Source organism: Sinohyriopsis cumingii, chromosome 19, assembly GCF_028554795.1.
Source record: "Sinohyriopsis cumingii isolate HCF-2022 chromosome 19, ASM2855479v2, whole genome shotgun sequence".
Classification (NCBI taxonomy): Eukaryota; Metazoa; Mollusca; class Bivalvia; order Unionida; family Unionidae; genus Sinohyriopsis; species Sinohyriopsis cumingii.
Genome location: NC_142979.1, coordinates 67,954,352 through 68,098,530, shown reverse-complemented (window position 1 = coordinate 68,098,530; position 144,179 = coordinate 67,954,352). Strand labels below are relative to the sequence as shown.

Genomic DNA, 144,179 nt, shown 5'->3' with positions numbered 1-144,179 from the left:
TATTCGCAGGGGGTAACGGATTATAATAAGTATCAAAAAGAACGACAAGAAGAAGAAAGAAAACAAAAGATAAAAGAAATGAAAAAGAAACAAGAACTTCGACGAAAATCGCTGGAGGAAAAAAGGAACAGCAACGAAAAATACGAGAACAAACGAAAAAAGAAAGGGAAGAGAGAAAAAAAGGTTGGGTTAATGTTTCGCATATATCTTCTTCCACACCTGAAGAAGATGATCCTTCTTTATATCTATCTTCTTCGTCTTCGCAGCAAACAGAGCAAGAACAATTCTGGGCTGGATTACCAAATCCCGAAGAGATGTTTTACGATTTCTCCATGGAAAGATTTCGAGGGGATTCAAAAAACTTAGATTTTATTGCTGCTGAATATAAGCATGAGATTTATTTAAAACCTGAGTATGTTGGAAAAATATCACGTGAGCAGTGGCCTGCTGAAGTATATTTTGCCGCTAAAGGATTACCTGTTAACCTAACCGATCCCAAATACTTGGAATTTGTGGAAAAAGTCGAAGAAGAACGACAACGACGATCTACAAAACCAACCGGTGCTACTATTGGCAAAGGTTTGGAAAGTATTCCCTGCCCTGATAGTATCTTCAATGACGTCTCGTGGTTAGAAATTATCATAGGAGGAAAACGAGCTGGAAATAACTCACCAGATATAATTAATGAAGCAGCTGATATTTGTCGGCGATTGTTTCAAGGTGGTGTTATGGATGCTGGTATTTACCGAGAACTCGTTGATGAACTCGTTGATGAATACAGCGATTAAACAATAGTAAACAGCATAACATGGTCATATATAACAGACATACACCTGTGCAGATCAGAGCAGTAAACTCACGATTACCAATCTACAGAGCAACTTACGGAGACGGACTTGGTGATGTAACTCAACGATTATTTGCAGGGTTAGCACCAAAATTGGGTCCTCTTGCAAAACAATTATCGATGAAAGCCATTAACGTGGTTACCGAAAAAGCTCCTGGTGCAATTGTTAGTGCTGCTGGTAAGGCACTCTCGGCAATCAAAGAAAGACTAGCGCGATTAATAAGACGAAAATCAGCACCGGTGAAATTACCGAGTACCGAAATTATGCCCGCGGATGTCAGTAAGGTGATAAATGAAGCTGCAAATCAGAGACTAGCAGCGTTAGAATCTGACGCACAAATAAATATAACACCAAATTTGAAAGCAGGAAGTGGACTTCGTGTTCGACGAAGATAATCACCATCTGAAAACACACTCAATAGTATAAAATGTTCAAACACATATCCGACACAGCATTTAACATAGATGAGCCAGTCCCTAAATATAAATCAGTGCGTGATTATCAATTTTATTCCTATGATGCAAAAACCCCAAATCAACGAGGGCGTATCGAACTTCAAGTTCATGATACAAGTAGATATTTCTTGCCATCTGAGGCGTTTATTGAAGTAGAAGGTGAGCTTGTAAAGTCGGATGATAATGCATACTATGCTAATCTTCGAGTTGGTTTTGTCAAAAACGGGATTATGGCGTTATTTAGCAGCGCCACTTACATGATTGATGGAAAAAATATCGAATCGATTCAGAATGATGTCGATGTTGCTACAAAAATAATTAGTCTAGCAAGATACTCTGACGACTACACAAAATCGGCTGGTCCATCAATGATGTTTGCCAAGGATGTTACCAATAACGCTGATCATATTCAGTATAATATAGGAACACCAAAAAAGACCACTGACGCTAACGCTAACGCGGATATGGGGCCGGTAGTTATGAGTATTTCCGGGACTTACAACTTAGGATTTGCAACACGCCAAGCAATGTTGTCAGGAAATAGAAGAAGTTTTTCATGTGCGATTCCACTTTCTCATATCTTCGGATTTTGCAGGGATGTTAGAAAGGTCATCTTTCGAGCTAAACACACAGTTGTGCTCGTAAGAAAAACTGATGACAATGATGCGATCTGGCGAGGAGCTGGTGCTGCCGATGCTGGTATGGTAAAAATAACAAAACTATCACTGTGGATGCCGGTATTAACTCCATCAGTCACGGAAGAGCCACGATTACTTTCTTTTAAGAATCAAGGTGGTAAATTATTGCTATCGTGGTTTACAGTAACCACATACACCATCCAAAGTTCCGTCAGAGATATATTTACTTGGCATATAGCATCACAGCAGGGTGTTTCTGCGCCACGACATATTTTTATTGCCCTGCAATGTATTCATCGGGTCGGTAATCAGCTACAGTCTCATATGATATTTGACAAACTTGACGTTACCGAGGTTTCGTTGAAAATAAACGGGCAACAAGAACCATCCGAAGACATATTATTAGATTTCAACAATAATCATGTAGCGCGCATATCATTGCTGGCTGACATTCTTGGCGCGCAACATAAATATAGATACTGGAACGCAAATATCACAGTTTGATTTTATAAATTTGTATCCGATTTATTACTTTTCGCTGGAGCATCTTGATTTATCCAAGCAGTCTGTTGTTGATATCCACTTTCGAGCTTTTGCGCGTTCCCAATTCCCGATCCTGCGCATGTAGGTGTTACTGGTCCTTACAGAGCAATTGCTGTTATACTTAGTGATAAGGCAATGTTAGTTGAAGGTATTAGTGGCCGAATGAGAATCATTGATGCACCAGTGGAAAACATGTAGTTTTCAAAGACAATTAAATCAATCGCGTTTATTATAAAATGTCATATAGTCACGTTAATCTTACTTTGACTTCTGGTCAGATAAAGAAATTACAATCGAAAAACGCAAAAGTATGTGGGGCGGCGATAACACTAAAAAATTATCAAATCTCTGATGGTGGTCCAAACAGGTCATCGCTGACTAAAACCCAACTAAAACATTTCAATAAAGCAAAGCAAACAAAAACCGGAGTTCAACTTGATTTCGCTCCAAAAGCTATCAAGGATATGATTAAATCAGGTGGTATATTTCCACTTCTCGCAGCAATACCAGCACTGATAGCTGCTGCTGCCCCAGCTGTCGCTAAAGCAGCCGCGTTGGGAGCTGTTGGAACAGCTGCTGGAATGGCATTAAAGAAAGCAACTAGAAAAGGATACAAAAAAAAGGATGAGGTTTCAGACTTCCAGGAACTGCGCCTTCATGGTACCCAAAACGGTTTTGAAAATACGAAGTATTTCATCGATGTCAAATTTTGATTTACTCGATGCTGCTAAACAATTAAATATAAAAAATTTCAAAGGCGTCTTTATGCGAGACCAACTACCACAACAACCCAATAATCCAGAAACCGGAATTATTAATCTCGATAATAATGATGGTCCAGGAACTCACTGGGTTGCTTACGCGATCGATCCACGTGGAGTTATCTATTTCGATTCGTATGGGTTAGCACCGCCAGTTGAATTCCTTAAGTATGTGCACAGAGTGCAAAGCACTCCAATCTGGTATTCAACGCTACCAACACAAACACTAACTGATCCACCGATATGTGGCCGTGAAGTATTAAATGTCCTCGATGCGATATCAAAATCAACCAAACCACCTCACAAGGTCGTGCACGAGTATACCTCGGGTCGATTTAAACAATCCTTAAGAGAATAATGGTAGATATTTACGGAAGATCTCTCACTGAAGCAGAGATAAAAAAACGCGGTGATGTAGATTTGTGAAAATACGCGACCAAAGATGAAATTGATAATCTTTTAACGTTATCCGGGATAGACCCAGATGAGGTTGTTATTTTTCAGGACCGATGCGGAAAACTAAAAACCAGCAATATCAAATGGAATGACATAATTCGTAGGTTTCTTGGAGCAGTCCCGGATAACATTCCTGTGTTCACTGACAGCGGAAAAATCAGAGACTCAAGTGTTTCGTTTACAACCATCAGAGATGAAATTGCAAAAAGTGTGACTAATCGCTTAAAAAATACCGGTGACACAATGACAGGTGAACTCAACATGAGCGGGAACAAAATAGTTGTTTTAAGAGATCCAACATCTGATGAAGATGCTGCAACGAAAAAATATGTTGACAACATAGACAGTAAATTATCCACACTGCGGGCTGAGTATGACGTTCACGTGGGTGCTTTTGCAAGATTTCTCAGAAACCATCAAAAAACCGCAGAATTCTTCGGCGCTCCGCACACTGTTGACATAAAACTTGCTGATATCAAAACCAATATTAACACGATCAAACAAACACAGCAAGATATCGTAAGTGGGATTCCTGATATCGTTAACAAAACCAGTTTGATTAAATTCCCACCTGGAGTTACTCCTGGGCATTTTAACAACATAGTATACACGGTATCATCTGGATTTGCAACATGGTCTAAACAAAATAATACTATCAAATATACCGCAACAGTTACTGGCGTGTACAGGTTTTCTGTGTTCAGTGCTGCAAAATTTGAGATATTTACAAAGTATCCCTGGCGACATTCCACTAATAAGTTTTCCGGGGTTGTGACTGTAATATTAAACAAGGGAACCGAAGAGGAATTCATACTAGAAGCAGCTGATAAGAAATTAACCGCAACATCTTACTGGTGGTGTTTGAAATTCGTAGCTGAAACACCTGAATTGATTACTGCGTAAGATAATAAATGACCCTCTTGACGAAGTCAACAACAGCATCAACAACAACATTAGATGCGCAACAATACAGATACGATCAAGTGCGCGAATGGCAATCAGAGTTAAAAACCCTTTTCGACAAATACAACCTAAAAGTAAAAAAATACAAACGACGAGCAGTCATCCCGGATGCGTTAGTGTACTCAGTATCCGCGTTAGTTGCATCCACCGGAGTAGTATTATCAGCGCTAACACCAGTAACAATCGTAGTAACAATCGTCTCTTCATCAACTGCCATCGCAGGTTTTTTTTAATAGAATCGCAAAAAAAAAATATCCTCGTGCACGAGCACAAAATACCACGATTATGTCATGCAACTAAACACAGCCACGTCCGCATGCTCAAAATTATCGTCGTTGATATCATCAAGCATCGATGATACAGCAATATCAGATTCCGAATTCGCATTAATTGTTAAGATATACGAAGACTGCACTCGCCATTTAAAAACAACCAAGAACAATAATGACGGAATTACTTCATCGAGCTCTGCTCGACATAGTCGAAAATACAAACCCCAGAAGAATTTCGATGATAACGGTAACTTCGACTAACCCTGAATTTAGTATTAATTTTCCAACTGCAATTCCCGTGAAAGAAATCGCACTAGCACAATTACGAGTATATCACAAACTGGCCTAATATCAGATCAAAATCGTTTGGTGGATTGCCAGCAAATAATTCGTTCGTGTTTGCACATAAAAACCAACCCAATGGTACACCCGACTGGAATGTCATTGGGTTACCAACTGGGTCTTAGCAAATCGAAGAAATCAATGAGTAATTACAACGTCGAATAAAAAATATCACAATAAAATAATCCAAAATAAAAATAACTGTTTCCGAACCAACCCTGTCTTCTGCTATCGAAATAAGCACTCCAGACTACGCTGTGGATATATATCAGAGTTCGATCAGAACAGTGTTAGGATGGCCTGAAATCCCACCACCAGCACCACCAATACCACCAGAACCGAAAAAGACTGATTATGTCACGGACACAGTCATACCACGAATCTGAACCATTGTACAGAAATAAATTACTCAAAATAAGAAGTGAAGTATTGGGTAATGATTTTTCATTTAATAAGGGTGATATGCAATAGTTTGTTTATGAACAAACCGATAATGTGAAATCTGGTTTAATTATTAAACCAGATTATATCACTGAATATATTAAAATCATTAATCAAGAGCATAAAACACAACTACAACGACTACGGCAGAGTTTTCAAGAACATATTTTTGATTTATCATTAAAAGTCTCAGTTATCAAGCAAATAGAAATATTAAATCAAATTGCATATGACATGGAATTTTTTAACCTGCGACTTATTCAAGGGGTGTTAGCTGCCCCCAGATGGTTCTACCAGAGTAGATTTTGCAAATAGGTATAAAATACGCGTAGACGATATTCCAACATTTAAATTTCCCGGGTATATTCCACCAAGCGAGTTAAGAAAATCGGTCAATGATGTCATTGATGAATATTTTCCCGACATACTCGCTGCATGGAGAAAAACACTACCGCCAGCAACTATTCTCCGGCACAATAATGACTCGGAAGGGACATGCCGGCATGTGTCCCCGGGCATCGTAAATATAACCGAAGTGGTCGCGGTCAATTTTGCGTGTGATGTCATCGATGGCAGCTACAGCACAGACACAACAGTATCAAATCAAACCCAGCAAGGATTTGTTCTTTATTCATTCACCCCGAAAGACCCACCTGGATTTCTAATCGTGCAAGAGCCGATCAATCAGGTTTATCTGCGGTGTTATAATCCACTGTTATCAAGAATAAATTTCAAACTAACAGACCAGCCTGGCCACCTTCTGGATTTAAGAAATGAAACTCTACATATTAATTTACTTGTGAAATCCTAAAGATTTCGTCTTAAGTATTTTCAATCTTAAAGATTTTCAATCTTAAAAAAAGTCCTGACAGTCAGTGTTCAGAATTATAAGAAATTTATTTTTTACTGAAAAATTGTCAAATTTCTCAATTTCGCAGGGTAATATGCCTATCAAAATCACAAAAATCGTCCAATTTCTCAATTCCGCAGGGTAATTACCCTGACAGAATCATGAAAATCGTCCAATTTCTCAATTCCGTAGGGTAATTACCCTGACAGAATCACGAAAAATCAGTATTTTCTACAAAGAATAAAATTTCTTATAATAAAAAAACTTTGATGATGTTGATTATCTGACAGGGATTTTTTACTGAAAAATCGTCCGATTTGTTAATTCCGCAGGGTAATATGCCTATCAAAATCATGAAAATTGTCCGATTTTGCTACACTGAAGGGTAATATGCCTGACAGAATCACGAAAATCGTCCAATTTGCTAATTCCTTAGGGTTAATATACTTTCAGAATCATGAAAATCAACCGCTGCACAAATTCAGTAAAAAAAAAATATACCTGTGAAGAATCTTATTCCTGACAGACTTTCTAATTAATCAAACGAGTATCATATATGTACTAGCATGTGAAGGTTTTTATTCACGACAAGCAAGCACTTGAAAAATACATCAAGGAGGTGTTTATGCAATGCCCGGTCAGCACAGTTGATTTGGTTATTGATATGTTCGGTAAGGAAGACTTTTTATTAACGCAGGGACAGTTAGATAAACTTCTGCAAAAACGTATTTGTATAATCACATGTGACAGAGATCAGATTTTAAATTACGCGCATTCGTGCATTACACTTAGTCAGCTTAAGGAAATACTATTTAACCCTGTGGATCAAATTGACCCAGATCCGAATCCAGATGCAGATGATACAAGTGAAAATAACCTATTGGATTGATGCAGGTCAGATTAATGTGGGTTAAAAAAAATGCGGGTAAAAAAATTTTTTCTGTCAGACTTCTACTTTCGATTTCATTTCCACGTACCTGACCTCATTTCCCAGAAATTTCAATTTCATCCTTGATTTCATCAAGGGGATTTAACTCACGGTCTGACATAATTTTTTTTAGCTGTCTCACACGCGTACCGATTACTTTTCTGTGTTCGTACTCTTGGGATAACACTAACCTGATTTTTTCTATTGCACGAGACAAAGATACAAATTCATCTAGTTGCTGTTTTTGTATTGTAGCCAGTTATTTATACAAAGCTGTCTGGATTTTTTTTTATAAATTTATACTGACCTTCCAATGCAGCTTTATATAACGCTTCAAAATCAGACATGATTTTTTCAACATTTAAGTCATCTGATATATTAATTTTATTTTCTTGTAATTTTTTTTTTTTGATGAGCGGTTATCAATCATGGGTCTTGCACTGGCCTGTGTGTCTCCATGAAGGTCCTTTCAGACTTTTATCCCAAGATTTTATCCCGAAGATTTTTGTCTTACAGATCGTTCCTTGTCGATTCTCGGCATCCTTCGTGACTCGTTTCTTTTTGGCCGCATTCTTTCTGAATGCTTTATTTTAGTGAGACCCATGTGACGTAGAGCTTTCTGCATCCAAGGCAACTGTTTATTTTTGGGGGGCGTTATTCACAGACATACCTCCAGCGAATTCCCTAAACGAAATCGAGGCGAAATGTTAGAGTATTCAGAAGGCTGTCTGTGTTTTCATGTACATACCCACCCCCGTGAATTCAATCCAGGGGTGAAAAACGTCACCCCACGATTTAACGTGGAGGAGGATATGTACATGAGGGCCCTTTTTGGGTCCCCCAACCTTATAAAAACCATTAATAATCGGTACCGTCGACTTAATTTGTCCGTGGCGAGATTCGATCCGAGAACAGTGATAACTGAGGGATGAAAGTCGGCTAAGTTAACCACTGCGCCACGGTCGCAATCTGAAGATATAAGATTTAAAAAACATCATATAGGTAACTTGACAGAGCTTGGCAGCTGTTCTGATTTAATTTTAAATTCTAAACTAAATTTTAAGTTCTGAACTAGATGTTAAGTTCTGAACTAGATTTTAAGTTCTGATTTTGTGAAAATAACATTTATTTGTACCGACAATCAAACGCGGAAGTGTTAATACGAAAATAGACTGCTACTAGTGTATACAATAAGACGGTTACAATTGGCTGTGAAAAACTGTATACAGTTCTGCCCGCCGTTGGATAATGCATTTGTACAGGTAATGATATGTGTTGTGCAATCTCCCGAAATATTTACCTGGATTGACAATCGCAAGATGAAAATAGACAGCTGCTACAATTGGCTGTGTAAACAAAAAACTATCTATAGTTCTGCTCGCTGATTTACAGGTAATGACCTTGACTCGGGATAACTGCGTCATTGACTTTTACACAGCCGCTGCAGAGTTATCTCCGTTATCTGTATCTACATAACGAAATGAAATCCAGCTATTAAATTTGTATGAAAACGTTGATTTCATTATCTCATCTGCAACACGTTTGACTGATATCTGGTGAATACCGAAATACTTGCTGGCTGCATGCATCGAATGAAATATTTTTTCTTCGTTTGTTTTTAGATTTATAGATACAACTGCTTTGGCGCTATTATCGTGACGTCCAGCGTTTGCAAGTTTACAATTTTCGCTCGGTGAGATGGCTTGTAAATTTTGAAGAGAGTTATTAAGTCTATTTTTATCTATATGATCGATCACAAGACCATCTTCGATCACTCCATTAAATACCTCAAACACGAAGCGATGACAGAAATAACTTTTATTCCCAGCACTAAACATTAGATAGCGAGAATTAATAACAGTACCAACTGGGCTTTTCAGCCTGAAATGTCTAACTATTCCATTACGATTTGCTTCGTAATTCTTGATGATAGGGTGTCGGACAAATTCTTGGTCCATTATAATAATGTCATTTTTCTAATTTATATTTGTCTGAAAACTTAGTTATATAATCGCGCTCGCATTTCAATATATCATTTTTTTTTTTTTTTTTAAATAATATCGCTTAAGCTCGCGGTATCGCTTTCCCCCACAATTTGCGCATAATTGTATTTTACCTCTGACCCCAACACACTGCAGACATGGTATTGGTCCTGACTTTCCTTTCCGGATACTTTGGGAATGTTCTCCGCAGAATTCCATTTTGCATGATTTGTTACAGACAGTCACAGATCCCACTCTGAGCCACATGTAATGGTTCATTATATATAATATTTCTTATTTAAATGTTTGCCTTAAATATAATATGGAGGAGTTTGAGATTATCTGCAATCAAACCCAGAAAGGCTTCTAGATTTGATCTTGACAGACTAACCCCTGATTCGCGAAGACGAGCCTTAAGTGATCTGTTTGATATTATCAGAGATGCCAAAAAAGAATTTCGTAATGATGGAGCATCTCACGCGTGGTCCACATTCAAAATTATACCCGTCGACGAAGTCAAGAACGCTACAATGAACGATACACGAGCGAAAACAATCATCGATTACCTTGATATTCATCAAGGCAATCAGAAATATTTTTTCAGAGTAAAGTTTATTGTGCGCTCGGATGATGATACTTGGATTATCCGTGACAAACATAACCCTGTCCTTGCTGATGGAAAAACCGCTCTGTTAAGTAAAGATTCCAAACCAGGAATGCTGACCGGGATTGACAGACCATATTACGAGCGTATCCTGTAACAGCGGTCATTTATGGAATTTATCCGATAAAAAAACCCAACATTAATAAACTTACCCCAATGAGATTTTCATCCTTGACTTTGTCAAGGCTAAATTGTGTAGCCGAGCGAGTAATAGAACATTTTAAAAATGCGAAGCGTGGAAACGGTTTAACTGATCTGCGACGTGAAAAAATAAACAAATGGGCTGAATCGGTTAAGGAAACAGGAGCGTCAATAAACGATGTTGCTGAGTTATCGAGTAAATTAAAATTTCCAATGATAGTAAAAACGTTAACAGGGGAGGTTTTATATGAATCAGTGAATAAAGGAAAAGGAGCGCCAATTGAAATTATTGACCATAACTCTCACGCTTGGACCACCGCAGTCACAATATTTCCACGAAATCGTGTTGTGAGATATTACTCGTCAGAGAGTTTTTGGAATGGAATATTTGATGCTATCAGTCAAATAAGCAGAAACGATCCTGTGTCAGTGTGGTTGTTTAAAAGTTCCGAAGAAGGCGAGTATGATCAATTTGTAAGACCTAACGGTGAATTATATCGTAAAGAATCTCTCCACGAAGAAATGAGAAAACTCGCACAGAAATATTCAGAAAATACTGAGCAGTTATTAACTAATTGTTTTACAGTTCCGTCAATTGCTGCTCATGCCGCGAGAGAAAAAAATTCATGGGGACCAACACACGCTGAGTTCCTTGAAGATGTCCAGAATAGTTGTATCGAATACGGACACGGCGGTTTGTGGAACACCAAGTATAATATCAGCGAAATGATTTCCGTAGACATGACCGCGTGTTATCCTGGAAGTTTTCTTGGGATGGGCGAATGTGCTGGATATTTTGCGAGATTTGGTCATCCTTGTCATGAGATGGTAAGAGTATCAATTAATGGTCCATTACCTGATTTTGATCTGACAGGATTTGCTCGTGTTATTATGATATATGCTTGACAGTAAAATATTAATATCGTTGACGGTCAGTGAAGCAATTATATCGTACCGAAAACAAACTTCGGTTTGGTTACCAACACCGGAGCGTATCAGTCTCGAAGAATGCAGACAGGAACATCCAGATTTATCCGCGGATGCCACTATTAATATTCTTAAGATTAAACTCAACAATAGTGAAAAAACAGCAAAAGATCTCCGACGAAGAATAATCGGTAAATTTACTCAAGGTGGTGCATATGATCATAAACGGCATCACTCACGACTGATTATGGATGATGCTGAATTGGATTTTATAATTAATGATGCCACTGCGAGAGATATACTTTGTAATCGGGAAGATGCTTACTTGTCTGACTGAACAAAATTGGGCACAATTGTTAGTTATATCGAAGGAGAATCGCCTCAGTACACTCATTTAAGATCTTCGATGCTCGCTTATGTTTCTATAAATTTACTATCGATGATAAATAGATTTCCTGACGCTACAGTTAGAGTCGCTACGGATTCATTTTATATCGATAAAAGATATTAAGAATTACTGACTCGCTTCACAAGCAATGATGAAACACGGAGTTCGTGGAGAATAAAAAAAGAAATGTTACATTGCTATTGTGAATCCGCAGATGTTGAGATTAAAGATAGTTATTGTAAATCAGAATTATCATAAATGTCGAGTGCACCATCTGTGTATGATCCAGTATCCAGACACAAAACCGTTTACTTGAACGGGGCGGAGGATCTGGTAAAACAACTCGAGTAATTGAATTATTTCGTGGAAAATCGGATATAATCGTACTAACACCAACACACAGACTTGCCAGGGAGATGAAACAACGAGGAGTTAATTCTAGTACTTATCAGTTTTTTTTTCAAATACAGCGGCGGTGTGTGGACTCCAGATCGAATGGGAGAGAAATATATTCCAAAGGTTATTATTTGGGATGAAGTGTGCACAGTGCCGTTAGAAACATTAAAAACATTTCTCGATTGGTTGTTATTGAAAAATACAGCAGTCGTTATGTGCGGCGATCACGGTCAGCCACCTCCGTTTGTTGGACCATCTCCACACGATTGGTTGAAGAATTTTGTTGATTATTACGAAGTAGTGACTGATGATTATAGATCTCTCGATGCAACGTTAAAGGAATTTAAAACATTAATCAGACTACAACCGAATAAAATTCAGTGTGAAATTATGCGCGAGGTGATTTCAGAAACTTCTTTGAGCGACTTTTGGAAAACATGGAAACCAAACGATTTGATAGTGGCAAGTAGAAAGATAGTCAGAGACACACTTCAACGGCAGTTATTTCAATTACACAAAGAGAAATTTCCAACACTGCCAGTGCCATTGTGTTATAGACCAGCTGATACGCGGTTACAGAATGCTGACATTGATATACCAGGCCAGACTGAGAAACAGAATTTAGTATTAAATGATGTTGTTGCAGTTGATGTCAATGTTGTTGAAGATGCACTAAAAATGAACAAATCCCCGTGGACGCTAGGATACGCAATGACGATACATTCATCTCAAGGACTGACTATTACTGATACAGTTGTTTGGATTATTGATGATCGAATCGAGTGGTCAAATTTGGTTTACTTAGCTGTGTCCAGAGTCAGACGAATATCTCCACTGCGGAGAATTGTCTTGGATGAGTCAATGGCTGATGAAATTAATAATGAGAACAACAGTGATATAATCAGAAAAAATTAGCCGGTTACAAACAGAGTGACAAAAAAAATAATCGAGAATTTGACCTTGATGTTGAATTTATCACGACAGTGAAGCAACAGCAGAATAATCATTGTACAAGCTGTAATTGTATAATGTTGTGGCAGTATTCGAGTAAACATCCAAAACAATTCACCGTAGATAGAAAAGATAATCGTCTTGGTCATACACGTGAAAATACCATGCTGACCTGTCTTGAGTGTAATCGAAGTAGAGGCGCTAGTTAAGTAATTTGGGTGGTAATTGTGTATCCTCGGGAATTACTTGTAATTGCTCACGTGTAAAACCACGTTGAGGAGCAGTTGAATCCAGTCTGTAGATTGCTGGTCTACCAGTAGATCTAGTTATGTTAGATATCTTGTGTGTGGTAAGACTCCAGATGGGATCAGTCGCTCTTTTTATTACCACCTTCAAGTTCACCTGGTTCATATAAATACCTGACAGTAACATCACCCAGTATTGGCTGTGCTGAAGAATCACGTCGTACGGGTATATGTTTTTTAGTAATTGCGTTAATAGGTTTCATGTTGGTTGTTCGAGTAATTTCATTATTTAATGCAGCTATTACGCTTGGTAATCTTGCGACCCATACGCGAGATCTTTTATCTTGAACGAATTCCTTCGCGTATCGATATCCAAATAACCGCTCAGCAAGTGTTCGATTAAGTCGCTCAACAATTGCCTGATCACGGTGAATTTCAGTATGTCCTCATCTGATGGTGACGTTATGTTGTTTCATCAACGATGATACTGCACTCTGAAATTCTTTGCCAGGATCAACCTGTAGCAGCTGTGGCCATCGTAAAAGCCCTCGTTGATAAATTCGTTCAAAAGCATTGGCTACTTCAGATGCTGTTTTAGTCGTTAACGGTTCCGCATCTTTGTATCTACTTGCAACATCAACTACAGTTAACGCGTACTTGTATGTGTTTTGACGTCTTCGGATTTTAATGGTATCATGTGGCAGAAATAATATGTCAGCCTGGTGAACTTCATTTGGTACACTGACATTAAAATGTGCAAAGTGAATTTGTTTAGGACGTGGTTGGTAAATTTGCCATATTGCCTGTTTGGATAACCAATTTTTAGCAGCATCGCGCGTATCTTTTGCTGCTTCAGCGAGTTTACTAATTGCTGCGCTAGCTCTCCAATATCCTTTTGGGGAATAATAAATCGATTCCATTATAATTAATTACCAGCACCTAGCGCTAATTTACCTTTCATCGCCGATTTTATTAACCAACTAACTAATTTTTCCTTAAAAGATTTATCGGTGATGGAATTTAACGCGTGAATTAATTTGCGCATGGCACGCTTTATCAATAGCGTTTATCGGATACTCACCTGGTTTTGGTTGATCTTGATCATCAAGTCTGATATCAAGTCGGGTTCCAGAGCCGCAGTAACTATATCCTGGAAGATGTTTTTCTCCTGGGCATTTAGCCCACGGAGTCCCGGGTAGTTTTGTTAATTTTGCTGCAATATCACCCCCGTGTTGCTTTTTTTTTTTTTACTTGACTTTGGTTTTGACCTTGGTTTTGACTTTGACTTTGGCTTTGGCTTTGGTTTTTCACCTGACTTGCCAGTGAAGATAAATTTAAATTTTTTTGTACCGCATCGCTCACACTTGCCCGTAACTGCAGATCTATTATTTTTTGTTGTAATGGTTGTTAGATCACTTGTCGGTGTGCGCGCCCTACAGTTCACACAATATAAATCCATATTCTTTTTATATATTTTCTAATGGAAATCACTGACTTTTCTGCTACAAAACGACGAGTACCAGTTAAGCATCACGCAGCAGTAGTGAATGGGGGCACCCTAGGGACAATGGGACTTACCATTAAAAACAGGGTCCCGGCACTCTGGGGACTATGTAAATTTAACATGGGGAAAACTTGCCCGGCACTCTGGGGACAATGGGAATTAACATGGGAATCTATTTTGGGTTAGTCTAGGGACAAGGGAAATTTAACATGGGAGAAAAAAAGCAATTCTAGGGACAAGGGGAATTGAACATGGGATTTGTTTTTTGTTTTTTTAAAATAAAATAAAAATAAAAAAAGGGGTAGGCAATTGAAAGTCTATCTCTTTTCGAGAGATGTGGGTGGCACTGAAAAGGACCTTTGGGTTTATGTTAATGTATCCATTAACATAAAGGGCATCTGTGACTTCTTCTTGTCCTTAGGCTTCGTCTCACTGTGGGACCGTAAACCAGGACTCTTTTGAGGCATCCTTGCCTCTCCACGTAAATCCTACGGATCCATAGGTTGCAGGCGGTCCTATGGACAATTGTCCATTCGGATCGAACATACATCGGTATGTCCATCCTGAACATTATCGAAGACACAAGGGTTGATGATTCGACTGTGGTCGACATCTTGAGGCGCCGAGAACAGGTGAATCAATGCAGTGAACTGCGCTTATTTATAGGTAGAGGAAGGATTGAAACGGATTGAGTTCATTGACCAATCCAAACACGCGTTACAAAATTCAGTCAGCCCACGTCCAATCGGAAGAGAGCAGTCTGTGACGTCACGTGGTCTTTATAGATTCGCTAGCGCCCGTGTGTAGTCAATCCATGCGACAGTTTTTTCAACATGACGGAAACTCAGAAAACGATCCATTGGGGTGCACCAGCAGTGGAGACTACACAAGGGAACCCGGGCTTGCTTTCAGAAGAGGTAAATTGGGATTTTGTGGATTTTCTTACCTCGCAAGAATTTGTTCCGGAACCTTCGTCACCTTCATTACCGCACGTGGAGAATTTTAGACAGATACAGAAAAAAGAATTGGAGAAATTTATACGGCGGCAAAAGGAAACAGAACAAGCTTTTCTCCTACAGCAACAGCAACAAGAAGAAGAGGTAAGAAAAAAACAAGAAGAAGAAGCAGCAAAGAAACAAGAGGGTGAAAGTCAAATCGCCACGGTACTGTTGGACATTTTAGCGGAGTTAAGAAGTCTGAAACAAATGTATCAGACTTCTTTATCACGACCGAAGAGAATACGGCCTTCCCGAGCTAAACACGCCAACCCTGTGACTAAACCTACCGTACCATCCTTAGTGATTTCAACCAAATCATCATCAGAAGTAGGCCTCGGCCGTGGCAAAGGCTTAAGACAGTTAAAGTTGATTGCTTAAACTTACCCCTACACCAAAAAAAAGGCCCTTTTCAGGGCCACCCACGTCTCTCGAAAAGAGATAAACTTTCAATTGCCAATAACTCAAAAAAAAAAACAAAAAAAAAAACCTATTTTACCCCTATAGTACGTGTGTATGAATGTGTGAGTGTACGTTCTTATTTTAAAATCAAAACCCAAAGACACTTACCTTTTGATACCTAATTTATTCTTTTATCAATAGTTACAGCCCAATTCACAATTCACAACAGAGCACTTTAAAAAGTTCATAGACTTCTTCTCTCTCATTGTTTAGTCTCTCTGTTTTATGAATTTCTTCACCGTCACAGTCTTTTCCTCCCCTTCCTCCTCACTTTCTTCCCTTTTTCTTTTCTTCTCCTGTTTCTTTTTCTTCACCTGTCTGCTTTCTGCCTCCTCTTCTTCTTCCTCTGAAGAATCCCTCTCTTCTTCTGACTCCTCTTGTTTCTTTTTTGGGCAATCTGGAGACCAATGTCCTTTAACTTGACAATAATAACAGGTATCTTGACTTTTGTCTTTTCTAACCCCTTTTTTTCTTTTTTGACGGTCTAGACACTCTGAAGACCAATGCCCTTTCTTCTGACAGATATAGCAAGTATCTTGACTTTTATCTCGCAAGGAAGGAGAGTAGTCCGTCGGCTGGTCTGAAGAGAATTTTCTAATGACCCCTCGCAAAGCTCTGATGAAACGTTCGATTTGTGTAGTCTCTTCCATCGTTGTGCTCGGTTTGAGAGTGAAATGAATAGTGAAAGGACAAGACAAACACCCTTTTATATACTATGGTTTGCCATGACTATAAATTAGTCCATGCTGTTTAAACTTTTGACGTTTTTCACTCAAGATGAAACGATTCAATTCATTTGAGAAGAAAGAAGAAAGTAAGAGGCAGAAACGTGATCTATCGCGTCGGACCAGAGCAGAAGTCTTGGCACAAATTCATGCCAGTGATTTTGAAGAGGACATGAGTGAACCAGAATCCAAACCCTCTAAACAAAGTTCACCACCCTTAGTCAACCCTGACAAATACTATTCCATTCGAGAGACCGAAAAGCGCTCCTCTAGAAAATTTAGAACCACGGCTTACAAATACACGGTGAAGTTTAAAGATTTCAGGGCCGACGTACCGTTGGAGAAAGCAGAAGGGTTCATCACCGGGGTGTGGGATTCTTTGCTCACCACACTCAAGCGACAATGTCAACCCAAAGAAGACGATCGCTTGAGACTTTCCATACAACACGACGGTTTGAAATCCCCTGTTTGGATCGAGTTTACCAGCCCTGCAGAATTGACCGCTTCCAAAGTCATGGACAAGATTCAACACGTGCAACAATCTAATGACCAGTTTGACATCACCGATGGAAAAGGCACACTGTCCATGACCCACGTCTCTCCTCCTCAAGGGACCTTACAACGCAATAAGGTGTTAGTGGTGAACGACCTTCGCATCACCAAAACGAGCCTCATCCAAATTCACAACCCTCAAGACCAGATGTGTTTAGCCAGGGCTATCGTGGTGGGACGAACCTATGCCAACAAAAACGACACGGCAGAATGGAAAAGAGCCTGGGAGAACATTCGAAAATCGAACCGAGCCAAACAACGAAGTGAAGCAGAACTCCTGTTAGAACAAGCTGGCCTGTCCAAAGACACACCCTGCGGCATTCCTGAAATGCAAAAATTGCAAGATGTCCTAGCTCCATTCTACACCTTGAAAGTGCACCCTCAAGAAGTGCGCGGGCCTCTGTTGTTTCGAGGGAAAGACTTTAAGGATGGAAAATACATTCACCTTTATCATCACGATGACCATTTCGATACCATTACCAGTATCACTTCATTCCTGGGATACAGCTATTACTGTGAGAAATGTGACTATGGCTATAAAAATCGAGAGCAACACAAACATTGCGGATTGAAATGCTCAGGATGTTTGGGCTCTCCACCGTGTCTGAGCGAAGGGCAAGAACCACTGCATTGTCCTGCTTGTCTGCGCACGTTTGTCAGCCCTGCCTGTTACCAACAACATCTGAAGACGCAAGGTTCACAGCAGAAATGTGCTTGTCTACTCCTGAGATTGTGCCCTACGTGTGGACAAGGCATACGTATCAACAGTGCCAAGGCACACGTATGTTCAGGAAAGAAAAAATATCACATTTGTCACCACATCGTGAATTTGGAACACCAATGCTACGTGCAAAAATACCAATCCCCATCAGAGAAAGAGGATGGACACAAGAAGAAAGGCAATTTCATCTTTTTCGATTTCGAATGCATGCAAGAGACCGGTATTCACATTCCTAATTTCTGCGTGGCTCATCGAGCTGCGAAAAGTGCATTTAAGAACCTATCTTCAGCCATTGCCCTCACTGCAGCAAGATTCCCGGAGGGCGTGAAAAAATCTTTCGTGGACCAAAGACGCTAGCCGATTTTGCCCAATGGGTCTTAGACCCCATCGACAAACGTGGAGCAAAGAGGACATCGAACGTTACGGAGATTGTCATCGTCATGCCACAGTGATGGCTCACAATTTCTCCGGATACGATGGACAGTTTCTTTTGAGATACTATACGGAACAAGGCAACAAACGTCCTAAAGTCACTTTGAACGGAGCCAAAATCATTTTCATGCAAGTGGGACAAGTGCAGTTTAAAGATTCGATGAGTTACTTAGCCATGCCTTTGAGTCGAATGCCTATAACATTTGGAATGACAGAAATGGCTAAAGGGTACTTTCCACACTTTTTCAATACGGAAGCCAATCAACACGCCGTTCTATCCCATTTGCCTGAGGCTCACTATTACGACCCCGATAACATGCGTGCCGAACAACGAGAAGCTTTCTACGCTTGGTACCAGGCTCACGCCTCCGACCCTTTCGACTTTCAGGAAGAAATGTTAAAGTATTGTCGTTCCGACGTGGACATTTTAAGACGTTGCTGTGGAAAATTTCGAGAACTGTTAATGGAACACGGAGGGGTCGATCCTTTGAAAGAAGCTTGCACCATTGCCAAAGCGTGTTCCTTAGTGTACCGGCAACGATTCATGCCTGAAAACACCGTAGCTGTCATCGGTCCTCAAACGACCAACTATGTCAAACGTCAATACTCGGTCAAAGCATTACGCTGGTTACATTACTTGTGGGACAAGGAAGACAAATGGATTCAGCATGCCCGCAACGGAGGGGGCGAAAAGACCATTGGAACGCATTCGGTCGATGGCTGGGACTTAGAAAACCCCAAGATCGTGTACGAGTTTAACGGTTGCTTATTTCACGGATGTCCCGTCTGTTACCCTGACCGTGGCACTAAAAATCAGTTTTTACAACGAACCATGGAAGACCTGTACCAGGCCACTTGTCACGACGTCTAAAGTTAGAACAGCAAGGATACCAAGTGGTGGAAATGTGGGAACACGAATACGATCACCGTTTGAAAACCGATCCCGAATTTAAACGCCTCGTGGAAAGTTACCAGTTCATGGACCCGTTGAACCCGAGGGATAGTTTGTACGGAGGAAGGACCAATGCCACCTGTTTGCTGTACCAAGCCGACGAAGAGAAAGGAGAAGAAATCAAATACTTGGACGTGTGTTCGCTGTATCCCTACGTATGCAAATATTGTCGCTTTCCTGCAGGGCACCCACAATTGTTCACGGAACACATCGACCTGAAAAACATTCGACAATACGAAGGCTTGATCAAGTGCAAAGTTTTGCCTCCCACTAACCTATACCATCCCGTCTTACCTCACCATTGCCAAGGCAAACTGATGTTTCCTTTGTGCCGTACTTGTGCTGAAACGTGCAACCAAGATCAGCCTTGTCAGCACACCTAGGAAGAACGGGCTTTGACGGGAACCTGGGTCAGCGTAGAATTGTTCAAAGCTCTGGACATGGGATATCAACTGTTAGAAGTGTACGAAATTTGTCACTTTCCTAAGACACAATAATACCACAAGGGTGACCCCAATCAGAAAGGCATTTTCGCCGACTACGTGGATGCCTTTTTGAAAATGAAACAAGAAGCCAGTGGCTATCCTTCCTGGTGTCACACTCCCGAAGACCAAAAGACATTCAAAGAGAAATACTGGGCACAAGAAGGCATTACTTTAGATCACATCGAGAAAAACGAAGGCAGGCGATCGTTTGCCAAAGTGATGTTAAATTGCTTGTGGGGTAAAATGGCACAACGTCCGTGTTTACCCAAGACGGAGTATTTGACCGAACCTTCCCGCTACTTTCAGATGATTCACGACAAAACCAAATTCATGAAACACGTGGACGTCGTTCGCGAGGATTTGATCTTGGTCAATTACGAAGAAGATCTGGACTTTGTACAAGACGACCCTTTTGGAAATGTCATCATTGCGGCTTACGTGACAGCTCATGCTCGCTTAAAATTGTACGAAGCTTTAGAACTGTTAGGGGAACGTGTCCTGTACTTTGACACGGACAGTTGCATTTACATCCATCACCCGAGTCAACAGCACCCTGACATCGAAGGAGACCGTTTAGGAGCCTGGACAGACGAGCATCCCGACGACAAGATTCTAAGTTTCGTCAGTGGCGGTCAAAACAATTACCGCTACGAATACCGGGACAAACAAGGAGAAGTGCACACGACGTGTAAAGTGAAAGGATTGACTCTGAATTATCGTACCAGTCGTGTGGTCAACTTTGGGGTATTGAAAGAAGCCTTGCAATCTGGAGAGGATCAACACTTTAAAATGACCACCTATCAACCCAACAAGATTGTACGTTTACCCACTCACCACATCGTCAGTCGACCCTTGGAAAAAGTCTATCAAATTGTGTACCAGAAGCGAGTGCGACTTCCAAATCATTTCACCTTACCGTATGGACACGTCGGTATAAAACATTGGTTGTAAGAGGATAGTCACCCACTAGAAGCATGACTTGCCACAGCAAGAATCGAGTGAGAAACCCGATTAGAACTCCAGGTTCAAACCCTGCCCTTTTCCAGTCTTCTTACCTGACTATTGTGATTGTGCCCATCGATTGGACACGTTTCAGAAATGGCCTACGGATAGGGAAGGATTACCTTCTTCGCATGTTTTAGCTAGAACAGGATTTGTCTACTTGGGACCCGAGTCAGGATTGGGATACGAAGTACTGTGTTTCGCTTGCGGACTGAAGTTACGAATGGATCTATATATCTACAAAGATTCAGCTATTCTGGAACATACTCGATGGTCTCCGCACTGTCCTTACCTTTCTATGGCCTTTCCACCCATGACACTAAGGTACAATGATGACGGCACCTTAGAGACGGTACCTTCTAAAAGTAGACATAAAAAACAAAAAAGGAACGATGTACAAGCTTGAGACTGCATTGCGACTAGTATAAAAAGGGACTATGGTCAAGATCGATAGTTCATTGTGACTACCTACCAAGACCGAGCGAACAAGATGAATACTTCAGAGAAACACACAAGTTTAGACAGACACAATTCAAGTGTGGGGCTTCGGAAGTAGAATGTGATTTTGAGCCTTGCGATGGGAACGATGCTGTACGTTGTGACCTTAGCGATGTCGTAAAGCATCGTGGGAACTTTGTTCTCACTAAACCTATCATGGAAAGTGATGCTGTGCGTGTCAAACCTGAGGGATGCGAAAGCGATGCCACTCGTCCTCTTGGACACTTTACTGGGTTTCGTTTTAAAGGTGAATGTCCACCTTCACGTCTACCTCCATACGGATGTCATCCAGCCCTGAGCAAACTCCTATCCATGTCACTCAACCTTCATTGAAACGAACCTGTGAAAGACGAATATTCGTTCCCTGTGCGTTTGTCGGAATACTGCGACTTTGAAAATCGTCTTCAATCGTTCAAAGGAAAATGGCCTAAGTATCTGGGAGGACCGACCCCCGAAGAATCAGCCAGAGCCGGATTGTTCTACTTGGGCGAAGGAGATAAAGTCAAGTGCTTCAGTTGCGGTGTGTCACTTCATCACTGGGAACCGCAAGATTCGGCCTATGTAGAACATGCTCGATGGTCACCGAATTGTCATTACTTACCCTTAGTGGGACCGAGACATTGAAGTAACTTACCATAATCTGTTTATGGATATTTTACAAGAGAACATTCGTACTTTGCCTGTGGAGTTGAGAGAACGCATTTATCGAGAGCTGGACAAAATACAAGTCAAACGTAAAGAACAGTTGCATCCGTTACGTCACCGGTATTTGAACCACTGGTACCTGAATGCTATACAAGGACTGATTGAGTTGAAAGTGTTCTATTGGACAGACATTGATCAACGACCCCCTGGTTATAAAAAGAATTGGTTTGGTATGGATGATTCTTTCTACTACATTGTAAACGTAATGGATCCAATTCCAGAGGAAGAGTTAACGAATTACCAACATCTTTTACGCAATGTCAACTTAGTGAAAGAGGAAACTTCTGAACGAATTTTAATGTGTATATTAGTGATGAAACGATTTAGATTCGACAATGAATTAAAACCATGTCTGTGCAAACGGTACATTTCTTGTGTCAGACAAAAGAAGATTTAGTATGACCTATTCAGGGATACTTTACAAGAGAACATTCGTGCTTTGCCTGTGGAGTTGAGAGAACGCATTTACCGAGAGCTGGTCAAAATACAAGTCAAACGTAAAGAACAGTTGCATCCGTTACGTCACCAGATCTTTAACCACTGGTACCTGAATGGCATAATGGAACTGATTCGTCAGAAATTGTTTCAGTGGTCAGACCTTGTTCAATACTTCCAGGGCCCCGATGATCCACGTGTTCATCATTTTGGTTACTTCGAGATTCACCTAGTGCAACGCATTGAGGAAGACAAGTTAAAGGATTACCAACATATCTTACGTGGAATCTACTTAGCGGAAGAGGAAACTTCTAAACAAACTCTGACGTTTCGGTTACAGTATGCAAAATTTAGATTCCCTACTGGAGAACGAAGATCTCTGGCTACAAAGTACGTGTATTGTTTCCGAAACAAAGAGACTATAAAAACAGGCTGCTATGCCACGACTTATGTCACATGTAATTGAACAGATTCCGTGGAAGGAACTCAATGACCATATTCAAACCGTGGATCATTACCATCGATTATTACAAGAACTGTATCCATTCAATTTGGGTCGACAAGTGGTGTGTGTCTTAGTGACTTGTTTTCTGGGATTTCGTTTACCAGCCGATTCTTTGTGGACTCTTTACGATCAGTACTTACCACCTGAATGGCTTTAAATGGTCACGAAAGACTCCTTTTGCTCAAAGCTTTGCGTTTTCATCTGGATACTTCTCGACCTCTACGGGAAAAAAAGATTCGTCAACGTTTAGCTACCGAAGACGTGTATGACGATGTGTGTGTAGCTTGTGACTTACACCCCCATTGGACAGATGTCCGTGACTGGAAAAAAGGGGGTTTTGAGACTTGGACCCAAGAATTGGCCCTGTATGCACGAGAGTTGTTCAAGGAAAAAAGTCACTTTTCAACCTGTGTTAGTGACAGTGCCAGAAGAACCCGTCACCCAGGACAGGACTGTCGTGGACAGGCCTGAAAGGTCATTCCGGGAGGACACTTGTGTGACCTTACCCCCTATAGAACTGGTCAGAACTTTATCCAAAACATGTTGTACAGACACTTGTTTTTATTCCACGTTAATGATTTTCATGTGCCTTTTATCCTTGTACTTAAGCCTTTGGCTTTTATGTATTTTTGTCTTTCGTATTCATGTTTAAAACATTCAATAAACGTGTTCTGAAAAAAGTATATAAACTCTCGTCTTGTTTGTTTTCGTGTCACAACTGATATTCCTGACACTATGGCTACTTCTGTTGTCTCTACTCCCTCTTCCTCCACTGTCAAAGTCATCGACGAACACTTAGATCGTGCCAGTTGGGAGGCTTTGTATCTTCGCCATCCCTTTAACATGCTCATTGCTGGACCTAGCGGTTCAGGCAAAACCGAATTCGTCAAACGTTTGATCGAACATAAACATCATTTGATCGATCGTCCACCTCAACGCATCGTGTGGTGTTACAAAGAGTGGCAATCGGCGTACAGCCTCTTGCGAGAAAGTCAAGGCGATTCCATCGTGTTTGTGGAAGGCATTCCTAAAGAAGACGACGGCATCGTCTCTGACTCCCGTCAAACCCATTTGGTCATTTTCGACGACATGTTAGGAGAAGACGAAGAAGAAATTAAACTGTGGTTCACGCGCAAAGGGCATCACCGTAATGCCAGTGTCGTTTACATCACCCAAAATTTGTTTCAACAAAGTAAAGCCCATCGCACCATCAGTCTCAATGCGCATTACGTGGTCTTGTTTAAAAGCCCTCGAGATAAATCGCACGTGCAAGTCTTAACCAAACAGTTAGGAACGCCTTGGCTGACCCAGGCGTACGACGATGCCACTCAAACTCCACACGCCTATTTACTCGTCGATTTGAAACCTACGATCCCCGATGATTTGCAATTTCGTACCCACTTGTTTCACCACTGGTGCCAAGACGGAGGGCCTGTCCTGTACACGTCTCCGTCCTCGACTTAACTTCATTCCACAAAAAAAAGTCTATAAAAACATCAGACACTTTTCGTCTGTCTCACACAGTTTGAACATGACGTCCCTTCAGTCGCATCTTCCCGTCAAATTGATTCGTGCCTTGTATGGCATCAGTCGAGAAAAAATCCACAAATACGAGCTCGTGTCTTAGAAGCTAGTCTCAAAGAAGTCTTACGATGGTTCACGGTGACAGCATGTCAATTACTCCAAGGGATCATTCAGATTCCTCATCAAACCAAACGCTTTTTTGATCGAAACAAAGTCGCTTTGACCCAACTGGCCGATCCCCGCATCGACACTCAAACCAAAAAACAAATCATTTTGAAACCTGGAGGGAGCGGTACTCTAGGAGGGGTCATCATTCGCTCTCTCCTAAGATGGGATCATAATGCCCCCAAAGTTCTCCCCAAGAAAAAAGTCAAGCGAAGCTCCAAGAAGAAGAAAAAGACCAGGTCCCCAAGGAGACCCGTGTCTCTAAGAACTTCTCCAGTGGCGGGACCCTCCTCTTACCAGTCACCACCCCGGAAAAAGAAAAGAAGCCCCCAGAAAAAGAAACAGAGAAAAAGTCCCCAGAAAAAGAAAGCCCACAGAAGAAAACTAGTCGCAAGAGAGGCACTTCGGCCAAGACGCAACCTTACACTCGCAAACCACGACCTGCAAAGGCGGTGACCGCGTCTCCGGTAGCCTTAAGTTCATTCACTTCTCCGTTGATGACACCAAGAACTGAAGAGTACTTGGAGACGTTGATCACACCAAGAACTTCTCCGTTGATGACCCCAAGAACTTCCCCAGTGGCAGGACCCTCCAATTTAGTGGCAGTGGCTGCTGCTCACAAAGTACCTTCTCCCAAAATCAAAGTCCAAGAGAGATCGGGCATGTTACAAAGTTTACTGGATTTGTCCAAGCAAGAACTGGCTCGATTTAGTCCGTTGCGTACCCCTGCACGACGTATCATGCCTGTCCTCAAGTTGATACGACGTAAAGACATTCAGTGGCGACGCGTTCCAGTATAAAAAAGGTGTGTGACCAAGTAGGGGTATCAGTGTTTTTCGTGCTCCTGAAGATGTCACCCTCCAGAAAACATCCCTCTTCTAAACAACCCCAAGGAAAGAAAAGGAAAGGACTGCCTCCACGTTTAGTCAAACATGGGGACATGTTATCTGTCCTGTCCAAAGCTTCTCCGCCCCTACGAAAAAAACTCATTCAAACAGCCTCCAAAGAGGTCATCGATACCGTGTGCGAATGTTGTTTGAACGTCTTGAAAGGTATGATCCCTTTGTCCAAACACCAAAAACAATGCTTAGGCAAACATCGTCACGTTCTTCGCCAAATGGTTCAAAAGAAAATCCCCATTCGTCAAAAGAAGAAGTTGTTGGTCCAACGTGGAGGCATTTTACCCCTCTTGTTAGGCCCATTGTTGAAAGGAGTCTTGGGAACCATGTTGGGAGGACTGGTGGGAGCAAGATAAAAAGGCCCTCTGAAGTCCCAAGATCTCAGAATCGACCCTTGACAACCCCATGGAAGGACGAGAACTAGCTTTAGTGCCTTACAAACGATGGATGGAATACCATCGTTGGCAAGAACAACGCACCCCGCATTTACCTCCCAATCCCCTTTTGAGCGAAATGTCCCAGTTACAACACGAATTGCAGTCCTTGATGGATCGCCAAGATTTGTCCGAAACAGAAAAATCGCAAAAGTACGGTCAGCTCTTGCAACGACTACAACTCTTTCCCCTGAAAGCTTTAGACGAAACAGCTCTACCCACTCTGAACGATTTTAAGACCTTGATGAAAAGTTCAGCACCATCACCAGTACCACCACCACCAGTACCAGTGACCAAGACAGAAAAAGAAGAAGAAGGGTTTCAAACTCCACCAGAAAAAGTACGCAAGTTAACAACACCACCTACCTCCAGACTTGGATGGATTAAAAAGACGATGACCACCCCTTCTTCATCACAAGAGAAAAAGAAAGTGAAGACAGAAGTGAAGACAGAAGTGAAACAAGAAAAGATATCCCCTGTTCCGTCATCCTCCTCTGCGACACCTATTGCTGGTCGCACACGCAAAGCATTGCAATCCAAGAAAGTACCCCAAGAGAAAAAGAGTAGCATCTTCCAAGAGTGGGTGCCTTATTAACACACAAACACAAAATGGAAAAAGTGTTAGCCAGCATTTACTACGATCCCTCGCATCCTGCAGGTTACGCAGGAGTTCAAAAACTGTATCCTGCTGCCAAAATGCGACTGAAAAGTCTCCGTTTACCTCAAGTGCAACGATGGTTACAAGAACAAGCTACCTACACTTTACACAAACCCATTCGACGCAAGTTTTCCAGAAGTCGCACCCAAGTGGAAGGCATCGATGATCAATGGCAAGCCGATTTAGCCGATGTCTCTCATTTGGCCAGCTACAATCGTGGCTACAAATATTTGTTTTGTGTCATCAACGTCTTTTCCAAATTTGCCTGGGTCGTACCCTTGACTTCCAAATCGAGCAGCGAGTTAGTGCGAGCCCTGCAACGAATGTTGAAACAAAGCGGTCGTCACCCTCTTCGATGGCAAACGGACAAAGGCACCGAATTTCTGAACCAAGCTTTCCAAAAAGAATTTAAGAAACGTGACATTCATTTTTTTACCACCGAGAATCCCGAAACCAAAGCCAGCATCGTGGAACGTTTTCAACGCACTTTGAAAGAACGTATGTGGAAATATTTTACGCATCACCACACTCTGAAGTACGTCGACATCTTACCGCACCTGGTGCAAGCGTACAACCAATCTTACCATCGAAGCATCGGACGTCCCCCGCAAGAAGTGACTCCCGAAAACGAAGTGCTGGTGTTTGAGCGCCTGTTTGGTACGTCCCCGACGAGGGCTGCCCCCAAGAAAAGTGGAGTGTTGACCGTAGCAGATTGGGTACGCATTGGCAAAACCAAACGCACTTTCGACAAAGGTTACTTACCTAACTGGACGACCGAATAGTTTCGTGTCACTGGACGAGTGCATGGCCGTCATCCTGCCGTCTATAAATTGGAAGACATGAACGGAGAAGTGCTCAAAGGAACGTTTTACTTACCCGAGTTACAACGTGTCACCAAAAAAGAAGACGACGTGTACGACATCATCGAAAGCATTCTCGAACGCGGAACCCATAAAGTGGGCAAACGACGTGTCAAAGAAGTCAAAGTACGTTGGAAAGGATATCCACCCAGTTTTGATTCTTGAATCGACGCTTCGCAAGTCATCGACTATAAAAAGAAGTGACCATCATGCCCTTTCACACAGACGCAGCTACGTCGACCACTCCTTCACCTAGTTCTTCTCTGCAAGATTTACAAAAACAACCCTTGTGGGTGTGGTGTGGAGAACGTGTGCCTAAAACGCAAATCGTCTTTTTCTGCCAAATCTTCGTGGTGTATTGTGTCATCGGGGCAGCCATTGCCAATTTGAGTTTGCAACAAGGAGACAAACAATTGTGGACCATTTTATTGAGCAGTTGCATCGGTTACCTGCTTCCCAATCCCTCCCTGAAATTCTCCTCGAACGGGAACCACGGGAACCTTGTGTCCAGTGCCAGTGCCAGTCACCACTCCAACAACAATAATAACCCCATTTTGAGCGGAGACACTCCTCTGACGTCCAGTAACCCCTCGGACAGCCACAGAACTCTGGAATTATGAGTCACCAAAACCAATTTTACTTAACCTTACCCAGTGACAGTTCCATGGAGGTGTTTCCCAAGAACACGTTGTGCTGTTACACGGCCAAATTACCTCAGACCATCCCATTAGATCAAGAAGCCCATTGGGAAGTGGCTTTAGTAGAAATCATTCACCCGACCCAAGTCCTCAATGTCCTTCCCAATCAAAACTTTTTTGATGTGGAAGTTCATGACGAACACTTGCAACAGTACTTGGATACCTATGGCAAATATGACAAGAAAACCCCTGGCACAAAAAATCAAAAGTACACCACCTATCACTTGTTCGTTCCCCCAGGCTATTATTTTAGTGGTCAACATTTGGTCAGCACCATTACCTCCAGATTTAATGTTGTGTTTCTGAAAGCTTTGGAAAGTGTCAAAAAAAGTGTCACCATGGAATACCACAAAGCAGCTCGTCGCTTCTTGATGAAATTTGACGGGAGTAAAATCGTGTCCATTTTATTTTGTCCTGAATTGTTTGACATGTTGGGCGGAGACATGGACATGAGAATGGCCATGCTCAAGAAAAACGAATTACCAATCATTTACGACAACGAGCCTTTTAGCAAGTTATTTCGTGCCCCGGTAGAACTGAACCAAGGACTGAATTTGATGTTTGTGTACTCCGATGTGGTGGAGTACAACGTGGTGGGACACACCTCTGTGCCGTTACTGCGTGTCATTCCTTTCAAAGTGGATTCTGCCACGGTCACTGACTAGGAAGGTGGAAACACTTACCACGTTCACCGCGAATTTGTACATCCTCACTATTTGCCTGTCAGCAAGTCGTATTTGGACACGGTCAACATTGCTATAAAAGGAGATCTGGGACAAAATATTCCATTCACCAAAGGAAAAGTCACGGTGAAACTCCATTTTCGAAAACGGTTCTCTCACGATTCGTAAGTCATGTATCCAGTGTACCGAGGGGTTGCTCGACAGCGAGGACACGGTTTAGGAGATATGTTAAAATCGGCCTTTCGTTCGGTGGCCCCGGTGTTGAAACCAATGGTGACACGCGGATTGCACGCCTTGAAAGATGCCGCACTGACACAAGGCAAATAATTTCTCCAAAATGTCATCATCGACAAACAAAATCCTAAAGAAGCCTTCATGAGGGCAGGCAAAAATGTCTTGCTGCAAACGGGCAAAGACCTTTTGGGCCGACGAGACACACCTATAAATGCCCTGCACGCTACCGAGTCAAGCATTCAGCAAGGACAAGGCAGAAAGAGACAACAAAGAAAACACCCTTTCACCAGACTTCACACGTCTAAAGCTAGAAAGGCAAAGAAAAGAAGAACCGTTCGAGACTTAGACGTTTTCGATTATTGAGAAAGAGAACAAAATGATGCACCGAGAGTCTTGCGCCTGTTCCAAATCGGAACTGGATCTGTTTGCCATGCCCTCCACCATGATGACCATGCAAGAATCCCAGTGGGTGGAATTTCATCCCATCTCCTCTTTGACGGATTCCGCTCCCATCGAGTTTGAAATCAAAGGACAACCCGAAGATTACATCGATCTGAATAGCAGTTACCTGTATTTGAAAGTGAAATTGATAAAAACGGACAACACCAATCCAGGAGGCGATGCTAGAGTAGCTCCTGTCAACAATTTCATGCATTCCTTGTTCAGCGAAGTGGACTTGTACTTGAATAACAAACTGGTCAGCAGCAGCATGGATACTTACCCATATCGTGCCTACCTGGAAAATCTCTTGACGTACGGAAAAGAAGCCAAGAATACTCATCTGGATGCTTGCGTGGTATGGAAACCTGACACGGCAGGTGTAGGCACGTTTAGCGACACAGTCCTGACAGAAGATGACAATCCTCACAATGTGGGGTTTAACGACCGTCGTAAGAAAATTCTGCAAGGGCGAAGTTTAGAACTCATGGATCGTTTGCATTTGGACATGTGGTTACAAGAAAAGTATTTGCTGAACGGGGTGGATATCCGTCTGAGACTGAATCGTAGCAGTGTCGCTTTCCATTTGATGGCCCATGCCAATGAATACAAAACTATCATTCAAGAAGCCCGACTTTACGTGCGTCGTGTGGAAGTGTTACCGCCAAGTATCCGATACGACGCGTAGAAGTGAAAACGTTCACCATTCCCGCTGGACAGCGATCTATGATCGAAGATCATCTGTTCCAAGGACAGTTACCCAAGCGTTTGATTGTTGGTATCGTCAGGAATTCAGCCTTCAACGGAACCCACGACCAAAATCCTTTTGAGTTTCAACATTACAATGTGTCCAAGATCGAAGTCAGTCGCGACGGCAAGACCTTGTGTACCCGACTCTTTGAGCCCAACTTTGGTGTCGCGAAGAATTATTTGAGATCGTACTTGTCCCTGTACGAAGCCACGGGACAGTTAGGAACCAACACCAGCCACGGTATTTCGTACGACGATTATGCAGGAGGCTATGCTTTGTGGGGTTTTGATTTCACTCCAGACCAAGGCAGCGACGAGGGACATTTCCACCCTATAAAATCGGGTCAGATTCGTGTGGAACTTCAGTTTGCAAATCCACCTCCAGATCACACAGTGAACGTCATCCTGTATGCAGAATTTGACAATACCATAGAAATCAACAGTTTGAGAGAAGTCATTCTAGACTATTAGAAGCCATGGAAGACTGTTATCCCTCCTTGCCTAGTGGAGAAACTTTGAAGATGGAATGTGAGGAGACCGGGGAAGAAGAATCTCAAGACAAAGACGAAGAAGTTATCATGATGAAGTCAAGATGGCCAGAATAAGAAGCCCATTTAGTCTCCTGTTTTGCCAAACACTTGGTCGAAAAAATGACGAAACTGATCAAGAAAGATTGCTATGGATGTCAAAACGATCATTCCAGTCAAATTCAACACGATAAATGCCTAATGCTGAGTCAAGAAGAAAAATTGAACGAGTATCTGGACGAAGCTTGGAGTCTCATCTCTGACGAAGTCGTGTTGCATCAGTGGTATAAAGACTTGCGTGAACATTCTTGTCCACCATTAACCACTCAAGAGATCCATCGTATCGAAGCTCTCCTGAATCAGAGTGGGGAGACGAAGCGAAGAAACGGTTATTTGTCAGGCATTTTCAAGCAAAAAGTCAGGATCGAATTGATGATTTATTATTACCTGTGAAGAAGAAAAAAAAAACAACACACAAAACATGGATACCTGGGAACTTTATTACCTTTGAACCACAGTTCGTACACGGCTTCTTGGAATCCTGGCGTCTGTGCTAAAGATGAACTCCCTCATCGCAAACCTCAAGACCATCTAGCTTATGTGATCAACACGGATGACAGTCATCTCCCAGGAACCCACTGGGTAGCCGTCTACTTTCCTCAAGAAGGATGTGTGGACTATTTCGATTCGTATGGATTGCCCCCTTTGGAAGACGATAGCATTGACTTTATGAGAAGAAATGCTCAGACCACCCGATTCAATAATGTGAAATTACAAGGCACAGATTCCTTGGTGTGTGGACAATATTGTGTGTATTTTCTGCATCATCGCAGCCTGGGCTATTCCTTAGAACATTTAGTGACTCATTTTGATCCTCGTTCTTCTTCTAGAAACGATGTGAAAGTAGATCAATGGTTTTGTGACCATTATGCTTATCTTTTGTCTCAAGCTAGGAAACGTAGTGTCCATCAATGGCCTAATGACTTCCAACAGTGGAAATCACAATTTCATTCACAACGTTGTTAGCCTTGTCCAAAATAATGCCTGAGTTGGAAAAAAAATGTTTGTCATTTGAAACAAAATGTTTGATGTTATATTGTTGGATTATTGTTAAAAATGTTAGAGTTGTTTGTTAGTGTTAAGTGATTTTGAATAAAAAATGTTGTGTTTTGAAAAACATGCCTTTGTCTTTTGTTTGGCTATAAGAATTTTGATTCATGCTCTTTGACTTCTTACTACCCCTCTCATGGCACTCTTTGAACGTTCCGGCTCGAAAACCGTGGAGGGATGTTTTCCTTCACGTCCGTGCTTTGACTTTAAAGTCGGGGTAGCCTCCAGTCTAACCATCCATTGTCGACTCATCCTCCTACGAAGATGTGCTCCAAACTAGCTAAGCTAAACGAAGCCTACGTGAATTTGCATAGGGTCAGACACAGTCTGATACCGAAGCCAGAAGAGATAGAGAATGTGAGAATGTTAAAAGTCACTGAAGACCTGATAGAAGAGCTCTTCAGAGAAGAAGTGAACAGAGAGAAAGAAGAATGGACAGAGAGGTACAGACTTCAGAAACAGCAGAGACAGCAGCAACAGCAGCAGCAACCTGAACCTGACAGAGGCTTTGTCGATTGTCGTATCGACACCAAAGAGTTCTTCTTCTCTTTCCAAAGAAGCAGACCTGTCGTCAGAAAGTCTATCGTCAGAGGACGTCGCATTCTTAGAAACTAAAAGATTGCCATAGCAAACAAAAAACAGCCCTTTTCAGGGCTACCCAATACTCTAGAAAAGAAATAACAATCCATTTGCCAATGTGTGTATGTAGAGTAGTGTGAATATAAACACTGACTCTTTTTTATAGTGTGAGTATAATTGTCTGTGTATATGATTGTGTGTTTGTAAGTGCTCACGCATGTTTGTGTGGATAGTAGATTAAGATCATGTTTTTTTGCTATTTTGACGTGTGGGGAGAGTAGATTTGGGGTTTGATTGCTTTGCGTATGTGGATAGTATATTGAAGTGATTAATGAAAATTTTTAAATTAGTAATGGGTAGTATAAAAAAGTGAGTGTTTCTTTTAGGTCCGCGCGTTGTTTGGTCATGATCTAGGTAATATCAATTTTGTTTTAGGGGATGTTTTTCTTCACGTCCGCGCTTTCACTATAAATTGAAAATCACTCGGCAGTCTAGCTACCCTTGTTGATTGATCAACACCAGAATGAACACCAGACTAGCAAAACTGCTTGAACTTCATGTACACCTGGAATATGCCAGGCGTATAGTGAATGAGCTGGCTGCAGAGGCCATAGTAGAAGAGGGAAGAATGAAAGAGGAGGAGAGAAGAAACAAAGAAGAGGAGGAGAGAAGAAACAAAAAAGAGGAAGAAAAAGAGACAGAAAATTTCAGAATTCCAGAGACAGAATATTGGGATTCTGAAGCCACTTATCCCGCCTCTGCTCTCCCCCCAAAAAGAGTGAAAAGAGACTGGGGAAGAAGATGTGTGTGTGGTGCCAGGCCTGGAATGTGCCATCATTAACCAGGTGCCATGGAGTTAAAAAAAACAGCCCTTTTCAGGGCTACCCAAACCTTTAGAAAAGAAATAGTAATAGATTTGCCAATGTGTGTGTGTGTGTATGTAGAGTAGTGTGAATATAAACACTGACTCTTTTTTCCTAGTGTGAGTGTATGAGTTTATGTATATGATTGTGTGTTTATAAGGGCTCACGTACGTTTGTGTGGATAGTAGATTATTGGGTTTTGTAAGAGCTTAAGTTGGTTAGTGTGGATAGTAGATTTGGGGGTTTGTTTATTGCTGCTTCACTTATGTGGATAGTAGATCATATGAAATGAGAAAAGTAGGGAATGTTTTCCTTCACGTCCGCGAGTTTTAAGTGATGATCTAGGTAATATAACTAATGTGACGTCATCGCTGCCGACCAATCGTAGCGGGAGTCACATACTGCTTGGTTTGACACCTGGGGCATTTCAATACAACTAAGAAACACGAGTGTGTGGTGTGACTATTCCCACTCATGTTTATTAGCCTTTCAGTCAGGTTGTTAAGGACTAGTTAGTCCTACACCTGAGTGGCTAAATTAAAAAGTACTCTTTGAGTACATAAAATCCTGGGGGATGAGGCTCCTTTTCCTTCCCCCAGGAGTAATTAAAAATCACGCAGAGCGTGAATAAACAAGTGGTACATGTTCAAAAGAACGAAAACCACTATAATCCAACTAACTAACTAACTAACTTTTGGGCTTTAGGGGGATGTTTTCCTTCACGTCCGCGCTTTAACTATAAAACTAACAGTGCTCGCCATTGGAGCCCATTCCACGGAATAAGCAAACAAGAAGATGGCAGCAGCTTCAGCTTTGTATAACAACCTTATGGGAAGTTGGTATTGGATGGTGGATGGATTGAATGTAGCAGAAAGGCTTGAACAGGAATGGAGGCATGCAGTGACAAAAGACTTCGTCTCAAGACAAGTAACCAGCCTCCACTTAGCCATCGATATTGTGAAAGAAATGATAGAGGATGAGGAAAGGAGAATCAGAGGTTTCATTAACCCACCGTATGTGAAAGTGGGCAAGTTGAAAGAAGCCATAGTTTATGTGACGAGTGTAAGGTGTTTTTTAGAAGACATTGTAGAATGGACAGATTGGTTTTTTGTGAAGTGGGGCTTAGACAAGCTTAAGAAAGCGGAAGAAATAATGAGGAAAGTGCTGACAGAAGAGGTCAAGAACATCAAAGAAAAGTGGTCTAAGGAAAGAAAAGAAGAAGAAAATAGAAAGAGTAAAGAAAACTTCGACAAACTCAAACATAACTGGATAAAAATACAGGAGAAATTCAGAGCGCTGGGTCACCCGGACTGGATACCGGAAACAGAAAAGAAGAAGAAGAAAGGAATGATGGAAAAAATATGGGGATGGATAAAGAAGTTTAGGAGTTAGAAGAAGAAGAAGAAGAAACCCAAAGGCCCTATTCAGGGCCACCCACATCTCTCGAAAAGAGGTAGACTTTCAATTGCCTACCCCTTTTTATTTGTATTTTATTTTAAAAAAACAAAAAACAAATCCCATGTTCAATTCCCCTTGTCCCTAGAATTGCTTTTTTTCTCCCATGTTAAATTTCCCTTGTCCCTAGACTAACCCAAAATAGATTCCCATGTTAATTCCCATTGTCCCCAGAGTGCCGGGCAAGTTTTCCCCATGTTAAATTTACGTAGTCCCCAGAGTGCCGGGACCCTGTTTTTAATGGTAAGTCCCATTGTCCCTAGGGTGCCCCCATTCACTACTCGCAGCGCTACCAAATTCTGTTCGTATGATTATCATTGGCCCATCTGGAAGTGGCAAGACGCAGTTGTTACTTAATGTAATAATGAAATGGATGAAATGGGATAAATTATATCTGGTAGCACCATCAGTTGATGATCAGTGTTGTTATGATGTAACAAAAGATTATTATGAAAGAGCAAAATTGTTAAATGAGAGCGGAGATGATGTTGTCGAATTTATAACTGACATTAATGAAGCACCAAGTATTGATTCTATTGATGGGTCAATTAACAATTTAGTTGTTTACGATGACGTAATGTTGGATAAACAATCAAATCCTGCCAGAATATTTTCCAGAGGCAGACATAAAAACACGGATATAATTTATGTAACCCAGCGATATACACAAATTCCTAAAGTGATCAGGGATAACTGTAATATTCTTGCTGTCTTTAACGGAGTTGATACACATACACTGAGAAATATTCATCAAACTTGGTGCAGCGGTGATATGGATATAAATAAATTTAAAAATTTCTTCAGTCGTGCTAAAATAACTCTGCATGGATTTGTAACGATAAATTTACATGATCCTCGAACACGGTATCGAATTGGGTTAGATAAAATGTTTTAATTCAGAGCAGCAGGGAGGGCGACGCTCTCAATGAGTCATCGACGATCGCGTTATTTTTTTTTTTTTTTTTTTTACGATTTTTGCAATCCCCTAGAAGTCGTATTTTGCAAAAACAGAGGTGAACCAATTAGAGGTTGTTCGCCCTCCCTGCTGCTCGGATGGATGACGGAAGGATCCCCAAAGACCTTCTTTATTTGAAACTTGCCTCTGGCAAAAGGTCGATCGGACGGCCACATATCCGCTTCAAGGATGTCTGCAAGCGCGACATGAAAGTCCTTTACATCAATGCCAACACCTGGGAAGAGCTTGCTCTAGACAGGTGCAGCTGTGGACAAATTCTTATAACTGGTCTGAAAACCGGCGAGGACAAGCTATGCTTGCTAGCTGATGAAAAGCGATCTCATTGGAAGAAGAAGCAGCTCCAACCCACACCCGACTCAGCCTTCAAGTGCAGCAATGACTGCCACTCTCGTGTTGGGCTCTATAGCCACAGGTGACAGCAGACGATGCAAAACCACCAACCGGAACATCTCTCATGGGTGCACTTCATCGACTCTCGAGACTAACGGATGCCAACCACTAACCATATATATATATATATATATATATATATATATATATATATGGACGCCAAATTAACTGTACTAGACGAAAGCTAGCCATACTACGGTTTGCTGCTGAGTGTCAGTATGCGTTATTTAGACGCTTTTAATAATTTCGGGGTCATTGAAAGCGTTGCAAGTACTCAGATCTAAACGTAAAATATTAATTAGATGGACGTATCTGAAAAAGCATTTTCAAATTTCACGAAGCTTGTTGGTGAAAAACCAAAAGAGCTGGTACATTTCTAGAAGCATTCTTTACAAACAGCAAATCTTCATCCTCATACTTTTGAAATATATTTGTTTTTCGGGGTGGGTGGGATTGTTTTGCCAAGGATATTGAGGCACAAGTCTCTGTCAAAATCGTTATGTGTTTTCGATCGTGGACATTTTAAATTGCACCCGTCTACAGGTGCAAATACTCGATGACTGTGTTTTGTTGGTTTGATGATGTTGTTGTTGTGGGGTTTAACGCCATTTTTCAGCACAGATATGGCGGCCAGTATTAATGGTGGAGGAAGAACCCGGGAAAACCCCGGAAAGAACCACCGACCCACGAGAAGCTACTGGCAAGCTTTCTCACATACCCACATTGGACGAATCCGAGACTCGAACCCACGCAGACAGAGGTGAGATGGTAGTGATCCGTAATGGAGAGCGCTTTAGGCCACTCGGGGCCCCTTGTTGGTTTGAACTTTAATAAAACGTGGGGGAAAACCATGCACAAGTTATATATCAACAGTCATTGCGGAGAAAAGTAGATGTTATTATATTGTATGTGTTAGAGGATTGAGTTGATGATTTATAGTTGCGAGAACAATACTAATAAAAGATTATGTTTTTATTAAGTATTAGCATGTACCAACATTAATTAAAAAAAGTACTTAGCTTGAGAAAAATTAGCAGTTCAGCCTGAGAGAAATTAACAGTTCCAGATAGCACAGTTGAAAGAAAGGAACTCGGTAATAGGTTTTCATTACTGTTGTACTATTTTGACCCATTGCTGCCACTGCCACAGAGTGCAGACCCAATTATAAATCGAAGTGAGATGGCTGTTAGTACCATTTTTATTGGTCTTTGGTATTACACAAGGGAGTTATTTAGAACCTGTGACCTCCTGTATCCGAGGTGAATGCTCTTAACACTTAGGCCACTGGAGATGTTGGGACACTGACATTTGTGACTATTTACTTGGGATTCTGCATTTCAAAAAACCGCTACATTAATAATCTGAATTGTTTCAAAACTCTTGGTACATAAATCCTGATGAAGATAGTTATATATCATGACCAGACAGTGTGTCATGTACTGTAGAGATTTAATTAAACAGGATTGTTGTACATAAGTTAATAATAAGGTATTCACACCAATGCTAGAGCTAGACACTCTCATGAATGCATGTTGGATTTATGCAAAGTATGATAAAAACAATAAAGTATGATATACTAAATGGATTTGACATTGTCACATGCAAATCATGTAGTTTTGTATTCACCATGATCCATGATACAAATATATATTTGATACAAGTGTGCATGTGGTTTGTGTGACCAGATGAATTGTTCAGAATTCAAAATTCACAGTTCAGAACTGACATTCTCTGAATGAATTTTATTGGGGTTGCTCCATCCTCATTCTGAGTCTAAACAGTTCCTTAGAACTTCTCTAACTTCAATATAGAATGCTGATATCTGCCACATATCAATGTATACTACATCTATGTAGAGTTTGATGGTAATGACACCATTATAGTGATAGATTCTCCTTGTCACACCAACCAACATCCACCTAGATTCATGAAGCATAGAGCATGTGTCTGGGATGTTTTTGTTGGTATTACACCTGCTCTCTGCTTGATGAATCTGATTTTCTTCTTGTTGCTATGACAGCAGTAGGTTTCTGGTCATTGTTCTTGTAATCAATATGTTGAGAATTAAATGCCCTTTGACTCTTATTTCCAACATTACATGATTTTCATTTAATATTTCTGAATTTGGATTACAGCAACATTGGAAAGTTTTTTGTTGTTGATATCACATGGCTTTTGGACCTCTGATGTCATGGACACATAGGTTGCAAGATTTGTTTTGTCTTGTGACTAGCAATGCAGGTGGGGAGTATTAGGTCAAAATTTCATCAACACTGTAGTTTTGTCTCGTCTATCAGTGCAGACCGCTCCAGTGGCCTAGTGGTTAGCATCTGCCCCGGATGCAGGTCATGGATTCGAACCCCAGCCAAGTCATACCAAAGACTTATAAAAATGGTACTAACAGCTACCTTGCTAGGCGCTCAGAATTAAGAGGTAGCTACCTTGCTAGGCACTCAGTATTAAGAGGTTAGTGTTAGGACTGGTCGTCCTGGTGACTGGGTGTGACATCATGCTACATGTTTGCGGCATGATGCCCCAGAGCTAGACCTAATTTTATACTGCCACACTGCAGACATCATAGTGATATGACTGGAAAATTGTTAAAGCTACACTAAAAATCTAAATCTCACACACTCTCTACTGATGCATTAAAGAAATGACAAATATTATACTTGCAGTTTCTAAGAATATAAATCATTTTATTGATTTAATGCAGGTATTGCTCAATTTAAGGTCATTTAATTTTGTTATGCCTGCTAGTTAGTGGATACTCCATGCAGCACATTACTTGGCAAAGAATTCCAACTTTTTGATATCATTTGACTCTGACCCCACACCCCAACAAAAATGGTAATATATCTAAGTTGAGGGAAACACCCGATTGTAAACAACATTGTAGACATTTCACTCAGCAGCAGTTAATATTTGATCTAGTATTTTCACATTATTAAAATTCAACTGGTATTTTGTAATGAATACTATAATGACAAAGATAAGTGCAGTGCATATTATAGTCTGTATTCATTTCTGGATGGGAATAGTGTTGTGAAAATGAATTTTTTAAAAAAATTTTACTATTTTTGTTTGACCACAAATATCAGGAGTTTCTAGTATTGTACCTAGATTTATCAAATTTTGTTCTTTAAACATTTGCAGTTAGGAAGACACTTGTAAACAAACAATGGTGACCAATTTTTTGTTTTATTATTTTTAATAACATATTTAGTTTGAGTGCATTTTTTGACATGCAGGTTTTGCATGATTTCATTTTTAAATCCTACAATGTTGATACCCTTTATTAATCATTTTACCAGCTATGCATTGATATTATGGTGGAAAATATCTGTCCCAAAACATCAAATGTACAAAGAAAGTACTTTGAAAATTAATTTATGGTGTCAAAAGATATATGGGAGTAGGGAAGAGGTCATAAGATATATATGTAGTGTTTGTGGTACTTACTCTTCCTCCTAGATGTATTTGTTTTTGTGTTTGTTTTGAAGAGTTTTTTTAATTTTATTAATTGTTTTGCTCCCATATGATGATCATCCTTGATGGGTTTTAGGGCCATTTCAGCTTTAGTTCACAAACTTTAACAATATAGTCAGCTTTTCTTAGTAGAATCCTTGTGCTTAAGTTTTGGTAGGATAGATTTAACTCTTAAATCTTTGTCTTTTTCAGTCTTTCAAAACTCCAACAGTTAGTCTTTAAAACATACTTTTGTGAAAGACCATGGCTGAAACCAAGCATAGCGTACCTGATTTAGTGACAGAGGCAGAAGAGCTAGATGAAGAAGATGACATGCTTTCTTGCAAGTTAACAGCTAGTGGCTTTGATCCATACAGAGCACTAGAAAGATCCCAATCTGAGGCCACTTTAATGAAAAGAAGAAGCCTTGATGCAGACAGTGTTACAGAAACTGCAGTCAGTAAGAGAAAAGAGCATAAAATATCGGAGTGCTCTAAAGTATACTTTGATTTATCTAAAGGGGAAACATTCGAGGAACAAAATATGCTGTTTGCTTCCTCTCGTTCAAGCTCAGGGAGGTTTCTTGAGACAATCCACCAAGATGAAGAATTACAAGTTGATGAAACTTCACTAAACTATCGTAGCCAACGATCAGTATCAGTTGGGAGTATGTCCAGTACAGAAAGCATCGATAGCAGACCACACCCATTTCCAGACTCAAATAATTTGCAGCATATGCTGGAGTTTTACTTAGGCATGATAAAGAAGCAAATTCCACGTCTATTTTCTGATGACCAGAAAGAAAAAATTGCTTCCTCAAATGAGTTAAATACACTGATAGAACAAGCATGGGCAATGCCAGCTATTGGCAGAGACGTTGCATACAGTTTGAGTGATAGTTTACGCACAGAGAAAGCTATGGATGTCATCATCAGCAATTTTTCTTCTTCCTCAAGAGAATTGAAACTGTCATCAGCTAGGCTTCTTGATCAGGTGTTAACAACTAGAAATAGAGAATATCTGGTTACACACGGCTTAGAGGCAGTGGTTGAAACGTGTGTTAACTCCAAAGAAGACAGAGAGATTGCACAGAGCATGACTGGTATTTTAGAGAGTCTGCTTAAAACTTCGGAAGAAATCTGCAGTCGAGTGATACATCTTGGAGGTCTTGATGTGATACTCTATTGGTGTCGATGCAGTGAAAGAATGACACTTCGTCACTGTGCAATAGCTCTAGCCAACCTTGCTCTGTATGGTGCACCTGATATTCACACTGATATGATTAAACATAAGGTTCCAGAATGGTTATTCCCACTAGCTTTCAACAAGGATGATAGCGTTCGATACTATGCCTGCCTAGCTATATCAGTCCTTGTTGCAAACAGGCATGACAAGAAAACTGAAGAAGCTATCATAAATTCAGGAACATTGGAGCTTGTCTTGCCTTTCATCTCGAGTCACACACCAGCTGAGTTTGCTCGCATGGATCTTTGGCATCGTCATGGCCGCTCTAAAGACTGGTTGACTAGACTTGTACCTGTCCTTCTAAGCAAGAGAGAGGAGCCCCAAGCTCTCGCTGCTTTCCATTTTGCAATGGAAGCTGGCATTAAATCAGAACAGGGTAGAAAGCAGGTATAGTAAAATATCACTTGCTCCTTCCCTTGATAGATTAGCCAATGTATTTTTTGTAACAATTAGCAGAGATGTTATTCAATTTTCTTTCTTTATAATAAATTTTATAAAATAAAGTTTATTGCTTTTACTAAAATCAGTCTTATTGATATATGCTTTTGAGGTACTTTTCTTATTATTCCAATGAAGTGAATCATAAACATAAAAAAAATGACAAGTTATATCCATTGACAATATTGGACAAAGAGAACTGTTTTGCTTGTTATTGTATTAGTGTGATTATGTATTTTGCCATTGCTTGATTATGAGAATTTATTTGTTGTTATGGAATTAACCTCTTACACCTGATAAGATTGCAAGTTTTTGCTGACCAGGCACAGCATGTCTGTAATACAGTAAAAAAAAACATTGGTAAGAAAAAAGAATAAGGAGAAGATTATAGGTTTTTAATAGATTTACTGCAGATGATGATTTTTTTTCTTCAGATTTTCCATGAAATTGATGCAATAGAGCCTTTAAAGAAAGTTGCCAGCAGCAGTTTTAATGCCACAGCATCCAAGTTTGCAGCTGAGGCCCTAAATATATTAGGAGAAGAGGTTCCCCACAGACTGTCACAGCAGGTGCCCCTCTGGTCAGTCGAAGATGTACTTCACTGGGTGTCACAGGTTGGTGATTGTACTGGTCTTAATCAGCACGTAGCATGCATTGATCAGATCACGTAGCATGCATTAAAATCAGATCTCCACAGTCCTATGAGAACATCTGAGAGCGACCACTTGGGGGTCATATTCTTGTGACCTTTGAAGTAGCCAATGGAAATGCAGTTTTCAAAAATCTGAAAGTGAATCAGATTATTTGGTACACATTCATGCTTTTCAGTGACACTACTCAGTCTCGAAATGCAAAGATATAAGACTTCATTAGATTGGCTGATAAAATTAGTGGTTATGGTAATAACATAGGTCACCAGGATATGACTCCTAAGGGGTTGCTGTCAGATCTACTTGTAGGACAGTGGAGATTTGATTTTAATCAGGTTGCATTCATTGTTTAAATTATTGCTTGTGTTTTCCGTAATTATAGGTAATATACAATGTATATCTTTCATTCATTTAAAATTTCACTCAAGCTTTATTGGAAAGAAAATGATTGTGGATTAATACTAAAATTTCAGATGGGAAATGTATATTTCATACATGTTTGTAGGGTTACATTGTTGATAACTGATTGGAATGCATGATTACAGAGAAGTAGTTATGTTTTCAGTCCCAGTGTTTATTTAACATGAAGAAACTTCCCCATAACTTGCTCTTTTTTAACCTTGTCTTATAATGTCCAAATGAATTCCTCTTCATTTTTTGGTGTTATACTGTCTTAAGAGTGAGGCAGTTCTTATTCTCCATGACGTTTCCCTGACTTGGATAAGCTACATGTTGTAGACATGGAGATGTTTGAGAAGATGTACATGTTAATGTGCATTTGTGAACTGCAGTGTTTACGTGTGTTATCATTCTTCATACTGGGATCTTGAAAATGGTGTATACTGGCATGATAATGAAATGAAATAATTATGACTTATGTCTGGTACAACAGTTCCAAAAGTATTTCATTTGACTTTTGGAACAACTGTAATATTATTAAATGATCATTCATCATCTCTGACGTTACCATATTGTTGTGTACTTAGTCTGTGAGAAGGAAATTAATGAAATAAAATTTATATTTTTTACATATGTGTCAGTTGTGCTGCTTTTAATAAGTTGGATAATTTTAAATTATGTATTATTTGCTCTTATGTAAAGCAGTGACATCTTAGGCTTTTTTAGAATTTCTTCTTTAAATAACTTACCCAGTCATACTTTAGGAGGACTACTGCTGCCTCACAAATCCCGCCTCCCAGATACTACTTTTAACTTAAGGGAGCTAAAATATTGTCTGCCAACCTAGATAGCGATTGGACAGTGTGATCTCCACTTAGGTATACGGATTGGTTGCACAACCTATGAACCTGTTAGTTAGTACTTCTGCACATGCATTTTGTCGCTGTCACACATTTAACTACTTGCACGGGGAGCCTAAGTGATTTCACATTAAGTTCAGGCTATAATTATTTTATGTATGTGCAAGCTTCTAGCACATATTATTTTTTAATATACAAAATCCTTATATATGTGTAATTCCATTATGAATGGGTACATGTCAGTGAGTTTCTATTCCAAGACATTTTGTGGTGTCCAGGCTTCAGTGACTTTACTTGTGGGCCTTTTTCCTATGAATAATTATCTATAATGGATATTTTTGCACATGCTTTTTAGTATCTTTAGTGGTGCTTCAGTTCTCATTCATATGAATGTTTTTGCATGTAATATAGATGCCTTTGTATATTTCTGTTCATTTGCTTGTCCTTAAGAAACTCTTTATACATTTATAAATTCGTCATTTCTGGTACATGCAGCTGAATTGCGTTTAGAATTTTTAGTTATTGAATACCATAATTCAGTGATTCAACCAGTACATGCCATCCTTGATCGTCTCACAATTTTCCAGGTAACCATAATTTGTTATAGCTTTGTGCCCACTCTGTTTTCAAACAACACATATGCAGGCCCAGAAGTTTATACTTTTTCTCCCTACAGGTAGTACTGTCATTATATTTTACCACTGTGCTTCATTGCTATATTAGGCTTATCTCTTATCAGTTTCTGGGTCAGCTTTTAAGATTTCACTCTGCTCAGACGGGGCCCCGAGTGGCTGAGTGGTCTAAAGCGCTCACTGTTACGGATCACTGCCATCTCACCTCTGTCTGCGTGGGTTTGAGTCACGGGTTTGGCCTATGTTGGTATGTGAGAAAGCTTGCCAGTAGCTTCTCGTGGGTCGGTGGTTCTTTCCGGGGTTTTTCCGGGTTCTTCCTCCACCATTAATACTGGCCACCATGTATAGCCTATCTTGTGCTGACAAATGGCATTAAACCCTACAACAACAACAACAACTGCACAGACATTGCGTTCTAAAGACATTTGTAGGGCTACAGTTTTTTATGTTTTGCTTTATTTTTCTTCAGATTACAACTCTGGGCAAAGCACAGAAATGCACAGCTAGGGATAAAGACTACATCAGTTGGCATGCTGACCTTTCCAGAGTGTGATAATTTCTGGCTTACAAAGGAGATAGTCAACTCTTACCATTCAACCACAAAGTGCCAGACTTTGACACACTCCAAAACATCTCTGGCACCCAAGTTGCCACCACAGGACTCTGGAGTTATTGGCAGCTCCCTCTACCTTGCCTCCTTGGGGTTCGACTTTATTCTTATTGCAGAACAGTGAGGGATAGAGCTAAACAAATAACCAAGTTCTCACTCACTCAACAGTCATACAGACCCATAACCCATCCCAATCTGATGATCTTCCCCACCCAGATGGCCTGTTTTTTCTGTTGCAACCAGCCTAGGCCATAGACTAGGGATTATGAAGGGCCAAAACAACAATGTATGGGCTTAATCACTAACAGCCTGCTTCCAATATGTCAACCCCGACTTTTACAGACATGTACAGGTACCAGTCTAACTCACATTTGACCTTGAGACACTCATTTAGCATGATGAATTTCTCTACATACTGCCTTGAGAAGAGACTCTTTACTCAGTGACTGTCTCAGATTCACAGTTTCTAATTAAGTGCATTCTCTGAGTTTAGTGAGCAGTAGACCTTGTCACTCTTTGCCAGCTAAGTCTCATGCAATCCATGAGACCTTAGCTTCACCTCATGCAACCATGAGGATGATGCTTGTTCTCAAGTGATGTTATCAATTCTAGACTATCTGATGTCACTGAAAGATTCAGCTTTCAGAGCCTCCATTGAGGACATTTTCCACCTTTGACTCAATGAGTTCTGCCTACCTCCTCCCACTCCATCAGCAACCTGGATCAGAGCTTCAGTTGCATCTGTTGCTGTTATGATGGAATGGATAAATCCAAACCAGGAGAGTTATGGACATTCTGACCTGCCTTCATCATCATTTCTTTGGTGGATCTATGTTGGCCATACACCAGTATTTCATTTGGAAACCCCAGCAGTTGCCCTTGATATTGCCATGACAAAGTCACATTCCATACATGCATTGGAGTAGGTGTCAAGAAAGGCTGGAGTACTGAACAGAGCCGCTTAACACACTTTGGTTATTTACAATTGGCGGAACATGACTCGGTACTTTCTGAATGCACTTTTCCTGATGGACCACTATAAGGCCAAGTTAAGATCACAGTCTTTATCCTCTAACCTTCTTTTTAATAGCCAGAGTGAAGAAGTCTGCAAACATACCACCACGGAGACCAATTTCCCCTCCCTACCACCAATACGTCTTTACAGGGATAGTATGGGAAATAAATGGACCCAAGGACACAAACCTCTGAAAACTGTCCTATTGAAGCTCCACCCAGTGAAAGACACAGTTCTCACAAGCCAAAGCAGATAAAGCATCAAGAGGGTCCTCTCATTCATTCCAATGTTTCTCCAGGGTTTTATGCCAGACTTTTCTTGGTCCTAAAGGCAAATGGCACTCTGCCTCTGGTCATCGAACTAAGTACCCTCAATAAATTCATTCACACCCCTTGGTTGTCAGTGGAAACTCTGTGCATTTTGAATGCTGGCCAAGAGGGAGACTTACTTTTATGCCCCTATTCAAAAGGCTTCCAGGATGTTCTTGTGATCCACCTACAGCATCTTATACCAATGCAGGGCTCTTCCACTGTAACTCTACATCAGCCTCTGGGTTTTCACTTGTATGATGAATCAAATAATGGTGCATGAATTCCTTTGCCTTCTAGGCTTGATCATTATGATCAAATGCACAACACTCATCTGACATTCTCTCCATCTTTGAGTATACACAGCAAAGAATGTTAGCCCTCTGCTCAAAGGAGAACATATCTTGGGGATTAACCTGGCTGAGAAAGACACCTTTTGAACCACTCTCAGAGGTATCTCTGGTGCACCTTTCATACAAGACGTACTTTGTCATGGCATCAACGATGGCAGGCAGAATTAGCGAAAACTTGCCCTGTCAACAGACCCGAGTTACATGCAGTTCCAACAAGACAGGTCACAGCATCCTCTTTCATCACCAGTAACAGGCTGCCTTCCATGAGTAACCATACTTTTGTCATCAAACCTGTGCCTAGTCTGGACACATCAGCGCAAGACCCAGTTCTGGCTTTGAAAATGGTACCTGAATAGAACAGAGCCACCATTTTTGTGGGAGATTGCACCTATTTTTACCTCTCAAGAAGAACAGGAGGATATATTAACACATACTATCTCATCTTAGGTTAAGTGGGATATTTCCTCTGCATTTCAAGAAATAACCCCAGCTCAAATAAACTTAATGCACATTTTGGCTCACAAGGTTCGAGTAGTTGCCACCAACATAACATTTGACTGGAACTGTTTTCTAGCTAGCATCTTTCAAGCCATGGGATGGAGTCCACATTCTGTAGCTGTCATCCCAAAGGGCCCAAATCAATTTGGTGGGACCTATACCTGTTGCTGAACAGGTCAGCCATCCAGGTTGATCTACAGCTTTTTAAGTTGCTGCTTCATGACTTCTGCTGGATTTACAGGAGAGGGGATTATTTTTCCTATTTCATGCTGTGCCTCAACAGATGGAGTCCCCTCCAGTCAGGTTACCTAGAACCTGTCTCACATACCTTAGGGGACCAGAGATGGTATCTCTGGGGTAAGGGGCTGTACCTCCCTCCACCTCTTACTTATTCTCAGAAGATATTATGACTGGGTAATATATTTGAAGAAGAAACCAATAACTCATAGTGAGATATGTTTCTTCGAGAATACTTACCCAGTCATCATAAACATAATACACACGCACCCTCCCAGCCTCCCTGCAGTTACATCCATAGAGAACATACCTTCCACTCCAGTAGTAAGTGACAAGTTCATGGGCTTTCCTGCCAAATCCTTAATGGGAGATCACTCTGTCCAACCCCCATCTAGGTCTGCAGACAACATTTAGCTCCCTTCAGCTAAAAGTCGTACCTGGGAGGGCTGGATTAGCAAGGTAGTAGTAGTAGTTTTCCTAAGGTATTATGATTCGGTTAAGTATTCTTGAAGAAACATTTTACTAGGAAAAATTTATTTTTATTTCAGGTACTCCAGAATTTCAAGTTGGACTGCAATTTTATGGTTGTTGACTCCCAAAGTTTCAAATCCTAATGAGAGCTTATAAACAAAAATGCATTAAATATTGAGAATTTTAGTTTCATGTTACATTTATACTTCATAAGTTACTAAAGTCTCAAGTAATAAAATCAAGATAACAATTATGCTTTTCAAAATTTCAGATTGGTTTTGCAAGCTACATGCATCATTTCCGGCATTGTCGTGTTGATGGGGACTTGTTACTGCATATGAACAATGAAGACCTTGTGGAAAGTATCAAGATCTCAAGCTGCCTTCTGCGGAAAAGGTTTGAATGTCAGCTGATTCAGTTGTCTTTTGTTGTCATCTGACTATTACTGGTTTAATTTGGCATTATTTAAATGCTACAGTACCATTGCCATACTTACAGACCATGGGATGGGTAATTATACAAGTGAAAACAAATGAAATGATGAATGCATTTTTAAGAACAAATGCACAGCATTCATGGAATAATGGATAGGGTTTATTGGCCTATCAGCACAATCCTGGCACTGCAGTGAGCAGTTAGTTTAGTTATCCCCAAAATATCTCTTTCTGTCAGTTGTTGTTGTTGTAGGGCTTAATGCTATTTTTCAGCACAGGATAGGCTATACATGGCAGCCAATGTAAATGGTGGAGGAATAAACTGGAAAAATCCCGGAATGAACCACCGACCCACAAGAAGCTACTGGCAAGCTTTCTCACATACCCACATTGGCCGAGCCCGAGACTCAAACCCACACAGAGGTGAGATGGCAGTGATCCGTAACGGTGAGCATTTCAGACCACTCAACCACTCAGGATCCCACTCTTTCTGTCAGTCTCTCTCTCACCCACACAGCGCCAGTGGCCTAAGTGGTTAGTGTGTCTAACTCTGATATAGGAGGTTGTGGGTTTGAACCCAGGCTGAATCATTATAGAGACTTACACAAATGGTAACAGTTGCCTCACTTGGCATTAAGACATTAGTGTTGGGTCTGGTCGGCCTGGCATCAGAATAATGTGACGGGGTGTGACATGATGCTACATGTCAGTGGCATGATGCCCCAGTGCTAGACATCACTATAAGCTGTCACATTGCAAACATTGCTGTGATGTTTCTATTAAAGCTACATTACAAATGAAAATCACACACACACACACACAGCAAAATGCAAAGCAACAGTAAAATAGAACAGCTACCGTAAGGCAGAATGTGTTCAGGTATGATGTCCATCCGATTGTTACCATTATCTTAAGTTTTCCACCATCTACAGTTCTAAAATATTAAGGATGCTTTGGACTGAGGGTAAGGAAGAACCTTGTCAGTTTTGGGATCAAAGGTCAAGTGTTAAGGGCATTATAACTGAAAGAATAAAACATTAGATTTACATCACACACACATACAATCTTTATGGACCCCTTGCATTTGGGCTAGGGGAAAAGAGAATAAATTTTGGGTTTAAAATGCCATAGGTAAAGTTCACAGGGACTAAAAGAAGAAAAATGTGTCTGCACATAAATTGCAGGGTTTACCAGATTTGTAGATGACTGCATGTTGGGTGAAATAGAAACACAGTGATTGTAAAGTTAAAGATCAAGGACATTGAGGCTTAGAAAAACATATTTTTGCAGAATAACTTTTAGAGTTTGCTACCACAAAAAATTGTTGTACTGCTGTATTTTTAACATAATGTGATACATACCACAGTATACCATAATTATTTTTGTTTTTACATTTCCTGCTCTCAGATAGCAAAAAAAATATGTTCTGATTTAAAGCAAAATAACAACATAATATGTCCATTATATTATTTGAAAAATAAATTATTATCTTGAGATAAAAGAAAACAATTATCTTGGGTGGAAAGAAACTCTCACCCCCCCCCCCCATTGAATGTTTCGTATCTCAATTTCCATACATTCCTTACTGACAGAAACTTCCAAAATACCAGTGCAATGAAAAATTACAGTGGCACGTACCATTGGAAATGAATACCTTGACCTACCAGTATACTGGTTATACCACTTACCTCAAATAACTTTAGTTATAGACTTTGTATCATTAATGCAAGTTTGTGGATGGCATGCTCTTAAGGTATGGAAGCAGCCAATTGATTTTAGTGTGAAAAGATCAAAGGACCTGGTCATTGTGGCTCAGAGAAAAATAAGTTTTGTAGAATAACTTCTTTTATAGAGTAAGTTCCTGGATCAAATTTTATAGATGGTTTGCAGATAAGGTAATAAAGATTCCTTCGTTAGATGGTCGCATGTCATGGTCATGTTAAGTCTTAAATGAAAGTTATGTTTTTTACACCAGTAAGTTTACTTCAGGACAGAATGCCTTAACTATATGTATGTGTCATTAAGATCCGTTGGTCAAGAGACTCCAGACTCTGCATGGGGCTTATTAAACACTGAGCAAGACTTAGTATAGAATGCGCTGTCCTTGGTGATCTTGTTAATATAAAACTCACTCTTGTTAAAGGTCCAAGATCTTCTAAACTGGAAAATCATTGTGGGATGCATCCTAGTGCTTTTGAATGAAGCAAATTAAAAAGTTAAATGTGCTGAAAAATACTCAATACTCAAATATATTTTTACAATTATAGCATTTGTGGTTATATTTTTATTTATCATAAATTCAGTGCAATCTTTGGAAGTTTATGCATTTGGTTTTGTTTTTAAAAGACTTTTTTTTTAAATAGTCACACTATCAATGTGAGTGGAATACAAATGGAGTGCAGATGAAATATAGACTAAACACAGATTTGGTTAAATTAGTTGTTTCAGGTTCTGAAAAAAAAAAAACTTGCTGTGCGAAAATCCAGAATTGTTGTGTTTGATATAATAGGTAACTGTGCATGTTTGTCCAAAGAGCAAGTAGATTGAAGCTACATTTTCTTTCAAACTTTCTGAAAATGGTTAAAAAATGATAAAGGACAAGTTTTAAGGTTGATTTTAGCTTCATATCTGATTCTAGTCTTGAGCAGGTAAATGAGGCCCTACTCTCTTACCTAAATATTTATTTAATTCTTATCCATTACCACTTTTAATAAAGAAAATTGACAATTAAAAAGCCAGTGGTTTTCTCTTCCATTATGGCACCAATTTTTGTGGATTATTTACATTATAGCTAACAAGCCCTAATTAAGCTGTCTACCAGAAATGAGACATCAAAACTTCTGTATTTGCATACAGTATGAGTACTAGTTAATGATAATATGTGTTAATATGGCTTTTTGTTTTGCAGCATTGTTTAATTTATGCCTATATTTATATTAAGTACAGCTGATTACCTCTGACACCTATTTTCTTTTTCCTTTTACATTTTTGCATTTAACAGTAATTTGTATATCCACAAAACAGCCAATTATGTATTTCTTAATCATAAATTATCGCAAAGTCTGTAGACGTTTTGTACATTTGTAATTGCCAGATGATGCTGTAGTATAGAGCTAAGGATGAAAACCAAATGCTCAGAATATCATCAATCAAATCAGTTATGTGAATATATCTGGCAGAGTTGGGTGGAGCTTCATTATACTTTATTTTGTTAGCAGTTAACTAAAATTATTCCTTGTATTGATCAGTGATTATGAAATTGGAAACTTTTATATGAGTTTTATTAGATAGAGATTACATTAGCTTAAGGCATGTGGCATGCAAGGTACTTATGCATTTTGCGTAGTAGAATTTTGTTATTCCACAGACAAAAGATAACAGTTTTGATATCTTCATTGTTAAGATATCCTTCTTATTTTATGTCAAAGAAGGGAACATTTTTTACAAATAAAACGAAAAACAAATCAGTAGACAGGTTAATATAAATATATATGTTCCCACATTCCTCCATTATTTTATTGACATCATTACTGTGACTTAATGAACAAAACATCATCATTATATCATTTTGAAAACAATCTGAGGCATTTATCCTTAATTCTCCTCAATGGTCAGTATCAGGGGTGGATCCTGGTGGGTTGAGGTGGTGCACCTCCCACTCTATTAAAAGATCATGAAAGAACAGGAATGTTTTCTAGAGTAGGCGTTCATTTCAGTTGGACAATTAAAACTATGCCCTGGTAACTATCAAAATGCGAAATGGGGTTTCCATCCTACAACCTCCTCAGCTACTTGTTTAGATCTCTCCTTCCATGATAATTGTAAATCATAAACAATATATTCATCACCATGGCACTATATTTTGGTTTTGGGAAATTCTGGTCATATTTATATATTTATTTCCCAGATTTTCTTAACTTTTTATTAGTTGTATTTAATTTTATGATCAATGACTAGGAAACTAAACTTGATCCATTTTGAAGATCCAGATATACGATAGTGATTTCTCTTTATATACATATTTCCAAAACCTTGTACCTCATGTCTGACCATTACATTTTTTTAAGGGTTGCATATAAATTGAAAGAAATATTCTTGTCCTAATTTACTAACTTAAAGACAAATATACCTATTATATCCATTGTATCAGTTGGAAGAAAGTACATTTTCTTGAGGTATAAGAAGAAAAATACACCAGGTCAAAATAAGCCTGTCTTCCCACACCTGAAAGTTAAATAAATGTCCTTTTAGGCATGTGAACATAGAACCAATAATACGTACACCGCTTGTATAATATTTGATTAAATTATGAAATAGGAAAGGCAACAAACTTTTAAGCCTGAAAAAATATCATGGATACTTTTTTGTACAATAATAGGGAATCCATTCATATGAAGAATTTAAACAAACTCAAGTATGTATGGGCACACACCCACAAAATTACACCAAGTGAATAATGGACATTTCCTAAAGGAGCAGCCTACCCATAGATAAGGTAATTCCTATCAGAGATGAGAGTGGCAATCAGTCTATTCACTGTTAGTTTAATTTAAGAGTATGGAACAACTGAAGTTGACCATGTTGGCTGGTAATGATTGGTTTTCAGTTTGCACATGTACACTCTCACACATGCATATTTTCAAAATTCCAGTACAGATCAAGTTGAAAAATAAAATCAAAAGAACGTATAAGGCAATGTAATTGAACAAAGTATAAAGATAAGCTCCAAAATGGTTGCTATTGCCAGTATTTTTTTTCTAAGGCCATATATACTCTCTCTCTCTTTCTCTCTCTCTCTCTCTCACACATACACACATGTGCATGATTAAATTATGTATTGCTCAGCTTCATGTAACAGTGGTGTGATAAACATGAAATGAGCTAGCTAATGACTGGTAGACAAATATTTGTCTTCCACAGATATTGATGCATTGTAACTGTAGAGTGGTACTTCTTTTATATGCATTATTATTATTCATCTGTGATGTCTTGGCATGAATGCTTTTAGTCAAATATCAGTGGATATATTTATGTCCAGCTGTTTGATATTCTTTTGAAAGGTATACAGGGTAAGTTGATCAATTCATAATAGCATGTTACAGTAGATAGATGGTTATAACTGCAAGTTAATGCAAACAGATCCCATGCAACAAATGCCCATGTCCATTATGCTTTGGGTAGCCATATATTTGTTGTTTACTTGAGTGGGGACTTCATGATATAGTTTACCTTGCTTTTTGCAGATGCAGCAGTGTATTGTCTTGGACATTTGTGACCTTAATATATATATATATATATATATATATATATATATATATATATATATATATATATATATATATATATATATATATATATATATATATGCAAGTCTTTCACCTTTACATAGTAATCATCTGGTCACACTGACCACTCTAATTTTCCCACTGTGAATGTCCTGTATAAATGTACTGTGCAATGGTCATCATCTTTCTGCAGTCAGAGGCCAGGTGTTTCCTAACCAGACGATGGTTTCTCCATCCTTGAAGTGATAACTGGTGCATATCTACAGTGACTGCTTAGTCTGTGCAAATTTAATTTCCACTTTGTGAGGAAAACATTATTTAGAGGGAGAAATGTCACATGAGTCAGTGTGCATGCATATCTCATGAGGTCTCCATTTTCTCACAAGAGTTCCAATTTTAATGAAATAACAGGAACTTAGTGGCTTCAGTTTTACTAAGACCCTCTCCATTGTGAAAATTTGTCATCAGACTTAGTCTCAGGACCCGTGACAGTCGGAACAGTGTCTGTTTTAGCTGTTGAGGGCATTCATTTATTACTAGGCAACGACCTAGCTGGAGACAAGGTTGTGATTAATCCACTTGTAACTGACAAGCCTTGTTTGGATCAGAAAGTCTATCCAGTCCGAGCTTGTGCAGTTACCAGAGCTATGGCAGAAAAAGCTCCTGAGAATGATGTTGATAAGGAAAGTATTCTTTTAGATTACACATGTATTGGTCAGGCTTTTGATGTGGTCACTTTTACTCATTGTTTGGATCAATCAGAAGGTATTGATCACAGTGATCCTCTTTTAATGACTCATTCTCTTTATTCTAATCAGGGTGGTAAACAACAATCACTTGTTGCTGAACAGGAAAAAGATCCTGAGATCTCCTGTTTGTTTCAAAGAGCCATTATTGAAATTGAAGCCACTGAAGTTCCTGTCTATTTTTTCATTAAAAATGGAATTCTTATGAGAAAATGGAGACCTCCCGAGGTACCTGCTGATGATGAATGGTTAGTGAACTATCAAATTGTAGTTCCAAAACCTACAGACAGGAAATACTTAGTCTGGCCCATGAAACTCCAGTGCTGGTCATTTAGGGATCAATAAAACTTATCACAAGATCTTAACTCACTTCTATTGGCCAAAAATTAAAAGTGATGTTGCCAGATACTGTAGATCTTGTCGTACTTGTCAAATGGTCGGAAACCAAATCAGACAATTTCCAAGGCTCATCTACATCCTATTCCTGCCTTTGACAAACCATTCAGTATAATTATGGTAGATTGTGTTGGTCCCTTACCTAAGACCAAGTCAGGAAACCAATACCTGTTGACCATCATGTGTGTTTCAACAAGGAATCCAGAAGCAGTTCCCTTCAGGAATATAAAATCTAAAAAAAATAGTAAAAGCTTTGATAAAGTCTTTTACTCAGTTTGGCCCTTCTAACTCTATCCAATCAGGTCAAGGGTCAAATTTTAGATCTGGAACTTTTCAGCCTGTATTGCTTGAATTTGGCATTCAGCAATTTAAGTCAGAAGTGCATTTATGGTTTGACAGAACTAAAATGGAGAGAACGTTCGAGTTTTGTAATAATGGAGTTTTGTCTCTCTTGCTCATTCTTCAAAATTTTCTTCAGATTAGATATTACGGCCCTTACAAGGTTAAAAAGAAAATGAATGAGTTAAATTATAATATTAGTGCTCCTGGGATATAAATAAATTATAGGAGTACCATTATATGGAAAGAGATAGCCAAGTTAAACATGCAGTTAATTTAGTTGTACCTGCCCCACTCAGTGAAGATTTAAGTGAAGGAATATCATCAGATTCTACTGACCTTGGAGTGACAGATCTTCGGAATTCAGAAATTATGAAAGATCTAGACCAGAAACTTTCACATTTGCAAGAGCAAGAAAGAAATGTTATTATTTGAATATGAGCACTTATTTCCAGATGTTCTTACAAGCACAAACAAAATTTACCAATGATGTTGAAATGTTAAATTCCAAACCTGTCAAACAACACCCATACAGGATGAACCCTCTCAAACAGGAATACTTGAAAAAGGAAATTCAGTATTTGCTGGAGAATGATTTTATAGCGCCCAGTAAAAGTGACTGGAGTTCACCATGCATACTTGTTCCGAAACCAGATAAAACTTTCTGTATGTGTACTGATTATAGGAAGGCGAATAATGTGACAAAAAACAGATTCATTCCCATTACCAAGAATCCATGACTGTATTGATAAGATCGGGAATGCCAAGTATGTCACCAAATTTGACCTTCTGAAGGGATTTTGGCAGATTCCACTGACAGAAAGAGCAAAGGAAATTTTGGCATTCATTACTCCAGATGGACTTTACCAATATAAAGTAATGCCGTTTGGGATGAAAGGGTTGCCAAGTACATTTCAACACCTCATAAATATGATTACCTCTGGTTTAGACATTTGTGATGCTTACATCGATGGTGTCATCACCTACAACAACACCTGGAAAGAACATTTAGCAACAATTCGGAAATTCTTTGACAGAATCTCAGATGCATGTTTGACAATTAGTTTATCTAAAAGTGATTTCTGCTGTGCTAGTGTATGTTTTCTAGGACATATTGTGGGACATGGACAAGTTAAACCTATAGATGCTAAGGTCAAGGCTATCTCTGAATTTCCCATGCCTGTTAATAAAATGTAACTGATGCAATTTTTGGGTATGGCCGGATACTATCAAAGATTTTGTTCCAATTTTTCTAACATTGCTGAACCCCTGACAAATTTATTGAGTAAGAAAACCAAATTCCTTTGGACTGAAAAATGTCAGGAGGCCTTTGACAAGTTGAATGCCATACATAAAAGCATGCCAGTTCTTACAGCTCCAAATTTCAGCCAATCTTTTAAAATGTCTGTTGACGCAGGTGATGTTGGGGTTGAGCAGTTTTGATTCAAGAAGATGAAAGTGGTATTGATCATCCAGTGCGCTATTTTTCCAAGAAATTAAATAAGCACCAAAGGAATTATTCAACAATTGAGAAGGAATGTTTGGCTTTGATATTGGCATTACAAGATTTTGAGGTTTACCTTAGTTCAGCTCCTTCCTTGATTGTTGTATTTAGTGATCACAACCCCGTTACTTTCATCGGCAAGATGAAAAATAAAAATCAAAGACTATTAAGAAAGAGTTTGTTGTTACAGGAATATAATCTTGACATCAGGCACATCAAGGGAAAAGATAATTTAATAGCAAAGGCACATTCCCGTGTATAGAAATGTATTATTTCATATAAACTTTTTGTAATTCATAAGAGTACGTCTTATATTTTTCTTAAAACTTATGTATTAATCTATGGTAAAAAGAAAGCTTTATCATATAAATCTTTCTTTTTTTATGGGGGAAGGTGTAACGTATATCATGTTTTTTTAATTGTTCAATTATAACGTAAATTTATTCACTGGAGATGATATTTTTCCAGAAAAGTGGTTGACCTGAATCAGGTGTTGATCTAAATTATGACCTTGATTCAAAATTAGTAAATAAAGTTCTATTTTATTTTAAAATGATTGGTTGTTGTCAAGGTCATGATGGGGCTTTGGGTTTAAGATGTAAACAACTTTTTTTATTTTTTATTTCTTAGAGAAAATTATTGGTCTAATCAAGGCCATATTCTGCAGAAGTCTTGCTAGGATTTTAAAACTAGGAGTCCAGGACTCCCATTTTGGTAAAAATAGGAGTTCCAGCATCAAAATTTGCAGTCCCTTCTTTCCTACAGAATCAAAACAGACGTGAGTACATCTATTTTTAGATGAAGAGGTTTTAGTAATGTAATCACTCACTTTAATATAGCTTCATTACAACAGTCCATTGACAGGGATTGCAAATTTATGGTTTATTTATTTGTCTATGTCCTTGTAGTATTTCAGGCAGTGGTTAAACAGTATCTGATTTGCTGTTTTTTCCCCCATATTTTCGCAAATACTTGTCAAGATTGAAAACGGCTTAGACCTTAAAGCGCATCTCGCAAATTCCACAACATAGCATTGTCCCATACATTTCTGACCTACATAATTTGCATTTTAAAGTTAAATCTTTAATAAAATAATGCCTAGGCTTTGGTTTCAAGGATTTGTATATTTTTTTCTGAATATATTTGCCTGATGATTTAAGAAAACAGACAATCTAATAAACTGGTACATCCCAGACTTAGCGAAGTCCGCCATTATTTCCCGTTAGGTCTACTGGTTCACTTACAGTTTCAAACTAATTTTATGATGAAATAGAGGCAGTTAATATATATCCAGATCACCGATTCTGATCTTAAAACACATGTTTCTATGTTTTATCGTCAAAGGATATCATGCAGGAAATTGATAGTTGCTAGCTTACTCGGAAAAGGGTTAATGGTCAGTCAGCTAACAAAACATATGCTTGTGAATGGGCAAGAGTTTGTTTGTCAACGTATTTGATATCAAAACTAGGCCTAGCTACTGAAGTCTTCATGAATACATTTACAACACTAGAGCTAACCGGGCTAAGACGAGGGGCATTTTAAAAAAGTATGGTCGGTCAATGTACCTCTTAAATAGCTCTTCTTTGTCCATCAGAGTGATACTGAATTTTGTCAACCCAAGTAAGGACTTATTCCAAACACTAAGCTAGGCATCACACACTTTCGAACACTTAGCTACTGTCCTATCCGAACTATCAGTTCTAGCAGCTTTTGCACTCTTCTGAATCTCATTACAATCTCTTATGTTTGCCGTTTAACACCAAAATACTTTTCCAAATTTACGAATGGCATTTTGTCTCAAGTCTCAACATGTTTTGATTCTGAGGTCAGGCGCACTACTTATTCCGATACATTCAGAAATGAACACAATAACGAAAGCTAAAGTTGTATATTTGATGTACTTTTATAAATAACCGCATGTACATCTCTGGGTCTTTCTGACTATGAATTCAATCACTGTAAATATCAGTACATTTCACCACCTGTCCGCCAGTCAAAGCCTTTGAACTTGCTGCCCAGCTATTGCATCATGTTTTTTTTATGTACTTTTATAATGGGAACATATATGTGCATCAAGGGGTCTTTCAGTCATTGAATTCTGTCATAATTGTAAATATTAGCACAGCAAATTGATCAACACATTTTCCCATAAAGCAGGTGGCTGAAGCAGGACTGGCAAGTCTTTGAATTTTGCCGCACACCTATTACATACATACGGAGGACTCCCGCCTCAGTGATGTTCTGTGTCCCAGATCAAAAATTGGCATCCAGATACGCATAATTAAGCGTTTCTGAGATCTCTGTTCTGTGTACCTGATATAAAGATTATCACATGACTTCCCCCACCCTTTCATTTCGCAGTTCTGGTTTTTCCATAATTACGCATTTGTTAGTTTTAATAGAGAGATTTCTCAGTTTTGGGTTTTTCACACTGATGTCAAGATGCTTGTTGTAGCCAGATTTTGAGTTAATTATCTTCAGATCATTTAGATTTCAAAAGGATTAATTCTTTATTCTCTGGAAATATTTGAAGAGTGCTCACACAGATTTTGGAAAGACATTGTTTTACAAGTTTAATTTGGATTTCCAATACCGGAGTGCCATTATTTGTATTTCTACAAGGAACTGTAGATAAGCACAGTACTGACTACAGCATACGTCATCATCATTCATCTTGGATTTGACATCAGGATTCGAATTTGAAATTATTAGAACATTTATTACTAGGACTTTTGCAATTTAATTCGTGGATTATTGTTAGATTATTTTTGGACTTGATTCTTGAAACCATAAGTTGTTCTCTTTTTTTCATTTTTACAAAATTTTCCAGGAAAATAAATTATTTGTTAAAATTTAGAAAGTTTGTTGTTTTCACTCTTTCTGTGTTACTGTTTATTCGAGCCTAAACATGTAACACCATGACCTTGGCCTCTTTGAAATAAGAGTATTTGGAATAGGTCTATCTTGATTCTGATGCCTAGTTTTCAATTTGAAGCAATCAGAAATAACGTGTCCTTTCTTCTTACAATAGGTATGCATAGGAAGAGACAAGGATCTTTGATCAAGCTTATCTAAAGCTTGACTTTTAAAAGTTGTGCTAGTTTGAGATTTAGACGGGCTTGTATTAGGTTGAAATACTTTTCCGCCAGAAGACTGTTGAGTGGAAGTCTTAATTGCAAAAGGAACTTTATGAGTTAAAGAGTACTCTGTAGCAGCACAAGCAGTATTTTCCAAGGTTTCTATCTTATGCTTATCAAGATAAGTCTCAATGTCACTATGGACACAGTTCTTAAACTCTTCAAGTAATGCAAGTTGTTTGAGACATAATCTTGTTCAACTTTCTTGGCTAAGCACATATCTATCAAATAGCTGCTTATTTTTTCTAGCAAATCGACATGAGTTTCTTCAGCTTCTTTTTTATAGTTTCTGAATTTTTGCCGATAAGCTTCAGGGACTAACTCATATCCGCTTAAGATGCATTCCTTAACTGCATCATAGTCACCACCTTGGTGAACTAACAGTGAATGGCAAATATCACTAGCTTTACCAATAAGTACAAATTGTAATAAATGAGTCCAGTGCTCCCTTGGCCATTTAAAATTTTCAGCAACTTTTTCAAAACGAGTAAAATATTTGCCTACTTCTCTTTCTCTGAAAGTAGACACTAACCTAATATTCTTTGCAACTTCAAAACTTAAATTTGTATTTGAAGTGGGAATTTGCTTTTCCCTTGCCAGCTCCATTTCTTTTATTCTAAATTGATATTCCCTCCTTTCCTTCTCCATTTGCATTTGCATCTCTTTCTTCCTTTTGTAACTGCATTTGCATCTGTTTCTCCTCTTTCTCTGATAGTAAATGCATTTGCTCTTTCTGTAACAGCATTTGTTCTTTTTGTAACATCATTTGTCTTTCTCTTTTAATTCCTTATCTAATTGTATTTGCATCTGTTTTTCTTTCTCTTTCCTGTCTCTCTCTCTCTCCTTTCTCAAATTGTAACTGCATTTGTTTTTCTTCTTTTTCTAAAAACATTTGTTCTTTCTCTTTCTTCAATTTCATTTGTTCTTTCCCTTTCTCCAATTTCATTTGTTCTTTCTCTGATTGCAACTGCAACTGCATTTGTTTTTCTTCTTCATCTTTCTGAAGTTCCAGCTTCCTCAATTCCAATTCCATCTTGTAACTTAATTCTAATTCCTTTACTTTTATGTCAGAGTCTGATACAGATTTACTGATTGAAACCAAAACAGTTTTATCCAAAACATTCTTTTCTACCAAATACTGAACCAATTTTTGATTTTAATTTCTTGCTTCACTAAGGAAGCCTTTGCCTCAGAAAGATCATATTTTCTTGCAAGTTGAATCAATTCATCTTGTTTGAAAAAATCTAATTGTTCTTGGGTAGGATTGGAATGAAAAATTTCCACTTTAAAAGACATTGTTGAAAAAGCATGCTGATTTCACTAAAAATATCAAAATACATAGTGAATTCAAATTTCAAAACAAAGTTTTCTGAAATATTTTAGCAAAAATTCAAATATCTTGGACAATCCCACAACTTCTTATGCTATGTTTTTAGGCTCTAATAAACAGTAACAAAGAAAAAGTGAAAACAACAAGCTTTGAAAAATTTAGCAATTAATTTATTTCCCTGGGATAAAAAACAATGTAAAAATGAAAAAAAAAAGAACTTACGGTTTTAAGAATCAGATCCAAAAATAATCCAAGAATAATCCAGAAATTAAATTTTAGAAGTCCTAGAAATGAAATATTCTAATGAACTCAAGTTCAAGTCCCATCGATAAATCCAAAATGGAAGGCTATGACGTATGCTATAGCTTAGTATTGTGCTGTTGTGTCTACAGTTCTTTGTTGTTCCACAGAAAATAATATTCTGGTGTTTGAGTTCTGAATAAAATGTAAAGAAATGTCTTTGTCCAATAATTCTTATAAGCACTCAAATATTTCCAGGATAAAGAATTTTTTAGAATCCAAATAATTCGAATAAAAATAAAAATGTAACTCCAAACTGGTCACAACATAATGAACACCTTGACATCAAGTGTTTTTAAGCCCAAACTGACTAAATTCTCTATAAACATTGGCATTAAACATGAACTACTGTGCAATTCTGGTAACACCAGAATTTCGAAATAGTGGCAGTTTGCATCTAAAGTCATGTATTCCCAGTATGACCTTGACAAAAACCAATCATTTTACTCTTAAGATAAAAATAGAAAGTTGTTTTCTTGTCTCACAGGTTTCTGAATCAAGGTTGGGAACTAGGTCAGCTTTAAGTGTTTGCAACAAAACATTCAGGTCAACATATATATACATTACATGGATGAATGGTGTGCTACATGAAAATTTTCATGCAGGAAATATTTAATGTGTGTCACCTTATGAAATTCTACTGTATCTGACTACTGTATATACTCAAATTTAGGTCCGATCCAACTGTAAACATTATTGACCCTGATCTGCCATTACATATTGTGACAACTGATCAGGGTCTGTATTGTTTGGCCTACTGATTATCACAAACTACATAGGCCCAGATCTGCTGGCACATTTTGGACTTTATGTTTTGCATATTGGACCCATGAATTTTGATGTCCTGGTCACTTTTTACTCAAAATCTCGAACTCATCCTACTTTTTGCAAAAGTTTACCTGTACATGTAATTATGTTTTTCTCACTGTATTTTGTAATGCGGGTAGAAAGTTTACATTATTTGATACCATTATAGAACTAAATCTGTTGACTGTTCGTAATACCATTAATATTGGTGTATCTTAAATGATATTGATGGAACATGACTCAGAAGTAGAGTACAACCTTATGATGTGTAAATGTGCCACATGGGGTTAGCAAGTTAATGTGAGAAGCTCCTTCTAAAGTGTTACATGTAGATTAAGATTTCTGGAATTTCTTAAGTAGGTTTTATGTATTACATTCTGCATTAATGAACAATTTGAATAAATCAATTTTTACTTTAATTTATTTATCATTTATCTCAAGAGATGATGTCTTTGAAGTATTACTTTTGAATATTGTATCTGATGTAAATATAATGGAAATTTTATATCTGATTTATGCTTTTCAGATTTATGAGAGAGCTCAAAGATCTGAAGATGTCTGCAGACTATACATCATGTGACCCATCAAAGCTTGAACATTGGTTGAAAGATATTGCTCCAGAGTTCAGCCAATACACCTATCATCTGGTTCAGTCTGGCTTGGACCGGATGTTCCTTAGACACGTGAATGAAGAGCACCTCAGAGAGGATTGTGGGATACAAAATGGTATACATAGAGCCAGAATTCTGCAAAAAATTAGAGGTAATTACATTTTGATACTCTGGTCATGACCTATTCTTTACAAAAGACAGTACAAAATGGAAGACATTTAGTTTTGTCCATTTGAGCATTTCTGACAATAGTGTATGAACCTCTCGAAAAAGATAACAATTTTCTACTGGTTGTAAGAAGGCCTCACAGGTTTTCTGTGTTGGAATAAAAATTTGCCCAGGTTGAAGATTGTAGATTCCTCTTATCCAATATACAATTCATTATGACACAGTTTTTGAGATCGTGTCTGTGTTTCACAGCAGAAAGCTAGTTTGGTCCATTTACAGAATGTCATAACCACTGAATATTTCCCAATGTTTCATGTACTTTTTTGTTGAATTTTTCACTTTCTTTCACAGTTATTGCAAATCAATTGAATTAAGTTAGCTGTATCCACATAATTTCATGTCCATCCAGTCTCCGAGTTCATAGAGCTACCATACACTTCAGGTAACAAGAGATGTTATGATGTAATGATCATAACATTTTAGTCTGTGCATTTGGTACTGGTTTTACAAAAGAGGCTGTCAGAATGTATTGGGTGCATGGGATTCGATGGGTTGAAGCTAAAATCTTGATATGCATGGTCTTGATTAAGTCAGGTTGTACTGTTTACAATTTATGCTAGACCTATTTCCATTTGTTGCCATGGTAAAATCCCAATACTTTTTATTACATTAAATCCCACCTGATTCTAAACCCTTTCTCTGACCATATCCAGTGGTTGTAACCCCAAAAAACCCCAACAAATATTATGTATCCTCAGTTATGAAAATTTAGTTAAAAAAATAATTTCACTATAAGTGCAGTATTTGTTATTTACAAATCCGAGGGTCCAAAAATTATACCCCTTTTAAAAATGGTTACAACATGGGTAAATTTATGTACCAAGCTTTTTGAATTTCCTTCTGGCAGTTTAGGAGGAGATAGAGTTGCAGACATGTAGATTGACAGACAGAGAGACAGATGGATTGATAGATAGACAAACAGACAAATGGTTTCACAATAACTGCTTCCTTAAGAGTAAGGATAAATATTGTAAGTGTGTGGGGCAAGGCTTTTAATAAATGTATCCTTCTGGGTCTTTACAGCATGCACTTAGGCCATGTGATTTCAAATTAGCACAGAAACTGTATATTGCAATTCATTTTAGTTGATACGAGCACCTAGATCACATTATTCCATGTACAAGCAGGAAAATCGACAAACAACAAAGACTTGAATTAAAAAAACGTATTTTAACAAAATATTCAGAAATACATATAAAAAAATTACATAATGCTTGGTTACTTTATTTTACATCTTCCTTGTTCTCTACATTCCTGCTTTAGCTTCCAGACAAATGTGGAGCCGTTTAGCTTCTTATTTAGTTATTTGGCAAAATAAATGTATCCCTAAAAACTCCATGGAAGTAGGAAACAACTGTATTGTGTATGATCTATCCTGTAGTTATAACTTATTCAATCAAATAACATTAATTATAAAATATTTAATTTTCACTAATTAATTAATTCTGATAAAATGAAACTAAGACTAATTCATTATCATTCAAAACTCACCTTTAAATTGTACTGTGAAACTCAACTGGTTATGGCATATCTTGGATTTTGAAAATGGTACCTGACATAACTCAGCACCTGTCAGCCAAACATTGGGAAGGCCTTCCTTATATCACCTCTTGTCATCCACCAGCTGTCCAAAGAATGATTGTCAGGGAATAAATTAACCAATGAAACTTTGTGAGGATATTAGACAACTGTGCCAAGCTTTATGAGAGGTTCTAACAGTGTGCCATACAAGGCTTCTGTAACTGAAATCTGCACTTATAGAAACCAATTATTTGATATGACTAAATGATGTATAATGTTGTATCATCAGTATACAGCTATTATTATAATTCCATTACATATCTGCATACACCACCTGACTTACTAAAGACCACTAGCAGCAGAAAGGGTGAATCCCACAAAGTATTTCGCTTAACAGAGCCTTCTATCGAAGACATTTTAGATAGAGATTATTATTTTTCACAAAATAAACCCTTCTAGTCAGAAAAACATGACAAAATAGGCTTTCTCCGCTGACTTGAAGTGTTATCTCATGAAAATATCTACCTATACAACTATTTCTGTTAGCACAGGGGTATCTTGCGAAAACACTCGGTGGCGTCGTCACCCTTTCTGCTGCTCTGTGAAAGTCCCTGGCAGAGTTTGCCTGCAGTCGCCGTTTCTGCTGCTGTAAATTAAAAATTTAAGTTAACAATAATGGCCAACGTCGGAGAAGCACATTCTGCTAGACTAGCTCGAGAGCGACTAGAAGCAGTAAAAAAATTTCTTCCTGTACGAGATAGTGTAAGACAAAAATTACAAGCGCGGCAGCAAGCACAAGTTGAATTTGCAACGGGTGCAGAAGAATTATTTAAACCCGTTACAACAGCTACTGAAAAAGCTGCGGAGATCACAGAAAGAGCTTTATTGGGAGATGAAAAGGGTATTCTTCCAGTGTTAAAACAAACCGCTGATCAAACTGAAAAGATTGCTAGAAGAACCAAACAAACAAAAAAGATTTTACGAGATCTTCCAACTGATATAGCTGCAGCTCAACCTCCGCCCGTCGGCGAAGAAATACTTGAAGGTATTGGACAAATTCGTACTGAACTCGCGTCCAAACCAATAAAGGAAAATATTGGACTGATTGCAAAATTTAGGGAGGGTTTTGCTGAAGATATTAAAAATACTACAAGAGAAGAATTTTATTAAATGGATATATCGTATATATAAAAACAAAAAACAAGCCAGAGATAATGATTTAGAATACAGAGGTCTCCTTAATGAAGTAAAAAGAGTTTATAACGAACATGTGAAACAACTAGAACCTCCCCAGCAGAAAACTTCTACACCTTTGCAACAACCACAGTGGAGGATAATAGATACTGACCTAGTCCCGTTAGGTGAATATGAGGTTGCATCCACGTCGTCAAAAATCCGAGCCAACTAGGTTGCCGATAATTGGTTTAACAACATCTCCTGAAAGTTTACCGCAAGATGTTTTAACTCCAAGAATTGTAAGACAACAACCAAAAACTGGAATGGGTTTAAATATTTGTCCTGATAATATTATCAATGACGTATCGCGGTTAGAAGTTCTCATCGGAGGAAGACGTGCTGGAAATAACTCACCAGAAATAATTAATGAAGCAGCTGATATCTGTCAGCGATTATTTCGCGGCGGCATCATGGATACTCACATCTACCGAGAACTTATTGATGAACTTGTTGACAGCGACTAGTTAAATAAATAACTAATTAAATAAAATGATCGTACACAATTCTCATCGTAGACCAGTTATGGTCAGGGTGGTAAATTCACGAGTACCCGCATACAGGATGACTTACGGAATTGGACTCGGCGATGTTGTTCGGGGTTTGTTTGCGAGGATGGCACCTAAAGCAATACCGATCGCAAAACAATTATCGATGAAAGCCATTGATGTTATTAAAGATAGAGCTACTGGCGCTGTTGGTAGCACTGCCAGTAAAGCATTCCTGGCAATCAAGGACAGACTAGCACGATTAATACGCAGAACCCAAGGGGGTCCACCTCCGGTAAAATTACCAGCCACCGCAGATATGCCTGCAAATGTTAGTAAAGTAATAAATGAAGCCGCAAATCAAAAACTAACAGCCTTGATAAATCAAGGGATAAATCCTGAACAAATAAACACAAGTTTGGTGGCGGGAAGTGGTCTTCGTTTTAGACGATAACTTTTATAATAAAATGTTTAAACGGGAATCCGACCCAGCATTCAACATAGACGAACCGGTCCTTAAAAATGAATCAGTGCGTGATTATCAGTATTATTCTTATGACGCACGAGAACCAAATAAACGAGGACGAATTGAACTTCAGGTTCAAGATACAAGTAGATATTTCCTGCCCGCTGAAGCATTTATTGACGTAGAAGGAGAAATTATAAAAACCGATGACACAGAATACGGACCCAATGTTAAAATCGGTTTTGTCAATAACGGAATTATGGCCTTGTTTGATAGTGCTATCTACATGATTGATGGAAAAAATATTGAATCGATTCAGAAGGATGTCGATGTTGCTACAACAATAATTGGTCTAGCAAGATATTCTGATGATTATACAAGATCATCTGGTCCATCAGTGATGTTTGCCAAGGACGCTTCTAATTATCCTAACAGTGATCAGTTCATTATTAGACGACCAAAAAACGGTGCTGCCCCTAATCCTGCTGATATCGATGTTTAAAACATGGTTATTAGCGCTAATGCAGAATTTAATTTAGGTTTCGCTGCACGTAGACAAATGTTGAAAGGTAATCGTAGAAATTTTTCATGTGCCATTCCGCTGTCGCACATCTTTGGATTTTGCAGAGATGTCAGAAAGGTAATTTTTGGAGCAAAACATACGGTCGTGCTTGTTAGAAAAGCCAACGACAATGATGCGCTATGGCGACCTCTAGGTGATGCTGGTAAGGTAAACATAACAAAACAGTCACTGTGGATGCCGGTAATGACTCCTGCAATTACTGAAGAACAGCGACTGCTTTCTTTTATGAATCAAGGTGGTAAAGTGTTGTTATCGTGGCTTACAACAACCACAGATAGTGCTCAAAATGCTAATAATGGTTTATTCACATGGCATATAGCATCACAGCAGGGAGTTTCCGCGCCGCGCCGCGACATATTTTTATTGCTCTTCAGGATGTTGCACGAGTGGGTAATGAAACACGTTCGCATATGATATTTGATCAACTTGGTATCACTGACGTTTCTCTGAGAATAAACGGACATCAAGAACCGATATCGATACTGGTTTGCAAATATCACAGTTGGATTTTATATCTCATTATCCATTCTATTACTTCTCGTTAGAGCATCTTGATTTAACCAGACAGTCTGTCGTTGATAAACACTTTCGGGCTACCGTGAATAGAGACGTAGGAACTATAGCTAATTACAGAGCAATCGCGGTCATACTTTCCGACAAAGCAATGTTGCTTGAAGGTGCTGGCGGCCGAATGATATTCGCTGATGCACCAGTGGAAAACATGTAAACAATTAGATCAATCTCGTATTAAATAAAATGTCATACAGTCACGTTAATGTTACTCTGACTCCTGGCCAGGCTAAGAAATTACAATCGAAAAACGCGAGCACATGTGGGACAACGATAACACTAAAAAATGATCAGATTACTGGCGGTCCAAACAAGTTATCATTGACTAAAACCCAACTAAAACATTTTAATAAAGCAAAACAAGCAGCGACTGGAGTTTGACTTGATTTCTCTCCAGCCGCGGTCAAAGATATGGTTAAAACCGGTGGTATATTTCCACTTCTCGCAGCAATACCAGCGCTGATAGCTGCTGCTGCCCCAGCTGTTGCTAAAGCCGCTGCGTTAGGAGCAGTTGGAACCGCTGCTGGAATGGCACTAAAGAAAGCCACAGGAAAAGGATACAAAAAAAGGGGACGAGGGCTAAGACTTCCAGGAACTCCGCCATCATGGTACCCAAAACGGTTCTAAGTGTTTTCACACCGATGTCAAATTTTGATTTGCTCGATGCTGTTAAACAATTAAATATAAAAAATTTCAGAGGCGTCTTTATGCGAGATCAGCTACCACGACAACCAAATAATCCAGAAACCGGAATTATTAATCTTGATAACAGTGATGGACCAGGAACTCACTGGGTTGCTTACGCGATCGATGTGGATTTATCAAAATATGCGACCAAAGATGAAATCGATAATCTTTTAAGTCTGACCGGGATAGACCCAGATGAGGTTGTTATTTTTCAGGACCGACACGGAGAACTAAAAACCAGTGATATCAGATGGCATGAAATAATTCGTAGGATTATTGGAGCCACTCCAGGTAACATCCCTGTGTTGACCTACAGCGGAAAAATCAGAGATTCACTGATATCAATCGCGGCGCTTCGAGATGACACACAAAAAGCTGCAGGGGAACGTGTAGCGAAGACCGGTGATACAATGACAGGTGAACTCAGCATGAACGGCAACAAAATAGTGGTTTTAAGAGATCCAACATCCCCGGAAGATGCCGCAAACAAACAATATGTTGACGCAAGCGCTAGCGCCGTTGATGGTAAACTAACAACGCTGCGGGCAGAGTATGATGTTCATGTAAACGCGTTCACAAGACTTCAAAGAAACTTTCAAAAAACCGATGATGCCACGGATAAGTTCTTTGGAACTCCTCCCGTCATCAACATGAAACTTTCTGATATCAAGACCAACATTGACACGATCAAACAAACACAGCAAAACATCGTAGCGGAGATTCCTGAGATCGTTAGCAAAAACAGTTTGATTAAAGTCCCCACTGGAGTTACTCCTGGGCATATCACCAACATAGTATACACGGTATCATCGGGATTTGCAACATGGTCCAGACAAAATAATACTTTCAAATATACAGCAACAGCCACTGGAGTGTATAGACTGTCTGTGTTCAGTGCCGCTAAATTTGAAATCTTCACAACATATCTCTGGAGACATTCCACCGATAAGTATTCTGGGGTTGTGACTATCATATTAAACAAGGAAACCGAAGAAACATTTATACTGGAAGCCGCCGACAAGAAATTATCCGCAACATCTTACTGGTGGTGTTTGGAATTTGTAGCTGAAATGCCTCAATTGGTTACCGCGTAAAATAATAAAATGGAATCAAAAACACAAAGTGTTTTGAAGTCAGCATCAACGACAACATTAGATGCGCAGCAATATAGATACGATCAAGTACGCGAATGGCATTCAGAGTTAAAAGATACTATTGACAAATGCGCAACAAAGATAAAAAAAATACAAACGGCGTGTAACTATGTTAGACACAATAGTGTATTCGGTATCCGCGGTAGTTGCATCTACTGGGGTGCTATTATCAGCGCTGACACCAGTGACAACTGCAAACGCGATTACAATCACAATTTCAACATCAACGACAATTGCAGGAGTTGCTAATATCATTGCGAAAAAATTATCCTCTTGTGCGCTAACAAAATTGCACGAATATGAAAAGTTAAACAGCGCGGCCACAAGCACCTACTCGAAATTGTCGTCGTTGATATCATCCAGCCTTGACGATACAACAATATCAGATTTCGAATTTGTGCAAATGGCAGGGGTGTACAACGATTACACAAAGAACTTCGATTTGAAACGACAGCAGATAAATAATGACGGAATTACTTCAGCAGATAGTCGCAAATACAAGCCGGGCGCGAACATCTTTGTTAACAGTAACATCAACTAAGCCACAATTCAGTATTAATTTTCCAACTGCGATTCCAGTAAGCGAGATCGCTTTAGCACAATTACGAGTATATCACAGTTGGCCCAATATCAGATCAGCATCGTTTGGAAAATTGTCAGCAAATAATTCGTTTGTGTTTGCTTATAAAAATAAACCCGATGGCACCCCAGACTGGAACGTCATTGTGTTACCAACCGGGTCTTATCAAATCGAAGAAATCAATGAGGAATTACAACGTCGAATAAAAAGAATCACCGGGAAGGAATCAAAAATAGAAATAACTGTTCATGAGCCAACGCTGTCATCCGCGATCGAAATAAACACCCCAGACTACGCCGTGGATATATACAACAGCTCAATCCGAACAGTGCTAGGATGGCCTGAATCAAAACCGCCTGAAATACCACGTCCACCTGAACCTAAAAAGTCTGATTATATCACCGACAAACAATCATATCATGAAATTACCCCGTCATACAAAGATCGCTTACTTGGAATAAGAAACGAAACGTTGGGTAGTGAATTTGAATTCGCTGGTGAGTTTTCTACTTTAACGTTTCCTTTAAAACAGGAGTTAATAGTGCCAGCGGAAAAAATAATTAAGGCTTACTGGTTTTCTCTAGGGGATATCAACCGCAAGTTCTTTACAGTCATTAATCAAGAACATAAAACACAACTAACGCGACTACGGCAATATTTCCAAGAACATCTTTTTGATATAACAAGTTCACGCAGCAAAATTATTACGCGGATTGAAATATTAAATCAGCTTGCCGCAGACTTGGAATATATCAACCAGCTAGCAATTCAGGCAATAATTGACAATAAAACCAATCATAAACAACAATTTCTAACCCGTTATTCACTAACAGAAGCCACGTTGCCGAATTATAAATTTCCCGGATACAACGTGCCCGAGCTAAGAAAATCTGTCACTGATCTCATCAATGAGTCCTTCGATGACATACTTGCAGTGTACAGAAAAACACTACTGGAGCCAACTGTCCTCAGGCACAACAATAACAGCGAAGGGCAAGGCCGGCATGTATCCCCGGGCATCGTAAATATAACTTCAGTGGTCGCGGTCAATCTTGTGTGTGATGTCATTGATGGCACTTACAGCACAGACACGACATTATCAAATCATGCCCAGCAAGGATTTATTCTTTATTCATTTACTCCGAAAGAACCACCTGGATTTCTGATTGTGCAAGAGCCAATCAATCCGGTCTATCTACGATGTCATAATCCATGGCTGACCAGAATAAATTTCACGCTGACAGACCAGTCTGGGAATCCCCTTGATTTGCGAAATGAAACACTACATATTAGTCTCCTGGTGAAATCCTAAGGACTTTCATCATAAAACGATTTCCAATTAATAATATTATATTATAATAATGTCCTTGAAGAAAAAATGTGATGATGATTTCATTGATGATGTCACTGACGATGACAGTGATGATGATTTCATTGATGATAGCAGTGATGCCACTGACGACGACAGCAGTAATGTCACCGTCAACATAAAAAATATTTCAATAAATTATTTTAAACAATAAAAAAATATATTGAAAATCGCGGAAGTCTTCGACTTGAAAATCGAAGATTTTTAGGATTGAAAATCGTTCACGATTTCACAATTAATCAAGCAAGTATCATATAATGTATCACCACGTGAAATGTTTCATACATAATAAAGAACTTCTTGATAGCGCTGTCAAAACTGGAAAAGTTACCCCGGAAAAAATAATTGTTGATATATACGGTCATGACGATTTTATACTGACTGATGCACAACTGCAAGTATTGATAAAAGATCATGTTGTGATCGCACATTGCGATATACATCAAATCCTCGAGTATATACATGTATTTAGATCGTAGATTTATATCTTAAATATGTACCACCACACAGATGTTTTCATGTATAACAAACAAGCACTCGAGGAAGCAGTCAAGGCTGCATTTGCACAAGAAGAAATTAACGTTAAATTGCTTATTGATGAATACGGAGAAGATTTCTTACTAACACAGCAACAGTTGGATAATCTCAGACGCGAGCATATTACTGCAGTAGTACGTGACAGAGATCAAATTCTCAATTATGCACACTCCTGCATTGAACCCGACCGACTTATCGCGCTGATTTCATCTCCTTGATTTCATCTCCTTGACTTTGTCACCTTGATTTCATCAAGGAAGTAAAAAAAAAGTAATATATTTTTTTACTTTCGATTTCATTTCCAAATACCTGATTTCATCAAGGTGAGGTATTTACTTCCTCGTCGTCATTAATTTCATCATTGACTTCGTCATTGACTTTGTCATCCTTGACTTTGTCATCCTTGACTTCGTCAAGGGACATACAATGTTTCAATTTTCTAACGCGAGTATTTATTATCTTTTTTGTTTCATACTCGGCTGCCAGTGCCAACCTAATCTTTTCAGTTGCATGAGATAGTGAAACAAATTCATTTATTTGTGCTTCTTCTTCTACTGTGACCAGCGATTTATACAAATTATTTAGAATTTTTTTTATGAATCGATATTGAGCAGGAAGAATATAACGCCCTGCGCATTTAGCTTCATGCAGTGATTCAAAATTGGACATAATTGTTTCAGGATTTAGTGATAAATTAAATCCTTGTTCTATTTTTTTAATAGCATCAATCACATTATTTTCGTAATTCATATTTATATATATATAATATTATATATTTAAAAGAAAAAAACATCGCATCTCCTTGAGCCTCTAGGGTGTCTTATAACATCCTACCAAACTCAGGAGCGGAAACACGACCCCCATGTGAGCCCCTAACCTGTCAATTAACAGTCTAGAAGGCCCAGAGGGTGTGTTTGCGAGAGACGAGACATTCTAGCAAGGTTCATATAGGGACAACACACAACATGTAGTATTTACATCTGTAAAGCTTCTAAATTGCCACCGCATTTTAGCAAGCTTACAGTAGTATTTTACACAATATAACTTAATTGTAACTTATCCTAGGACTGTAAAGCTTCTAAATTGCCATCGCATTTTAGCAAGCTTACACAGTAGTATTGTACAGACATATAGTAGAAGCATATTTACAGCATTGTATTTACAGAAGCATATTTACAGCATTGTATTTACAATATTTACAATTGCATATATAACTTAATTCTAATGGGGTTATATTCTACGCCCAACAAAGTTGCACTCCCTCCCCCAAAATCAATCCTGCGGAGTGGTAAAAGACCACCCCGTCAGGGGCAATAACGGGGAAAGTTGTGCAACTTCGTTGGGTTTCGAAACCCCGTACTTAATTCGGACGCTATAGTATATAAACCGACTGATACTTGGAAGTTCAAAAATAGCTCAGCGTGATTTGTTTAAAATGTTTTTTCTTAAATATGATCGCGTGGAAAATACAGATGAACCATAACCCCGAACAAGTGTAATAAAATAAAGATTTCATCTATGAAAAAAAAGATAAACAAACAATTACGCCTTTATCAAGGGTAAAATCATTCTTGACTTTATTAAGGAATAAAGGGAAGTTATTTACTTCCTTTTACACAGAAAACCGTCTGCTCGTTGTGTTACCTGTAAAGAATATACCGCTAAGCCGCGCTCGACAAATTTACCTATTGCACAAAGGGAGGGAACTAATTGCATGAGATATGCCTAACGGAGTTATCTCCGTTTGAAAATCCTAGGATTTTAGTGATAATGAAAAATAATCTTCTGATTATTTTTTGACACAGTTGATTTGGTTATATTTTCTGCGACTTTTTGTACTGAGGGTGTACAAATATCAAAATACTTGCCAGCTGAGTTCATAGATGGAAATATTATTTTTTCGTTCGTATCTAAATTTATGGATACAACTGCCCTAGACTCTCTCTTCCCCCCAGCATTCCCAGCCCTACAATTTTGACGTTGTGTCACAGCTCTTAAATTGGACAAATTATAATTAAGTCTTTGTCCATCAATGTGATCAATTACAAGACCGTCTTTGATCTCTCCATGGAAACACTCGAACGCGAACCTATGATTAAGATACCTCTTTTTCCCAGCAGTAAACATTAAATAACCAGCATTACCAACAGCACCAACTGGTTTTTTCAACCTACTATTTCTGACTATTCCCTCGCAAGATGCTTCGTAATTTGTAATGATAGGATGTGGAACAAATTCTTGGCTCATTTATATAATAATATATTTGTCTAATTTATAATTTGTCTGAAAACTTAGTTATATAATCACGCTCGGATTTCAGCGTATCTCCATTTTTTTTTTATTGTAATATCGCTTGAGTTCACGGTATCGCTTTCCTCCGCACATTGCAGATAACTGCGTTTTACCTCTGACCCCAATACCACATCGCAGGCATGGTATAGGTCCTGTGCTTCCTCGTTTGATGCTTTGTTGGTGTTCACCGCAGAATTCCTTCCTGCAGGACTTATTACAGACTGTTACAGATCCAACTTTTAACCACTTGCAATTATTCATTTGTATATATAATATTTCTTATTTAAATATTTGTCTTAAATATAATATGGAGGAGTTTTCGAGGTTATATGCAGTTGGTGCCGGGAGATTCGATCTTGACAGACTAACCCGGGACTTACGACGACAATTCCTGACTGATCTATTTAATATTATCAGGAATGCCAAAAAAGAATTTCGCGATGATGGCGCATCTCACGTGTGGTCGTCATTTAGAATTATCCGCGACAATTCTGTCAATGTTGTTGACAAAGTCATCGATGCTACAATGAATGATGCACGAGCAAAAACAATTATTGATTATCTCACCGCTGATGAGGGTGGTCGGAAATATTTTTTCAGAATAAAATTTATTGTGCAAGCAGATTCTGATAAATGGATTATCCGTGACAAACTCGACCCTGTTCTTGATAATGGAAAAACCATTCTGGTAATTAAAGATTCCAAACCAGGAATGCTGACTGGGATTGATAAACCATATTACACTCGAGCATATCCCATGACCGCAGTCATTTATGGAATCTATCCAATAAAAAAAACAAAAATTGATAAACTCACCCCGATGAGGACGTCATTGGGGCTGAATTGTGTAGCCGAGCGAGTAATGGAACATTTTAAAAATGCGATGCGGGGAAACGGCCTGACTGCGTTAAGACAGTCCAAAATAACAGCGTGGGCTGAGCGGGTCAGACACACAGGAGCATCAATAAACGATGTCGCCAAGCTAGAAAGCGCCTTAAGATTCCCCATAACCGTAACAACGATAACAAAGGAAGTATTATACAAATAGAAATATAATCGATATGGGGCTCCAATAAATATCATTGATCATAACGCTCATGCTTGGACTAACGCAGATACGATATTTCTGCGGGATCGTGTTGTGAAATTTTCTTCGGGAAATATATTTGATACTATCAAACAGATAAGCAAAACCGACCCTGTGTCGATGTGGTTGTTTAAAAGTTCCGAAGATTCCGAGTATGATCAATTTGTAAAACCCAACGGTGAATTATACCGGATGGAGTCGTTGCAACAACAAATGAAAAAACTCGCAGAGAAATATGTGAAAATTGAAGAAAACACCGAGCAGTTATTGGTTAATTGTTTTACAATTCCGAGTGTTGCCGCTCACGCTGCAAGAGAAAGAAATTCATGGAGACCAACCCGAAGTCAGTTTCTTTCGGATATACTATTAAGGTGTGTCGAGTATGGACATGGCGGGCTGTGGAATACCCGGTATGACTACCGGGATATGATTTCTATGGATATGATCGCGTGGTATCCGGGAAGCTTTCTCGGGATGGGCGAGTGCCGCAAATACTTTAAGCGATTTGGACATCCCACGAACTCGATGACACGAGTTGCTATAAACGGTCCTTTACCCGATTTTGACTTGACAGGATTTGGTCGTGTGACTTCGTTTGAATTCGCTGCGAGACTTCATCTGCGCTGTTATGTTTGGTTTGGCAGACACTTCAGTGAAAAGCGCTGGGTACCAATAGTGTTATTGCGATATATGCTTGACAGCCGAATACTGGTATCATTGACTGTCAGTGAAGCAATCATATCATATCGACCGCAGACCTCAGTTTGGTTACCAACACCGGAGCATATCAGTCTCGATGATATTATTAGCGAGTATGCACGAGAGAGTCCAAATACTCCCATGTATGTCATTATCGGTGAGGCTCCTAAAGTTCTCAAGATCAAACTTAGCAATAGTGAAAAAATAGCAAAAGATCTCGGACGAAGAATAATCGGTAAATTTACTCAAGGTGCTGCATATGATCATAAACTACATCACTCGCGACTGATTATCGATGAAGCTGAATTGGATTTTATAATTGCTGATGCCGTTGCGAGAAATATATTTTGTAATCGGGAGGACGCGCTCTTGTCCGACGGGAAAAAGTTGGGCACAATTGTAAGTTATATCGACGGAGAATCGCCTCAATACACACATCTAAGATCTTCGATGCTGGCTTATGTTTCTATAAATTTACTATCAATGATAAATCAATTTCCTGACACCGCAGTTAGAGTTGCAATGGATTCATTTTATATCAGTAAAAGATATTTAGAATCACTGGCTCGTTTTACAAAGAAAGTCGAAGACTTTTACGTTGAATCATGGAGTTCGTGGAGAATAAAAGCGGAGATGTTACATGAATATTGTGAATCCGTTGATGTTACAATTAAGGATAATTATTGGAAATCAGAATTATCAGAAATGTCGAACGCACCATCTGTGCATGATCCAATCTCCAGACACAAAACCGTTTATTTGAATGGACCGGGTGGGTCTGGTAAGACAACTCGAGCAATTGAATTATTTCAAAATTCAGATATGATTGTGTTAACACCTACACACAGGCTTGCCAGGGAGATGAAACAACGAGGAGTCAATTCTTGTACTTATCACAGCTTTTTCAAATACAGCGGTGGTGTGTGGACGTCAGATCGAATGGGAACAAAATATATTCCCGAGAAAATAAGATGAGATGGGATGAGATATGTACGGTACCGTTGGAAACGTTAAAAACATTTCTGGATTGGCTGCTAACAGCGAATACTGCAGTGATAATGTGCGGCGATCACGGTCAGCCACCTCCGTTTGTCGGCGTATCTCCACATTCGTGGTTAAAAGATTTTGTTGATTATTATGAAGAAGTGTCTGATGATCATAGAGCACTTGATGCAATGTTGAAGGAATTTAAAACATTAATCAGATTACAACCGAATAAAATTCAATGTGAAATTATGCACGAGATGATTCCTGAAACTTCAATGAGCGACTTTTGGAGTGCGTGGAAACCAAACGATTTGATAGTGGCAAGTAGAAAGATAGTCAGAGACACACTTCAACAACGGCTATTTCAATTACAACAAGAAAAGTTTCCAATGCTGCCAGTGCCGTTATGTTATAGACCAGTTAATACGCGGTTACAGAATATAGATGTTGATATTCCTGGGAAAACAGAGAAACAGAATTTAGTACTGAATGATATTGTGTTAGTTGATATTAATGCTGTCAAAGATGCACTAAAAATGAATAAATCCCCGTGGACGCTGGGATACGCAATGACGATACATTCATCTCAAGGACTAACTATCAGTGATACAACTGTCTGGATTGTTGATGATCGAATCGAATGGTCAAACTTGGTCTACTTGGCTGTGTCCAGAGTCAGAAGAATATCTCAGCTGCGAAGAATTGTCTTGGAAGATTCAATAGCTGATAAAATTAATAATGAAAACAACAGCGCCATAATAAAAAGAAAACTCGCTGGTTACAAACAGAGTGACAAAAAAAATAATCGCGATTTCGACCTCGACGATGACTTCGTTATGGCGCTGAAACAACAGCAGAATAATCACTGCGCGAGCTGTAATTGTATAATGCTATGGCAGTATTCAAGTAATAATCCAAGACAATTCACCGTAGATAGAAAAGATAACAGTCGCGGTCATACACGTGATAATGTGATGTTGACCTGTCTTGAGTGTGATCGACGTAGAGGCGCCAGCGCCTTGGGTGCTAGTTAAGTGATCGGGGTGGTAATTGTGTGTCCTCGGGAATTACTTGTAATTGCTCACGTGTGAATCCATGTTGAGGAGCAGTTGAATCCAACCTGTAGATCTCTGGTCTGCCAGTGGATCTTGTCATGGTGGATATCTTATGTGTGGTAACACTCCAAATAGGATCAGTCGCTCTTCGTTTACCGCCTTCAAGTTCATCTGGTTCATATAAATATCTTACAGTGACATTACCCAGTATTAGTTGTGCTGAAGAATCACGTCGTACGGGTATATGTTTTTTTGTGATCGCGATGGCAGGTTTCATGTTGGTTGTTCGAGTTATTTCATTATTTAGCGCAGCTATCACACTTGGTAATCTTGCAACCCATTCACGAGATCTCGTATCCTGAATAAATTCCTTTGCATACTGATATCCAAATAACCGCTCAGCAAGTGTTCGATTGAATCGCTCAACAATTGCCTGATCACGGTGAATTTCAGTATGCCCTCGTCTGATGGTGACATTATGTTGTTTCATCAACGATGATACTACACCTTGAAATTCTTTGCCAGGATCAACTTGTAATAAATTTGGCCATCGTAGAGGTCCTCATTGATAAATTCGTTCAAACGCAGAAGCAACCTCGGATGCTGTTTTAGTTGATAGCGGTTCTGCATCTTTGTATCTACTTGCAACATCAACTACAGATAATGCATACTTGTGTGTGTTTTGACGTCTCCGGATTTTAATAGTATTGTGTGGCAGAAATAATATATCAGCCTGATGAATCTCATTTGGCACACTAACATTGAAATGCGCAAAGTGAATTTGTTTAGGACGCGGCAGATAAATTTGCCATATTGCCTGTCGGAATAACCACTTTTTAGCAGTAACTCTCGTAAGTTTTGCTGCTTCAGCGAGTTTACTAATTGCTGCGCTACCTCTCCAATATCCGCTTGGGGAATAATAAATCGACTCCATTACATACCAGCACCTAGCGCTAATTTACCTTTCATTGCGGATTTTATTAACCAGGATGCTAACTTTTCTTTGAAAGATTTATCAGTGATGGCATTTAACGCATGAATTAATTTCACGTCCGCGAGATGGCGCTGTTGCAAATCCTTACTTCGATAAGCTACATCATGCGCATGACACACCTTGTCAATAGCTTTTATCGGATATTCACCTGGATTGGGCTGATTCTGGTCATTAAGTCTGATATCAAGTCGGGTTCCAGGACCACAGTAATTATATCCTGGAAGATGTTTTTCTCCTGGGTATTTAGCTCACGGAGCTCCTGGCAGCTTGGCTAACTTGGCTGCGATATCACCTCCTTTTTTTTAAATAATAAATTTGAACTTTTTTGTGCCGCATCGTTCACACTTGCCTGTAAGTGCAGATCGATTATTTTTTGTTGTAATCGTTGTTATGTCCGCAGTTGGGGTATGTGTTCTACATTTCACACAATGTAAATCCATATTATTTTATGATATATCTAATGGAGATCTCTGACTTTTCTGCTACAAAACCACGAGAGCCAATCAAACATAACTCAGTGCTACCAAATTCTGTCCAAATGATTATTATAGGCCCATCTGGGTCGGGTAAGACGCAGTTGTTACTTAATTTAATAATGAAATAGATGAAGTGGGATAAGTTGTATTTGGTAGCTCCATATGTGGACGATCAGCGATGCTACAGCGTGTTAAAAGATTTTAATGAGAATGCAGCGGCGATAAATGACGGTGATGATGTTATTGAATTTATTACTGACATCGATGAGTCACCGGGTATCGATGGAAGCATCAATAATTTAGTCGTGTACGACGATGTGATGCTGGACAAACAAACAAACCCTGCCAGGATATTTTCACGCGGCAGACATAAAAACGTGGATGTGATTTATGTAACTCAACGATATACACAAATCCCGAAAGTGATTAGAGATAACTGTAACATTCTTGCGCTGTTCAATGGCGTTGACGTACACACGTTACGAAATATTCATCAGACTTGGTGCAGCGGCTACATGGACATAAATAAATTCAAAAATTTCTTTAGTCGTGCTCAGGCAAAACCACATGGATTTGTAACGATAAATTTACATGATCCTCGAACACGGTATCGAGTTGGGTTAGATACAGTTTTTAACTAGACTGCAGGCAAACTCTGCCAGGGACTTTCACAGAGCAGCAGAAAGGGTGACGACGCCACCGAGTGTTTTTGCAAGATACCCCTGTGCTAACAGAAATAGTTGTATAGGTAAATATTTTCATGAGATAGCACTTCAAGTCAGCGGAGAAAGCCTATTTTGTCATGTTTTTCTGACTAGAAGGGTTTATTTTGTGAAAAATAATAATCTCTATCTAAAGTGTCTTTGATAGAAGGCTCTGTTAAGCGAAATACTTTGTGGGATTCACCCTTTCTGCTGCTCCACTCCAGATTGTGGACCCAAAACATACAGTGGTCTGGCCTAGGTAGAGATGGATCTGAGATGTCAGTTAAATAAGACAAGTGAAAGCAAATTCTGTTTCATGCACATTACAGCTCAGAAAGATAAGTCCTGCTGCAAACTGTACAGACATCATCACATAATGTGCCAGCATATTTGGGTCTGTGCAGTTTGTCAGGTGTATTCAGTAGAACAAACAACATAGACCCTGATCTCCAGGTGCATTATGCTGCAGCAGATCAGGATCTTTATTTGCAATTTGAATCAACTTAAAAGCTAGTACATACATTATAGTATTCATCAGATTATTGCATGACACACATCATTAAGCAAGTATTACTGAAATAAATTTGGCACAATAAAATCAGTTAATAATTCCACTAATTTATTATTTATTGAAAAATGAAATATGTGTTAAAACATTATTAAATCATAGGGTGTATCTGTTAATATTCTGTTTTGCAGATAAGCATAGTGCAGGTCATTTATATCCTAGGACTAGTTTTCCTTTTCTGCTGTATGGCATGAGTCAGTTTTTGTTTCACTGCCTTTCAGCTCAAGATGAAGTCAAATTATTTTTTTTATCCAAATACTAACATTTGTTAGTGCTTTGTTGGCTTGCTGTTCCTGATGTATTCAGCAAGAGATTAAAGACTTGAATTAAAAATGTATGCAAGACCCATGCTTGAACAGTTGTATGTGCTATTAATTTCAGTTTTACATCTATCATGTACATTAATTATGTGAAATTATCAAATGATTTCTTGTGGATTATGGCAAAGATTATTTAGTAGTTTATTTAGTACCAATAAAATTGGAGTGAAGTGCCTTGCCCAAGGACACACCACATTAACCTACTCGAAATGATCCGATGATGGGATTTGAATACACACCCTTTCATGTCACAATTCCATTGTGTCTACCATTAAGCCTCTGCACCTCCTTGAAATTATCTTTAAACAGTATTCTTATATCTTTAAACAATTTCTTATAATTATCTTTAAACAGTATTTTTAAAATTATCTTTAAACAGCATTCTTATAATTATCTTTAAACAGTATTCTTAAAATTATCTTTAAACAGTATTCTTACAATTATCTTTAAACAATATTCTTATTATTTAGACATCATTTTTTGTTATTAAATTTAGACATGATCATCAGGGTCCATACTAGAGGATGAAGGGACAATTCAGGCCGAATAGACACCCCGATGCCTGAAATTTTGCTGAAATATGTAAAGAATCTATTTTATGTCATCTTTTCTTGAGTCAGTTTCACTCCTGTTTGCCGTTTTAGGCCATTGAAAGCTTTTTCATTGCAATTTAAACTGGATTTGCCTGAAAAACTGTTATAAGCAGCTGACATGCAGGAACACATATGGTCCTCACTTGCATACATGACCTGAGTTATCAAGTTGTGCTAACGAATATTGAGAGAAGTACATAAGGGGAGCTAAAAACTAAGATGTGTTCACATTAGTAGGAGGGGTGGATTTTGAAGGTAGCAGAAAGTAATTCATAACATTATTGTTATTAAAGCTGTACTGATTAATTGGCCATACTCATAATTGGGCCGATTATTAAAACAATCGGTATAATTGGTATCGGCAGAAATAATTGGTGCCAAGGTAAACAAATTTCCCAAAAATAAATTCAGTCATCACATTCATCGATATGTCTTGAATTTTAAATCAGAATTAATTAGTGGAAATTAAGGAATAAACATTTGATTTGTGGGTTAATTGAAAGACAATATATTCTTAAAAGTAAATACTTTTTACCACACTTGCTGTAAACTACTGCTGATTGTCTGCACACAACAAATTATCAATACCATTCATGCACTCATCTCAGTCACAGCAGCCAACCAGCAAATGAGGCCTCATGTGGCTGTTCAGCTTTCAGCATGCACATTAGCAGCTAGCTAGGCAGCTAGCGAAATTATGACTCACTATTGTTAATCTGTTATTTAGCTGACATACAAATATTATGCAGTATTGATATTGGCATGCCAGTGCCAGCAACATTACTCCTGGATACTCCAGCTGCTAAGCTGCTTCAGCGTGCAACTTGCAGCGTGGTGTGTGCATCCAGCCACATGGACAACTTAGTAGTAACTTACTTGATTTAAAACATTATTTCAAGAGCGTGAATCAATTGGATTATTAATATTGACTTGCAATTGTCCACTATTAAATATACTACCAAGCCTATGCATAATGTCAAACTCGAAACACTCAAGTTTAGTCTGGAATTACTTCAAAGTAAATGCATTCGATGAGTCCAAAGAAAATGTGCACACTTTGCGAAGCATGCATTTCCAGGGGTGGAAAGAATTCTAAAAATTATACAATATCAAATCTTGTCCAGCACTTGTGCTGAAAGCACATCATTGAACATGGCCTGTTTCTGGCAGATTCAAAAGAAAAGAATGCTGCGCAGTTAACCTCAGCAGCTGCAGCAATTTTTCATTTGCATTTGTTGACCCAAGAGCTATTCGTTGGCACAAAGCTATTGCAGAGTTCATGGCAGCAGATGTGCAACCATATTCCATTGTTGAAGACATTGGATTTTAATGTCTGATGGCCAAGGCAGAACCGCGCTATAAAATTTCAAGTTGGAAGTACTTTTCCACATCTTTGACACCTGACATGCTTAAAATGATACAAAGCAAGGTGCGTGATTTAGTTTCTTCCCAGTCTGACCTTTGTTTAACCTCTGATACGTGGTCAGACCCCTCCATCAGCATAGTCTTGAGTGTTAAGGAACACTGGCTGATGGTAGACTTTCAGCAGAAACAGGTGATTTTAGCAGCAATGCCTCTCGATGAATCACACACAGGAGAATATGTGGCAAACAAACTGGACAGATTATGCAAGGAATACAACATTCCCAAAACTCATATCCATGTTTTTCTGTGTTGGAGGTGCAAACATGGTTTAAGCAATGCGTCTGGCTGAACTCGACAGCATCAGCTGTTTTGCACACACACACACTGTTGCTTGTTTGTCAGTGAGGGCATTATGTCACAACAAGCTGTCAAAGATGTTTTGACGATCTCGTGATCCATAGCAAGTTCTGCCACTCCCTCCTGGCACAACAGCAGCTTAAAGAGCAGTAGGAAAATTTGGCGCTGCCCATAGGAAACTCATCCAGGATGTCCAGACGTGCTGGAATTCTACATACAATATGTTGGTTTTGTTAGATGAACAGAAACAAGTCTTGTGGGCTTACGCTACTCTCTATGACCTGTCTAGCCTAACAGCCCAACAGTGGTTCTTAATTAACAATATTGTGGACACGTTAGGCCCATTCTCGGACATTACTAACGAAGTAAGTGATAGCCAAACATCAGTATTTGTTATTCTTCCTATGCTGAAAATGCTCTGAATGTTGCTGGCTCGAGAGCATGAAGCAAGTCAAGGTATTCAGACAATGCGACATGATATGTTGACGTCACTGAACACACGCTTTGCTGACATTGCCAGTAACAAGAAGCTTGTCTTGGCCACCATCTTGGATCCATGATTCAAACATCGCCTATTCAGCAAAGAATTACTTGTGACCAAATCCAAAGAATGGCTTGCAGCAGAATGCTGACAAGCAGGTGGAACCCCCCGACCAAAAAAAGAAAAACTGCAACTGAAACAAACGTCACCGGACCATCAACATTGCATCTCTGGGATTTGTTTTCTGTGGTCTGTGAACCTGTCTGTACCATCAATGAAACAACCCATGTGGGTGACGCCACTGACACGATGCTTGAATTGTATCTGGCCAGCCCTCTGTTGCCACGAGAAGAAGACATATATGGCTGGTGGAACACTCACAGGTTTCAGTTCCCATCTTGGTTAAATTAGCTAGGCGCTATTTGTCTGCACCAGATTCAAGCGTTCTAGGCAGGCAGCTGTTTAGTGGTGCAGGCTAGATATTTTCAGATTGCCTGGATTGTTACTTGGCGAGAAGGGAGAAATGTTACTGTTGCTTAAATACAACGGACCTCAACTAGGCTTTCAGTATTAGCTGCAGCCAGCATACAGTGACATTTAACTTTAGTCTTAAAGCATGAGTATTATTAATTTTAATTATTATTGGGTTATCGTTATTAATATTTTGTTAGTCCTTTTTTGAAATCTAGTAATGGCGATCTGCATCATTGAATATAAGTTAAAAGACTAGCTTAATACATTTTCATTCATTTATATCTTGAATTGACAAACCATAAGTTTTATCAGTGTTAGTTTAAATGTTTTTCAAGTTTTATGTTTGTGTGATCATTGTTTTCTATAAATAGCAATGTACTTCTTATCCGGTTTCTGTTTGTTTTTGTATAGAAGTTAAATTTGCCACATAAACAACCTTGTTACAACTCACATGGCAAAATACCTGCTTCCATTGCACTAATAGGTTTATGTTTCTGAAGCAGTCATTGTTATAAAACAAATAATATTGAAATAATCGGTCTCATAATCAGTATCGGCAGTTTTAATAATCGGCTATACGCGGTATCAGCATAATTGGCAAAAAGTGACATCGGTACAGCTTTAATTGTTATTGAGTAAGTATTTTTGGAGAAACATAATTTGCTATAAACTTTACTATTGACTCACAAGTCTGGTCCAACTGCAAACTGCATAGACCATTCTACATGTATAAAGTTATACCATAAAACTTATGTTAATAATAATATTAATAATGAGGACTTTGTATAGCGCCTAATCTTTAGAAGCTCTAAGCGCTTTACAACATTAGACAACACCTATAAGATAAAAAACATATAATAATATTATTACAAAAACAAACACCATGAAATTAGAAAAACATTAAAAAATAAAAAACATGCTGAGAATATTTCAGGTAGGAAACATTATTAGGTCTTTAAGTTTGTTCTTGCAGTCGAAATAAGTGATTTTTGAGAGCCCTCTTGAATGTGATCACTGTGTCTTTGTGTCTAAGTTCAGTGGGCAATTCATTCCATGTTGCTGGGCCTTGGTATTCAAAAGAACACTGTCCATATGACTTTGTTTTCATAGTGGGAATAATGAGTATACGATTGTCAGAAGAGGAGCGTGGACACTTCCATATAAATGACATCTGCTTATAAAGAACATTAATTTTATTGGTCCTTTCTCATATAATTTTGATTACCTTCAACCTCTGTTTAAAGAATCCCAATCCATACAGGACAAATCTGTGTGGTCCATTAGATTTCCTTTATAGACAGGTTTCACTGTACTTAAAAAGTTTTATTACCTGCATGTACTCCTAATTGTTTTCAGAATTTGAGTGCTCCTCACTGTGTGAAAATGCAAACAACCACAGAGGTATTATCACAATCAATGTTATATGTGTACATAATCATAGAAACCTCTACCCTTTGCTCCATATAATTAATTTCATCCCTTACCTTTGTTGTCTACCTTGTTGATTGAATCAGTCCTTCATTTATGTTAATCAGAGTGCATAGTTTCACTGCATTTTTCTTTTCTTTAATGGTATCAAACATTGTCAAGATAGTTTCTAGATAGTTTCAGTCCATTTTCATTTCATATAAGTATTGTGGGATATAGGCATCACTGCTTCAAGATCAGCGACAGTCATGGTATCACAACATTAAAGTTTTGGATTTAAATTTTTCATAGATGGGTTTTGGGTGTGGAGGGACAAATACATTATTGTATAGATGAAGTTGATATATATATATATATATATATATATATATATATATATATATATATATATATATATATATATATATATATATATATATCGATGTCAGATTGGTACCATTTTAATTCTGCTCCATGTATGGAATTTCATCCTTTACCTTTATAATTTTGATTACTTTCAACCTCTGTTTAAAGAATCCCAGTCCATACAGGACAAATCTGTGTGGTCCATTAAATTTCCTTTTCACTGTACTTAAAAAGTTTTTATTACCTGCGTGTACTCCTACAAGTTTTCAGATTTGTCCTGTATGAACTGGGATTCTTTAAACAAATATCCTTTTGATCTGAGAATTATAATAAGATTTTTAATTACCGATCTGTGGCAATCATGCATACAAAGTTAGTTTAGCTCATTATTAAGCCAAAGATGTTGATTTTTGTATTATAAGTCTTGCACTTCATGTTTTTCATATTAACACTTGAGAAGTATAATTTCATTTGCATATAATATCTTTATGTTTTAATATAATCTTTCAACTAGTTACAAAATGCACAATATTTTGTTTCTTTTAATGTTCACCATTTATTGTTTGATCCTTTATAATTGATACACACTGATTAACATTTATTTGACACTAATAATACCTTGATATTGTTATGTATATAACAACCTCTCATGTTTATCTTTCTTATAAAATTTCCATTCTCCTTATAACTCTTATTTGTCTACATTAAGAGTAGGACAGAAAAGTGTTTTTTTTATAGCTGTTCTGGACCAGAAGAGCTTATAGGGTGACCTTTTGTTCAGTGTCCATTATCCATTGTCCAGCCGTTATCTGTTCAGCTGTTAGACAAGTTTGTTTTCACTTGCAGGAATGCCATTAGTAAACTTTACTCACATGTTTGTGATATGGTCTAGTTGATCAAAATGAAACTGTGGCCCACTTGGATATCTGTTATTGCCTCTACAGTGCTATTCCTCATGTGCTGAAGGTCATATTAACATTGGGTCATCGCTAAAAGACTTGTGATGTCTAGATGATCTTAAATGAAATTGGTAATGATCTGACATCCAATATGGCCATCACAGCCGTCATTCAGAAAATCTTGTATTTACCATTCCTCCTGGATGGAAGGTCATATTGAAATGTTGTCAAAAAAAGACTGATAATGATGTCTAATTGGTCCAGAATTAATTGGTACCAATCTGACATCCAATATGGCCTCCTTGACAACCATCTTAAAAATCTAAGTATTGCTACTGCTAAACTGAAAGTCATATTGACATAGTTTTGTCACCAAAAGACTTTGGTATCTAGTTGGTCCTAAATGAAAATGTGCATATCCAGCATGGTTGATATGATGGCCGTCTTGAAAATTGTGTTACAGGTACTCACTGGATTGTGATATGAATTTATTGCACAAGAATATTACACCGCTCCGGTGGCTTAGTGGTTAGAGCATCTGCCTTGGATGTGGGAGGTCCTGGGTTCGATCCCTGGCTGAGTCATACCAAAGACTTATAAAAATGGTTCTAACAGATGCCTCGCTTGGTGCTCAGCATTAAGAAGTTAGTGTTAGTACTTGTCGTCCTGGTGTCAGGATAATGTGACTGGGTGGGACATCATGCTAAATGCCTGTGGCATGATGTCCCATTGCATTGTAGCAATATGACTGAAAAATTGTTAAAGCTATGTTAAAAATCCAAATCTGACACACACAAGAATATTAGTGGTGATTTCAATAAATGCAGTTCAAAAGATGAGGCAGTCTTCTCTTTCCAGTCCTTGGTTCAGAAGATGAGGCAGTCTTCTCTTTCCAGTCCTTGATTGATCTTTTACATGAAACGTGTACAAACATGTAACATACAGTAATATATTTGTAGGGTTTTGTAATTTTTTTACAAATTGTCAAGGAATGGCTTATTTTTTAATTTATGTGAAATATCGATGCACAAGTGATTAAATATGCAATAAATATTCAAATTTAATGATGTCATTAAAATGCACTCATTAACTCGTTAACCCCTGGAGGTTTTTGTCATTTTCGCCTGAGGTGCGAGTAGGAAACACATTTTGGGGCTATTTCTGAATACATTCTAATACATCAACTTCCAAGAGATGTCTGGTTAACCTAAGGCCTAATTGTGTTAGAAACATCATTTTTCATTGGCCAATTCGTTTGTGCATGAGCAAAAGGGTAAAAAATGGAGTTCTTTTGTTTGTTTTCTTTGGGTTTTTTAGCTTAACAAACCCATCTTTTTCATATCCAGACTTTATTCCAAATGCCCATCTTATCCTGCTTTTTGCGAAGGTTTGCCTGTCTGTATGCAGTTTAGACTGGTCAGTCTTAGATCTGAGACCAAAAAGTCTAAAATCCAGACACAAAATCGGATTCCAGGCACAGGCAAATTTTGGGTGGAAAAAAATTGGGTCCCAAAAATTAAGTTTTTCCCTCTGTAGTTTGTACTTCAGCTAGAAAGTCCAGATTATTTGGTATTATTGTAGAGCTACATTTGTCTACCTTTCTCTAATACCACCCACTTTAGTGTATTTTAAATGGCCTTGATGCTACAGATCTCAGAAATAGGCTACTACCTCCTGACGCGTAAACGTGGCACCAGGGGTTGACAAGTTAACTACATGTAGATCTCATAAATCCTGTCATCCTTAACTTCACTCCATTTTTTTTTTTGCAAACTGGGCCTTAACAATGACTTCTGTTCTAAACAAATTTCAGTTAAGGAAATTTTACAAAACACTGTTATTGACACTGCCCTTCAAGTGTTTCTTTTTAAATTTGTTTTTTTGTATGGTATATCACACGTGTTTGTCATTCATTTTTTAATACATCCATAATAAGTAGGACAAATAATATTATGGCATTATCCAGACATTAAAATTTGCTTGTTCAGCCCCAATGTTTTTAATATTGAGAGGGATTTTTGTGAAGCTTTGCCTAAGTATATATTGTAACTAATGATATGTTGCATAAATTATCCATGGTCCCTGTCTCACAATCATGGCAATGGCAATGAAAAATGTAAATCTGTGACTTCAATCTATGTCCAGAAAATATACTTTTTGAACCATAGCAGATGTTATAACAAAACTGTAACCAGTCATAGCAATGGAAAATACAGCTCTTACATGTATCCTTGTCCTCAGTAGTACATTTAATATATTGAAAATAATGTAATGAAACTTTAAGCAGTTATATATTACAACTTGATTGTATGCCACAGCCTTCTTCCCTGCTTCAAGTAGTTATATATTACAACTTTATTGTTTGTCATATGTCACAGCCTTCCCCCCTGTTTCTAGGGCAGGTGAAGTATAATTATTGATTTTATGTACAAAGTTTTGAAGCAGTGAAGTTTTTCTGATGAAACTTAAGTCTTATTTTATATCTTGACAGTATTCCATGTGTTCAGAGTTGTATCCCTTGCTCCAAAGGGCAAGGTCATATAGAAAGGGATGATATAAGCCAATGGCATGTTTCCTTAATTAGGCTGTCACTTGTTACCACAACATATGTATTTTTAAAGAAATTTTGACAGGCCTGGGATTTTACTAAGCCTTATTTGGGGCTAAAATTTGGTGAACATTCCCAATAAAAATTATGTACATTTTTACAACCTGCGAAATTCCCAGCTAAGATGAGCTAGGCTGGGGATTCCAGTAGGACATATAATTTCAAAATTGTTGCACATTCTTGAATTTCTAAGCAAATAATTGGAATGAACTCTTTATAAAAAAAAAATTCATGGCTCTTAAAAGTTTAACTTTTGGAAGCACTGGTTTGTATGACCTAACATGGTATTCAGTAACTCCTTTATATAATTTAATGTGCTTTACAACATTACTTACTAACCACTTTACAACATTACTTACTAACCACTTTATACATTACTTACTAACCACTTTATATATTACTTACTAACCACTTTATACATTACTTACTAACCACTTTATACATTACTTACTAACCACTTTATACATTACTTACCAACCACTTTATACATTACTTACTAACCACTTTATACATTACTTACTAACCACTTTATATATTACTTACTAACCACTTTATATATTACTTACTAACCACTTTATACATTACTTACTAACCACTTTATATATTACTTACTAACCACTTTATACATTACTTACTAACCACTTTATACATTACTTACTAACCACTTTATACATTACTTACTAACCACTTTATATATTACTTACTAACCACTTTATACATTACTTACTAACCACTTTATACATTACTTACTAACCACTTTATACATTACTTACTAACCACTTTATATATTACTTACTAACCACTTTATACATTACTTACTAACCACTTTATACATTACTTACTAACCACTTTATATATTACTTACTAACCACTTTATACATTACTTACTAACCACTTTATACATTACTTACTAACCACTTTATATATTACTTACTAACCACTTTATACATTACTTACTAACCACTTTATACATTACTTACTAACCACTTTATACATTACTTACTAAACACTTTATATATTACTTACTAACCACTTTATACATTACTTACTAACCACTTTATACATTACTTACTAACCACTTTATACATTACTTACTAACCACTTTATATATTACTTACTAACCACTTTATACATTACTTACTAACCACTTTATACATTACTTACTAACCACTTTATACATTGCTTACTAACCACTTTATACATTACTTACTAACCACTTTATACATTACTTACTAACCACTTTATATATTACTTACTAACCACTTTATACATTACTTACTAACCACTTTATACATTACTTGCTAACCACTTTATACATTACTTACTAACCACTTTATATATTACTTACTAACATATATGTTTTGTTTTTCTTTCAGTCAGTAAAAATTCTCGGTTCAGTTTTCTTATATATGCAAATCATCCCAATTCCAAATGCTTTAGTACCCACTATAAAAATGGTATTAAAATCCATGCAGGTCTACACCATATTACATAATACACTGTAGTCAGGTTTCTAGCTCAAACCTTAAGGTTATTAGTAAGGAATATGTTGCAAGAATGGCATATCATGGGCTTTTTGCAGTAATCTTGTTTTTGCAATTATGTCACTGCTGTTCTTGCCCTTTGAACATATTGGTTCTTGGCATTAATTTAGTCCTCAAATCTATTTTGTTTATTAAATTAATTGAATCCAAATTTTCTTTTATCAGATGTTAATTTCAGATATGAATTAGGAAATAAATAACTATTATAGTACAGAAGTCAGTTTGATTGCTGATCCAGAAAAACATCACAGGAATGAATCAGGAATTGATATCAGAATTAAGAATTAGAGCATATGTCTTTTAGGGATTAAAGTTTCAAAAAATAAGATATGTGACAAATTAGGCAGATTTGCATTTTTATTAAAGTGACATTTATACAAGGTTACAAGATATACAAATTGTACTAATAGAGTCATAACTTGTTTGGTCTTTTACTTTTTATCATTACTTAAAGGAATGAAAAATATTATTTCAGTGTAACAATCAATTAATATCACCTTACTTCAGTCAACATTTAAAACTTATGCCAAATAAGGATCAAATATTTAATTCATTACAACATATCAATTATGTAGGCTATGTTAAGTGACTTCTCCACTAAATCTGCCTTAAACCCTTGTACCAAATAAGTCTTATACAGTCCAAACCACAGCATAGAAACTTGTACCAAATAAGTCTTATACAGTCCAAACCACATCATAGAACCTTGTACCAAATAAGTCTTATACAGTCCAAACCACAGCAGAGAACCTTGTACCAAATAAGTCTTATACAGTCCAAACCACAGCATAGAACCTTGTACCAAATAAGTCTTATACAGTCCAAACCACATCATAGAACCTTGTACCAAATAAGTCTTATACAGTCCAAACCACATCGTAGAAACTTGTACCAAATAAGTCTTATACAGTCCAAACCACAGCAGAGAACCTTGTACCAAATAAGTCTTATACAGTCCAAACCACAGCATAGAACCTTGTACCAAATAAGTCCTATACAGTCCAAACCAGAGCATATAACCTTGTACCAAATAAGTCTTATACAGTCCAAACCACAGCAGAGAAACTTGTACCAAATAAGTCTTATACAGTCCAAACCACAGCATAGAAACTTGTACCAAATAAGTCTTATACAGTCCAAACCACAGCATAGAAACTTGTACCAAATGAGTCTTATACAGTCCAAACCACATCATAGAACCTTGTACCAAATAAGTCTTATACAGTCCAAACCACATCATAGAACCTTGTACCAAATAAGTCTTATACAGTCCAAACCACATCATAGAACTTTGTACCAATAAAGTCTTATACAGTCCAAACCACAGCAGGGAACCTTGTACCAAATAAGTCCTATACATTCCAAACCAGAGCATATAACCTTGTACCAAATAAGTCTTATACAGTCCAAACCACATCATAGAAACTTGTACCAAATAAGTCTTATACAGTCCAAACCACATCATAGAAACTTGTACCAAATAAGTCTTATACAGTCCAAACCACATCGTAGAAACTTGTACCAAATGAGTCTTATACAGTCCAAACCACATCATAGAAACTTGTACCAAATAAGTCTTATACAGTCCAAACCACAGCATAGAAACTTGTACCAAGTAAGTCTTATACAGTCCAAACCACATCATAGAACCTTGTACCAAATAAGTCTTATACAGTCCAAACCACATCATAGAACTTTGTACCAATAAAGTCTTATACAGTCCAAACCACAGCAGAGAACCTTGTACCAAATAAGTCCTATACAGTCCAAACCAGAGCATATAACCTTGTACCAAATGAGTCTTATACAGTCCAAACCACATCGTAGAACCTTGTACCAAATAAGTCTTATACAGTCCAAACCACAGCAGAGAACCTTGTACCAAATAAGTCTTATACAGTCCAAACCACCGCATAGAACCTTGTACCAAATACGTCTTATACAGTCCAAACCACATCATAGAACCTTTACCAAATAAGTCTTATACAGTCCAAACCACATCGTAGAAACTTGTACCAAATAAGTCTTATACAGTCCAAACCACAGCAGAGAACCTTGTACCAAGTAAGTCTTATACCGTCCAAACCACAGCATAGAACCTTGTACCAAATAAGTCTTATACAGTCCAAACCACATCATAGAAACTTGTATCAAATAAGTCTTATACAGTCCAAACCACATCATAGAACTTTGTACCAATAAAGTCTTATACAGTCCAAACCACAGCAGAGAACCTTGTACCAAATAAGTCCTATACAGTCCAAACCAGAGCATATAACCTTGTACCAAATAAGTCTTATACAGTCCAAACCACATCGTAGAACCTTGTACCAAATAAGTCTTATACAGTCCAAACCACAGCATAGAAACTTGTACCAAATAAGTCTTATACAGTCCAAACCACATCATAGAACCTTGTACCAAATAAGTCTTATACAGTCCAAACCACAGCAGAGAACCTTGAACCAAATAAGTCTTATACAGTCCAAACCACATCATAGAACCTTGTACCAAACAAGTCTTATACAGTCCAAACCACAGCAGAGAACCTTGTACCAAATAAGTCTTATACAGTCCAAACCACATTGTAGAAACTTGTACCAAATAAGTCTTATACAGTCCAAATCACATCATAGAACTTTGTACCAATAATTTACAGCAGAGAACCTTGTACCAAATAAGTCCTATACAGTCCATACCAGAGCATATAACCTTGTACCAAATAAATTTTATACAGTCCCAACCACAGCAGAGAAACTTGTACCAAATAAGTCTTATACAGTCCAAACCACAGCATAGAAACTTGTACCAAATAAGTCTTATACAGTCCAAACCACAGCATAGAAACTTGTACCAAATAAGTCTTATACAGTCCAAACCACATCATAGAACCTTGTACCAAATAAGTCTTATACAGTCCAAACCACAGCAGAGAAACTTGTACCAAATAAGTCTTATGCAGTCCAAACCAAAGCAGAGAACTTTGTACCAAATAAGTCTTATACAGTCCAAACCACAGCAGAGAACCTTGTACCAAATAAGTCTTATACAGTCCAAACCACATTGTAGAAACTTGTACCAAATAAGTCTTATACAGTCCAAACCACATCATAGAACTTTGTACCAATAATTTACAGCAGAGAACCTTGTACCAAATAAGTCCTATACAGTCCATACCAGAGCATATAACCTTGTACCAAATAAATTTTATACAGTCCAAACCACAGCAGAGAAACTTGTACCAAATAAGTCTTATACAGTCCAAACCACAGCATAGAAACTTGTACCAAATAAGTCTTATACAGTCCAAACCACAGCATAGAAACTTGTACCAAATAAGTCTTATACAGTCCAAACCACATCATAGAACCTTGTACCAAATAAGTCTTATACAGTCCAAACCACAGCAGAGAAACTTGTACCAAATAAGTCTTATGCAGTCCAAACCAAAGCAGAGAACTTTGTACCAAATAAGTCTTATACAGTCCAAACCACAGCAGAGAACCTTGTACCAAATAAGTCTTATACAGTTCAAATCACATCATAGAACCTTGTACCAAATAAGTCTTGTACAGTCCAAACCACAGCATAGAACGTAAGCAGGTATGGAATAAAGACACAACAAATTTAGCTGCATTGAAATGGTTGTTTTCTTAAGATATTCACTGCATGGCACTTTAAATAAACTTCTATGGAAAGCATCCTATCAATCGATACTTCTTGGCCAGCTGCTCTTGCTTTGGTTACATGTCAGCCAGTTTATGATCTTGGTCCTACATGGGCCTCAGGACACGCAAGTTTTTACTTTGATAGTTTTCTATTTTAATATTATTGGAAGGGAAAAGAATGAAATGACAAAAGGCTACAAACTTTTGTGGAGCTGAGTTACAAATTGAAATGTGATTTGGTTTCAGACCTGTCTTCATATAAAAAAACTTGTGACAGTAAAGCAGGCATGTTTGTTTACCTTGAATTTTCTTTTACTGGTGCCAGTTTCCAGGTATTACAGGGGAATTCCGCTATAATGCAGTTGTTTGGGTCCATAACTGCTGACCACATTATGTATTGAATTTCATTATATTGAGAATGATAAAAATTATGATACGTTATGTACTGACCTGCAGTATATAGAGAATCATTCAATATTTTATTATTGGGTGGCGTCAATAAATAAGACATCAGTTTAATGGGGAGTAAAAACTTAATGAAAATGAATCATTACTGTGTGAGATCGCTATAATTTTTCAGCTCTAAGTTTCAGAAGCTTCTTAACTGAATTATTTTTATTTTCCCAGTTTGTTACATTCTGAAAATTGTCAATGTATGAGACTTTTAAGACAAAAAGTTAGGAACTATGTAAAATCCAAAAATAATTTATACTGAAGAATGTTATAGCAGCGTTTTCTTGTACATAGTTGCTACAAACTACAAATATAAAGGTCTAATGAACACTAATTTAGCTGTGCAGAAAATAGGACCAGCTTTACCCATCCATAAATCACTGACAAAAATATAATTTTGGGGGAACAAAATCAGAAAGGTTGATATAATAAAAATACATTAATTCACGGTTATGAAAATTCTTATTTCAGAGTGTACAAAATATCACAATAGATCGGTGGTGTTTTTTGTTTCAGAAGAATCTATGCAGAATGTGTGTTCTCAGTCCAACGAGGACATACCAGATGGTGCAACTGATGTTGTGAGCAAAACTATTGACTGCTTTATCAGCTACAGGAGACTCAATGGGGCACAACTAGCCAGGTAAAAATCTGCTTACCAAAGGGAGTTTCATTTTTGGGGGGTGGGTGGGGGCTTGGAGGATTTCAGTACTAACCCTACAATATTACAGTGTGTCACATGAAAAACATGATTGTGGACTCCCAAACTCCTCTACAGTCAGTTTTTAAAACATTTGTAGTCATCATGGCCAAAAGAGAGAGAGAGAGAGAGAGAGATGTAACCTCTATAAATAGTAAATAGTCACTCTGAATGCTCTTGGTAGACTATCACGACGAGGCAGTTTATAAACTTGATTGTCGGTGTTGCAATTAAAAGCTTGTCAGTGAGGGATAAACAACCACCCATGCACAGATTGCTTAACTGACTGACAGTGTCTTGGGTGATGTTGTGCTTTAAAGCCTTAGTCTGCATATGTAAAGTACACAAAATGGAACAGCCCAGTTTCTCTGATGGAATGGTCCATTTTATTTGAAGTTGTGGTATTGTTATTATGTGAGTGTATCTACAAATGTGTATTTGTGTTGTGATGATATGTGACATTGCTAAGGGACAGTGTAACGTCACCCTCTTAGTAAGAGGGGTGGTTAATTGGATTTGGCTGGCATTATCTAGAGGATGACCTCCCTCGATATTATAGCCCGGTGGGAGTGAAAGTAGAATGGAATTTGAATAGAGAACTGAGCGAGAATACTGGGAAGAAATAAAGCAATATGAGCCCGTATTTGACAAGAAAATAACAAATTTAATCAGAACAAATTAATAATGGCAATTCCAATGCAAGTTAGATTAGATCAATAGAATTTAACAGGTGTGTCTAATTCAGATTTATTTCATCATCATAACGAGATATCAATGTCTCCTAGTTCATCCTTCCTAAGCTCAATGCTTTGCCCCTTCATGGACTTCCTGGTCCTTTTATCCTGACCATCGTCCTAGTTTCTTTCCACGTACTTCTGTCTCCAGACTGTCCCGTCTTTCTCTCTGAAAGGTGTTCCTTAAAGGACAAAATTACCCCATAATTCTGTATACCCCACTCTCTAGAGGTACATACGATTCACTTACGTTATTCAGAGCATGTTGCTATCAACACACGTAAATTCTGACTTAGTACGGTAGGACATTGACCTCGCTTTGCAGCGGCAGGTCTTACATTACCGTATTATTTTACATATGCTACTACATGTTCAATTACTATTGCATGAAATTCATAAAATGTAACTCACAGCATTCCTTAACTTATAGGATTATCCAAGCATTACAAAATCAGATATAATTAGGTAAGTATCGTTAACTCATGATGATCTGTACCGTCCTAACAGACAAAGGAAGTTATTTCATATAACCCTATGAAATCCTACACATATGAACATTTGGAACGCATGTGATCAACTCTACCAATGAACTAATAACTGTATAATTAAAAGATAAATTGCATAACAATTCTAGCATCAACACTTTACTTGATATTGAAAAAAATAAATTGCATAATAATTCTAGCATCAATACATTCCATGAAATTGAATAAAATAAATTGTGTAACAACTCTAGCATCAACACATTTCCATGAATTGAATAAACGATACATGATATGGAAACCTAGTCATAACAAACACATTTGCATAAACAAACAGTCGAATAATAGAATATTACGTGAAACTAAAATTGCATACCTTAGCTGTTCTCTTTCAGAACTTGTGCGTCCTAGCACTAAACATGTCTTTTTTCTTTTTACAAGACGACCACCTGGTTCCTTTCTTGTTTCACGAGGAAAGCACTAATCTCTTTATGCCTCCCCAGAGTCGAGACTGAGTTTCCTCTTCTAGGAAATTTTCAGACTAAAGAATTTCGACTAAGGTCATCACTTTAATGTCTGATTGCTCTAAAGTGTACGCCCTAATTTATTCTGCCCAATTGTAGGTAGCGGTCCCTAATTTTTCCCAAAGAAACAATTCCTTTCATCAGGTTTAGACAGCTCAGAATCTGTGAATGACATTGCGCGACAATTTCCCTTTGAAAAAATGATAAGTGGACATAGGTTCCTACCAAGCGATTAGGGTTGGTAGCTCAAATGTTGAAAATCTGTAAATGGTGCAGTAATTGAAGAAAACCAGATTCACTATGCAGAGAGCACATGTCAATGTGGTAGTCATGTGACACCAACAAAAACCTTGCTGACATGTGCTTGGTACTTCTTGAAAATGGTTTTCTCCACCCTGTTGCGATACCGACAGGTTTCTGGTTGTTGTTCTCAGAATAAATATGTTGAGAATTAAGTGTGCATTATATTTATTTACAAACATTAAGTGACTTCTACATAATATGTCCAAATTCTCAATGTACAACAACTTTGGAAATTTGTTTGTCGATGTCACATGACTATATGACCTCTGATGTCACTGACATATTGGTTGCAAGATTTGTATAGTCATGTGACTCAGAATGTAAATGGCCAGATCCAGGGCAAATTTCAGCAATGACGTACTTTCGTATCATCTCTCAGTGGATTAAAGATATGACAAATGCAATGCTCATGATTTTTAAGAAAATAATCCTGTCAGTTTCATGCAGGTATATCTCGATGAAAGGTCGTTCATGTTTGCTGGGCTGGTTAGTAAGTGGCTACCTCATGCCGACACCAAATGGTGTCAGCGAATTCCAACTTTTTGTAAGGGAATGGACTCTGACCCTACACCCCAACATAAATATTCAAATATCAAAAATGGGGTGACAAGGGTCAGATGAAACTCAGACTAGATATGCAGTTGCTCCATGTATTTGGCATGGTAGCCTTTCTTATACACTAAATATAGTTTGTATTACTAAATTTTGCAACAATCTGTATGACCTTAACTAAAACAGGCAATAAAGTATAGATTAAGCAGGGGGCCCGAGTGGTCTGAAGCGCTCTCCGTTACGGATCACTGCCATCTCACCTATGCTTGGGTTTGAGTCTTGGATTTGGCCAATGTGGGTATGTGAGAAAGCTTGCCAGTAGCTTTTTGAGGGTTGGTGGTTCTTTCTGGGGATTTCCTGGGTTCTTCCTCCACCATTAATACTGGGCGCCATGTATAGCCTGTCGTGTGCTGAAAAATGGCGCTAAACCCTATAACAACAAAAATAGATCAAACGGTACAAGGGTTAATATCAAGGAAGATAACTCAGATTCATGTAGGTTATTATGCTTTATAGTTGTTATCTTTCTTATGGTTGCACTGATGGCAATGCTGGAAACACTAATGTGGGATTAGGGATATTCAGACGTTTAAGCAGAGATTATAGTATTTCAGTAAATGCTTGTCTTTTACTTTTATTGTTGGAAGTTATCTTTGCACAGTAGGTATGTTACAAACATGTAACCTGAAGTAGTAGTGGTATTTATAGACCATTTATTAAGCTAGACTGGATTTATACTTGAGGTTTCATTTTAGATAGTTTCAGGTTAATCTGGACATGCTGTTGGGTATCATCATATGCTTCTTGTATTTTTATTTAAAAATAGCTTAAGAACATCAGTGATAGTGAAACCTTTTGATAGAAATGAGTTCATGTATTTGCAGTGAATGTTTTTATGGAAGCAAAAAAAATAGCTTGAACTCCTAATATAGTTGTTCTATTTTTTATTTTAATTTATGTCTTTCTAATTTAATTTTTGTTTTCATTTTTCGTTATTCATTTTTAAATTGTTTGTAAATGGTATACATGTTATTTCTATTTTAATATTGTTCATGTCATATTTAGTTTCCTGTTTTTTTTTCATTTTTCAAAAATATTTACAGCAAGTGGGATACAGTCAATTACCTCCTCATTATTATCATTATCGAATTTCATAATGATAGACATCATCATGATTATGATCATCTGAACGCAAAATATTTGAGCAAATTAAATGTATTTTCTTTCAATATTATTAAATAATTTTGTTGCTGCTGTTATTACATCTTGTTGTTGTGCATTCGTTGCTGTGTTGTATCTTGTTATTCTTGTTCTTTATGTTACGGTTGTGTTTTTGTTGTGTTTTAAATATAATGTTTTTTCCTTTCAACAGTGATATGCATGCAGAGAAAAATATGTCACATTTATGTATCTTGAATTTAAGCACATCATTAATATAATACTCATCTTTGCACATGTGACCTGTGTGTGTGATGCTAACAGTATGTGTAACCTAAATGTTGGTGTTTCATTGGCCTAAGTGTTAATATAGTTATTATAAGTGTATGCATTATGACCTATGTGCCTAGATAGGTACCAGACAAAATTGGATTCAACAAGATGGATTTCCCGATGGTTTCAAGCAGATGATGCATAGGTGGAGCGAAGAAGTTGATACCAGTCATAAAAGTGCATAACAAAAAACATTGGCAAAAAAATTAACATACTTGATTAGCTAGAAAGTGTCTGGCTCCACCTGACAGTCCAATAAACCCCGACTCCACTCAGGTAGAAAATGCTTTTAAAAGGATATTACAGTAATTTCTCAGATGATGTGTCAGATCTTATTATAAATTGGCAGTTGACATGAAAAGAAAATTGTCCATCTTACTGACTCTTGTTTCCACAGCATAACTTTCCAAAGCTTGTTGCATTTCATTCAGTTTTGGTGTGCAGTTTTGTACTGATGAGACCTTGTATTGATTTCCAGCATTCGATAACATTATATACATCTACTACACATTGATATAGTGGAGTTATGTCTCCGTTTTTCAGTTTTTGTCTGTCTGTCACCCCCTGCCCCCTTTCCTCTGTTTTCTGCAGCATTACTTTACCTTTAAATGTTGGATGTTTCTGTAGATTCTCACTTATAAGTCAAGTCAAACTGCAAAAACAACAAAAGATAATCTGCAGCAAATGTGCCTGCAAATCAGGGTCTATGTTTGTTCAACTGATTGCTCCTAATAAACTGCATAGACCCAGATCTGCCAGTGCATTATGCAATGGCAGATCTGGGTCTTTGCAGTTTGTCATGGGACTCGTCATTTAAGTGCATATATATGGTAATCAAGTTTGATTTACAGCCTTATATTGGTGAAATCTTAGATAAATTTAAGTTTCAGCCATCAATTTCTCATTGGATCAGTTGTAAGTGTCTGTATAGCGGTAGTAGTCATTATTTTTTAGTCTTTGCTTTAATTACCATTGCAGTACCAGTATTCATTTGATTTCAGGTGAATTCCTTGTGCAGTTTTACATTAGGGTACTCTTACTAGAATTGTACATAGTTTGTTTAAATGGGTCTGGCCAATTATTGTTGGATACTCATTTTATGTCCTCAGATTTCTTCTATTTAGGCCTTCCAAAGTAAAATGTTGGAAACAGGGTTCTTTGCAATGCATTTGGCTCTGACAGGTTCAGTTTTTGTCAAAGCTTGTTGAAAATTGACATTTTTAACTTTTGATAAGTAAAGTGAAGTTTATGAGGTCTGTTTAATATTTCATTGTAATCTTTTAATTATTCATTTTGTTGATTTTAAGTTTGGGTATAGCAACATAATGTTTTGCTCCTTTAGTGCAAATTTTATTGGCATAACATTTGATCTGGAGAATTAATATGTGCAAATTTTTTTATCAATATTGAACTTTACCCTTTACCTCTCCTTTCCACTACTCTATTTTTAACAGTTCTATTTGTGTCATAGATATTTTGATTTTCAGTTTACTAAAGGTTCATCTCCAGCTTCGTGGACTTTCCGTGTTTCTGGACATTGAGCGACTGAGTGCTGGGAAGTTTGATGAAAGCCTTCTGACTAATATTGCCCAGTCCAAGAACTTTATTCTTGTTCTGACACCAACTGCCCTGGACAGATGTGTGGGAGACGCAGACAGAAAGGACTGGGTACATAGGGTCTGTATTTTATCAGTCTAGGTCATTTTTTGCTCACTTTATTGAATTTATTCCATAATTTGGTTAGTGATATTGTTTCAGGCTGTATACAGTGGAGCCTCATTAATCTGGACACAATCATTCCCAGGGAATATGTCTGGATTAACAAGTTTTCCAGATAATTGAATCATGCACATTTTTATTTTATGATGTCATCACACCGTATAAATGTGAATGTATATGTACATGTATGTATATGCTAGCTGTAAATATACTTTATATTCAGAATTTAGTTGAAATAAATTGATGATTACATCTATTGACGTGTGTTTATTTCACATTATTATAACATGCGCTTGTACATACATGTACAGTAAATATAAGTTTAAACAATTAACACATTGAACACATCACACTATGTACATGTATGTACTGTGCATACAATTATTATGTCATTTTCCTGAAGAAATCTGTAACCATTGTTTGTCTGGATTCTGTGGCAGATCTATCTCCAATGATTATTGATAGTGGCCATAGTCAGCAGGTACGGGCAACCATTTGTCCTTGTTTTTTATGATGTCCGCAACTGTCTACTTGCCAGTGTCTAAGGATGAGTAAGTTGTAATATGCTGGCATATATCTTGAATGGTATCTTTTGGATGATCTTCTTTGTGCTGGCAAATCTTTTTTATGCTGGCCTATATCTCTACTCATCTACACTTGCTTGATGGTGTCACCATAATATATGTAAAAAGTACAACGATTACAAACTGATATCTTGCAGTTAAATGTGTTATGGTAAAGTAATAAAATGCAGTCATTTTTATAAGTCATATTTTACAGCTGTTATAGCTGCTAATGAGCTGATAATTGACATCCCAATTTTATTCGGAAATAATAATAATAATAATATTGAGGACTTTGTATATTGCCTAATCTTTAGAAGCTCTAAGCACTTTACCACATTAGACAACACCTATAAGATAAAAAACATATATAATGACATGATTACAAAAACAAACACCATGAAATTAAAAAACAAAAAACATGCTGAGAATATTTAAGGTAGGAAACATTATTATGTCTTTAAGTTTGTTCTTGCAGTCGAAATAAGTGAGTTTTGAGAGCACTCTTGACGCTGTCCATATGACTTTGTTTTCATAGTGGGAATAATGAGTATATGATTGTCAGAAGAGGAGAGTAAGTATCTTGCTGGTGTGTACACATGGGTGAGGTCGGATAGGTATGTTGGACTAGAGTCCGTCAGTGAAATGTAGCACAGAGAACAAATTTTGTATTTGATTCTGGATCGAATGGATAGCCATTGTAGGATACAGAGCAGCGTGGAGGTGTGCTTTGAGTATGATCCGAGCAGCTGTGTTTTGAACTTTTTGAAGTTTCTGGAGTAGATATTGAGATGAACCAGACAGAATTGAGTTACAATAGTCCAGTCTTGAAAGTATGAATGAACACGCAAGTGTTTTAGTGGCATCAGCTGAAAGATATTTGCGAATGGAGCTGATGCATGTCAGCTCAAGATATGCAGCCTTGCATATGTTCATGACATGTTGTTGCAATGTGAGAGTACTGTCCAGAGTAACACCTAGGTTTCGTACTGATTGTGTGAATTTAATGTTGGTGTTGCTGATATTTATTGTTTGAAGCCCTATACTGTCCACAGCTTAAATCAGTAAACTGTATTTGTACAGCCATCAATAAAATGTGATTGTTACATACAGTTGGTAAACACCAAAGAGGCTTAATGATACACTTAATTTATTTACCATATGTTATGTCAGAAAGTGTGGACGATTTGATCCCAGTGTGTTTATTTAATTATTAACACCCCCGTCGGTGACTAGCTAAAACAGACATTGTTTATACAATCACTGGTTACAATATGGTCATGCTACTTAGTTTTTCCACACACATGATCACATCATCAATTGATAACTTTAACATACCACTAGAATTTGACCAATCAAAGAGTAATACATTTTCACACCTCCAAATTTGCATAGGTGAATCTGTATTATCTGGCTGACTGTTTTCTTATACGATTTTTCTAATTTTATTTTTGAACAGATTATTTCCAGATTATTGATACAAGTTTTAAAGTAATTTTACACTTTGGTTCCCGATTTTGATTTCCAACTCTGGAACGCAGATTTCCTGATAAACGGAGCAAATTAACATTTAGGAATTCCGTTCTCATTGAATAGCGAGGTTTCTGGATAAACAGAGTCCAGATTAACGAGGCTCCACTGTATATAGTTTTCACACGACATCATAAGCCTTCTGACTTAACTCCTTTGAATCATTGTCAGCTATTATATGCGTCATCCATCTGTGTTAAATGAGAAGCAAACAATTAAATGGAAATTCTCGATAAAATGACACAGTTAACACAGCCCTTTGATTTAGATATATAGTATTATCATTAGAAAATTTATTAAAGCTTATTTGCATTTACCAAGCTAACACAATTTTAAATTGTGACTCACTTTCTTATGATCCACAATATTAAGTATTGACTTTCCTCCCAGGGTCCCCAGTATTAATTAATGACTTTCCACCCAGTTTCCCCAGCATTAAGTAGTGACTTTCCACCGAGGGCTCTAAGTCTTAAGTAGTTGATATCCCCCTTGTCCCTGTTATTAAGTAGTGACTTTCCACCCGAGGTCCCCAGTATTAAGTAGATACTTTTCACCCAAGGTCTCCAATATTAAGTGATGGCTTTCCATCCAAGGTCCTCAGTATTAAGTAATGATTTTTCTTCCAGGGTCCCCAGTATTAAGTAATGATGCCTATATTGAACAGTAATTCCTTAAGTATAGTTCATGATAGTTGTCACTGATGCTTTTAATTATTAGTTCAATTTTATATTACTTGTCCATTGCTGTGGACAAGATTTTACAAAATTTTTGTCTTTCACTGAACAATACACAAGCCTGCAACTGAAGTGCAGATAGCAGCCTTGCTCATGGTCAGAGGCAACAACACAACAATTCATTTAACACCAATCTGCTGTTATTCTCTTTGTTGAGACGGACTTGCATGTCAGTTAAATGACAATCTAGTTGTTGTATGGCTTGGTTTCCCTGATATTCTTGTGTAATAAACCAAACGAAACTCGAAACAGTCAGAGCATTGTGCAATCAAGAGTAGTTACAATAACCTCAAAAGACAATTAACACAGGAAAGATGAATGAAAATATCTTAGGTGAATTTTTTTTCTGGGAGGTAGATCTGGATGGAAGCGAAAACTTTATCAGTTGATGTAATTTATTTTGTTGTTGCTTTATTGTTTTTATAAATGAGTAAAGTGTGTGCAATACATATCATCCTTTTTACTCAGTATTGGTTCAGGCCCAGCCGTGCAGAGTTATTATGAATAAAAGGCATTTAATATTATCACTTTGTGCTGCTATTTGCATACCCATCCCATACTATCTAGAACCTAGCTGGCTTTAAGATAAACTCTATGTGACCAAAATTTCAAAGGTTTTTGCATCAAAACTGCAAATAATTCGGTGTCATCTTTGTGTTTGGTTTCACAACGATAAATGAATGTAAGACAGGAGTTTATTTTAGTTAGTTTATAAAAGACATACTAGTATAGTTAAACTCACTCAGACCACCATACTGGGAGATCATCTTAATATAGAGATCAACGATGTAAGTAGCATCAAAGCTTTAGACAAGAAATAAATTGTGTATTTTACTTCTTTGTTTGGAACTTTTGCATTATTTAAAATCCTGTATGGTATTTTCAAATCATTGCAAAATAGAATCTTTCAATACCAGTCTGAATCATCAGGGTGCTATACATGCCTTTTTGAATGTGTTAAAATTCTTGGTGACCAAGACTAAATCTTAGTGCATTATATGACTTGGTCAGAGTGAGTGTTCTCAGCATGTTCAAGTATAGTACGGGGACCCGAGTGGCCGAGTGGTCTAAAGCGCTCCCCGTTACAGTTCACTGCCATCTCATCTCTATTTGCGTGGGTTCGAGTCTCGAATTCGGCCAATGTGGGTATGTGAGAAAGCTTGCCAGTAGGTTCTCGTGGGTTGGTGGTTCTTTCTGGGGCCCAGGTTCTTCCTCCACCATTAATACTGGCTGTTATATATAGCCTATCGTGTGCTGAACAATGGCGTTAAACCCTACTACAACAACAACTACAAGTATAGTCATTTCATAGATACATGGTGCATCTGTATCTTTTCCCGATAACATTGTTTCTTCCATTGATTCAATGCAGCATCATAATACATGATTTTTATTGGCAAGAGCAGTATGCTAACAACTTTGTCTGATTGCTTAAAATTAAATTGTTGAATGCACCTAAAATTTACTTATGCTTTTTCAGTAAATTTGTTTATGTGATATATGCAGATACACTACTTAAATCAAGATAATTAATGTTTTTACCACAGATTTAGGGACCATTCATGTTTAAGGACCATTTTTGTGTGATCTGAATGGATTGTGGTTGTTCCAGACTAATTTAATTGACGCTTTTTACTGAATGAAGATTTGTTATTATCTGTTGATGCTAAAATCAAGAAATAAGGTTATGTTTGGTCAATTTTGCAGATTAATATTACATATAATTTGTATGCGTGTAGTATTTGTTTGCAGATTTCCAAGTAGTCATGAGTTTTTACCAAACCTGGTTTGTTAGCTTAATTCCGCACTTGTAATAAATTTTCAACCTCACCTACTTGTTTCTGATGTCTGTACTGTTAAAATTTTGTAGTCTGCAGTCAAAAGTAGTTTAATAATATCTTATCAAACTTTATAAATTTTCAGAACTTTGATCTGAAAGTTTCAGTTCACTATTTCAATTGCATTTTGTTCTGAAAATTCATGACTTCTTCTTTTAGGAGGTTGCAGCAGCCTTGGAGTGTGGGTGCAACATAATCCCACTGACCGACAACTTTGAGTGGCCATCTCCAGACCTATTACCAGAGGACATGAGGCAAATCTGTGTATTCAATGGAATCAAGTAAGCATATATAAATATATGTATATATAATCAATCCCTGACAAATGTGATCCCTTGCTGGGTCCAGTGCACTTGAAAGAACTGTCATACGCCACATGATTTGTACTATATATATATATATATATATATATATATATATATATATATATATATATATATATATATATATTTAGAGAGAGAGAGAGAGAAAGTGAGAGATTTTTAATGGATACATGAAAATACCACTGCAGATTTCCGTCAGAGCTTGTAGCTTGTATGCTTCAAACTGTTAATCCAACTTGTCAAAAAGATACATATTACAGGAAAATTGGAAACCTCAGCCTATGTTTATAGTAAAAAGCTTGTAAACTGTGAGCTATTTTACACTTTTTAAAAAAATGATGTTTACTTTATATCTCTGCATAAAAGACCCATTCATTTATTATGTTAGAATCATCAGCTCTTCCACTAGCAGTTCCATTTGAGGAGTAAGTTGCCCCAGAATTGTCAAAACCATGAGTCAGTTACCCATGAGTTGTCAAATCCAGGAGTCAGTTGCTCCTGAATTTTCAGATCCTGGAGTCAGTTGCCCCTGAATTGTTAAACCCAGGAGTCAGTTGCCCCTGAATTGTCAGATCCAGGAGTCAGTTGCCCCTGAGTTGTCAGATCAGGAGTCAGTTGCCCCTAAGTTGTCAAATCCAGGAGTCCTTTATAGATGTTTTAAGAGTCAATGTTGATGGTTAATTCTGTGTCAGAATAATACAGTACAGTATTTCCTAGTATAGCAAAACACATGACTGCCAGCAATGTAGACTAGTATCTGTCAGCAGAGTATCTGCATATAATGTGCTGTCATTTGGTCTACGTGGTTCACTTACGAACCAACAGGATGACAAAAAACTGGATAGATCTTGGATAATGCACCAGTTTGTATGCTGTTTATAATAGCATGAGCTGATTATACCCTGGAGATAAAGTATTGAAATGCACTCTTCTGTACTCATAGATAGGAATTCAGCAATTGACAAGGAGTCAACCAGTGTAGCAGGGTAGCTAAAAATATTGCAGTTGCATGATGTTTGTTCATTACTTGCCTATTGCAATATTGGCAACTAACTTCAGTCATATAATGGAATGGGGTATCTAAAAATGCCATTAACAGTTAGTGTGTGTTCATTACTTACCTATTGCATTATTGGCAATTGACTTACAGTTGTATAATGGAGTGGGTAGCTAAAAATGGCATTAACACTTGGTGTTGTTCATTACTTGCCTAGAACGATATCAGCAATTGAACACAGGAAATAAAAAGCAGTTCACATGACAATCAGTAAAGCTGGGAAAGACTTGAAATTCTTGTTGCAGATATATTAATTTGGTTTGATTTCATCATAAATAATATGCAAAATAAGATTGAATATCCTGCATAATATTTGTCAGATCCTTGTAAATTATGCAATAATGTTCATTAACTGGGAGCTGTGATATCATACTTTGTTGCCATTATGTTTTAGTTCTACAAGTCCAAGACCCAGCCTGGAGACTGCAACTTGTTTGCTCATTTTTGAGAATTTAGATCTTGTATTGAAGAATCACAGAAAACTATACTTTTGAGACAGTCACATTTGTTGATTTGTATAGAAATTCATTCTCTTGGTTAACCCCATTAATAAAAATGAAAAATATTTCACTCTCTAAACAACATGTAAACATTTGTAATATGATGATCTTCTTCAGATGGATCCATGACTACCAGGATGCCTGTGTTGACAAGTTGGAGAGGTTTATCAGGGGGGATAAGCGGGGACAACTCCATGGTCTTGGTTCATCGCTTGATGATTCAACAGTTGAGGGGAACTGCAAGGTCAAAAGAGGACATGTACTTGACATGGGTTCCTCATTTGAAAAGACTGTAGAGTAAAAGAATAACTAGGTGATCTTAAAGTTGCAATCAACAAATACTTGATGGCTTTGTGATGTTTTTATTTTACACAGCAGAGAATTTGTGCTTTATGATTGTAGCTTGAGCATAAATTCTCTTGTTTCACAATGTTAAAAATAACAGGGAGAAAATTGTTTTCCTATATGTGTTAAAGGCATAGAGAAAGTTATTAACAAAATTCTACTTACAGAATTTGGCCTGGAATTCAGGAATCTTTTATGGTACAAGAACCAAATCCAACTGAGAAAAGAGCTTTAAGTATTGTAGATATACAGTAAAACATCAGTGATCCAGATGCAAATTCTACAGATACTTTGCTAGTGTTATCTCTAACCATGCCCCCCCAGGAAATCACACTATTTTGTAAAACCAAAATACCCAGAGCAGAAAATATTAGCAGTTTTTTTAAAGCCTTCTGCAAGATATTTTCTATCACAAAGTTTGGAGTAAATTCTATCTTAAAAGCTATAGGTTCAAGGCCATTTTAGAAAAATGAAGACCTTTACTATGCTTAAACTGCTGCAGTGAATATTTCTTACTTTCCTTTTGTATGTATGGCATAGTGAGATAATCACAGGATTATCTTTATGTTCTCATTGTAAATACAACAGAAGTACCTTTTGTTTTTAGTAACCTCAAATCTGAACCCAGCATTTACCCCCGACTTTATCGCCCAAAGATCAGCAAAAATCTATGTATCCAAATGCCTTTATCTTTGGTAGAAATACCTTATAATGGATATTTCCCACAGACATACAGTTTAGACATTTTCATTCAGAACAGCTGACATTAATTTTGGTTAGTTATTTTTCAGTGATTGTAGATCACAACAGGTTATATTGTGTGAGGTCATACATTTTGACAGATTTATATTTGCAATCTCCTCTGATATATCCCATCCCCCAATTCTGATGCAGATAAATAGAATTCTACTGAATTTCAACTTTGCTTTCTACAGGTTAATACTCAGTCATAGAAATGGTATCATTCTGTGTTGCTAGTTATATTCTTATTGACAACTATTTAAATTTGTTGTTTAAGAAGATTGCATTTTGCTATGAACCTTGTCCCTTGCTAATAACAAACAATTTTTGAATCCCTGGTAATTTTGTTACACAGTAGACTTTTGGGCACTTGATTGTGCTTATTACATTAAAAATGGCGTTGTTGTTGTTGTTCTGGGGTTTAACGCCATTTTCAGCACACGATAGGCCATATATGGCGGCCAGTATAACTGGTGGAGGAAGAACCCTGGAAAACCCAGGAAAGAACCACCGACCCACGAGAAGCTACTGGCAGGCTCTCCCACGTACCCACGCTAGCCGAGCCTTGGACTCGAACATACGCAGACAGAGGTGAGATGGCAGTGATCCGGAATGGTGAGCGCTTTAGACCACTCGGCCACTCGGGGCCCCAAAAATGCCGTTAAACCCCACAACAACAACAACAACTTATTACATTAAGACTTTTGACATGGCATAGTGATGGATCACATTACACAACTCAGTCAGTAATTCACACCTCGATATCTTCAAAATGACAGGGTTAGACAGTCTGGTGAAAAATTCTTATCATGTTGATGTATGAATCGTTAAGTACAACATTTGAAATTTTTATGCAATTTGGTAGTTTGTAGATATGGCAGGGGAGTGAAATGTAGGTAGGAAAACTACAAAGAGATTATACTGTCCTTGCTGTGTGCCACTACCATTTATTAGTGGAAACAATATGGAATAGAGTTCAGTCATATGTTGAAATGTAGCACAAATTTATGGTTTATACTGAAATACTAAATGGCTTCCCTGAGGAATAATTTTGCACGAACATGTTGACAAGTTTGATTTCAGCAGTTTATGAGCACAAATCAAGTTATGAAACTTCACTTCATTTTGATAGATGGATACATGAGCTAAATTCTACAAGGGAAGCAACTTCTCTGAGTTGGATGTGCATGATTTATATTAAATCATTAGCTTATTACTGACTTTAAATTATTTACTCTTTGTATTTCACATTCCTAAAAGATTACAGTATGTTAGAATCTTATTCATGTAAAAGCAAGATATTTTATCATTCATACTATATGTAAGTACAGTTAAAGTCATTGTCACACCCACTCCAACTGTTAAATGTAATTTTATCTAGACATATAGTGAATTTTTTGGTACCTATATACATCTTGAAAATGTACCTGCATCCACACCCTAAATTAACCTTATTGTTTAAAGTTTGTTAAATACAGATGGCCACGATGTTACTTAATATTTTGGAACCTGACTGTCTTTTCACACCATATAGCCACTGTTGTGCTGATGTGCCATAAAATGCTACTACTTCTACTGCTACCTGGATACATATTCATGTGTACAACACTAATTTAGCAATAGCTCAGGGGCAGATTTAACACAGAAGCAGATTCTTTTTGATCTACATGGCTAACTCCCTCACTCATTTAAGCTGCAGAGTATGTTTTTCAACACTCATTAGTTTGCAAATTATGAAATCTAGTTTAACAACAGAATTGTAACTATCTCTAAGTCTCTGTATAAAATAAGAATTAAAAAAAAACATTAAGATCTAAAATCAGAAGTTGATGAGATATCATTGCATAGACCTCAATTAACCCAGGTTCCTCCATATTTTGAAACTATGAATCCAAATGAAGCAAATTTTCCACAATTGTTTACAGAGAGACAAAGTTCTACTGAACAAGAAAATGGCTGCCAGAGCCTGTGGACAGTGTCTGTACAGATTTCATGCTGCTAAAATTTTCTTATATGCGTTTCTCTGTACCTTTATCCATTGTAAATTCCCAATAATTAATGCTTGTATGCCTATTCATTTGAAGTGCTAGAGCAAGAAAAATTAACACTCAACACATGCTTTCAGTGTGCATATAACTGTTACTTTAGATTTTGTTAATATTGAAAGAAACATGTGAAAACTACTATACTAATCATTACACAAAGTGCAAAGTCCATCTGGTTGCATGACTCCATAATTTTAAATTTCATTGTTTCTTCAAAATTCTGTCTAGTGGAGTCTGCTTCTTTGCTGTGAACTGTTGGCTTCTAGCAAAGTCAAGAATGCTTCTGAGTTGGAGGATTTTGATGCTGTGCACATCTTGAGTTTCCAGCCACCTCAAACTGGCTTCTAGGTGCTCTACTGCCTCTGACATTTTTGGTGGGGGAGTTGGGGTGCCATCATCCTCATCATTGTCATCATTAGCGTCACTGGTTTTGGGCTCTGGTTGTGCAGCTTCATTCTTCCTGCTGACATTTGTAACAATTTCGTCATCTGATATGTGCTCATATATGGGGTAGATATCATCTGCTGAATACCAGTTGAAGATATAATTATGACTGCTCATATTCTCTGAGTGCTTCTTCAGTTAAGCATATGTCATCTTCAATGAATCCTGTAAATTCGGACTCATTGTTGTCACTATCATGGTATGTAGATGACTGACAAGCTGGACCAAGACCCTTTATCCAGCATTGTTCAATGCAACATGCAGAGATAGCATCCCAGGTTTTCCCACCAAGGTGACAGAGTTCTTTCAAGTTGAGTGATGCCAGTGATGTCTTGAAGGAGGAGTTGTTATCTGCTAACATCTGCTTGATCATCCACAATGACAGTTTTGCTTAAATACCGATATGATGCTTTGGTCCAGTGGCTGGATTTCTGATGTTATGTTCATTGGGAGATAAGAGATGTTAATCTTGCCGTCACAACTGACAAGATTTTCAGCTGGGGGTGGGCACTGCAATTATCCAGTAGGTTGAGAGCTTTTTATTCCAGCTTGAGTTTTCACAAATGAGCCAGAACAGGTGGAATGAACATTCTATGGAACCAGTCTTCAAATATGGAGATATTCATCCATGCAGTTGTTATCTGCTAACATCTGCTTGATCATCCACAATGACAGTTTTGCTTAAATACCGATATGATGCTTTGGTCCAGTGGCTGGATTTCTGATGTTATGTTCATTGGGAGATAAGAGATGTTAATCTTGCCGTCACAACTGACAAGATTTTCAGCTGGGGGTGGGCACTGCAATTATCCAGTAGGTTGAGAGCTTTTTATTCCAGCTTGAGTTTTCACAAATGAGCCAGAACAGGTGGAATGAACATTCTATGGAACCAGTCTTCAAATATGGAGATATTCATCCATGCATTCTTGCTGTTAGTGCATTCAAAGGGAAGGGCTTCATATCAGCATGATCAAAACATCTGGGTTACTTTGATTTTCCAATCCGCAGAGGTCTGACTTTGTGGCTGCCAGACTTGCTGATGCAAAACAAGAGAGTGACTCTGTCCTTCCTCTTCTTAAAGCCTTCTCATTTGTGACTATCAGTCTTGGTTGCAAGGATGCGATCGGGTAGCATTTTAAAGCATAAACCAGTCTTGTAACAGTTATAAACTTGATCGGCTGTGTAGCAAGCTTCCTCCAGCAACTTTTTTAAGTTCAATTGGGTAGGAATTGGCAGATTCTTTATCAGCTAAGCAAATTTCCCCATGACACAAGAACTTGGCTGATGGCATGCCTTTTCATGAATTTGTCCAGGCAGCCATTACTCGCCTTAAATATGGTATCATCTCCTTTGATACGGTGATCAAATTTCTCTGCTTGAGGTTTCTAATTTTGGCCAGGAATGGGAACTTCTTCTGAGCGAGCCTGGACAAACCATTGGTACAAGGATGAATCTAGGCTTTTATCATTAGCAAACTTAACCCTTTTACGCTGTAAACCAGTTTCCTCTTCTAGAATGTAGGGTAGACTATGGAGCTTTTTTTGTTTTCCACCCTTGCAGAGTGGACTTGCTAATTCCTAGATCTTGGGCAAGCTGAGTGTGTTGTTTTCCCTTCTTTAGTTGATCCAGGGTGTAAAATTTCACTTGGGCAGAGAACAACTTGCATTTGTGAACTTGCTTTTCTATAACAGCAAAATGTTTTCATAAAAAATAGGAAATTAATAACAAGTTCATAAGTAAACACCATGCACATGTAAAACCCAAGAACTAAGTGCAGTGGGCCTGCAATGATCATGAGGTACTTTTATAAAGTTTTCTAAGCTGAATGCATGTACAATTTTATACCCTTTCCATTTCCAGCTAATAAAGTGGATATTATTTACTGGTCAACTGATTGCGTCTAACAACACCGCCAAGCCCAGCAAACGTTGGTGGCTTCATTTTTTGATGATTATTAAATTGTGAAAATCTTTTATCAACCACCGCATTGTCAGCTGCTTGGTTGTGTATGCAGTTAAAAAAGAACCACATGTCAGCTATTGTTTGAGCAACAATTGTATACAGAATTAATTGAAGACAATCACAAAGATGGCTTACTGGCTTTACTCATGAATCATTAATAAGTAACATTTCTGATAATGTTTATTTTGGCATAACACTTCAAAAACCTGGTGAAATTGTTAAATTTCAGAAGCCACGCTATTTCTCGTACTTAAAGAAAATATTTTTCTTGGTACGAGAAAAATACACGTACATATATTTAAAATTTCAGGAACCATGCCACAATCATATTTGAATTTGTACACGATCTCTTCCCCAAAATGATAATAAATTTTTTATGCACTATTTCACATACTTTGAACAAAAAATATTTTTTCATGTGCAAATAAATATATGAAATTTCGGGAGCCCTGCCATGACCATGTTATATCCGAATTTGCATAATCGCGGGATGCGTTATAGCAGGGTTGCACTCTACATTTTAACATCAGTTTGGAGTGAATTTTTGGTGTTATTTATTTTAATTTTTGGGGATAAAATTGAAATTTAAGATCAATACTTGTTTAAATATCTGGAGTTAAGAAGTTCTGGCTTACTGTAAAAGGATGCTGATGTTTAAGTGGAAAATTCTGGAATTGAAAAGTATGGTCTTGAAAGGATACCAGTATATTGAGGTTTCTGTTTTTATGGAGTTTTACTGTACATGCATACAGCAATATATCAAAATATTGAATGTGTATTTTTCCTACTAAAGATTTTAGCCACTGTAATTCAGATAAATTTTGGGTGATGCATTTTTGTTTTGTCTCTTCTCCATAGGAATATGTGTGTGTGTGCACGTGTGTGTGTGTGTGTGTGTGTGTGTGTGTGTGTGTGTAATATATACAATAATAATTATCCTTGGCTTCTGAATCCAAGTAAAGTAAGCTTTTCCTAATACTTTACAGAAAAACAAAGAGCACTACTGAGCAAGAAATAAACTAAATACAAAGAAATTGTGAATTCTCTGAGTTACAGAAGTGAAGAGGATAAAAATGTAAAAACTAGAATTAATCATTATAAGCTATAAGCATTATTATAGTAAACTTATATCCAATTGCCTTGAATGTAATCATTTTATGCACTGTAATGGTAACCTTCTTTTTCCACGTGGACCCTGCCTACCAGCACATACAATTATTGTGTATCATGATGACAGTAACCTTACATAATGTGTCTTGCTTGGAATCAAAAAATATGTAGTGTGATATTAGATTAAAATATATTGCAGATAATTATTTCAGTTGAAGTACTAGCTATTGTAACATTGTATTCAGTCATTTACTGTGTGATTGTGTTAGCTTTCCTCAATATCTTTATTTATTTTATTTGTTTTTTTTTATTTGGCAAAGCAATACTCTGAAAATTGCTGTACACAAGGATATGTTGTAGCAGTTGACCAAGGTTAATTTGACGATAAAATTTGCACCCACACCCTTCTGGGCACTAATGCATAAGGTACTGATTCTTTGTGGTTCCCTGTTCATTTAACAACTTATTGTTTCATTTATTTTTGTTTGTATGTTTATTGGAATTAGATTAGAGATAAATGAAGGCAGTTGTTCTGAAAGAATTTACACAAGTCCAACATTTTAACTGTAGCATGTAAAGATTTTCTGAATTGATAAAATTATTAGGAAGCTGCAGTTGGTTGCTTTAAACCTAATCTAGAAATCTGCCACTCCCTTTAGAAGTGTGAAGTATTTTATATTAGTGCTACAATACAATATACTGCTCCATGGTTGCTCAACAAATTGTAGTTACCATGGAAACTCAGCATATTACAAAATTGCCATATATATATATATCTGTACATAGATATGCAAGTTTATATTTGGAATGTTTCTAAACTCGTTGTTGCAAAACATTTTGCAGTTAATATATGATATGCATATTAGAATTTTTGTGTAATTTAACTTAATAGTCCATCAGGAGTCACGCACAGTTGGATGATTTGGATAAGCATACACAATCTAAGAGATCTAGTCAGTACTTCAGAAAATAACTAGTCAGCACATTTTTTTCTTAATAAATTTTGATATTATTTTGCCTTTTTATTTTTGTTTTCTTGGAATGTTCATGCATTTTGATTTGATTGATGTGACTTGTTTGACACATTGTTAACAGCTATAAAACATGCAAAGATGCTAACCAATCTGATTTTGGTGGAGTCATTCCTATTTTTGACCTCAGATAAAGCTATTATGAACACTTGTTCTAATTGAAGGTGTGATTTTTATGTAGATGATTCACAACTTGATCACTGTACATCTAGATTACCTAAAATAATTTATAATTGTACTTCTTTCATGAAAGTCTTTCTAACCTCTTTCTAAGCACAAAAGCAGTTGAATACTAACCAATCAGAAATTGTATAAGCCCAGATTTACTTAAAAAAGTTCAAGAGACACAATGAAATGAATGTGGCTGATGAATATTATGCCTGGATGAAAAAATGTACCCTACATGTATTCTAATTGGTACACTTCAGACATTCTAATTGGTACACTTCAGACATTCTAATTGGCACACTACATATATTTTAATTGGTACACTACAGATATTCTAATTGGCACACTTCATATATTCTAATTGGCACACTTTAGATATTCTAATTGGCACACTAAAGATATTCTAAATGGTACACTACAGATATTGTAAATGGGTACACAAGATATTCTAAATGTATACACTACAGATATTCTAAATGTATACACTACAGATATTCTAAATGGTACACTACAGATATTGTTAATTGGTACACTACAAATATTCTAAATGGTACACTACAGATATTCTAAATGGTACACTACAGATATTGTTAATTGGTACACTTCAAATATTCTAAATGGTACACTACATATATTCTAAATGGTACACTACAGATATAGTTAATTGGTACACTACAGATATTCTAAATGGTACACTACAGATATTCTAAATGGTACACTACAGATATTCTAAATGGTACACTACAGATATTGTTAATTGGTACACTACAAATATTCTAAATGGTACACTACAGATATTATAAATTGGTACACATCAGATATTATAATTGGTACACTACAGATATTCTAAATGGTACACTACAGATATTCTAATTGGTACACTACACTCTAAATGGTACACTACAGATATTCTAAATGGTACACTACTTATATTCTAATTGGTACACTACAGATATTCTAATTGGTACACTACAGACAATCTAAATGGTACACTACAGATATTCTAAATGGTACACTACAGATATTCTAATTGGTACACTACAATCTAAATGGTACACTACAGATATTCTAAATGGTACACTACTTATATTCTAATTGGTACACTACAATCTAAATGGTACACTACAGATATTCTAAATGGTACACTACTTATATTCTAATTGGTACACTACAGATATTCTAATTGGAACACTACAGACAATCTAAATGGTACACTACATATATTGTAATTGGTACGCTACAGATATTCTAAATGGTACACTACAGATATTCTAAATGTGTACACCATGGATATCCTAAATGGTACACTTTAGATATTTTAAATGGTACACTATGGATATTCTGAATGGTACACTACAAATATTCTATGATTCAGTTTACATATAGGTTAAATTTGAGTTAGACTAATTAAATTTTGTTGTTTTTGTTTTTCCGTTGGAAAATCTTGCATGCGAGGTACTGTATACACCATGGTAAGAAATTGATTTGTTTTAGGTTGTGATGTTTAGACTCTACTGAGTGCAAATGTTTTCTTCCTGAGCATTTTTGAAAACAGTAATGTGTAAAATGATAACCAATTAGTTAGACTCTTCCAGAATTTACTTGTATGCCAAACACACTCATAGACATAAGAAATTCTTCTAAAAAATTAACAAAATTATGAAATTTTACAGACTGACAACACAAAATTTAAAATAAGGTACATCTCAGTTTGAGCAGATTCTGAGCACTATATTTTTGTGTTACTGTGATGACAAATGACTATATATTTTCTATATTTTATTTTAGTCTCGGAGAGCCATTCCACCTGTTGTCCCTCATTATGTAACTACTTACACCAGGCTTCAGTTATAGCCTTTCTGTTTGGTTATTTATGCATACTGTAATACTGAACTGATATGTAATGATATTTGTATTACCGACAAGGTCTAATGTGAGATTTATTGCTCAATATCAAAGCTGTGAATACCCGTTATGCAATTAATTTTATTTATAGATTTCATTATTAGTGTTAAATATTAATGAAATAATTGCTCCCTCAACTTGCTATTTATCTTTTATATTTTTTTTATCAATTTATTTAATGTGCAATTAGGAACTTTTGCATTGCAAGTATTTTTGTTGTGTGCAAACATCCAATCTGTTTTCATTAATATGTATTTATGTATGTATCTAGATTACTGATTCAACTTTTTTACTGCCTTTATAAAGGCAAAAGATTTTTGTAATACACATTTATCACAATCAACGACCATTTCATTTTTAAATTTTTTGTTGGTGCAATTTCAGTTCTTGTGTTATTAACAAAGGTTAACCTGCATCTTGAGATATGTGTCTTTATTATTGAAATTTATTTTGTACACTAGATATTATTCGTTCATGTATTCAGTCTGTGCTCACTATCATCTTTTCATTTCTAGTATTGCTTTTGAAAACCAAAACACTTAACAATGTTGGTGCAAGGAAAGAAACTGAAGTTGTCTAATAAGCAGTAGTGTTTAGTATCATTGTCATGTGACATGAATGCTAGTTGATTTAGGTGTGGTGAAACGTTTTGAGAACTTCATTGTTATTGATGATATTTCTAATCATTGAAAGAAAAGTAAGTGTTTTTCTTGTCATTGATTTACTGATAAATAGGTCAGTGATTAGTGGTAAGATAGTTATAATTGACACTACTTACAAAGTGCATATTTATGGACAAGGCTGTGGTGCAGAGTAATTTTTCATGCTTTGTGTGGTCATTTGATGTTATTACCATAAAACAGAACATGAAGTTGCCATCTTTCATGTGTGTTTGAAACCTTTTTTGTTATGATGTAAAAATCCCAGACTGGTTCCACAAAAAGTAGAGTTGACTTCTGGTAGTTAGTTGCAGTACATGCCAGAATGGTTCCACAGGAAGTAGAGTTGACTTACTGGTAATTAGTTGCAGTACATGCCAGACTGGTTCAAGAGGAAGTAGAGTTGACCTACTGGTAGTTAGTTGCAATACATACCATATTGGTAGTAATGATGTTTTCTGAGTTTGACCTTGTATGTAGCAGAGTAGATAGTATTAAGTCAAAGACCTTTATTTAGCGAGTGAACAACATTGAAAGACATGAGTATATTGTCTCAGATAAATAGAATGAAAAACATTATAAAACTTTTGGCAACTTTCAGATCCTTTACAGCAACACAAATTTCACTTTCATTATGATTTTTCTATACAATCCCACATGTATATTTGATGTATCTTGTATGAATATGGAGAGGTAGTCTGGTTTCTTGGAATACCACTATAGAGGATCATTTTTATAAAGAAGTTAAAAAATTATTATGAGGCGAAAATACTGGTGTAGTTTTTATTTGATCCAAGGAATGTTAGTAGCCCACACCTTGCCCTTTTTATTTTAGGAGTGTTAGTATTTGCTAGAAATTAAGAAGTGTGTTCCATATTTTTCCTTTTTAAATATTCTTATATTTTTTTCCCTTAGCTTATATATTTTGCATATAATTTCTATCACAAAGGGATACATATTCTGAGTAATCATTTATAAAGTAGAAGTTTTGGAATTTATGGAGGTTTAATTTTTTTTATAAATGTTTGTAGGTTTTTTTTACATCAGTTGTGATTGTTTCTTTATATAGGATGTGATAAAAGAAAGTAAACTTCATTTATACTTTGTGATTTACAAAATTTACAAATCCCCTGATATTCTACCCTTTTGTATCTTCCTTTTGAAATTTGTAATGTGTGTACACTTATTTTGACTTGTGTTAGAGCTTGCCAGAAGTTTCAAATTTGTATGAAGGGGAAAGTTTTTGTATGATTACTCAAGATAAAAGTCACTATTATTCTCCTGGCTTCTTAATGATCTGGAACCTTTTGTTACAACAATATTAATGTTCTGGTTTCTTTACAGACTGGAACCTTCTTTTCCTAATGATATTAAACTAATGTTCTAGTTTATTAATAATCTGGAACCATTTTTACAACAATATTAAAATAAGGTTCTTTGTTTCTTTTTGATTTGGAACCTATTTTACAATAATATTTGACCAATGAGGAAATGCAGATTTAGCAGCTTTTGAATCCTGAACACATCTCAGTTTTTATTTGCTTTATGTTCAAATGATACTGTAATATTTTAGGGTCTCAGTTATAAATGGAAAAAAACTTGAAACAATATTTTATATAAAAAAATATTATATAACAAAATCTTGATTAAATGCATTAAAAATATTTTGATTTGTTTTGGAAGATTTAATCTATTTTGTCAAAGAAAGGGTTAAACAAAATAAAGGTACTTAACCCCAAGCCATGAATAAGAAAGCATTTTCCAAACCCAAAATCATTTATATATTCAAAAATGGAATCCAAAATTAAGAAATATTTTCCATTTAAACATGGGCTGAATCTTGAAAAGTTTAATATCTCTACAAGGAAACATTTTTCCTTGCTTAAATGCTTCTAGAGATAGTGTTGGGGAAAACATACCACACGGTCACATGAAAATGGACTATTTATAAGACAAACAGCATTGGTGACGTATACCACTATTTGTTGGTTATTTACACGTTAAAGATCTGAATTTTTGAAGCCTTTTTATATTATTGCAAATATCATGAAATTTAAAGAATTGTTTTTAACAGGACGTATTTGTACACTAGTAAAGTTATCACAGTTAGAAAAAGTCATAATGATGAATTGCACAATTAGCACAATAGAAATATTAGAAATATTAATATGTCATGAGTTTAGATACAATTTGTTTTTCTGTTTGAGTTATATTTGTTACCAGCCATTTAGTTAGTTACTTTTCTATGATGTGCAGTTACCCGTAAATATGTATGACTGTGTACATGCATCCTTGTTCGAAGTCTAGTATAATGTGCATTTATATGGAAATGTGATATTTGCAAAGGTAAAACTTTTTATCAAGACACACACACACACCTATGCAGTTTTGTCAAGTATCTTACAGATTTCGTTTAAACAGTGTACTTGTATTAATGGTAAAGATATGCACATTTTCCATCTGTGTTCTAAAATTGCTACATATTCACATATTAGCAATGCAGTTTTCCATTACTTACGTGTTTTTGTTGCTTTTTATATGCCACCTGTGTTTGGCTTGAGATTTAAATCAAATTTTTTTCTGTTTTGTTGATTCTGTTTCTAGTACTCTTAGAGAAAGCACTAGTAGTTGAATATCGAAAAATGTTGTGTCCTTTGCAGACTTTTTCTTCATTGTTGGTGTTTAGTACATAAAATAGTAATGTCAAGTATAAGTGTTACCTTCAAGCAGAAGAAATCCAATAAATATGCTGCACTTTGAAGCTTCTCTTGTCACTTTATGATCATTGACCTTTTGAGCTCTTGGGAAAGTTGGAGAAAGTTGGACACTATTTGGCATAATTATTTTTGTTTCTCCATCAAAACATAACGTATGGTTTGGGTGGCTGTTTTACAGCACAGCAACAAAAATAAAATAGGCATTTGTCAAATAACTGTACAGTCAACTAGATACAATTAATATGAACTCTTAGCATGTCAAGGAAACTGGGCATCCTTCAGAGACTGTGTACTCAGCTGCATCTAAAACCCTGTCCACCACATGTGAACACTTAGATTGGTTTGAGGAGAATGATTCTGTATTACAGATGTGTGACTGGGAAACATAGGCTGCATACAAGGAGTACAAGGATGCATCCATCATCCATTTGTACAGTATTTAAGAAGAGATATCATGAGCATATATATGTTTCTAATAGATAATGGAATCTAGTATTTTATTTCTAAACATATTAAGATAAACAGTAATTATTGCTATCTTATGTGTATTGTTATACTCTCCTTACGAGGGCCTCAAGGGGGAATAGTTATTGAAGCAGCAGAGAGGGTGAACAGACCACTTAATTCATCACGTACGTTTTTTAGACAAAAAAATAGTGACCCTTCATAGAGGTCATTAACATTACCGCGTCATTGATTGACACAGACAAACAAGGGATGCGGTCACCACCATCTCTGCTGCTATGTTATTCTGAATAATCCTGGAAATTATCAGAGTAATCCTGGGAATTATCAGAGTAATCTTGAGGATCTTTAAATTTTAAATAATATTCCATTTCTGTTGGTGGTTTTTCTACTTTTGGGTTTATTTTTTTTCTTTTTCTGTAATATGCCATCAGACTTCTATATCAATCTCCACCGCCATTTTTACAAATCTGATATAATCCTCTAATGCCGTTGTTACATCCAACACAATGTTGTGAACCAGCATGAGGATTTTTTGATAAAATATAATTATGTCTCCTGCAATATTCTCCATGGCACCTTTTGTTGCATTTATCTGTTGTTTTTTTAATCAGCCACGCACAATTGTGCATTATATAGTTAATGTACAATTAAGGAATTTTGTTAATGATATTTGAGGTGTAGAAATCTGTCCGCGAGAAACTGATCATGGTAAAACGGACCAACTTCATGATGGGGGAAATTCCATAATTAAGAAAACAGGGACTTCCCCCATATACCCATTGAAAAATGTTGTATTGACAAACGGAACCTTCTAAAAACAACATTATAAGGAATCTGTCAGCAGATGTTTGGAAAAACTTCCAGATTTCTTTTTCAGGAAGTTTTCCCATATACCCTGGATTTATAAAAAAAAAAACAACAACTTTTTTATCAAACATATCTTGTAAATGTCAGATTGACAAACGAGCCCTTCTATAACTTTTGATGATGATGAAAATTAACCATCAGATTGACAAACGGACCCTTCTATGATGTTTGAGGAAACTTACAGATTTCCTATATATTTATATGTCTTTCTGGAAGTTTCCTCATGTACCTGCTGTTAAATTTTAGTGTTCTTCTTGATAAAATCATCCACGGTTGGTGATTCTTGTTTGCGAAGATAACCCCAACCATCATAGAAGGCTCAGATTACTGATTTGAGTGTTAAAAAAACTATTTTGTCATCATCACGGGTATGAGGAAAGAAGCACAAAAACAATATTATTATAGGAAAACAGCCACTTTCAATAAGAATCATAGAAGGGCTATTTCATTGATTTGAATGTTATTTGTGAACATTTCACGCTTGTTAAATATCAGAAAAACAATTTAGTCGCATGGACAGGTCATGTCATCAAATTTCACTATTTTTATCAATAAACTCATCTATGGTTGGTGGTGATTTTTTACGGACAAAATATTCAGGAGATCTTGTCATGTAATAAGAATAAATTGCCTGATAGTTATTTCCGCTGCAATCTCTACAAAGTTCAAATTGACCTCGAACACCTTTCTGGCAAACTCTACAAGGACGATGTCCAGAATAACCTCGCCGAATGAACTTATTATGAAACCAACAATAATCACCTCTGCAACTTCGTCCACATTTTTCTGTCGAGCTCATTATCAACCATGAACATTTGCTCATGATTAGATATAATTATATCTTTAAAATATATTTCAAATTTTTTAATTAGAGTTTATATTTTAGTTATAAGATATATAATGAGCTTAAAAAATAATGGTGACGGTACTATATATTCAGGCAAATATTCAATTGAGAAAAATAATTATATTTGTCTGGAAAATGACGCAGAGTTTATTTTGGAAAGTTTATTTGAAAATGTTTCCGAAGAAGATATTCAAGTTCTCGCTGAGGCCAATTATTCAATGTTACGCGATTACTACAATGTCTTTTCAGTAACGACGTTAGATAAATCTGTTTCAACAACAACAAAAGAAGAAGCAATTCGCGCGCTTCGATCTGATAGTCATAATAATTATTATTTATCAGGTATTATTATTCAAAATTTCAATAGATTTTACATCTTCGCGTGCGATGATGATTTTGAACGCGTCGATGATAAATTTACCGGTTTGGCATCAGTTACTGAAATTATTCCACGATTTCGACTGCGATATCCTGTGTTCGATATTGATTCGAACACGAAAATAAGTTTGACAAGCAAGGATCATTAATCGAATCAGATGAGAAAATCGCCCCAGAAGAAATAGTTGATTATTTCTCGCAACTGTGCGGCTGCGATCGTGATCGTGTTTATTTATTTACAACAACACACGGATATCATGTCATTGTTAAATCTACGCCTGTATCATTTGATGAGCAAGCAAAATTAACCAACGACGCCATCAGCGCAAAATTGGGCTGAAAAATCGATAGACAGGCTGGACTCCATAGTATAAAGTTAGCTGGAACAAGATCTAACAAAATAAATTCTGTCTGCAAAAAATTAATTACTAACCAAAAAACAACTCCTCGAGATTTATTAATCTGTCCAGCGTTAATTCAACCGCGTGAGATTAAATACGAGCCGCAGCAACAAGAAAACGATCTCAATAATTATTCCAGTGAAATAAATCAACAGGATTTAGAAAAGACATAACGGCGTTAACAGGGGAACCTGATCAACTTATTTCTGTTACCGCGGCATCAAAAAATAGATTAACTGTCCAACGTTGTCCAGGACATTATTGTAAAATATGCCAGCATCGTCATGGCTGGAATGCTATTCATGATTATCCTGAAGATAAGTGTGATAACTGTTTGATCTATGCTCATAGCGAATGTTTCGTTGTTGTCTGCCCTCGTGGTAATGGAAAAATAGTTGTTCAAAATGATTATAGCGATCAAATACAATAATATTTCGCAGGAGCACTAAATAGCATCATTAATGATGTTGTAAAAACCATACCAGAGCATCAACGAGACCCAGATTGCGTGAGATATTTAATGTCATCAAAATATCGGAGTAAAAATTGCCCCGGTACAGTTATTGATAAAACCGCAGATTTTATTTATACTGCTTTACCAGCACATGAATCCGGTCCAGGCTGCAAAATTATTGGTGATGATTATCTCGATGGATCAGCATGCGGCGTAGGAAAATCAATTGTTGCTATATCATCGATCGAACTAGATAGGTCGGTTTTATATTTATCATATCGAAAAACCTTTACACAAAAGATCAAGTCAGATTACAAATTCGAATCTTATACGGATATTATCGGTGATAGTATCATCGCTGGGTCTCGTAAGGTTATCGTTCAGTGGGAATCATTAATACGTGTACGAGGTGTTCCTGACGTTATTACTGTTGATGAACTTCATGGATTGATGCGCCAATGTTTCTCGAGCTGCAATAGATTTATCTGGGACAAGTTTGCTGAATTAATCGCGATGACGCTGCGAGTGATAGTTGCAGATGCTGATGCAAATAACGAGGATCTTATACTATTTCGAGATAAATTGAATCGACCCGACATGAAATTTGTTATCAATAATTACACTGGACAACAAATTTTTACAAAAGTCATGTTACTGAAATAAAATTAGTCAATTCTTATCAATTTTTTTGTGCTGAACACGAATATGACAGTCAAATTGCAAAATTGGCTCTAGTTTTTTTGTAATCTGCAAGAAATTAATGTTTACATAACGAAATGCATTCCAATAGTAAAAGGTCAACTGTAATAGCCTACCTATAAAAAATCAAGTCATTGACTACATCTTAGATTTCTTCGCCTGTCTCTTGTACAGCTGTTCGGGAGCATCTCTGAGGAGTGTCCAGCAGTAGTCAGCCAGCATTGTAGTGGACCATTTTCCCTGGTATCTTTGTTCCATTGTTGCGATATCTTGATGAAAACGTTCGCCGTGTTCATCACTAACAATACCACAGTTGCTAGGAAAGAAATCCAAATGGGAATGAAGGAAGTGAATCTTTAGAGACATATTGCAGCCAAGTTTCTTATACTTCATCAACATGTCTTCTACTAGTTCCTTATAGTTTTCTGCCCTAACATTTCCGAGGAAGTTTGTAGAAACTAGGCGAAAAGCATTCCATGCTTGTTTCGCGTCACCTTCCAGCAAGTTGTTGAACCGGTCATCTTTGAAAAGCTCTCGAATCTGAGGACCCACAAAAACTCCCTCTTTAATCTTTGCTTCGCTGAGTCGAGGGAATTTTTCATGCAGGTATCGGAATGCTGGCAAAGTCCGGTCAATGGCTTTCACGAAGTTCTTCATCAAACCTAGTTTGATGTGAAGGGGTGGTAGCAAGATTTTCTGAGCCTCAACCAGAGCTGGGTGTTGGATATTCTTCTCTCCAATGGCTACATTCTGCCTGTGAGTCCATTCCTTCCTCATGTAGTGCATTTCCCTTGCTCGGCTATCCCACTCGCATAAGAAACACATGTATTTTGTATATCCTTGCTGCAGTCCCATTAAAAGGGCAACTACCTTCAAATCACCACAGAGGTGCCAGCTGTACTTGTTATACTCAATGGAATTCAGTAGCTGCCTTAAGTTATCGTATGTCTCTTTCATGTGGACAGCATACGCTACTGGAATAGATGGAAGAATGTTTCCATTGTGCAAAAGCACAGCCTTGAGACTCAGTTTCGAAGAGTCCACAAATAGTCTCCATTCTTGTGGGTCATGAGTGATTTTTAAAGCATTCATGAGGCCCTCAATATCGGAACAGAATATCAGATTACTTTCCTTTCTGAAGAAAGGCTCCAATTGCTGGTGGCGCTTTCGATATGCAGTAATTGTGACATCTTCTTCTAGAAGATTCCATTGTTGGAGTCTTGATCCTAGCAATTCTGCCTTGTTCTTTGATAAGTCCAAATCACGAATCAGGTCATTTAGTTCTTCCTGTGTTATTCTGTGTGGGGTTGATGATGCACCACAGTGAAAATCTGGATCACTGCATGCTGATGGACCAGGAGAAGAACAGGTCGACTCACCTTTGTCTTCGTCAGATGAATCAAGAGAATATTCTGCTGGAGGTTCTGGAATAGGAAGTCCCTCACCATGTGGAACTGGTCTCAATGCAGACGGAATGTTTGGGTAGACTATTCTCGACTTCTTTCGCTTCGTTATTCCGCCGGAAAGAGGAGGAACCAAGCAGAAGTAACAGTCATTTAGGTGGTTGCTTGGCTCTCTCCACACCATTGGGACTGCAAACGGCATTGATGACCTTTTGCAATTCAACCACTGTGAAAGCTGTGTTGTACATGTAGCACAGCATATATGCGGAGCCCAAGGCTTGTCTTGGTCACCAACCTTGCATCCGAAGTAAAGATGATATGCCTTCTTCACTTGAGAATTGATACTTTTCTTCTGGTTGGCAAATGTCACTTCCCCACAAATATAGCAAAAATTGTCCGCGGTATTAACACACTTTCGAGGCATTACTGTTCTTTATTGTACGTAAATGGATAAAATAATAAGTTTTATGTAACAGTAGCTTGAACTGTCTCGCACAACGTCTAAAATATTTTAAATGCTGAACCTATCTGATTGGGCTTTATATAGTACACTGCTTACGTCAGCTTCAGCAGCCGCCTGGCATTAGTATAATAGGCCTACACATGTATAGTACACTGCTGACGTCAACTTACTTCAGCAGCCGCATGGCATTAGTATTGCATTGCATCAGAAAATGATGCAATCAACTGTGGATGATGTGAGCATGATGGTATTATGCAATGTTACAGCATTATTCCGGATGTTGCTGCAGTCCTACTGGAGAAATTTACACAGTGAAACATAGAAAATGAGGTATATGAATATCTTCAAAACGAGAGCCAATACAAATTTTTCACGGTTATATTCGTGTTCGGCACACCAAAATACTACAGATTAGGGCCTTTTCAAGTCAGTAATGATTTCACTGTTGACCAGTGTTACCAGCCCGATCACGACAAAAAATTTATCGTGGAACAATCCCACAAGGATAATTACATTAAATTACTGAATCATCTGTCCAGAAATAATATTTCTGGAAATAATCGTGTGGTTATATTTACACACAACAAAATTAATGGTTCGTACTCTGTAGAAAATCTCGCAAGACAACTGCAGCATCTAAATTATAGAGTAAAATATTATCACGCCGATACAAATTTAGAAGAAAAAACAAAAGATTTCGCTGATACTAATACGACATTTAACGACACTGACGTGGTTATTTTTAATAACGCAATAGAAACCGGCATTAGTATTGTTGATGAGCGATTTAAAACGCTATTCGTGTTCTCGTCCGAGATTGGATCCGTAGAAACCACAAAACAAGCAATCCACAGATTCAGATGCGTCAGTGAGATTCACTATTCCATGTTATCACGGCGGCATAAAAATCTTCCACTGACAAGATCAGATATCATCGCGACTATCATTGATAATGAAAAAAACTTCACCGAGATCGAGAGATTGCTTAGAACACCTACGCCAGGTGAAATTAACACCGCATTCGGATTTGCGTTTATCAGTAATATCATCGAGGAAAACAATTCAAAAACCTACTTCACTCCGCGGTTAATCACGTTAATGAGCAACAGCGGATATAAAATAATTCGAACACCTCCAGATGAGTATAAAATCTGGCTAAGAAAAAAAAATATGAAAAAAGCATCAGCCGATGAAATTAACGCTAATCCCGCCGTTGATGAATTTCTTAAGACAACAATCGGCACGAGAATAAAAAGTTCTCACATCGAGAAGAATACCAATGAGAATAATACTGTAAATGAAAATAATACTGATACAAGTGAGAATAATACTGCAGATGAGAATAATACTGATATAGGCGAGAATAATACCGATACAAGTGATAAAATACCCAAATATTACCAGTATAAATCAAATGAGCGATTAGAACCGTATCAGAAAAAATTAAAATATCTTAATTACTTATTCCAGTGTGATTGTAGCAAACTTGATTCTGACGAAATAGAATATCTTTATAAGAAATCAACAGTAATGTCACGAGCGCAGAAAATTATTGTTGATAAATTTAATAACGGTACAGCAACAACAGAAATATTTCGGTCCGATAAATTATCACCACGAGAGAAATTAACAATAATCCGTGATGTTCTTGAAATATTTCCACTACCTGATATCGTTCCTGATAACTTATCAACGACATCAGTGATAATTAATCGAGAAAAACTTGTAACAGATATCAAATCGGCGTTAATAAATCCCGCTCACGTGGAGAAGTATAACAAGTTTATAAAACATTTCTCGGTAATATTTCCTGAATTACAAAATAAATCAACAACTATGACGATGAAAAATATCTTCGAGAAAAACAAATCGATTTATAAAGGTTTTGGTGCAGAATTAATTATTTTAACAAAATTAACAATTTCACTGATGTTGAGTACCAACTATCCCGTATGATTTTAACAAAATTAACAATTTTTTTCTGTAGAATAAATATGCCAAGAATAACAAATTTGACCAAGAAGCAAGTTAATGAAATTAAATCATTACGGGGTAAATAACCGCTAAGATGATTGCTGATCGATATAAAATCGGTTATACGAGATTATATGAAATTTGGAATAGAGATCAACATGAATCACCTGCAGATGTTGAATCGAGTAATAAAGTTGAATCAGACAATAAAGTTATTAAATCATCCGTGACAAACAATAAAGTTGAATCGAGTAATAAAGTTTAATCAAACAACAAAGATGTCAAGTCATCCGTGACAAACAACAGAGATGTCAAATCGTCCGTGACAAACAACAGAGATGTCAAATCGAGTAATAAAGTTGAATCGAGTAATAAAGTTGAATCAAACAACAAAGATGTCAAATCGTCCGTGACAAATAACAGAGATCTCAAATCGAGTAATAAAGTTGAATCGAGTAATAAAGTTGAATCAAACAACAAAGATGTCAAATCGAGTAATAAAGTTAAATTGAGTAATAAAGTTGAATCAAACAACAGAAATGTTAAATCGTCCGTGACAAACATAAAGTTGAATCAAATAACAAATATGTTGACTCGCCCGCGAAAAGAAATAAAATAAAGATATACAAGGAAAAACTAAAATCGACCCGTGATGAGTATAACAAACTCGTTGATGAAAACAATCAGTTGCAGCGGGCGATAAATAGACTCGCCGATGATAATAAAATTCTGCAACAAAATAACAATAATAATTTGATCAACAACCACAACAATGAAATCGTTGAAAAAATAAATATCATCGCGGCCAAACAACAACAACATGACAAGATGGAGCGCGAATACAACATGTGGTTAAATAATTTCAACAACGCAACGAGGTCACCAGCGGTAGAGAAGATAATGTTATATAGGAATCTGTAAGATTCGCTAAGAATATCGCTGATAGAGAAATCGCAGCAAAATAACTTGGATATTTTATCACAATGCCGTAATAATACACATAAACCAATTGTTATTTGTTTTTGATTTGATCTTTTGTTTGCAGCCGATACTTTAAATATTTATTACTGAGACGTTTTCGCGCTAGTTCGTTGCGTGTTAAAGGTCTGATTGAACGTTTATCTGAAAACCAACACGATATATATATTGCATTAACATCACCGAATATTTTTTTTATAAAATACTTTAGATCCAGCAGCGGGTTTGTTTTTCACGGATATATCTTTCGTTGAGGTCATATATTTAAATATATTACAATTAAGACAGATGATATTAACGTCAGATTGGTTCCATTAACAGATGATGGGGGAAACTTACATATAGAAACATTGTAAGTTTTTCCAAACAACTTTGACCGGTACATCGTGATCCATACATGAAATTTCAACCATGTCGGTGATATTTGATGATCAAAAAGCGAAAACCGCTACAAATGTGATATTTCAACCATCTTCACGAAATCGGGTATATGTTGATAAGGATTCAACAAACATCATGGAAGACTAGCGGCTGAACAATCCAAATGTGAAATTTCAACCATCACAGGTGTATGTTGAAAGTGGTTTTTCTATAATAATATTGTTCAACAATCATCATAGAAGGGTTATTTCACTGATCTGAATGTTGTTTTTTATATTTATCTTGTAAACGTTTTCGCGCTTGCTCATCTCGGTTTAAGTGCTTTATGTGAAAAACCATTAATTTTTTCGTTAACTATCGTCGTAATTGTAAATCCTGGAACGATTTCTTTGCTGAACTTGTAACAAGGTTGCGATGACAAAATAAAATTATACTTGGACAACGAGGCCAAGGTCAAAGGTTATATATGTGATTCTTGCTACATACTTATGCGTGTGACGAATCTTTCAGAAAAATAATATTATATAGGAAATCTGAAAGTTTCCTCAAACATCATAGAAGGGTTATTTTATTGATCTGAATGTTAAAAAATCATCTTGTTTTTTTCACCATCACAGGTATATGAGGAAACTTCCAGAAAAACAATATATATATAGATAATCTGGAAGTTTCCTCAAACATCAAAGAAGGGTCAAATTACTGATCTGGCTCATCGTAGCGACCCAAACCATACGTGAAATTTTAACAATCTCGTATGCTCGTCAACGATTTTAACATCATTACCAGCAAATCCATCTTCGGTTGCGGGGGTTGATCAGGTATATGAATGAACTATCATTTTGACAGTTCAACGAACACGATGTGGATGATGAAAAAAGTTGATTATTTTTTGTATCATCACGGGTATGGCGAAACTTCATAGAGGGGTTATTTTATTGATCTGAATGTTATTTTTATTTTGTTATTAACGAGTATTACTGGTCTGGTATGTCATGTCGGCCAAATCATCTATTAACGATCCATACGTGAAATTTTAACAATCTCGTATGCTCGTCAGTGATTTTAGCATCATTACCAGTGAATCCATCTTCGGTTGTTATTGTATTTTTCCACGTTTTATTGTTAATAAAATCTGATACAGGCCATTGTGGGTAAAATAACGTATAATTGCATCTGCTGGCGTTTTTACTGTCATCAGATTTTAATTCTGCACCAAAACCTTTATAAATCGATTTGATTTTCTCGATATTTTTTATCGTCATAGTTGTTGATTTATTTTGTAATTCAGGAAATATTACCGAGAAATGTTTTATAAACTTGTTATACTTCTCCACGTGAGCGGGATTTATTAACGCCGATTTGATATCTGTTACAAGTTTTTCTCGATTAATTATCACTGATGTCGTTGATAAGTTATCAGGAACGATATCAGGTAGTGGAAATATTTCAAGAACATCACGGATTATTGTTAATTTCTCTCGTGGTGATAATTTATCGGACCGAAATATTTCTGTTGTTGCTGTACCGTTATTAAATTTATCAACAATAATTTTCTGCGCTCGTGACATTACTGTTGATTTCTTATAAAGATATTCTATTTCGTCAGAATCAAGTTTGCTACAATCACACTGGAATAAGTAATTAAGATATTTTAATTTTTTCTGATACGGTTCTAATCGCTCATTTGATTTATACTGGTAATATTTGGGTATTTTATCACTTGTATCGGTATTATTCTCGCCTATATCAGTATTATTCTCATCTGCAGTATTATTCTCACTTGTATCAGTATTATTTTCATTTACAGTATTATTCTCATTGGTATTCTTCTCGATGTGAGAACTTTTTATTCTCGTGCCGATTGTTGTCTTAAGAAATTCATCAACGGCGGGATTAGCGTTAATTTCATCGGCTGATGCTTTTTTCATATTTTTTTTTCTTAGCCAGATTTTATACTCATCTGGAGGTGTTCGAATTATTTTATATCCGCTGTTGCTCATTAACGTGATTAACCGCGGAGTGAAGTAGGTTTTTGAATTGTTTTCCTCGATGATATTACTGATAAACGCAAATCCGAATGCGGTGTTAATTTCACCTGGCGTAGGTGTTCTAAGCAATCTCTCGATCTCGGTGAAGTTTTTTTCATTATCAATGATAGTCGCGATGATATCTGATCTTGTCAGTGGAAGATTTTTATGCCGCCGTGATAACATGGAATAGTGAATCTCACTGACGCATCTGAATCTGTGGATTGCTTGTTTTGTGGCTTCTACGGATCCAATCTCGGACGAGAACACGAATAGCGTTTTAAATCGCTCATCAACAATACTAATGCCGGTTTCTATTGCGTTATTAAAAATAACCACGTCAGTGTCGTTAAATGTCGTATTAGTATCAGCGAAATCTTTTGTTTTTTCTTCTAAATTTGTATCGGCGTGATAATATTTTACTCTATAATTTAGATGCTGCAGTTGTCTTGCGAGATTTTCTACAGAGTACGAACCATTAATTTTGTTGTGTGTAAATATAACCACACGATTATTTCCAGAAATATTATTTCTGGACAGATGATTCAGTAATTTAATGTAATTATCCTTGTGGGATTGTTCCACGATAAATTTTTTGTAGTGATCGGGCTGGTAATTATTGATAACAAATTTCATGTCGGGTCGATTCAATTTATCTCGAAATAGTATAAGATCCTCGTTATTTGCATCAGCATCTGCAACTATCACTCGCAGCGTCATCGCGATTAATTCAGCAAACTTGTCCCAGATAAATCTATTGCAGCTCGAGAAACATTAGCGCATCAATCCATGAAGTTCATCAACAATAATAACGTCAGGAACACCTCGTACACGTATTAATGATTCCCACTGAACGATAACCTTACGAGACCCAGCGATGATACTATCACCGATAATATCCGTATAAGATTCGAATTTGTAATCTGACTTGATCTTTTGTGTAAAGGTTTTTCGATATGATAAATATAAAACCGACCTATCTAGTTCGATCGATGATATAGCAACAATTGATTTTCCTACGCCGCATGCTGATCCATCGAGATAATCATCACCAATAATTTTGCAGCCTGGACCGGATTCATGTGCTGGTAAAGCGGTATAAATAAAATCTGCGGTTTTATCAATAATTGTACCGGGGCAATTTTTACTCCGATATTTTGATGACATTAAATATCTCACGTAATCTGGGTCTCGTTGATGCTCTGGTATGGTTTTTACAACATCATTAATGATGCTATTTAGTGCTCCTGCGAAATATTATTGTATTTGATCGCTATAATCATTTTGAACAACTATTTTTCCATTACCACGAGGGCAGACAACAACGAAACATTCGCTATGAGCATAGATCAAACAGTTATCACACTTATCTTCAGGATAATCATGAATAGCATTCCAGCCATGACGACGCTGGCATATTTTACAATAATGTCCTGGACGACGTTGGACAGTTAATCTATTTTTTGATGCCGCGGTAACAGAAATAAGTTGATCAGGTTCCCCTGTTAACGCCGTTATATCTTTTCTAAATCCTGTTGATTTATTTCACTGGAATAATTATTGAGATCGTTTTCTTGTTGCTGCGGCTCGTATTTAATCTCACGCGGTTGAATTAACGCTGGACAGATTAATAAATCTCGAGGAGTTGTTTTTTTGGTTAGTAATTAATTTTTTGCAGACAGAATTTATTTTGTTAGATCTTGTTCCAGCTAACTTTATACTATGGAGTCCAGCCTGTCTATCGATTTTTCAGCCCAATTTTGCGCTGATGGCGTCGTTGGTTAATTTTGCTTGCTCATCAAATGATACAGGCGTAGATTTAACAATGACATGATATCCGTATGTTGTTGTAAATAAATAAACACGATCACGATCGCAGCCGCACAGTTGCGAGAAATAATCAACTATTTCTTCTGGGGCGATTTTCTCATCTGATTCGATTAATGATCCTTGCTTGTCAAACTTATTTTCGTGTTCGAATCAATATCGAACACAGGATATCGCAGTCGAAATCGTGGAATAATTTCAGTAACTGATGCCAAACCGGTAAATTTATCATCGACGCGTTCAAAATCATCATCGCACGCGAAGATGTAAAATCTATTGAAATTTTGAATAATAATACCTGATAAATAATAATTATTATGACTATCAGATCGAAGCGCGCGAATTGCTTCTTCTTTTGTTGTTGTTGAAACAGATTTATCTAACGTCGTTACTGAAAAGACATTGTAGTAATCGCGTAACATTGAATAATTGGCCTCAGCGAGAACTTGAATATCTTCTTCGGAAACATTTTCAAATAAACTTTCCAAAATAAACTCTGCGTCATTTTCCAGACAAATATAATTATTTTTCTCAATTGAATATTTGCCTGAATATATAGTACCGTCACCATTATTTTTTAAGCTCATTATATATCTTATAACTAAAATATAAACTCTAATTAAAAAATTTGAAATATATTTTAAAGATATAATTATATCTAATCATGAGCAAATGTTCATGGTTGATAATGAGCTCGACAGAAAAATGTGGACGAAGTTGCAGAGGTGATTATTGTTGGTCATGAGCAAATGTTCATGGTTGATAATGAGCTCGACAGAAAAATGTGGACGAAGTTGCAGAGGTGATTATTGTTGGTTTCATAATAAGTTCATTCGGCGAGGTTATTCTGGACATCGTCCTTGTAGAGTTTGCCAGAAAGGTGTTCGAGGTCAATTTGAACTTTGTAGAGATTGCAGCGGAAATAACTATCAGGCAATTTATTCTTATTACATGACAAGATCTCCTGAATATTTTGTCCGTAAAAAATCACCACCAACCATAGATGAGTTTATTGATAAAAATAGTGAAATTTGATGACATGACCTGTCCATGCGACTAAATTGTTTTTCTGATATTTAACAAGCGTGAAATGTTCACAAATAACATTCAAATCAATGAAATAGCCCTTCTATGATTCTTATTGAAAGTGGCTGTTTTCCTATAATAATATTGTTTTTGTGCTACTTTCCTCATACCCGTGATGATGACAAAATAGTTTTTTTAACACTCAAATCAGTAATCTGAGCCTTCTATGATGGTTGGGGTTATCTTCGCAAACAAGAATCACCAACCGTGGATGATTTTATCGAGAAGAACACTAAAATTTAACAGCAGGTACATGAGGAAACTTCCAGAAAAACATATATATATAGGAAATCTGTAAGTTTCCTCAAACATCATAGAAGGGTCCGTTTGTCAATCTGATGGTTAATTTTCATCATCATCAAAAATTATAGAAGGGCCCGTTTGTCAATCTGACATTTACAAGATATGTTTGATAAAAAAAGTTGTTGTTTTTTTTATAAATCCAGGGTATATGGGAAAACTTCCTGAAAAAGAAATCTGGAAGTTTTTCCAAACATCTGCTGACAGATTCCTTATAATGTTGTTTTTAGAAGGTTCCGTTTGTCAATACAACATTTTTCAATGGGTATATGGGGGAAGTCCCCGTTTTCTTAATTATGGAATTTCCCCCATCACGAAGTTGGTCCGTTTTACCATGATCAGTTTCTCGCGGACAGATTTCTACACCTCAAATATCATTAACAAGATTCCTTAATTGTACATTAAAAATTAAGCAGATATAATGCACAATTGTGCGTGGCTGATTAAAAAAAACAACAGATAAATGCAACAAAAGGTGCCATGGAGAATATTGCAGGAGACATAATTATATTTTATCAAAAAATCCTCATGCTAGTTCACGACATTGTGTTGGATGTAACAACGGCGTTAGAGGATTATATCAGATTTGTAAAAATGGCGGTGGAGATCGATATAGAAGTCTGACGGCGTATTACAGAAAAAGAAAAAAAATAAACCCAAAAGTAGAAAAACTACCAACAGAAATGGAATATTATTTAAAATTTAAAGATCCTCAAGATTACTCTGATAATTCCCAGGATTACTCTGATAATTTCCAGGATTATTCAGAATAACATAGCAGCAGAGAGGGTGGTGACCGCATCCCTTGTTTGTCTGGGTCAATCAATGACGCGGTAATGTTAATGACCTCTATGAAGGGTCACTATTTTTTTTTGTCGAAAAAACGTACGTGACGAATTAAGAGGTCTGTTCACCCTCTCTGCTGCTATTGACTAATGAGTCACTTTCTATAAATAAAGCATTATTATTATTATTATTATGATTATTATTATTATTATTATTATTATTATTAAAAGTGTGTTCAAAGACAACACTTCATAATCTAACGAGGCAGCCTTCAACATCATCAAGAGCACTGTCCAATTCAAATTCAGAGAATTGCAAGATTCATGGCTCAGCAATTAGGCAGAGAGACGACAAAGACAAGAAGACTCACTTTGATGCTTTGAAGACAATCTACTGGTCATAGTCATCAGGAATGAGTGCTGACAGCACCACACTGCATATTACTAAGAAAAGATATTAAAATATACGCAGAACACTTCAACAACATTCTCAATCATAAGTCATCTTCCAGTGAGGAGGGAATTGATCTACTGCCCCAAGTCGAAGTCACCTTCAGTGCTGACTGAAACTGTGAAAGCAGTTGATCTGTTGTTGAATAGTAAAGTATCTGGAGCAGTTGCTATACCAGCAGAGATCTACAAAGCCTGAAGCTCGCATATGACACATAAACTGAAATCTTCCAGTCAAAGTGACGCAAGGAACTATACTCCAGGAGTACAAGGATACATCCATTATCCATTTGTACACTGGAAATGAAACAGACAATCTGCATCACCCATTGCTATCAATTGCCAGAATTACGTTTGAATTACCTTGTGCATCACATCGATCAAGGGCTCCTGTCTGAGAGTTTGAATGGCTTCAGGAAAAGACGAGGGACCACATCCATGGTGTTTGCAGCTTGGCAGCTCGAGGAGGTATGCTATGTACAGAACTCGAACATGTACACGACATTCATCGATCTGCAACCGTCAGCCATAGTGCCTTTAGAAGATCATGACAGAATTTGTTTGACCAGAGTTATTCATTGTGATGGTTTGGGAATTCAGTGCTGACTTGCTCGTGTCCGGTGACGAAGGCGAGTCAGGTGATCCATTCCCAGTTTCCACTTGAGTCAATTGTGGCATCACCAGTGTTTTTTAGTATGAAGTTCTCTTCCATGCCTACTGATGCTTTCCGTGACTGTGATAGTAGAAGCGACATCAATTACAGGAATGACAGCAAGATCTTCAATCTTGGGAGGCTACAGGCAAAGATGAAGGTGCAGAAAGTGACTGAGATCTGTTTGCTGACGACAGTTCCATGAATGTCAAAAATGAGTCTGATATGCATCAGAGTATGGACTATTTCTAGTCAGCTAGTGACAATTTCGGTCTTGCGGTCAGTATGAAGAAGACAGGTGATGCACCAATATACAACAGAAAAACCTTTTCGCAGCCATGCGATTGAGAAATCTAACTGTTTGCTACCCTTTTCTTTACTCAGTCTGGTTGTCTCAGTCCGGTCGTCTCAGTCACAGTGTATACGCGCTTGGAAATACTTTTAAAAAGAAGAAACCCCAGTTGTCATCTGCTGAGGAGTCTGACACTTGTTATAATATCAATAACAACAGATTTATAACAAAATGGTATTCACTCATAAAGCAACTTAAGGTCTCCAACTTTGATAACACCATACAAAACATTTTGAGAGAGACAGACACATGCACACGAAGTTGAGCTATTTTGTATTAATCTAGAAACTACATACAGCATGGAAAATTTGATCCTATCTGCAACTTAATATATTTTCAGGTCAGCGTCATTAAATGTTAATAAAAATTATTCTAAATTCTTCGATTGAAACGAGTTAAATAGTTTAAACTATATCTAATAACATATAACATAAGCAATACACATGACTGAATACAAAAATTCCAAATCATTTTCTACAGAAACCTTCTTATTAACCCAGGTTTCTTGACCAACTGTCCTTGCACTTGGTTATAAGAATGGTGTCAGCCAAGTGAGTTGCCCCAGATCTATATGGGTCTCTTACTTACATACAGGCTAACATCATGCCCTTTCTGTCCTTTATACTTTAAATTAAGTACAAAAATAAATAATAAACGTCAAGTACGACGATTGTGTGTTCATAGAATATATCTTGCAATGTCGGGGTGGGGGACGGGCGGAGGACGAGGGTATAATGGTCTGTAATCTGATAAACGTCAGTATATGATTTCCAGTGCATTTGATTCTCAAATCATTCCCATGAATTGAATACTTTTCTATTTTGCTGCAATCAATGTTTTCACTACTATGTGCATTAATTAACATCAAATGATATAGATTAACCGCTTTTTCAAAAGGTATTTATTAAGCCATTTTCGTTAAAAAGTCGCAATTTCTTTTAAAACCAGAAACTGCTTCGTGGAACTCATTAATAATGTCTCAGGTGCGTTTCTTTGTCTGGTATAACGTGCAATCCACGTTTTCCAATCAATGTGTAATTATTGAAGCATTTCTATCAATTATAAAACCTATGACTCTGTCAGCCATTGATTTTAAACAAAACATCCAGCAATTCCTGACGGCCAAATTACTTTTCCTTTAATGTTATCACACTATTACAGCGTGTCATGACAGCCGAACGTTGCTGGTTCTTTGATTTCTAAGACCGAAATTTGAAAAATAATCGAACTTAATGTCTTCCTTATCGACAAGTAAATTTCGTTGTCATTTACCCTGTGGTTTAATGATATATCGAACCTGAACCTCATTTGTTCCACAATCACCCAAGGACGGCATTTACTGTGAAAAATGTGCTCACGTAGGCTAGTATTTATTAAATTCTAACAATGCCGCGGAGTTAAGAAATACTACGCTAATCATCGTGTACACTTCAAATTGTCTTTATTTCATTTATAATGCATTCTTCAAGTTAAATTATGATCACCATTTGAATAAGGTTTATAGAAAAACAGATTGTCAGGCACCGTGATGGCCCATTGATATCCTCTATTTGATTAAAAAAAAAATATTAATAACGACAGCAAGTTCATACAGCATCTATTTGCCAAGGTGGATGTAAAAGAATGGGCGACAGTCACGTATCTTGAATAAAATTATATAAAGGGATTGAAACAATGGCAACAGTGTTAAATTTTAATTGTTAAATATGTTCCTACTGATACACATCAAATACTTTCGCGTTCCTCAGTCACTCCATAAGCACCCGATACCTCAATTGTTTCAGCCATAAGACTACTGTCCGTTTTCTCAAGTACGCCCCACCACGCTTCTATCTATCCCACAATTATTAGCATTTCTCGTACATTTCTATATCCTCTCCAATTTTATCGTAAGGTTTAAAGTTACTGTGAAGAGAAATATTTACAATGATATGCTCGACTTCACACCCTATAAGAGCACGTTCGAAAGCACGTGTACATGAAGTCCATGTTTTTCACTTCATCATTAGATATGCTGTAGATACTGACACATTAATAAATTGTATATCACTATCAACAATAATTAACTAATCAAATAAAGAACTGCCCAACTATACATTAAAGTTTCTAAAACTAATATTTGCGTACGTTTAACCTGAATATACTTGTAAAAGATGTTGTAGCCCTTTTAATTTTCATCTGGAGACGTATAGACAGAGAGACAGTCAAGCGTGAGCACACTATTATGTGTAATTTCAATATTTACCAACTTGTACTCCTAGATATTAAGTCTCTACTAGAAAGGAATTGGTGAATCAATAAATAAATAAATAATTGAATATATTAATTGTAAACCGTTATCAACAGACGCAAATATGCATGTCTTAATAAACATTCCGACAAATGTTTGGTCCTTAATAATACTGGACTCTCTCATACATGTATATCATAGTGCAGAGGTAACTCGTTCGCGTTGCACATTCTCAGCCCTAAGTTTGAACCCGGTTCCGACTTGTACATACTAATTTACATGGTCGACCGTTTTCTCCCGATTCTTTTGTTCGCTCCACCACAGAAAGACTAAACTGCATTCAGCAAGTGAGCCGTCGATTCTGCTTTGATTATGTTCACAAAATGTTGTTTTGCAACTGACGTAAAATAGTGTAGTTTATACATTTAGTAGCAAATTATCAATATATCTATTAATCCATCTTAAATGTGGTTATTTTTAAAATAATTGTTTGGGGTCTCTGTTTTCAATTTTCTGCATATTATTGACTTAAGCATTTCCGAGATATATCACTGCCTTTTCAGTCTATTCTTTCTACTTCTGAAGATTGCGCGTCGACGTAATTACTTCATTCACAAGAATATTGGACTTTTGATGCCCATATAGCACAAAGGTGCGCATAGTCTTTATCCGCATCCTTGCAATATCGATGGGATTTGGAAGCATCACTCTTCCACCTGATCTGCACCCATTATTCTTGAATCACATGAAATTTCTCTTTGATTCTGTTTGCCTTCACCTGCATTTAATATACATATTAGTCACTCTCTGGACCATCCCGATTTAACACCGTTATTTTAGTTGTCTGGAACCATCAGAGTCCCTTAAGACTTTTAAATCAAAAGACAGCGTCTCACTTGAAATTTCGAATTCGGCAGATTGAAGAAACAGGAAATTGCATTTATTTATGTATTTGACAGACGAGATTCGGATTTATTTTGAGCGTTAGACAAAAGTGTATTTGTTGTTGAATTTGTTCAGAACGGCGTTATTATATACTAGTATTGACAACTTCAGCATATATTAGAACCTAAATATAAAATTTAAAGCCAGTTAAAGCTGGGGGTTTTCAGTCCAGAAACGTATGATTCTAGCGATGCAATTTTCGACTGTACATGTAAAAAAAAACCTGTTTATATCCACTCATAAGACGCATAAAGTGAAACCTCGTACATTTGGCTTTCGTTTATCTGAATTTATTCATATCAGTTAGAAAATACTGTGCAATACAATGTTCTTTTACTGCTCTTGAAATAATTCGTTACAAAACTTTTATACACCAGTCTAATAGCCAGATTTTTTGTTTAAATCGAGTAAGTATTCTTTAAATCATTTCAAAATATTTTGTCACGATGGTGATGTTTATGTAACTCCCACATTAATCAAGCATATAGATATGAACACATCTTTATATAATAGCCTGAAGTCTGCGTATTAATTGGATTCTATGTTCACTCATTGTTTCATATATTTATCAAGGTTAAATGATGGCCTGGATTATGTACTGTTATTTGTTCCTGATTCTAAAGCAGACGCACCAAGTTCAATCATCGACGACGGTTACGATTGGTCCGTACCACTTACATTTGGTGCCGTCATAAAACATAAACTGTCATTCGCGATGGGGATATGTGTAAGAACTCTGCGACCGTATTAAAGATAAGGGAGAGGGGATAGCCTTTGGCGGTATTATAAGTATACTGTCACTTACTGTTCAGTATATTTGGTCAGAAAATTTTAATCTCGTGGCATGTGTGGTTGACTTTGCAGCATAAATTGACGTTGATTTTATTCTTGTATTACACTCCACATTTGGATATGGCATATATTGGATGCAAGGTAAGCTGCAAATGGCAATATAATCCGATGTAATGTGAAATATAGCAGGAAAGAAATTCATCACGACGACAAACAGATATAACATCACCAACAATCGTGCACACTCGTACACACACATACATAACTATATATATATATATATATATATATATATATATATATATATATATATATATATATATATATATATATATATATATATATATAAATACTTAAACTAAGTAATATAATGAAGCGAAACCAAACAATTTTGTAAAATCAACAAATACATTTATTTTTGTAAGTTACAGTATAAACATTTAAGAAGTTTCAGTATTGTGAATTAATCCCAAATAATCAAAAAAGTTATATCATATGTCTAAATGTAAAGACGGATTGAGTGTTCCGAATGAATTCCAATATTGAATGTGGTGACGAACCTATAATCTTGAAATGTCTGATGTGCCAACAGTCTTGATGTATCACAGTGATAGAATCCAGGATATCGTTGAATAAATTTACAATAATTCCAAAATAGTAATGTTGTCCAAAATATCAATGATAATTTTATAATTCCTATGAATAACGTTTAAATGAATGATTAATCTCAAATTATACCTGAACACAATCCTACGGTTTGCGGAGGAGCATCTCAGCTTGCCGTTGGTGTCCTTTACATTTATGCTTGCATTATGTCTGCTCGTTCAGCAGTCACGATTTAACAGTAGCCCTGCCATCTGTAAAGAACATGAACTAAATATGTCGTCTCACAATGCGCTAGCATATCAGATCATAGTCTGTTCTTTCTTTTAGGTTTCATGTGACCGTATTAAGGGACGGAAGATCTGGATACAATGTTGGTTTTGGGGGATATATATATATATATATATATATATATATATATATATATATATATATATATATATATATATATATATATATATATATATATATATATATATATATATATATATATATATATATATATATATATATATATATATATATATATAGTTGGATACGATATTATCGTGCTGTTTGGTCAAGTAAGAACCTAGCACAATCATCATACAACCTCATTTAAAGCATTACCGCTACAACCCGTATTTTATGGTAATAGTATTACGCCTTGACAAATTGATTCCGATCATAATTAATAAAGTTTTCCTCTTGTCATTCGTATTAAACTCAGTTTATGCGGTCTGTTCTTCATCGCATTTCGAACCTAAATGAAAAACGAGAAGATGCAATTTAAAGTGAAAAGAAACGAATATCAAGGATGCTACAATTACTGTGCATCTCTACCAGAGGAAATCATTTCTTGGTGAATAATATATTACTGTAAACTAAATGAGATTAATACTCTAAAATATAACGAAGAATGGGACTGATGGCAGGGCCTTCTTGGAAACTTATTGTTTATCTGTAATCTTTGTCCAAGCACGGAACGGAAATATCGCGCAGTTACTTTTCATTTACAATTACTCAAAATGCTGCATACAAAAGTCTTAATAAAGAAAATATTTTATGGACCCTAAGCTACATAATCGACCACTAGTTTTGGGCACGAATATGAGTTTGTGCCTTCGAAAAAGGGAATCTGTTTAGTTTTTCTCCTTTGATATGCATTTATAAGCAAGCCGAAGCTACACCTTAAACTATCCGTATACGATTGAATTGATAACTTTGGGACACGACCCTCATTTACGGAATTAAATTTCTGCTGTCCTTCTAGACTGTCTGGTACGGTCCACAGTAAAATAAAAATAGGTAACGCTTAACATGAACACGATTTCCATATAACAAAGCAAATCTCATAGAATCCTG

The 144,179-nt window shown here is 37.0% G+C and overlaps 1 protein-coding gene across 1 annotated transcript; it reads left to right on the top strand.

Moving 5' to 3' along the window:
- Window positions 1-36,695: 36,695 nt before the first annotated feature.
- On the top strand, window positions 36,696-121,517 carry LOC149775886 (NAD(+) hydrolase SARM1-like). Its single transcript, XM_089944215.1, has 9 exons — window positions 36,696-36,775; window positions 40,089-41,507; window positions 41,993-42,172; window positions 47,863-47,987; window positions 62,399-62,634; window positions 95,813-95,939; window positions 101,570-101,759; window positions 106,626-106,747; window positions 108,464-121,517. Exons 2-9 carry the CDS (start codon window positions 40,140-40,142, stop codon window positions 108,645-108,647), a joined length of 2,532 nt encoding a protein of 843 aa, XP_089800341.1. The 5' UTR covers window positions 36,696-36,775; window positions 40,089-40,139; the 3' UTR covers window positions 108,648-121,517.
- The last annotated feature ends 22,662 nt before the right edge of the window (window positions 121,518-144,179 follow it).

Bases quoted from the DNA above. Each gene is read 5' to 3' on its own strand.
- LOC149775886 (XM_089944215.1), top strand. From the start codon at position 40,140: ATGGCTGAAACCAAGCATAGCGTACCTGATTTAGTGACAGAGGCAGAA. The intron at 41,508-41,992 runs GTATAGTAAAAT...TTTTTTCTTCAG, and splicing joins CAGAACAGGGTAGAAAGCAG to ATTTTCCATGAAATTGATGC. The intron at 47,988-62,398 runs GTTTGAATGTCA...TATGCTTTTCAG, and splicing joins AGCTGCCTTCTGCGGAAAAG to ATTTATGAGAGAGCTCAAAG.